This window comes from Chiloscyllium punctatum, chromosome 40, assembly GCF_047496795.1.
Source record: "Chiloscyllium punctatum isolate Juve2018m chromosome 40, sChiPun1.3, whole genome shotgun sequence".
In the NCBI taxonomy this organism is placed as follows: domain Eukaryota; kingdom Metazoa; phylum Chordata; class Chondrichthyes; order Orectolobiformes; family Hemiscylliidae; genus Chiloscyllium; species Chiloscyllium punctatum.
In genome coordinates, this window is record NC_092778.1 from 35238386 (window position 1) to 35363180 (window position 124795).

General features: G+C 39.9%; 1 protein-coding gene across 1 annotated transcript; it reads left to right on the top strand.

Moving 5' to 3' along the window:
• Window positions 1–43870: 43870 nt before the first annotated feature.
• LOC140464457 (3-phosphoinositide-dependent protein kinase 1-like) lies at window positions 43871–121521 on the top strand. The gene is made up of 14 exons (XM_072559525.1): window positions 43871–44033; window positions 82946–83242; window positions 91752–91794; window positions 92984–93121; window positions 93352–93496; window positions 98012–98109; window positions 98522–98597; window positions 103283–103351; window positions 104296–104392; window positions 108439–108612; window positions 109359–109576; window positions 111936–111993; window positions 115348–115500; window positions 116514–121521. The coding sequence occupies exons 1-14, from the start codon at window positions 44004–44006 to the stop codon at window positions 116625–116627; spliced, it is 1710 nt and encodes a 569-aa protein (XP_072415626.1). The 5' UTR covers window positions 43871–44003; the 3' UTR covers window positions 116628–121521.
• Window positions 121522–124795: the final 3274 nt, after the last annotated feature.

Below are 124795 nucleotides of genomic sequence, written 5' to 3' on the forward strand. Positions count from 1 at the left end.
TAGGCCACACATCAGTCAAAGTCTCATTAAATGGTGGAGTAGGCTGAAAGGTCTACTCCTGTTCCTATGTTCCTATGAACCGTTTCCCTGCAACATATCTCTCAGAGACTGGATTAGTGGTGCTGGAAGAGCACAGCAGTTCAGGCAGCATCCAAGGAGCTTCGAAATCGAAGTTTCGGGCAAAAGCCCTTCATCAGGAATAAAGGCTGTGAGCCTGAAGCATGGAGAGATAAGCTAGAGGAGGGTGGGGGTGGGGAGAAAGTAGCATAGAGTACAATGGGTGAGTGGGGGAGGGGATGAAGGTGATAGGTCAGGGAGGAGAGGGTGGAGTGGATAGGTGGAAAAGGAGATAGGCAGGTAGGACAAGTCCGGACAAGTCATGGGGACAGTGCTGAGCTGGAAGTTTGGAACTAGGGTGAGGTGGGGGAAGGGGAAATGAGGAAACTGTTGAAGTCCACATTGATGCCCTGGGGTTGAAGTGTTCTGAGGCGGAAGATGAGGCGTTCTTCCTCCAGGCGTGTGGTGGTGAGGGAGCGGCGGTGAAGGAGGCCCAGGACCTCCATGTCCTCGGCAGAGTGGGAGGGGGAGTTGAAATGTTGGGCCACAGGGTGGTGTGGTTGATTGGTGTGGGTGTCCTGGAGATGTTCCCTAAAGCGCTCTGCTAGGAGGCGCCCAGTCTCCCCAATGAAGAGGAGATCGCATTGGGAGCAACGGATACAATAAATGATATTAGTGGATGTACAAGTAAAACTTTGATGGATGTGGAAGGCTCCTTTAGGGCCTTGGATAGAGGTGAGGGAGGAAGTGTCGGCGCAGGTTTTACAGTTCCTGCGGTGGCAGGGGAAAGTGCCAGGATGGGAGGGTGGGTTGTAGGGGGGCGTGGACCTGACCAGGTAGTCACGGAGGGAACGGTCTTTGCGGAAGGCGGAAAGGGGTGGGGAGGGAAATATATTCCTGGTGGTGGGGTCTGTTTGGAGGTGGCAGAAATGTCGGCGGATGATTTGGTTTATGTGAAGGTTTGTAGGGTGGAAGGTGAGCACCAGGGGCGTTCTGTCCTTGTTACGGTTGGAGGGGTGGGGTCTGAGGGTGGAGGTGCGGGATGTGGACGAGATGCGTTGGAGGGCACCTTTAACCATGTGGGAAGGGAAATTGCGGTTTCTAAAGAAGGAGGCCATCTGGCGTGTTCTGTGGTGGAACTGGTCCTCCTGGGAGCAGATATTGCGGAGGCGGAGGAATTGGGAATACGGGATGGCATTTTTCTCTCAGATCTCTCTCTCAGAAACTCAGTATCTCTCAGATACTTAAACCCAGAGAAATATCACTCCTATCTTAATTATTTAATTTCTTACTTAACAGACTCTCTCCAGTTTTGCTTCTTGGACTGTTCAAACATTTTTAAGGCTTTGTTCCAATTCTAATGGCCTGAACCTCCACATAATTCTGACTGACAAAAGTTTTCTAAAACCTATCACAATTTTAATCTCTATAGACCTAGCAAACTGCCCTGTTGCTAGAATGAAACTACTGTCTTGAACTGAAAACTTTCTTTTTCTGCTGAGATGAAATTGTTCTCCTGCTAGCACAAAATTGAAATTTGATTCTTCAAAACTGAATTCAAACTAAAACAGCAGTGCCCCCATTCACTTGTTTTTAATATGTTGTGTTGCACGGTGTAATCATTTCATCAATTAACACCACAGTTTTCTAACTAGACACTACTAATCACACATTTTCTTTGAAATGATATATTTAGACCACTTTTGCAAACTGAATACTGGCCTCTTTTTAAAAGAATTATCTTCACAGAACTAAAACTAAAACTTATCTTCCTTTGTTTGTAAAATGCCAATTCTAAAATAAGAACACCTTTATCGCACAGTAAACAGCAATTTTCCCATCAGATGGAAAGCCTAACATCAACAATCTATTGTTACTTAATAGCTACAATAACAGGTAAATAATGAAGAAAAGACCCATAAAATATTGCAACACAACTTAGGTGGAGAAATTCATTGTAATTATGACTATGTCTTTTAGGAATGGGTTCGCAATGACCAATCAACTATTCAGAAAAGGTCTCGCAGAAGTTCAGTCCACGAGATAACGAAGATGAAGAGGTCCTTGGAAGATGAAGCTGACACAGTAATCATAACTCCCAGAATTGAAGCTGTTTCTAATATTACCTACATAAAACCAATCCCAATACACTACACATCACCACTTGATCCAAACAGCCCCAAACACAACAATGATGCAGATTCCATGTACGTCAAAAAGAACTGTCTTATTGATCCAAGGAATAGATTTTATTCCAACTCAGTGCTGGAATATAGTAATAGCATTTGTGGTTTAAGTGGAAACCAGTCCATTGTACCTACTGAGGGTCAGCAGGTTGAAAGCTGGTTGCTGTTTGAGGACCTGGCTAATGCCACCATGTTGTCCATGATGCCTCAGGATGCAAATGGTGAATATAACTACAGTGATGACTACTGCACCCTCTCTCACTCTGATACCAGTCATGGCCTGGTGCCCACTAAGATTGGCCTCCAACTCAACTGCGATGGATGCCAGGCAGAGAAAAGAGATGTGCCTATGAGTTTGGAGGCAATTGACAGTGACAAATTGCCCTCCATTTGTACAACATCAACACAGCAGTAGCAGCTTCAATTCTGTGACTCTATTGAAGTCAATGTACTCACTGGATAATGAGATTGAACCAATGCTGAATCTGAAACGTTGAAAAGCGCCTAATTAAATGATGAGGTGCAGTTCCTCAAGCTTGACAGTACCTTACCTCTTAGGGCACATTATACACTTCATAATTCAACGTAGAGTTCAACAATATCAGTCTGTAATTTCTGTTTCTTTTCTTGCTCCATACCATTTACTTTGACATTATAGCTCTGACTCGTCTGTCACTTATTCTTTCCTTTCTTGCACACAGCCATAGACCTTCCATTTGTCCCTGCTACACCCACATCTTGCTCAAACCATACTACATCTCTAATTTGCCCAGTTCTGGTGAAAGATCAATAACCTAAAATGTTGATTAGGATTTTTTGTAGAGTCACAGAAACTATGCAGACTTTTGAAAATGAGCTGAAAAATGTGTTGCTGGAAAAGCGCAGCAGGTCAGGCAGCATCCAAAGAGCAGGAGAATCGATGATTCGGGCATAAGCCCTTCTTCAGGAAGCTGCCTGACCTGCTGCGCTTTTCCAGCAACACATTTTTCAGCTCTGTTTCCAGCATCTGCAGTCCTCACTTTCTCCTAGGCTTTTGAAAATGGCGGGCAGGACCAATTCTGGGATTCCTGCCTCCATTCCCATTACACTCAATTTTCACTAGCACAGGAGAAGGGGCTGGCAGTGAATCTGTACCCCGTATTCTTTACCTGGCTGGCTCATTGTAGAATTTGTCATTTCCTATCCTTCTGAGTCACCGAGTCAGACGAGCTTCTCAAGGGCTCAGAACCATACTGAATCAAAGTCTGGATAATTTAAAAGCCCATGCCCATGCCCTGTTTACAACCTCAAACACCTCTCATATCCTCTGCAACAACCAAATGTCAATAGCAGAAACTTTTAAATATTTGACATCTCCTTATCTTGTCTAAATAAAAATTAAGCCAATGACAAAATGGGTCTTAGTTAAAAAACAAGCCACCAATCAAGCAATGAATGCACTTTTATTGCACGTGTTTCTATAAATAAATGGAGTTCTGGATTCTGGACCAAGCCTGATTAAGTACGCTTGGTTGAGATCCTCGACATTTATTATTTGGATACAAAGTGGATATAAGCAAAATAATGCTCGATTGATAGCATTGACAAACTAGATGGAGAAAAAGTTACATTTTTTATATAATATCAAATCATTTCTGCCATTGTTACTTTAAATATCTGTTTGATTAGCATTCTTAATAGGATTACACTAACACCAGATTTTTTTAAAGCAAGTTATGAATGGAAGGGTTTTAAAAGCTTTTTCATATGTGCCATTTTTACTTGGGGTTCATTGGTTCTATACAGAAAGTAAATTGCAGAAATGACCATGAGAATGCCATGAATTGTCACGGAGGGTATGGGGGACCATTGGGGATTGGGGTAGACCAATAATTTGGCAAAGAGGATATAAGTTGCCATTGAAGATTGGCAGAGCCATGGGGTGGCATAAGGCATAGGAAGTGTGTGGAAGCAGATGAAGGGATATGAGGTGAGTCCTAAATGGGCGAATAATGAACAAAATAATTGAGATCAGTCCCAGAGAATTGAAATAGGCATTTTAACCAGCCTGTCTTGACACACAGCATCCTCTGCCACTGAACTGCTTGTAGAAGCACCACAACTAAAACCAGCACAATATTCATGCAGGAGAAAGTGAGGACTGCAAATGCTGGAGATCAGAGTCAAAAGTGTGGTGCTGGAAAAGCATAAAACGTCAGGCAGCATCCAAGGAGTAGTAGAGTTGATGTTTCAAGCATAAACCCTTCCATTCCTGATGAAGGGCTTATACTCAAAACATCGACTCTCCTGCTCCTCAGATGCTGCCTGCTGCCTGACCTGATGTGCTTTTCCAACACCACACTTTTGACATATTCATACAGCCCAACCTCCATCCTGCCCTGGATCAAAAATCGCACCCTTCATGGCACCTTCTGCCAGAGAGGGTAGAGTGAGCTAGGAACGTTCCCAGCTCTTGTTTTCTCTACCATGATTAACATGATTAACGCTAATATGAAAATCCTGCCCTTTAATTCTGTTTTCTTCTCCCCAATATAAAGAGTATTGCACTCTATTTCTTAACAATCTGATGGGAGGAACGACAGGAGGATTTTATCTCTCAGGGTGTTGTCTGACCTGCTGATAATTCCAGCACTTTCTGTTTGCATTTCTGAGTTCTGTTACTGCCTCTTCTTTTCCACTCATCCTCTCATTGGCCTGCACTCACTACATTCTAAAATTAGTTCACTTCAGTGTCAATGTAATTCTGTACGTGTAGAGTGTTCATCTGATGACCATATATTGCAAATTGAATGCTGTCCCCCGAATACACTATCAGATCAGGCCAACTAACATGATACCCACCTGTTATCAGGGTGAGGGTGAGGGTTTGGGATTTGAGTGGTGTTTACTTTAAGACTGTAAAAAGGGTTGCATTCCCTTTCTTAACAATCTAATGGTAGGAATGACTAGATTGGGGGGGTGGGGGAGCGTGGTGTCATCTCTCAGGACTAAATGGTTTTATCAGGATGTGAGACCAAACACATTGTGACCCACTATACTCTCCACGGAGATTCCTGAACTGAAAAATTCTGGATATCAATAAGGTTGGCGTTCTAGTTGTGCTGGTAATAACAGAATTAACAGAGTGGAAATTTGAACTTACCCCACACCCACTCCTTCACACCTGCTACTTGGCAAAAAACAGATGTGTCAAAAGGGAGTGGGTAGATTTCCTGTTCCATTTACAGTCTGTTGTGATTTTCAAGTGGAGACTTTTCAAGGTCTTGAGAAGCCTGTCTGAAAGTGGGATTGACATTTATATATGCAAATTGACATTGTGTTTCATCAATCAGATCCCCAACAATATCTTAAGCAGAAAGTAAACAATGGGTCCTGACTCCAAAACCTGATCACAACACAGAAGCCATCCTGCCCACCACCAACACCTCCCCCCGCCACCCCAACAAAACCTGCTAAGCTACTTCACCAAAGAAACTGTTTGCAAACCCTACCAAGCCGAATCTCCAATACCTCTCATACTGCAGGAAAGACAGTCTGACTCCAGACTTCTGTCACTTACTCAGTCTGGTGTGAATCAGCCCCACCTATGTAGCTGATGTCATCACTACTTAGTTGTAATGTCTGACATGCTGTTTCCAGTGAACAATGAAGGAGGAGCACCCAATCTAATTATTCTGAACGGGAGTCCATGTACATGGTTCCCATGGGACAATTTTATAAGCGTTACCTAGGAGTAAGTGTACCTGTTAAATTGACCATTATTATTGATGGTTTTCCTGATATTTTATTTACATTTTACTATATTTAGCTGAGCTTCCTATTGAAGTATAGTTTCTACATTAAGAATTATATTTTCAAAATATATGTTGCCTGCTAATTTGTGCCTTGTCATACAAATAAAGACATTGACATATATACAGCCATTTGTTTCTTCCGTGGGTTATTAACAATTATTTTATATTGGGGGCATAGCAAAATTATACTATTGGAATGAAGTGCTAATTTGTAAATTTTGTACCTTTAGTGCAAAGATTCAATGTTGAAACAAACATAATTTTTTGCTACAATTTCATCCATGTCGAAGGGTGGGTATAGAACAGATGATGTAAAAGAGGTGAAAACAATGACTGCAGATGCTGGAAACCAGATTCTGGATTAGTGGTGCCGGAAGAGCACAGCAGTTCAGGCAGCATCCAAGTAGCTTCAAAATCTATAGAACAGATGATGTCCCAGAATAAAATTGACTCTATACTGTTCCATCAAATACTGCCAAACCAGAGACATTACAGGTTAGATATAAAGCTCTAATTATACTGCACATCACACAATAAACGTTGTTGACCTTGTTTGGATTATTATTTAACAATAATGCACTGGACCAGGGTTTCTCAACCTATTTGCTTTTGGGATCCTTGCAGAGTTATAATATTTCCATGGATTCCCCTGTCACAAAACACAACTATGTTTTTAAGTCTGACTCCGATAACACAGCAAAAACTAGCCGCAAGCTTCATTGAGAGGAAATCTGATAGATCACCATGGTTGATACAAATGGACAGTGCTAAATTAGTAAGGATCAAAGCTTCAGTCAAATCGTTAGTAATAAGTGAAGCTAGAACGAATATTCAAAACATCTCTGATATTTATTTCCTTGAGTGGTGTTCGGATCAAACCCAAGCACTGTATACAGCTTTGGACAAACAAATAAAAGCACAGGCAGCTTGACTTAATGGTGGAGGGTGAAAAGTTTCTGTAACCCCAGTCCTGGGAAAGGACCAGCTGAAATACAGTTCTGTCAAAGATATTGCTATAGCATTAAACAAAGAGTCTCAGTAATAAATTCAATTGATTTGGCGACAACAGACCAAAAGGTTTAGACTGTAAGTTCTCAACTTATAGAAATCTAGGAAAAGGGACAAAGATCCAGGATAGACAGCTCAGTATGGACCAAGTCCTGACATGGGTAATTGAGAGCTCAGCCGCAGTCCTGGCCATTCATGTCTGGTCCATTAATAAATCAATCAAGATGCAGGATAATCTCTCAAATTATGGGATCAGAAATGATATTAGATCATGGATACTCAAGCAGATGACAGAAGATCTGAGAAAAATTCATAAGGGTGAGGTACTTCTATACCAGCTGCCAGCTCAACTGTTTAACATGTGTACAATGTGGAATGTGTCATACATTATAAAATGTTAATTGGCATTATTCTGGCAGTCTCAGTTATACCAGAAGTCAACATCCATGTAGACATTTTTTAAGCTAGAGAGTGCTGGAATAATTAAGAAGGATCATTATATGTGTATAACAATATACCATAATATGTAATGGATAGGGGAAATATAATGAAAAGTTTACAAAGATTTCCTGTAGAAGTCCTGTATACACTCATCCAATATACATATCAAAAGAGGCAAGATGTGTATTTAATGGAAACTCATGGGCATCAAAAAATCAACACCTGTCACATACACTAGTGATGGGAGATACTGTATTATCACAGGGCAGCAGCAGTTTTAATATAGGAACAGTCACTCATGCCCCAACTCCAACCATTTTGTGCCTACAGCCACAGGTGGCAGCAAGAGTGGGAAAGGCAGAACTAGTTGAAATATATAGCGGCAAGCTGTGAGAATCATGAAAATGGCCTGATGAAACACCCAAACAATTCTATGCTATCCCACCAGTAATCAAATATCTCACCCTCATCCAAGGCAAACGAGCAGATAAGATATACTATACACTCCAGCAATAGGATCAAGCCTTAGCAGACAACATTGAATGTCTAGATTCTACTACCTGGTGAGAGGAACTGTGGAATTGAGGAACAAATATAAAGATAGATTGATGGATTCAAATAATCTCCCATGCTCTAGTTATTGCACATGTGAAGGGGTTAAATTAGCAAGGGTTAAGTCTTAAGCCATATAGTTAGTAATAAACAAAGCTAGATATAATGAACAAGGGATCCAAACTAATAGCTGTCAAAGGGTGAGGAACAGATAATGCCTACTAAGACTGTGGGAAGCAAAGATATTATGGAACACATGGATAATGAATAAGGAATTGTAATCTGCATGCTGTAATCTGTATAAAGCTTGAAGAAGTTCTGCAAATTGGCACAGGGGGCTTTGACACCTGTGTTAAAGATTCTCTGTATGCGAGCACAAAATAAACGATCATTATCTGTCAAATACTCCACAACAATACCCAAGCTGAAGCTTGTTTCCACTGTAAAAGCTTTCATGGATGTCCACACTACTCATGATTGATGCTCTGAAAGTCATCATGATGTCCTCGCAGCAGTGACAGATATGATCAGCAGCTTGTGCCATGCTTAGCTCTTGAATAAGCTACCAAAGAAAAGCAACAGTCAGCTGAATAAAGGGCAAAAGGAGATCCCAGTTGAAGATGCAGTGAAGATCTTTGATGTATCCTCAGGACATTTATTTCACAAAGCTGAACTGTTGGTTTACTTAACAGATTTAAACGTGGCAGGAGAAGAATGCATGTTGAATGGCCTGCTGAAATAGAACACTCAGCCAACTGTCTGATACAGACTTGGGGATGATAGGGATTGTGCTATGGCTGCTGTCTCCATGTAGTGAGCTGCTTCTTTGGACTCAACCCTATGTTATTGTGCACTCATGTATTCCACTTATCATGGGGTGGCTGAACTGCAGTGTTGAGGCTGCACTAGCTGACTAAACTGTCCCTGATGTATAAAGCAATTAGAACTTCAGAGGGTTAACTGACATAATATTAGTTACACCCATCAGGTTATAAAAGACTGATCCTGGGAAGAGCTAACCAATTGTTGTTTAGACTTTTCTAAGATGTGTACCAGAATGTTTCAGTAACAGTAATGTATATTTACTCTTCAGTATTACCTGAAGTCTTACTAAAGACTCTCAGCATCTCAGATATTATCTCCTCCTTTTCCCACACCTCTGCCCTTGAACCCCACCCCCAACCAGAACAAGGATAGAATCCTTCTGGTGCTCACATTCCACTCCACTAATCTCCAAATCCAGTGTACCATCCTTTGCCATTTTCACCACCCACAGTCAGACCCCACTATCAAAAATATATTTCCCTCCCCACTCCTATCTGCATTCTGTAGGGAGCATTCCCTCCATGACCCCCTCATTAGGTCCACACACCTCACCAATCCCTCTCCACACCTGATGCCATAAGAGGTGCAAAGCCTGTGCTCACACCTCCCCCTTCATCTCTATCCAAGACCCCAGAAGATTATTTAGATAAGCTGCAGAGCTGGGCTGAAAGGTGGCAAATGGAGTTTAATGCAGACAAGTGTGAGGTGATTCACTTTGGTCGGAGTAACTGGAATGCAAAGTACTGGGCTAATGGTAAGATTCTTAGTAGTGTCAATGAGCAGAGAGATCTCGGTGTCCATGTACACAGATCCTTGAAAGTTGACACCCAGGTTGACAGGGTTGGTAAGAAGGCATACAGTGTTTTAGCTTTTATTACTAGAGGGATCGAGTTCCAGAACCATGAGGTTATGCTCCAGCTGTACAAAACTCTGGTGCGGCCGCACTTGAAGTATTGTGTACAGTTCTGGTCACCGCATTATAAGAGGGATGTGGAAGCTTTGGAAAGGGTGCAGAGGAGATTTACTAGGATGTTGCCTGGTATGGAGGAAAGATCTTATGAGGAAAGGCTGAGGGACTTGAGGCTGTTTTCGTTAGAAAGAAGAAGGTTGAGAGATAACTTAATAGAGACATATAAGATAATCAGAGGGTTAGATAGGGTGGACAGGGAGAGCCTTTTTTCAAGTATGGTGACGGTGAGCACGAGGGGGCATAGCTTTAAATTGAGGGGTAATAGATATCGGACAGATGTCAGAGGTAGTTTCTTTACTCAGAGAGTAGGAAGGGTATGGAATGCTTTGCCCGCAACGGTAGTAGATTTGCCAACTTTAAGTACATTTAAGTTGTCATTGAACAAGCATAAGGATGTACATGGATTAGTGTAGGTTAGATGGGCTTCAGATTGGTATGACAGGTCGGCGCAACATCAAGGGCCGAAGGGCCTGTATTGTGCTGTAATGTTCTATGTTCTATTATGTACTTGCATATCCGTGAACCTCATTTATTGCATCCGTTGCTCTCAATGTGGTCTCCTCTACATTGGAGGGACAGAGCGCAAATTTTGTGGAATGGTTCAGGGAATACCTCTAGTCTGTAACCACCAAACAACCAACCCCACCTTCCTGTGGCCATCCATTTTAACTACCCCTCCCATTCTCCCAATGACATGTCCATTCTGGACCTCCTTCACTGCCAAAACAAAGCCACCCTCAAACTGAAGGAGGAACATCTCATCTTCCACCTCAGGAGCCTACAACCACACTGCCTCCAGTTTCCAAATCTCCACACAGCCCCCTCCTCACTCTATCCTAGATCCAACCCTGACTTGACTCCACCCTCTTGACCTGACCTACCTGAATAACCTGTCCATCTACCTTCCCACTTCACACTTCCCACTGACTTATCACAATCATCTCCTACCTTCACCCACCTATTGCCATCCCAAGTACCTTTCCCCAGCCTCAGCCCTCCCCCTATTTATTTTTTAACCTCCTTCCCCCTCTCCAATCCTGATGAAGGGTTAAGCCAAAACATCAATTCTCTTGCTCCTAAATCGCTGTGCTTCTTCCAGTGCCAAACTTTATCAACATGTAACAAACCTGTTTATCAATGTTAAGCCCTACTTCTGCCTGAGACATTGTGTGGCATTCTTCCCCATTTGGTACACAAATTTAGACAAATGCCAAGAGAAAGGGTTGGTAGAAAGTAATTTATCAAGATGTCTCAGATAGTTCAAGTGGAGGAAAAATACAACAGATATCATGCCAGCAAAGCTGTATCTAAAATTATAGCATAATGATAGCTATGAGGGTTTTGCCACATCTATCAGCCCTTACTCTAAGTCTGCTCCATCCCTCTCTTTACCTTATCCAAGAATGCCTGTCTGACTTCCAGGAGTTCAATAAACTCCTTCTCTACATTCTAATAATATATGAAATTGATTACAACTCTCTAGTACAGTTTTTCCATTCCTCTCTGCTCAGTGTCTAGACACTTTGTGACTGCTGATGTTGTATCATTTTGTAGAGATGAATAACCAAGTCTTCCAAACAAACTGGGAAATTACAAAGTGGGCTCCCTCAGTCCAGTTATGGTATCAGAACGGCAAATAAATATAGTGGGAAAGAAAGGATGAAAAACTGTACTGAAGGCACATTTCATTGCAAACAAGCCTGCACTTACGCAAATATATATTCAGTGACACTTTTGAAATATCTGCTAATGCCCTTTGTAGCTGTCAGACCTAGTGAAATCACATACTGGATTAGTGGTGCTGGAAGAGCACAGCAGTTCAGGCAGCATCCAACGAGCAGCGAAATCAACGTTTCGGGCAAAAGCCCTTCATCAGGAATGAAGGGCTTTTGCCCGAAACGTTGATTTCGCTGCTCGTTGGATGCTGCCTGAACTGCTGTGCTCTTCCAGCACCACTAATCCAGTATTTGATTTTCAGCATCTGCAGTCATTGTTTTTACCTAGTGAAATCACACTTATTTGACATATGAGGATCCTCTTCAGACATTCAAAGGATAAAAGAAGTTGTAATGGAGAAGCATTGCTCATCTCTCACAATCAACTGACTCCTTAACTATAAGATCATTATAATTATATAAGACACCAGGGATCATTGAACCATCACATTGCTAACTGTAGCCTTGGCATTGAATTTTTATGTATACAACACTGAGGCTACAAGCAATGTGCTGGAATTGTCGTAGGACCTGCAGAGGTCATCCATACTTACATCACCTGATCAGTGATGATTCCACACATCTCTGCAGGCAACATTTCATTCTACCTAAGAACTTTCAAAGAGTGTGTGTTATCTTTTAATGGAATGATGAAACAGTGATGGATATGTTAAGAGATAATTGTTTGCATTAATACAGCTAGTAATCAATACAGAGTGTGAATTTTATTGAGTGTGACTAACTGAAATAAAGCTCTCACATAAAGGAGATGATTGTGGACTTGAATTCAGTTTAAACACGGTTATTTCTAGAGTATGACAGTGCATTACGATTCAAGACAGGGAGGTGGAACCTATCTACGTTCTCCCTCATAGCTCCCTCTGTTGACAGAAGGTCCAAAAAGCTATACTTTCTTAGGTGAAAAACTGTCCGACAGGTTGCTCAAGCATTTCAGCACAATTTTCTACCCTATGCATACTCTCAAATGTTGAAGGCCAACCAATAATAGAAGTGTATAAAGGAGGTGCCTCATGATTGCTTCCAATTTGCTGCCTATCTTAAGGGAGTGCAACATTCAGATTCCACATAACGAGTAAAGCATCAAAAGCCACCGAATCTCAGCACTGTGCCATGTTACTGCTCTGTCTCATTAGCTGCCGCCGTTTCCCAAGCAGGAAAAGAAGACCCGACAAATGCAGATTCTTCATGTGGAATCAGCTGAAGATCCCATATATACAACCATAACAAAAAAGAAACATTTACAGTATTCATCAATCAAAAAGTTCAAGACATGCAGAAATTAACAGGTCAACATAAACTGACCAGGGGTTGATTGCTTTGTAAACAACAGAAAGTAACCCACCAACAGGAAATCCTAACACACCGCATCCTTCCTGGAAGCTGGTTTCAGTGTGGTTCTGTTTGGTTTCTCAAGCTCAATGGTACATAACTCTTTCATGGCCTCTTGAATGTCCCTCCAGGTCAAGGTCCTCATCCCCAACTGCAGAGGGCAGCTCTCAATCTGCAACTTTATCTACATCCAGGACATCGCCCACTTTGTTGGATCAAATTATGAAGGGCATGCAGACCTTAATGATCAGTAGGTTCTTTCTGGTTATATTGCAAGGTACCGATGGAGTAGTCCAGGCATCGAAACCTTATTTTATGTAGACTATAAGACTATAAGAAATTGGAGCAGAAGTAAGCCAATTAGAACATCAAGTCTTCTCCACCATTCAATAAGATCGAAAGTATATGACACAGGGCCAATTGATGAAAAGTATGTGGCAATCATGATTTCTTGAAGCTATAATTTGTAATGTTCATGGTGCCAAAAGAATGGCTTTTCAATAAAAGGTCGACAACTTGATGACAGATGGGTACTATTACAGTATCAGTACATGCATGAGTAATATATGACCTTAGAAGGGCCTCATATGCAAATGACATATTCCTGAAGAGAAAAGCAGCAACTTACTCACCTGACACTGCATTTAATTGACTTCATGTATGGCAGACATGCACTGTATTTTGCCTCCTAATTGCACAGTTGAGTTTGGGGGAAAATAAATTGCAGGGTTTTAGCATTAAGTTCTCACAAGTAAGTTGCAGTCTCCAGCTGAGACTAACAATTCCCCTCACGCTTCAACAAAAAACTCACTTTTATGCTATCATTCCTCCATTCCCGAAGCTCTTTCAGTCTCCCCATTTCTGTTCAGCCTCGTTGTATAACTGTTAAGGTTAGTTCCATGCTCTTATTGGAAACTTTCCTCCTCTTGAGGGTAGGGTGACAATAAATTGTCTAATCCCCACACACCTCTACAGCTTTCATTCCCATGTTTTTTTAGTCACTATGATCACCAACCTCAGACTTGACCAACCCTTCTTCCTGAACAATACACAGTCCATCCCCCGATGAACAACCTAGTATTTATATCCAAAGATGTGCAGGTGAGGTAGATTGGCCATGCTATATTGCCCGTAGTGTCCAGGGATGCCTAGGTTAGGTAGAGTAGCCATGGGAAATGCAGGGTTATAGGGTAGGGTAAGATCTGAGTGAGATGTTCTTTAGGGGGAAACAGACTAGATGGGCCAAATAGTCAGTTTCCACACTGTAGGGATTCTATAATCATAGCCCATTCGCTGGACTGACTTAGGAGAATTCAGCACAGTCCAGTGCCTAGGTAGAAGTAATAAAGAGGACTGATGAGGGCAAAGCAGTGGACATGATCTATATGGACTTCAGTAAGACATTTGTCAAGCTTCCTCATGGTAAACTGATTAACAAGGTTAGATCACTTGGAACATAGGGAGAACTAGCCAATTGAACTCAGAATTGATTCGAAGGTACAAGACAGAGGGTGGTGGTGGAGGGTTGCTTTTCAGACTAGAGGCCCGTGACTACTGGAGTGCCACAAGATTGGTGCTGCGTCCACTGCTTTTCATCATTTATATAAATAATTTGGATGTGAAGATAGGAGGTAAGATTGGTAAGTTTGCAGATGACACCAAAATTGGAGGTGTAGTGGACAGCAAAAAAGGTTACCCCAGAGTACAACAGAATCTTGATCAGATGGGCCAATGAGCTGAGGAGTAGTCAATGGCGTTTAATTTAGATAAATGTGAGGTGCTGCATTTTGGAAAGGCAAATCAGGCTAGGACTTAGACACTTAATAGTAAGATCCTGAGGAATGTTGCTGAACAAAGAGACTTTGGAGTGCAGATTCATAGTTCCTTGAACATGGAGTCGCAGGTAGATAGGATAGTGAAGAAGGAATTTAGTATACTTTCCTTTATTGGTCAGTGCATTGAGTTGAGGAGTTGGGAGATCATGTTGCAGGTGTACAGGACATTGGTTAGGCCACTTTTGGAGTACTGTATGCAATTCTAGTCTCCCTGCTTTAGGAAAGATGTTATAAAACTTGAAAAGATTCAGAAAAGATTTATAAGGATGTTGCCAGGGTTGGAGGGTTTGAGTTACAGGGAGAGGCTAAATAGGCTGGGGCTATTTTCTCTGGAGCATTGGAGGCTGAGGAGTGATCTTATAGAGGTTTATAAAATCTTGAGGGGCATAGATAGGATACATAAAAACATAAGAACATCAGAAATAGGAACAGGAGTACACCATCTGGCCCTTCGAGTAAATAGGTTTGGTCTTTTCCCAGTGGTAGGGGAGTCCAAACTATAGTGCATAGGTTTAAGGTGGTAGGGGAGTCCAAACTATAGTGCATAGGTTTAAGATTTAAAAGGGACCGAAGGGGCAACTTTTTCAGGCAGAGAGTGCTGCGTGCATGGAACGAGCTGCCAGAGGAAGTAGTGGAGGCTGTTACAACTACAACATTTAAAATGCATCTGGATGAGTATTTGAATGGAGGGAATTGGGCCAAATATTGGCAAATGGAATTAGATTTATATAAGATATCTGATCAGCATGGACAAATTGAACCGCAGGGTCTCTTTCCGTGCTGTACATCTCAAAGACTCTATTTCCTCCTCATACCTCTGTACCATATTTCATTACTATTCCCCATTTAATACAGTCTTCAAAATCTATTTCTTTTTCCAATTGTTTGTTTTAAGATGTTAAATTTTGTTCCATATTGCTCCTGTGAAGTACATTGGAGAGTTTTATTATTTTATAAGTGCTATGTAAACCTTAAGTTAATGTTGGCAGCCATAAATCGAAATGGAACATATATTGAAATGGTAAGCGATTGTGGAATGCTGGTAGTCCCAGAAACTTGGGTGAGTGTACTTGTACGTAAATCACCAAAAGTTAATATGCAAGTATTGAAAACAATTAGGAAAAAAAGTAGTAAATTTGCCTCCATATAAATGATTCAAAATGTAAGAGCAAACAAACTTTACTGGAATTATGTAGAATCTTGAGTAGACCACAATAGGAGTAATGTGTAACACGTTGGTTCAGTTACACTATTTGCCATGGTAGCAGCACAACAAAGACTTAGTTGCTTTATATTCAGCAAAGCAGAATCAAAAGACTGAGCAGTGCATAACAGCTCTTATTTTTAATATTCCACAAAATTTGCAGTTTCAGTATCTGAACTGGTGACTATAAGATCAAAAGACAGTGTACATTAGCCAGTCTACATGTCCAGACTCTTCTTCCCATACTCTCGCTGTGCACAATTCCTACAAACAGGAAGTTGGGAGAAACTTTGAAAACTGGGGAGGAAAATATTCAATTCAATTAAGCACACAGCTACTTGGGATAATAAGCTGCAACTTGCTTACTGCAACAATATTGATTGATTCATTCATTCATTGTCACGTGGTACTGAAGTACAGTGAAGAGCTTGGTTTATGAGCAGAACAGGCAGATCATTGTAAGCAATGATGTACAGACCAAAAGATTTAGACGGACACATAAAGGTAACATTGCACAGGGCATACAAGAGAGATCAATCAAAGTTAGCATTATTTGAGGCAAGAGAGTCCATTCAGTAGTCTCATAACAGCTGGCAGGAAGCTGTCCTTGAATCTACTGGTGCATGTGTTCAGGATTCTGTATCTTTTGCCTGATGGAAGAGGTTGTAGGAGATCATTACCAGGATGCGAAGGGTCTTTGATTATTGAACATCTTGCACATTCTTCTGTTTATCTTACACCTTTTTTTAATCATTCAATTGTACACAGCCACATAAAATTGATTTATTTGTGTTGAATGTCCTTGGGAGGTTTCTTGTAGTTCAGTGGTAGTGTCCCTATCTCTGAGCCAGGAGACCTGGTTCAAGTCCCACCTGCTTCAGATGTGTAGTAACATCTCTGAACAGGTTGATTAGAAAATATCTATAACATTGTTGCACATTTTTTGATCCTACTAAAACCAATTCCTTTCCGCCTAGACAGTTGCAGATCCATTATTTTACATTTTTAAAAGTTAGATAATTTGAATTAGAATTTGGTTTTATTGTCAAGTGTACTCAAGTAAAGTGATACAGGAGTACAATGAAAAGTGTACAAAGTCACTGCTCAGTGTTATCTTAGGTACAAAGGAACCTAAATGTTAGCTATAACGTAGAAAAAATAAAGTTACAAATTTAACATTACAGCCCTTTGTAAGTGCTAAGCCATGAGTCTGGAACAAGTCCAACACCAACAGGAAGCAGTCACACTGCATAGGGCTCTACCTATGCTCAGCCCAATGTCTGTTGGATTCCATCTCCTCTATGCTGTGTAGCAGTGTGTATCAATTTGCTTTCATTGAATACAGCCCTTTAACTTGCTCTCGGTGGCTACAGTTGCACATATTTTAGAAATGTTATTGTACGACTCCGAAGCCAGTGGAATTTGAACCCAGCTTTCCCAACTGACAGATAAGGAAATTACCTGTGCACCACAACAGCCCCACATACAAATGTTAATGTACAATTTGAATGTTACATATAAGCTTCACGGGAGATCAACCCAAGGGATGTTTTGCATCAGGTCATCCATGAAATGCTGATTGGTGACATTTTTTGTGAGCTCCATTCAGCTTTGCAAGTTTAATCAGTTTTGAAGTGTTACTGCTTAAGTCATGATTTGGAGATGCCAGTGTTGGACTGGGGTGTACAAAGTTAAAAATCACAGTGTTGTGTGATTTATAACTTTGCTTAAGTCATGTATTCAAGGCAGAAAAGGATTGTGTGACTTTAAGGAATGTTGCAGAACAATAATATTCATTTTCCTTACTAGAATTTTTGGAGAGTGCAGAATCATGACAAATAGATGCGAGTGTTGAGCGGCAGCACAGGTACACAGTGAGCATCAAACATATTGATAAAATGATCAAACTGCAATACTCAGTTTCAAAAAACATTAGGGACAAATTCCCAACTACACTCTCCTGGTGGAATAAAAGAAAGGAGGATGGAGAATGAGGTTAAGCAGAGAGAGCCAAGACTACCATTTTGGACTCAACAAGGAAATGACAGGGAAACTGAGCTAGTTAGTAGTTATTTCAGAGAGTTGACATTGGAGCAATCAGCTCAATGCTCCATCATTTCTAATTCCATATTAGAAAATCAAGCGCACATTGTACATGATTTTCAACCATGTAGATTAATGTTGAGGAAATTGTAGATGGTCCACACTGAAATACAAGGCAAGGTTTTTTTTTGTCCAGTCATGCTCACTCTATTCTTATGGCATATACCCAAAGCCTTACATGGAACAGGGTAACAAGCTCAAGCACCAGTGATCGGTCCCATCAATAAGAACATAAATGAACAGAAGTAGGACATTTGGTCCTTTGAACTTCCACCTGGACACTTCCCTATACATTAGCTTGATCCTTTGATTCCCTTCATATCTAAAATGTTTATTTTCATTCAGGTGATTTGGGGGTCACTGGCTAGACCAACATTTATTGACAATCCCTAGTTGACCTTAACAGTGATGGTGAACTGTCTTTCATCGAGATTCATAGAAATGTACAGCATGGAAACAGACCCTTCGGTCCAACCCGTCCATGCCTACCAGATATCCCAACCCAATCTAGTCCCACCTGCCCGCACCTGGACCATATCCCTCCAAACCCTTCCTATTCATATACCCATCCAAATGCCTTTTAAATGTTGCAATTGTACCAGCCTCCACCACTTCCTCTGGCAGCTCATTCCATACACGTACCACCCTCTGCTTAAAAAAGTTGCCCCTTAGGTCTCTTTTATATCTTTCCCCTCTCACCCTAAACCTATGCCCTCTAGTTCTGGACTCCCCGACCCCTGGGAAAAGACTTTGACTATTTATCCTATCTATGCCCCTCATAATTTTGTAAACCTCCTATAACGTCACCCCTCAACCTCCAACACTCCAGGGAAAACAGCCCCAGCCTGTTCAGCCTCTCGCCATAGGTCAAATCCTCCAACCCTGGCAACATCCTTGTAAATCTTTTTCTGAATCCTTTCAAGTTTCAAAACATGTTTCCGATAGGAAGCAGACCAGAATTGCATGTAATATTCCAACAGTGGACTAACCAATGTCCTGTACAGCCACAACATGACCTCCCAAATCCTGCATTCAATACTCTGACCTATAAAAGAAAGCATACCAAACTCCTTCTTCACTACTTTATCTACCTGCGACTCCACTTTCAAGGAGCTATGAACCTGCACTCCAAGGTCTCTTTGTTCAGCAACACTCTCTAGGGCCTTACCATTAAGTGTATAAGTCCTGCTAAGATTTGCTTTTCCAAAATGCAGCACCTCGTATTCATCTGAATTAAACTCCATCTGCCACTTCTCGGCCCATTGGTCCATCTGATCAAGATCCTGTTGTAATCTGAGGTAACCCTCTTCACTGTCCACTGCACCTCCAATTTTGGTGTCATCAGCAAACTTACTAACTGTACCTCTTATGCTTGCATCCAAATCATTTATGTAAATGACAAAAAGTAAAGGATCCAGCACTGATCCTTGTGGCACTCCACTAGTCATAGGCCTCCAGTCTGAAAAACAACCCTCCACATCACGCTCTGTCTTCTATCTTTGAGCCAGTTCTGTGTCCAAATCTTCAACTGCTGCAGATCACTTGATGTAGGAAGCCCCACAGTGTTCTTAGGGAGGCAGTTTCAACTTGAGGTCAACCTGACCAATAGATGTCAATGTATAGTCAATGTTGTGGCTTATCAGGCTGACTTTGCTCAGGACATCCAGGCTGGCTAATTCATGGGCTACCAGGGTGGACTGTCACTGAGGGAAACTGTTGTCATTAGAAATAAACATTATTCTCAAGTACTGTGCTGCTGCTGTCTTTCTCAGTCTTTCTCATCGCAATCACAACTTTGTGTACCAATGGATGTACGCAGATTTCCAGAAGGCATTTGATAAAGTTTCACATCATAGATTATTACAGAAAATAAAAGCTCCTGGTGTTGGTGGTGAGACAAAGATAAATATGGAAGCAAGTTGTGAAGAGGACTTGAGCTAAAAAGCGTTATTGATGGTTAAGTAATCGAGCAAAGATCTAGTAAATAGAGTTTAATGTGGAAAAGTGTGAAATTGTCCATTTAGGCAGAAAGAATAAAGAAGTATGTTATCTAAATGGTGAGAGGTTGCAGAGTTCTGAGATGCAGATAGGTCAGGGTGTGCTAGTGCATGAATTACTGATATAACAAGTAATCAGAAAAGCTGTTACATTTTATTTTGTGTTACATTTTAGTATGAGGGGAACGGAGTGCAAGAGTAGGGTGGTTATGCTTCTGTTATACAGGGCATTGGTGAGGCTGCATCTGGAGTACTGTGTGCGCCTGGAACATCTGAATTACTATTAGTCACCATACTTACGGAAAGGCATTAATGCTTTGGAAACATTTCAGAGAAGGTCCATTAGATCTGGAATAAGTGGTTTACCTCATGCGGAAAGGCTCACCAGCTTAGGCCAGTACACCCTGGAGTTCAGAAAATTCAGAAATTACTTAATTGAACCCTATAACATCCTGAGGGGAGTTGACCAGGTGAATGTGGAATAATCAAGAACTAGGAGCTATAATTTAAAAATAAGCGGGTCCCCACTTAAGACAGATGAGGACAACAAAATTCTCTTTGACAGTCTTCAGAATCCTTTTTCAAAGGGCAGTGGATGCAGAGCCTTTAAAATATGTTTAAGTCAGAGGTAGATAGCTTCTTGATTATCAGGGGATATGTAGGAATGTAGAATTAAGGTTAAAATCAGATCAACCATGATCTTATTGAAGGGGGGAGCATGCTTAAAGGGCTGAACGGCATACCCCTTGTTCCTTATCATATGTTCATAAGTGTTGCATATGAGACCTTGATGTCCTGAACTGTGACCCCTTGTGTCCTCTATTTATCTTTGCCCCTCTAGTATTGCTTAGCTACAGTACATTCTATCCTAAGAAATATCATTTGAAAACAGCATCAGTCTCAGGATTTAAAACCTTATCTGCCCTAAGTTAACGTTAAGGACACAACACATAATGTCAGTTCTTTTGCTGTACTTTTGTTTAGTTTAAGAAATAAGAAACAATATCCTCCTTCCAGAACCTGGACATGTCTATCTCTTCTTGGGCAAGGACAGTTTGAGAACTGGTTGTGATGCCTAAACCCTGTCATGATTATCAGTAGTCCTCAGTCAATTCAAGGGAGACAGCTTTCAGTCAGCGCCCCAGCACTGAAAAACAAGGGCAGTCTCTACTACCAGTCCAGAAGCTTGGACAAGGTCAGTCAGACACTCAGGGCTGTCAGTCAGGATCCTCTCCTCATGAATGTTTAGGAGCCAAATGTCAGGCAGCATATCATATGTCTTGATTATTTCTATCATTTCCTCCTGAAATGTGACATAAAGGAGAGATGAAAGTAGATGACATTCTTGTTACATTTGCTGTTAGAAGGTGTCCCACGTGAATGAGTAGGCAGCCCAGAGGGCATGCAAGGGTGGTGGTTTCAGGGTTTTTATGGGTGACAGCAAGTGAGTGATAATGTTTCAGGCAATAGTGAGAGTGATAGGATATGAGCCTTCAAGGGAGTTTGTACGTAGTAGCATAGATGGTGTGAATGAGAGGTGTTGACAGAAGATGGTGGCACTCACACTGGTGAAGTGGAGATGTTCATTTGAACTTCATCACACATTGCTATGCATTCCTCCAGACAGCTGAGACTGCCCAGACTCAGATAGCAATCTCAGACCAGGCTGACATAGAGTCATAGACAGAAACAGCTCCTTCAGTCCAACCAGTCCATGCTGACCTTGTTCCCAAACTAAACTAGTCCCACCTGCCTGTACTTCACCATATTCTTTCCTATTCATGAACTTAGTCAAACGTTTTTTAAACATTGCAATTGTACCCTGAGCAATTCATTCTACAAACAAACCATGCTGTGTAAAGTAGTTGCCATTCATGACCTTTTTAAATCTTTCTCTTCTCACCTTAAATATATGCCCCTAATTTTGAGCACACCACACTCAAGGGAAAAGTCCATGTCTTTTCAGTCTATTTTAATATCTCAAACTCTCCACTCCCGTCAACATCCTGGTAAATCTTTTCTAAACCCTCTCCAATTTAATAATATCCTTCTGATAACACAATGACCAGTACTCCAGAAGACGCTTAACCAATGTCCTGCACAACCTCAAAATTGACGTCCCAACTCTTATACTCAAAGGTCTGAGTGATGAAGGCAAGCATGCTAAATGCCTTTTTATCCATCCTGCCTACCAGGATGTACTGAGCCCCTAGGTTTCTCTTCTACAACACTACCCAAGGCCCTTACCATTAATGGTATAAGTCCTGTCTTGTTTGTATTACCAAAATGCATCACCTCACATTTATCCAAATTAAACTCCATCTGCCACTCCTCAGCCCATTGACCCATTTGATCAAGAACTCTTCGTAATCTTAAATAACCTTCTACACTATCCACTGTACCACCAATTTTGGTGTCATCTGGAAACTTACTAACCATGCCTCCTATATTCTCACCATTTATATAAATGACAAACAAAAGTGGACTCAGTACCAATCCCTGATGAACACCACTGGTCACAGGCCTCCAGTCTGAAAAACAACCCGCCATCACCACCCTCTACCTCCTACCACGAGGACAATTTTATATCCAATTGGCAAGCTCACCCTGAATCTCATGTGATCTAACTTTACTAATTAGTTTTCCATGTGGGAACCCTGTCAAGGGCTTTACTAAAGTCCAAGTAAACAACGTCTATCAGTCTGCCCTCAGCAATCCTTTCGGTTACTGGTCTGCCCTGCTGGCACAGAGGGAAGACAACACCCTGCCTCTGCATCATTCCATCCATGAACACCTCTAAGCCCTTTTCCCATAAAGCAGGGCACCAATCTTTCTTTCTTTGTTGTGTCTGGGAAAAATTTCAAGAAATGTACAAGACAGCTTCAGACTAACTCAAGCAAGACTTTTAAAAATGGTGCCAGACCCAGGAATATCAGTCTATTCTGGGATATCATAGCAGTGACATTTTCTTTTGAGTGCAGTGAGTGGTAGAAAGAAGCTAGATTTGAACAAGAAAGGTACTATAGACTCCAGGTAGGTAGGTTTGCTAGGATGCAGTGAGAAATCTTGATAGATGTCATTGAGTAAAGCTCTGTGAAATCTACAAAACTAACACTCAGCTAGAAAAAATCAACATTCAGCCCTATATTTAGAAGTAGTTAATTGACTATAAAGTCCTGGGGACACCCAAGAGTCATGAAAATCGAAGAAATGCAAGTCTTTTGTTCTCTGTCAAAGAGGAGGAAGTGAGGACTGCAGATGCTAGAGATCAGAGTCAAAAAGTGTGGTGCTGGAAAAGCACAGCCAGTCAGGCAGCATCTGAGGAGCAGGAGAGTATAGGCTCTTCATTAGGAATGTGTCACACTCCTGATTAAGAGTTTATGCTTGAAACATTGACTCTCCTGCTCCTCGGATGCTGCCTGACTGGCTGTGCTTTTCCAGCACCACACTTATTGTTCTCTGTCAAAGAGCATAGGTGCTTGGAGTAATCTGCTAGACTATGTTGCGGGGCCACTAATATCATTGATAGCTAAACTGAAGCTGAATAATGGTTAATGCACTAAGGTGCAAAACTTTTCTCAACATATTTCCTCAGTCAAACACAGGGTGTTCAAGAGACCTATCTAGAATGTTACACTGACAGACAATTGTCACTCAAAGTTGTCACTCAAATTGTGGTTTGAGAAGAAAATCTTAGCAGGACTTATACACTTAATGGTAAGGTCCTGGAGAGTGTTGCTGAACAAAGAGATCTTGGAGTGCAGGTTCATAACTCCTTGAAAGTGGAGTCACAGGTAGATAGGATAGTGAAGAAGACATTTTTGCTACCCTTTCCTTTATTGGTCAGAGTATTGAGTACAGGAGTTGGGAGGTCATGTTGCAGTTGTGCAGGACATTGGTTAGGCCACTTTTGGAATGTTGTGTGCAATTCTGGTCTCCTTCCTATCGGAAGGATGTTGTGAAACTTGAAAGTGTTCAGAAAAGATTTACAAAGATATTACCAGGGTTAGAGGATTTGAGCTGTAGGGAGAGGTTGAATAGGCTGGGGCTGTTTTACCTGGAGCGTCGGAGGCTGTGGAGTGATTTTTTTGAGGTTTATAAAACCATGGAGGGCATGGATAGGACATATAGACAAAGTCTGTTCCATGGGGTGGGGGAGTCCAGAACTAGAGGGCACAGGCTTAGGGTGAGAGGGTGAAAGATATAAAAGAGACCTAAGGAGGAACCTTTTCATGCAGAGGGTGGTACATGTATGTAATGAGCTGCCAGAGGAAGTGGTGGAGGTGGGTATAATCTCAATATTTAAAAGGCATTTGGATGGATATATGAATAGGAAGGATTTGGAGGGATATGGGCCAGGTGCTGGCAGATGGGACTAGATTAGGTTGGGATATCTGGTTCAGCCTGGACGAGTTGGACTGAAGGGTCTGTTTCCATCCTGTACATCTCTATGATTCTATGACAGTAAGAATAATATTTATCCCACATCATTTAGTTTTGACTCAAGTCATTGTCTCAATTTGCAGTATGAATATTCAAAAAGAAAAAGAAAAATTAATTTAATCACAAAATTTACTTCATAAATTTATTCTATAAGGGTTTCAGAGTTAAGTTTGCTTTTTCCCTGTAAGTTCTATTTTCCAAAAGCAAGCTTCACGTTGCATCATGATTTCTTTTTTATTTGTAACACTGCCTATCTTTTCCAACTCTGCTGATGTGGCAGCATAGGCCTTGGCCCTTCACCTAGTTCTTTGCTGTGTCAAGTCTTCTTCTGTTTACACCATATCTTTAAGATCTTATCTGAATGTCTTTATGGCTACAAATATTTGCAAACTCAAATCCTTTATGAGGCATTGTAAAACAATTAACTGCCATCTCAAACTAACAGACAAAGAACAGGCCTGGTTAAAAGGGCTGCGCCAGGAGATCTCTAACTTTTTTTTAAAAAATCCTCTTCTTTGTTACTGTTTCTGTGGTAAAAGGAATTAAGTATCTATTTCATTTTATTCAGAAACAAGTATAGGAAACGCTGTTAGCACTGTAAGATCAGGCAGTGAAGGCCGAAGTTAATTTAGCATGAGATCTCCTCCTTATTCTTTGCTCCATGTAATGTACTTTATTCAGTTCCGGAAAAGAGTGTAAAGATCAAGAAAGGCAACAAGGAGCCAAAAGACATTGAGGAAGCTACAGCATCATAGAATAGAATTCAATCACAGTGGGGAGAAAGGATCTTCTTAGAGCAAAGCATGTGGCTGGTAAAGAACTAAATGATTTGGAGGTTGACAACTTGGTACGAAAGGCATTGAAAAATACTTTGGCTCCAAATTACACTCTTATAGGCTTTGTAACACTAACTCTGCTCTCTTTACAGACGCTGCCAAACCTGTTGAGGATTCTCAAGAAATTTTCTGCTTTTATAATTGAAAAAAAGTGAATCTTGAAGTGACAAAAATATGAATGTGATAGCCAATAGCCTGGAGAGGGAACGAAATCTGTCAATGAACCAAAATAGGGGTTTTAAAGCTCCACTCTGGGAGGTGAAACAGGAAATTGAGGTTGAATGCTTTTCGATTTTAGCTTGAGATAGCAATGAGTTAGGGAATCAAGGCCAGGAGATCGAATCAGGTACAATAGGTGAACACAATCATTTTGAATTTGTTGGTTTAGAATCAAAGTTTTATTTCATCTGCGATTTAATATCATGGAAGCAACCAGCAGCACTGCAACAATTCTGAATTAAGGTTTAATAATGGAGAAGTAAAGCTGGGTACCTGTCGTTACTACAAGTGATGTGTGTTTATGGGTTACACTGACTGGACACAAAGGACATATTGCAGAAAAAGAAGTCAAATGACTACAGCAGACCAGAGAGTACATCAGTACAACTGCATTTTTCTGAACATTCCTCTTTTCATAAAAATACAAAAAATGCACAAACTATTTCCACTTACAAATTACTCAAGTTAACTGAAATAACTCCAATTGTGGCTGGTATCCCGTAACCAAGTCATCCTTTATTTACACCTGAACAATTCTTGACTATAGTACTGCCTCTTGCAGAGTCAGGCACCAGGGTTTCAGTATTTCTGACATTCATTTTTATATGTCAGTCAGGGCTCTTTGATTGGTCCAGATTAACAGGGAACTCATACTCTATGAGGTCCAGCTGGCTGACCGCATTGCAATCAATACATTAACAAATATAAATGGTCAATAAAAAAAATTATTATTCATTAATGAAACTGTATTAACTCCAGTCAGTTCTAATTTTAGCCTCTGCACAAGCACTGCATGCCATTTTGGATCCAAGTTAGTCGGTAAGACAGAAACCAAAGCACCTTTCTTTCTAGATCAGGTTCATTAACGATGCAATCACTTTGCTTCTCCTCATCCAGAAAAGGTTTAATATACCTTCTGAACTGCTTTTCTCCCCCCAATCACAAAATCACCCACAGTCTCTAATTAAACAAAACATTTACAAACATTGACCATCAGGGATACTGGAACATCAAAATAAGGAAGATTTGTGAGAGAGAGAAGGAGGGAACTAAATTAAAATGGATTTAGAGGAGGAAGTAAAGCAATGCACTATTCAGTCATATAGCTCCTTCCATATATGTCCCATCTGTTTCCCCTTTTATCTTTTTTTTCTTTTTATATCCAAAAATATTACTGCACCCAACAACGGTTTCTTATTCCCCACCATCTATGGTACTTTTTATTGATTACCCATCACCACTAAATCATCCATGTTTCTAATTAATCAATGTACATGCAAAGCCAGCAAGGACAATGCTACCCCCTTTACAGCTACCCAGTCAATTCATTAGTCAATTAACCTGGTCACCTGAATAACAACATGTGATAGTAACAAATTTCCCTCAGTACTTTTAATAAAAACTTTTGAAGATGTTCAGATTTGTCCAGATTACAGAGGAGGAAGTGCTGGATGTCTTGAAATGAGTAAAGGTGGATAAATCCCCAGGACCTGATCAGGTGTACCCGAGAACTCTGAGGGAAGCCAGAGAAGTGATTGCTGGGCCTCTTGCCGAGATATTTGCATCATCGATAGTCACAGGTGAGGTGCCAGAAGACTGGAGGTTGGCAAACGTGGCGCTACTGTTTAAGAAGGGCGGTAAAGACAAGCCAGGGAACTATAGACCGGTGAGCCTGACCTCGGTGGTGGGCAAGTTGTTGGAGGGAATCCTGAGGGACAGGATGTACATGTATTTGGAAAGGCAAGGACTGATTAGGAATAGTCAATATGGCTTTCTGTGTGGGAAATCATGCCTCACAAACTTGATTGAGTTTTTTGAAGAGGTAACAAAGGGGATTGATGAGGGCAGAGCAGTAGATGTAATCTATATGGACTTCAGTAAGGCATTCGATAAGGTTCCCCATGGGTGACCGATTAGCAAGGTTAGATCTCATGGAATACAGGGTGAACTAGCCATTTGGATACAGAACTGGCTCAAAGGTAGAAAAGAGAGGGTGGTGGTGGAGGGTTGTTTTTCAGACTGGAGGCCTGTGACCAGTGGAGTGCCACAAGGATCAGTGCTGGGTCCTCTACTTTTTGTCATTTACATAAATGACTTGGATGTGAGCATAAGAGATACAGTTAGTAAGTTTGCAGATGACACCAAAATTGGAGGTGTAGTGGATAGCGAAGAGGGTTACCTCAGATCACAATAGGATCTGAACCAGATGGCTGAGAAGTGGCAGATGGAGTTTAATTCAGATAAATGCAAGGTGCTGCATTTTGGGAAAGCAAATCTTAGCAGGACTTATACACTTAATGGTAAGGTCCTAGAAAGTGTTGCTGAACAAAGAGACCTTGGAGCGCAGGTTCATAGCTCCTCGAAAGTGGAGTCACAGGTAGATTTAGATTCCACAGTGTGGCAACAGGCCCTTCGGCCCAACAAGTTCACACCGACCGGCCAAAGCGCAACCCACCCAGACCCATTTCCTTACATTTACCCCTGCCCCTAACACTACGGGCAATTTAACATGGCCAATTCACCTAACCTGCACATTTTTGGACTGTGGGAAGAAACCGGAGCATCCGGAGGAAATCCACGCAGACATGGGGAGAATGTGTAAACTCCACACAGAGAGTCGCATGAGGCAGGAATTGAACCAGGATCTTTGACACTGTGCCACTGTACCACCCATAGGATAGGGAGATAGGTAGATAGGATAATGAAGAAGGCATTTGGTATGCTTTCCTTTATTGGTCAGAGTATTGAGTCCAGGAGTTGGGAGGTCATGTTGCGGCTGTACAGGACATTGGTTAGGCCACTGTTGGAATATTGCATGCAATTCTGGTATTCTTCCTATCGGAAAGATGTTGTGAAACTTGAAAGTGTTCAGAAAAGATTTACAAGGATGTTGCCAAGGTTGAAGGATTTGAGCTATAGGAAGAGGCTGAACAGGCTGGGGCTGTTTTCCCTGCAGCATCAGAGGCTGAGGGGTGACCTTATAGAGGTGTACAAAATTATGAGGGGCATGGACAGGATAATAATCAAAGTCTTTTCCCTGGGGTCAGGGAGTCCAGAACTAGAGGGCATAGGTTTAGGGTGAGAGGGGAAAGATATAAAAGGGACCTAAGGGGCAACCTTTTCACACAGAGGGTGGTACGTGTATGGAATGAGCTGCCAGAGGAAGTGGTGGAGGCTGGTACAATTGCAACATTTAAGAGGCATTTGGATGGGTATATGAATAGGAAGGGTTTGGAGGGATATGGTCCAGGTGCTGGCAGGTGGGACTAGATTGGGTTGGGTTATCTGGTCTGCATGGACAGGTTGGACCGAAGGGTCTGTTTCCGTGCTGTACATCTCTATGACTCTATGTACAATCAAGGAATAACATTTTTAAAAAGTAACCAAAAATTTGTTTTTTCCATATTATACATCTTACCTTTTTTCAGTGACAAAACTACCAGAATCTGTTTCCAGCATCTGCAGTCATTGTTTTTACCTATATTTTTTCATTGTCTATGCAATCAACCAACTTTCCACATTCCCTTTTCATTTGCTACACAAGATAATTTGTAACATTAATTCAAAAAGTGATTTTATTTCTTTTAAAGTTTGTCTAACCACCAGATGTCGCTCTCTTTTGGAAATGCCTTCTTTCTAATATTTCCTTTGATCGCAAGGTCAATACGCAATATTTTCTCAGTTAACACGCTCTATATAGTTCCAAAGTGAGCCATTAACCACAACACTCTATGGGCAAACATATCTCAGACTCCCCCTTGCACATGATTTCCTTCAGATTATTGGATAAATACATCCTTATATCTGGCTTGTAGTAGTGACAATGTTTCAGTAGCTAAGGTACTACTTACTACTTCTTTCATTTTTTGGCTTCCCAGGTCAACGGACATTTATTTTCTCTCTCATGAAAAGAAATGAAAAGCTCTGCTGCATTCAAAGACCCATCCAGAAAATGGCATACAAGACATCACGACAAAGGACTAGCTTCAATTCTTTTGGATCACCCAAGGCTGGAAAATTGAATGTACATTCTTCTGAACTGAATTTCTTTAATCTGCTCTGAGCCCTCCTCAATAGTAGTATGTTCTACCAAAGCTCTAGATTCCAATATATTGTAACTGACATCAGGTTTAGGTTGAGTGCACAATCAGTTTAATTGCCTAATGAAACTTCTTAACTGCTCAGTTTCTTCCCAGGATGCAAAATCATCATCTGTGAGGACCTGACTTTATTCATCAGGATGCAAGTAGTACTTTCCAAGTAAGTCTGTTGATCCGAAGTTGTCTAAAAGTCCTACAGTCTTTCAGCAAAATGGACTAAAAGTGAAATACCATACACTTGCTATATCATCCAACCCATGAATATATACTTGCTTAACTTGCTACCCATCTAAATCATCCTTAGGTGGTTTCAAAAATTCCCTTTGAAGGATTTCTTTCATTACTTCCAGGTTAGAGACTTGATACAAAAAATGACTACATTGATGGTTAATCCCTACAAGTCAGACAAGGAGAGGAGAGTGCTCTGGTCTACAGGCGCCCTCTCGGTTAGCAGCCTCCATACTTGTTAGGTAGTAATGTTTCGAAGGACATTGAACGGCTACATAAAACCTGGAATCAAGAATTAGGGGTGGAAATCTCCTTAGAGATGTGGGAGGATATCTGGGAAAATGTTAGGAAGATCTCGAATTGTAAGAGGACCCAGGCTATTCAACTGAAGGTACTTCATAGGGTTCACCTGGCACCAGAACAGCTTGTGAAATTCAAGGCAGGAGTGTCCTCAATGTGTCCCAAGTGCAAAATGGAGGTTGGTACTCTTACTCACTGCTTGTGGTCATGCCACAAGATCCACAGGCATTGGAATGAAATAGCGAGTGCTTTGTAAAGGTTTTGAGAACTGAGGTTAGCTTGGATCCTATATCCCTCCTTTTGGGGATCCTAAATCTTCCCTCCCTGGATGTGCATGGGAAGAAATTGTCTAATATTCTTTCCTTTTGCACGAGGAAGAACATTCTAATGAGCTGGGTGTTGGACAATTGACGCAGGATAATCATGGAACACATACCCCTTGACTTCCTTATGAGTATAGTGCACCAGAAAATGTAATTGTTTTATAGCACATGGCGGCCCTTTTTGAATTATATTGATGTAGAAGTATCAGCTATGTTATTCAGGGCCTTTGCTTAGCCATGAGGACTGTGTCCATTGGTTTGGGGGCCCCTGGGAGGAATAATCCCGAACAAGTCCAGGTCTACTTACTATTGGTCCCAGTGGTGGGAAGCTATGATGAGATTGCGCTGTGCACAGTAATTTAATGGAATATCATTTAAATTACCTTGTTATAACTTGGTTTAATTTTATTTCATCTTTATTTATTTTTCTTCTTTCTCCTTGGTTATTTATTGAACTGTAGTTTTTATAGGGCTTTTTTGTATTTTTTTGTAGCCTGCGGAGTAGAGTACTAGTTTGTTCTCTATTATTGCTATTATATTATAAAGTTGTCACACTATTTTGTACTGGTTTTGTAATTTTGTAAAAAACCTAAAATTTTTTCAATTAAAATATTTAGTTAAAAAATTCCCTTTGAAATTTTTCACTCTGCAAGAAATGCACCTTTTATTAAAATTGAGTAACTTATGTTCCCAGAAGAATGTTGCTAAAAGAACAAAGATCTTCCCGGCCACTATTTCCCTCCAGAGGGAAATCTGCACTAAACATCCTGATCACAAAGATTCTTTCAAAATCCTGAGTCACTGGTCTGACGTTATTCCTCACATTTGCTATCAGACAGCATTTCTTCTGTAAGTAAAACCGGGTATCCACTATCTGGTGTACATACCAAATTCTTTCCTTTTGTTTGGCATACTTCATCAATTTATGTTCTTGTTTGCAGCAACTGAACATTCAACCATTGAAAATTTTACTTCTCGTGGTATTCCTAGCCTGTCCTATTGTCAATATCCTGGACAAAACACATCCTCTACTTACTCTCCTATCTCACGCTGAACGACTACAAGATCTCCTATGAGCAAAATCCTTGCGCAAGTTTGCATGTTTTCTTGGGGCTAGGTTTACTTCCAGGTCCACTTTTTCAGAACTCATGCTGCATTTTCTAGTGTTCCACATCTTTATTTCATTTTGCCAATCCTGTCCCCTGTCTTGTATTTTTAAACCATGATTATACTTGCCTGTGGCTTTCTCTGCTCTCCCTGTAAGGGGGAAGATTATTCCATTCACTGGGGCATATATGTTATTTAAAACCAACTATCAGTTGTTGATCTCTGGGGCAAATCTTTGTTTTGTCTATATTCACCTGCTATAGTCTTGTCCTTATAACTGTCCAACATTTTATATATATATATATATATATAAAGTTCATGGTGCCTCCATTTTCTAGTCGCAAGTGCATAAGCAGTGCCAATTAAACTTGAAGAATATCTCTAACAGTTTTGTTTACCACACTGTATAAACATACTGTTTCCTTCACTACCTTCCCAACTTCTTTCCACTCTGTTCCATTATACCATGTTCCCTGGATTAAAGTATATTTCAGATTACTGCATGATACTGTAAGGCTTGCTATTTTTCTCTGAAATGTTATCCTTAATAAATGCCCTTCTCCCTGCTTGAATGCTCAAAACAAAAGTGGGGTTAACTGTAGTCCCTTCCTAAGCCAGGATATTACCATTTATTAGCAGTTTCTTTTTATATTCCTCCCAAAAACCAATTTATATGGTCTGTACACCCCTACCATTTGTAATGATTTCTTTACTTGGACTGCCAAACCAAGACAGATGGTTTGTCACTAGAGTTTTTTGAAGTATCTCAGCAATTACCATGTAATTTCTTTCACATTCTACAGAACCAAAGCAGCACTTTGCCGTTGTACTCATGTTCACAATGTTAACATTTATTTTTACACACATTCTGAAAGTAGTCACTGGCAAAATCCTTCCCATTGTCAGGGACAACGGCAGCCAGCATCCTCAGTCAAGTCCCTATCCATTTCTCCATTACCGTCTCCACCATAATTCTTTTCTCTTTGCGATATGTTATTTTAGATTCACTATATCTAGTTGCTATGCATAGAAAAACAATTTTTTTGTCCTTGTCTCATTGATATTATTTCAGAGCAGTAAAAATTTTAAATGGCATGAGTCTCTAACTGTAACTTCTAAATGGCACCCAAAAATGTTGTTAGAAAACTGCTGCTTTCATCCAGTTTCTTTTGTCAGTGTAGGATCGTGTTCAATAATGACTGAGATCGGTGCGTGGTAAAAATAGTCTCTTTATTGAGCATCTACAGTAGCACAGTTCAAGGTGGCAATGGAATCCAAAGTACAGTTTTCACAGGAGCCTTTTTATACACAGTTCTTACATACATATAAATTTTAGCACTGTGTTACATAGTTGTACTTGCAATACACAAAAGTTTGACATCTGTGTGACATCTGTCCTGGGGAAACAGGAGGTGGTTCAAGCACTTGTTGAATGCTCATGGAATTATAATGTCCAGTCTGAGCTTGCATAATTAAGAGGTGTTGGTCCTTTTGTCTTTAAAGTTAGTATTGTAGTAGAAATATTACACCTATATGATTTAAATAGATGAGAAATTATATATACTAAATAAAAGTATTTGGATATTAAACTAATCTTCTGCAGCTGGGTTGTGAGATTTCATTTATAATTGCCAGTTTTAACAATTCTTACTTTCACTCATGCATTTTCATGGAACTGTAGTTTTGACAATAAGTTTCTTAAAGGGGATAGCAGCCCTATTTAATAGGTATTTCTCGTTGATTTAAAAGGTACATCCTAGTAGAGCAAAGGTTTGATGTTCTCCAATCTACTCAGGTCCCAAGAGATGATTATTAAGGGCTGATTAATATATTATAATGTTTCCATAGTGTTGAATGAGTTATGGAGACACAATGGTGGGTTGGCATTGTTCTGAGTTGGCTACAGTATTAACACTTCTTCAGGTGTAGCCTTTGATACAGAGACAGGTCTAAACACTGCTTGCAGCATGGGGTCAGTAAGAATTGAAAGGTGCAAAGTAGTAATGGGGTTCTAAGAGACGTTTTAGTTTATCTTGGAATATAAAAAAAGTACTACAAACATGGTATAGTAAACATAGTGCACTTGTGAGTTGGTAAATCAAATCATAATACAATATCTTGTGTCAGTAATCACCCTTTGTAGCAAGGGGAGTAAAGAGCTTTACTTCAACAAGTTGTGGCAAGATTTCTTCAATAGTTAACATGGGGTAAAGAGCTCTCTTCAAAGTTTTATCGGATTCTACAGATTTATATATACTGTCAGTTTCAGAGCCTTTTATTTCAGTTATCTCATTGCTAAGCCAGTCTGTAGGAGCTTTAATTTTCTAAATTATCAGATCCTTTACTAGATCGTCTATGTTATCTTTCAGGCTGGTCTTAAGGGCAGCTGGAATTCTCTTTGGCTAAGTTGGTCTCTCACACTCATCTATAATCAAGACATTCTTTGGGAAGACATCAAAGACTTGTAAAAACATCTTTTTTAATCTTTTAGGATCTGTTTGGCAGTCAAAGGCTTAATCACCTGCAAAACACCGCAAATTGCTTCTGACATATTTAGGGCTATTGGTCCAAGCTTTAGATTGGCTTCAGCTGAGATGAATTAATTTTGTTTAATATCTACCATCTGGAATTCCAGTTTTTCATTTTTCCCATTGCATTAGGTCCTTAGCATGGTTTCTCATCTTGGCACGAATATCAAGCTATTATATAACCTCACACTTACCTTTTTGAGGGTTTCATTTCTCAGTTACAACCTTGAATGATGTTGGACAGACCTGCAAAGCACTATGTTGCATGAATTGCCAGTATTCTATCTGACACATCACATTGACTTGGTGCTCTCCTTCTGTACTTATTGTTCTGACCAGCACAAACCATTTATTACCTTTAATACCTTGTGCATCTAATCTTTTGAATGGCTTCAAGTGATTTGCCAGAATCATCGCCTGACATCAATCAAGCAGCCATCTTCATGGTTTTGCTTCTTTCCAGCTGAGCACTTGGATGCAAAATGATTCAGTTTCTCGCACTTAGAGCAATACATTCCCCGCTCCCACCACCATATACACTGGACATGCTTCCCTTTTTTTTTGTATGATGTCTCTATTCTTGGTCTTTCTGCTGTGCTGTTCTTCAAATATTTCTTTGTTTCCCCACTCCGCTCCATATGTTGTTCATGTTCAGTGTGGAATGTCTCTCAGCATAATGCAAAGGCTTTTCTGTTCTCCCAGTAACATATTATAGCAGATGATTGATAATTTCAGAGCTTCTACATATATCAATAGCTTTCTTGAGACCAAGTTCTTCCTCTCATGGCAGATGTATTGTGGGTGAAGGACCTCATGTCTAAGATGATCCTATCTCTTGCATCATTTTTAGGCTGTCCAAACAGGGGTTTCAGCTACCAGCATCAGTGTGGTCAATAGCCTCTCTCATTGAGCTCTGTTGAATAAATACGATCATAAAGTAACAATAATATGGGGTTCAACCTATACTTTCAAAGCCTGCAAAATCTCTCCTGTCTGGTTTCTTCGTTCCTCAAAGTATGATCCAGACAGCAAAACAGCTTTTAGCAGCTAGCATGGATAGCTGGGTTGAAACTGTTAATGTTTTAGTTTTTTAAATTAATTCTACAACTATTCTGTAGCTATTTCTTAGTTCTGCCCCTGCCAGTGGAAATTCCAATTCTGAATCTTATCACATTTCATTTCCACAACTGCAGGAAGTAGAAAATACACAACCATTTTGACTAATTCAGAATTCAAAGCTGCAGACTTTTTTTTTGTTCTTTTTTGCTATTTCTTTAAGAAACTGTATGTTTTATACCTCTGAAAATCCACGTTTTCAGCTGCACCAATCTGACAGCATGTTTCATGTGATGTGTATTGGGCTGCACAGAGATAAAGATCAATTGACGAAGCAAGTCAGTCAATACACTTAGTACAACTACATTTCTCCAAACATTTTGTTCATTCCATATGGCAGAGGAGCAATATGTACCTGAAGAGTAGGAGGAAACAGACAATAGATCTTTGGGGACAAGGAAGACATGCTATTGTAGATTATGTAGGCAAAAGTGAGGACTGCAGATGCTGGAGATCAGAGTCAAGATTAGAGTGGTCTGGAAAAGCACTGCAGGTCAGGCAGCATCCGAGAAGCAAGAAAATCAACGTTTCGGGCTCCTGCCCGAAATGTCAATTTTCGTGCTCCTCGGATGCTGCCTGACCTGCTGTGCTTTTCCAGCACCACTAACCATTGCAGATTAGGTACTGACTGTGGGTGAGATGTGAGAGAAAATTGACAGAGAGGAAATAAGATGACTGTATCAGTAGCTCCAGGACGGTAAACTGATATTATACAATTCATCATACAGAGACAGAACTTAGTCAGGGCAGTCTGACATAAACAGAAACCAGAGAACGTCAGCAGGCATAACAATTAATTAGGAATTGCCCTTAATTGCAAGGTGGCTGGAGTATAAATGCCTTGCTACGACTATACATGGGAATTGGAGAGACTGAAGGATTAGAACAATCAAGGAACATAAAACTATTAACAGGCATTTCAGTTAACCTGGACTGATTTCCCTGCAAGTCACAGAACAGGAGACAGAACTTAAATGTATCCAAACGAAAAGGGAAGAAGAAAAATCCCAACTCTGATCCCCGTCCAGATTAAACCATATTATCCCCATCATCCCTGACTTTGTTATAGATTGCCCCACCCCTGGCAATCTTCCCCAATATCCCCTCTGTCCTCATTTGCAAACTGAAAAAACCCTCACTCCCTTGGGACCCTCAAAATACTTCTACTTTTCTTACAGAAAACCCTCAGGAAACCACCCGCTGTCAGTCTAATTTCTGACGCCCGTGATAACAATCTTTTAACGTTTTCTTTTTATATTTTGATTTTAAATTTCCATTGTTTTTCAAACAACTCCAATAGCTTTTTGTAAAAATTACCTAGAAGAACAATGCAATTAAGGGATATAGTTCACCTGCTGCTTCCCTTTCTTAACTATATGTTTAAACCTAACCCTAAACATTGTTCTTGCCCCAACTCGGAGTCTAACAAACACCAAAACCCTAGGAACCTAACCATAACCTAATCACTTTAAAAATTAAATGAAACACACTCCAAAACGCAAACCTAACTGTAAGCTTAACGTCAATGTTAATAATCTAACCTAAATCTAAGGTCAAAACCAACATCATAACCTTAACCCTAAATCACTAACTATAATCACAATACCCTAACCTTAGCATTAACCCTGATAGCCTTAAAACAAAAGCTAACGACTGTAGATTCTGACAATCTGAAATAAAAACAAAGTGCTGCAGTAACTCAGTGAGTCTAGCAGTATCTGTGGAGAGAGAAATAGAGTTAACAATGAGTGCTCTTTGGGTCCTCTTTAACCCTAAACAACCCCCTATAAAAAAGAAGTGAAGCTGATCACAAACCACGAAGAGAACTTACCTCCTACAAGTAGCAGTTGCGTTTTCTGCCATTTGCCACTCATCTCCAGAGCCAGATTAACAGTGAGTGTTCAGGGGAGAAATGCAGAAACAGGAGGTTAGGACATTGATAAATGGCACCTTAATGTATCTGTACTTGTGAAAATCCACTATTTGTTTTTAGAGCTGTGGGTATCGCAAATTTTTGACAGAAATACACTTATTTAGTCAGTGTTCAGTGTATCAGTGACACCTCTTGGTAGTATGTCAACATTGCAGCCATTTTACCTATCCTTCCTCTACCAAAAAAAGAAAGAAGTCTCCTTTATTAGCCTGTGCCAATAATAGATATCAAAGGTCACTGGATTAGAAATCATGATTGTATTCTTCCCCAGCTTACTGATACTTAGTTTTCAGAAAAGGTTGAGGGTTTTCACTGAACAGTCAGGCACCAGAATGCCAATAGATTTTTCCGCCTGATAACCTGGGGATTCTGCATGACTGAATCAAACATGCAACTTTCCTGGTGCGTGTGACTCAGTAATTATACTGAAACTTATTTACAATTTTATTATTATAGCAGGCTACTCCGGTTAACTATCTGGTATTATTGTGTAATGGACAGATCAAATGCCAATTATATACTAACAAATACGAATTTAGCCAAGACAACAAGCAGCACTGTACAGAGACAGGGTCCTTGCGATCTCAAAGAGCCCTAATCACTCTCACTGTTATCAGACTATTTTTAATTATTTCCTTTCTTGTAGAGAACCTTGGCATTCATTTCCCTGTTTTTTGTTGGGCTTTTGCCCTTATTTTCATGTTTGTTGAAAGGGGAAGATGGCAGTATAATGGTAATGCCATTGGACTAGTAATCCAGAGGCCCAGGCTAATGTTCTGAAGACAAGTTTCAAATGGCAGCTGAGTTTAGAGTCAATTAATAAATCTGGGATAGAAAGTTAGCCTCAGTATCCATAACCAATTGTTCATCCTCTATTGTTGGCTAGTGCCCTTTAAGAAAGGAATTCTGTACCCTTACTTAATCTCACCACAAAGTGACTCCAGATCCACAATGATCTGATAACACTGATCCGTAATTACCCTCTGAATGTCCGAGCAAGCCTCTCAAATCAAATATATTTAGGGATGATCAATAAATGCTGGCAAAGCCCACTCCCACAATTTTTTTTAAAAAAATGCACAGCTTCAAAGTTGCAAGCTTGTGGGTAATGGTAGCATGGCAGTCATTGAGGCAGTCGGTGGGCTTTTAAAGGGAGTTTTCAAAACCAGGCCTTTTGAAAGTATAGAACCATCATGAATTTTTAAGTTTTCATGGTATTTGGTGACCCACTTAGAAGATTGTACAGAATATAAAAACAGTAAATTTACAAAATAACTTGGGAGAAATTAGAATATGAGAGAAAACTAGCTAGAACTATAAAAACAAAATTGGTAAGAGTTTCTCCAGGTATTTCAAAAGGGAAAGAGTGGGCATTGGTCTTTTGGAGAGCATCTAACAGAAAATAAGAAAATGGCAGATGAATTGAACAGATATTTTGCATTTATCTTTACTAAAGGGTATACAAATATCATCTCAGTAACACCTGTAACTTAATACAATTGAAATCACCACAGAATGGGTAATAAGAAAGTTATTAGAACTTAAAGTTGGTAAGTCCCTAAGTCCTCCTGGACTTCATCCTAGTGTCTTGAAAGAAGTGAGATAGTGGATGTTTTATATTAATTTTACAATGTTAGCTAGACTCTGGAAAGGCCCCATCAGATTGGGAAAAAAAGTGAATACACTTCTTCTATACAGAAACATCTGGCCAGTGAGATTCATTTCTGTAAAGGGGAAAATGGTAGAATTTATTTCTACGTAGATTATAGCAAAATATTTCAAAGATTTCAATGCAATCAGGCAGAATCAACATGGCTTTGTGAAAGGGAAATTGTTGCAGTTATTTAAGGAAGTAAAATGCAACATGATATAGGGGATTCTGTAGATGTGTTCTATGAATTGGATTTCCAGAAAGCATTTGATATTGTTCCCCAAAGCTTACACAAAAGAGGATTACATTACAGGACAACATTAATATAGATAGAAGATGAGTTGGCTAATAGGCTAACAGACAGTTGGCAAAAATGGATCATTTTTGTTTGGCAAGATCTTATAAATGGAATGTCATAGGAACCTGGTGAGGACTCAGCAGTTTAGAATCTATACCAATAAATTGAATGAAGGATCTGAATGTATGGTTGCTAAACATGTTATGTATTGATTACACAAGGATGAGTAGGGAAGTAAGTTGCAAAGAGGACATAAGATTACAAAGTGATAAGGGACAAGTTAAATGATCGGTTGAAAATATGGCAGATGCAGTATAATGTAGAAGAACTTGTTCACTTTGGCTGAGGAATAGAAATGTTGCATATTATTTAAATAGAGAGAAATTGCAAAGCTATGCGGTACAGAGCTAGCTGAATGTTATGGTGCATGAATTACAAAATGTCTGTTCCAATAATGTTGTGAAGGAAATTACATTTTTTGGTTAAACAATTTTTAGGTAATGAGATAATGAAAGGCTTAAATATTTGGCGTAAACAAGAACTGAATGTAATGTAACTGTTTTATTAAAGTGACCACAAAGACTTATTGGCACTTGTAAATACTCTTACTTTACAAAGGTTATTGCAGAAAATAAAATCTTATGGTGTCAGGTATAGTATGTTGGTATGAATAGAAGATCAGCTGGCTCACAGGAAGGAGAGTAAATATACAGAATCATAGAGAATGCCTGCATTGCGGAAAGAGGCCATTTGGCCCATCAAGTCTGCACTGCCCCTTCAAAGAGCATCCAACCTAATTCTCATAGCCCCACGTTTCCCATAGCTAATCAATCTATCCTGCACATCCCTAAATACTATGGACAATTTAGCCTGGACAACCCACCCAACCTGCACATCTCTGGACTGTGGGAGGAAGCCAGAGCACCTGGAGGAAACCAATGCAGACACTGGGAGAATGTACAAACTCCATAGTCAGTCGGCAGAGGGTGTAATTGAACCTGGGTCTCTGGCACTGAGGCAGCAGTGCTAACCATTGAATCACCTTGCCACTCTTAAATGAGTCTTTTTCAGATTGGCAAGACTAGTGAGCGAAATAACTCCAGAGACCACATCACCCATTATTTACACATGCATAGTATTTGACACTGTTTCAACTTCCTTAGAACCAGCTCTCAGATTGAGCAAAACCTCAGATACTCTTGTTTATATCTGTCAGCCAGGGTTCCCTGATTGGGACAGTTAACCAGGTCCAATCAGGGAATTCATATTCTATGAGGTCTACCTGGCTGACCTCCAAAGTATGGTGTGCAACAGGGATTGGTGATGGGACCTCAACTATTGACAACTTATATAAATGACTTATATGAAGGGACAGCTGGTATGGTTGCCAAACTTGCTAACGATAAAGACAGGTGGGGAAGTAAGCTGTAACAGCCTTAAAAGGATATTGATAGGTTAAATGAGTGGACAAAGATAGAGGAAAAAGAGTATACTGTGAAATGTAAAATTGTTCATTTTGGCAGGAGGAATAAAAGAACATATTGAATAAAAGAAGTAGTGAGAAATTGCAGAGGGATCTGGGTCTCCTGGCGTATGAATCTTAAAAAGGATAGCATGCAGGTACAGCAAGTAATTTTCAAAGCTAATATAACAAATAGAATTAGTCCTGATGAGGAGTCATCTAGACTCGAAACGTTAGCTAGTCCTCTTTTCATGGATGCTGTCTGACCTACTGTGATCTCTAGCATTTGTTGTTTTCATAACAAATAACAAAGTTGGAGGTCATGTTTCAGTTATACAAGTCACTGCTGAGACTACATCTGGTGTATTGTGCATAGTTTTTGCCATTTTACTTAATGAAGGATGTAAGGGTGTTGGAGATTGTTCACAAAGTTTAATACACTGATGCCTGGAAAGGAAGATTATCTTACAAGGAAAGGTTGGGTAGGATAGTCATACATACAGTGGAGCTTAGAAGAGTAAGAGGTGACTTGATTGAAACATTTAAGATCTTGAAAAGTCTTGACAGGTTAGATATGGAGAGGATATTTCCTCATATGGAAGAATCCAGAACTAGGTATCATTGTTTTAAATGGATGATGCCTAGTTTTTAAACAAAGATGAGATAAAAGCCTTTTCAGAGGGTCCTAAATCTTTGGGAATCTGCTGCCACCACATTTTCAGGTCAAAAGTGCATTAATATTTTCAAGACAGAAGTAGATTATTGTGAAGCAAGGGGATGCAAGATTATCTGGGGTAAGTGGGAATTTGATGTTAGAATTAGATCAAACATTACCTAGTGAATTGGGGGAAAATGGCTGAAGGAACTGAATGGCTACTCTTGCTCCAAATGCATGTCGCTCACTTCTGAGTCAGAGTTGTGAGCTGTAGCTCATTTTGAAGATCTGAGCATAAACATGGAGGCAATTAAGTACTTAGGAAATGTTGCACTCTCAATAATGCTGTCTTTTCAATGTAATATTAAATCAAAGTCTTGTTGGTTCATTCATGTAGATGGAAAATAATGGCACTATTTTGAAGGACAGCAAAGATTTGAGAATCTCCTCGTCAATATTTATCACTCATCCATTAAAATAAATTATCTGCTCTATTTCCTACAAGATAAACAGAGAATATATTTTCAAAAACAAAAGACAAATGTAGACAGTGGTGAAGAAACTCAGCAGGTCTAGCAGCAACTGTGGAGGGAGAAAAAGTCAACATTCAGCGTCTGATACAACTCGAATACTGAAGTTCTCAAAAGTTATTTTCTCTCCATAGACATTCTTTCCATGGTCTACAAAGCAAAGTTGAACAGAATCGTAGGCAACAGTACATTCCTAACTGATGAACTCAAATGCACTCTAAGCTTGTTTTGAACAGAAGGGCAATGAACCGATATTACCAGTTCCAGCAGCCTCGAATGCACCGGTACCCTCTGTCACCACCGCAGACTTTAGATCAGCCTTAAGGGTGAACCCACAGAAAGCGACTGGCCTGGATGGAATCCCCATCCATGCACTCAGATCCTGTGCAGGCCAGCAGGGGAGAGTATTCCCAGACATCTTCAACCTCTCCTTATTACAATCTAAATTTCAAGAAAACCACCATCATCCCAGTACCAAAGAAAAATCATGACTACCACCCAGTAATTCTGACATCCAGAATTATGAAGCACTTTTAGAGGTTGGTCATGGATCACATCAACTTCAGCCTTCCAGATTGTCTTGATCCCTTGTATCTCACCTACCAGTACAACAGGTCCATAGCTGATGCCATCTCCCTGGCCCTATAATCATCCTTGGAAACTCTGGATAACAAGGCTACCTACATCAGGCTTCTACTTATTAACTACAGCTCAACCTTCAACACCATAATTCCAAACAATCTAGTCTCCAAACTTTGGGACTGGAGTCTCTGCTCCCCCCTCAATAACTGGATTCTCAATTTCCTGACCAAGACACCGCAATAAGGATAGCTGACAACATCATGATAATTCTCAACACCAATGCCCTGCAAGGCTGCATACTCAGCCCCCAATATAGTCCTTATACACACGCACACAACTGTGTGACCAAATTCTGCACCAACTCCACAGAAAAGTTTGCTGACAACACCATCTTAGTCTGGTTTTCAGACAATGAAATGGAGACAGAGTGCTTAATGGCATGGTGTAAAGACAACAATCTTTCCATTCACATCAGCAAAATGAAGGAGCTGATCATTGACTTCAGGAAGCAGAGTGGACGACATGCCCCTGTCTGCATCAAATGGTGGACAGAGTTAAGATCCTAGAAATGACAATCACCAATCTGCCCTGGTCCACCCTGTTGACAGTATGTTCAAGAAAACACATCATTGAGATTAAGGAAATTCAACATGTCCTTAAAGATTCTTGCCTTTTTTTTACAGATACACCATAGAGAGCATCCTATCTGGATGCATCACAGTGTAGTATGGCAACTGCTCCTTCCATATCCAAAAGAAATTACAGAGTGCTGTGAACACAGCCCTGTCCATCACCATCCCATCCACTGACTTCATCCGTTATTCCAACTGCATCAGGAAAGCAACCAACCCCAAAGAACCCTCCAACCCCAGTAATGCTCCCCTGTATAAAATATAAGAGTTTGTATACACATAAATTCAGATTCAAGAACAGCTTCTTCCCCACTTATCAGATTTTTGAACTGACTTCTTTAAAATGTTGATTTCTCCCTCCACCTTCAGTAACATTGTATCCTGAACTCTGTTCAGTGAGCCTGATACACTTATATTGTACAATCCACCTGTAAAGCACGTAAGACAACACTTTTCACTGTACCTCAGTATACGTGACTATAACAAATCAAACATATTAAACACTTTACACAGATGCTGCCAGGTCTGCTGAATTTCTCAACCATTCTTTCTTTGTTTCAGACTTCCAACAGCTATAGTGTTTTGCTTTTAGTTCAACGGAGGGAAATAGCTTTGTTAAGATGTTCAGTGGCAGCAAAAGCCACTCAACAATTACAAAGCCTTTTCTACCTGCCACAGTAACAGTTAACACTTTATCAGATGTCCTGTCATGCACATGCGCAATTTTAATTCACCGCCTGGGGCGATTCGTCAATACGATAGGTCATTTTACACCTTGATTGTCACTGCATTAGCCAATCGAGATGCGGTTCTACACCGCGGGAAGCCGGGCTCCGCTGTGCTGTCAAATCAGAACGAGGAGGTGGGACTTCCTATTGGGCCGAGGCGCATTGTTGTGCTATGACGTAAGGAGAGGGAAAATGGCGGAGGTAGCAGCCGCCAAGCGGGGGCAGTGATCAGCGCCGGGGCCCGGTACCTGGGACAGGCCATAGGCCGGGGAAAGGCTGGGTGGGGATCGTGTCCATGTCCATGGCGAGAACCAGCAGCCAAATGGTAGGTATTGGCCTGGTGAAAACGCAGGCCCTAATGGGTCGGTTTGGGGAAGTCGTGAAATTGACACATACTCCCTTCCCTTCAGAGAACATCTACGAGACGGCAGGCCTTGAAGCGGGCCCGTCTCCAGGGACCAAGCTAAGGGGGCGAGGAGAGACTGTCGCTTGTCACCATATCAGGGGAGGGGGCCTGTCTCATAACACAAGACGGAATGGCACTGTTGCAGGTCCGGGCGCAGGCATTGCCGCTGCCTGGGAGGGGCACGGAAGGCCTTGGTTTGTTCGTTAATCCCATTCCATAACCTTGTCAGGCTGTGTGGATGCGGAGTTGCTGGAAGAGGAAGGTGAAGAGAAAAAGAGTGAGCGTTGTGGGGGATCTGGTGGGGGAAGAATGAGGATGGGAAGGATCTGGTGTGGGCGACGATTGGCAGCGACTGGAATGGGGTAGTTGAGAGCGAGGATGTGGAGGGTATAGGATGGTTGAGAGCGGGGAGTATGGGTGCACAGGCCCACCTGTCTTTTGGAGGGTGAGTGGGAATTTGTGTGTGTATGTCTGGGGGTCGAGGTGCATACATCTGTGAAGGGTTGAAATGTATGTATATGCATCTCCAAGGTGATGTGTATTGGGGCAGCGATTTGCATGCTTGTCAGTGTATGTGGTGTGGAAGGGGAGAAGAGTGTGTGTGCTCATCTGATTTAGGAAGGCAAATTAGGTGAACGTTGTAAGTTGTGGAAAGGAGAGGAAGTGGATTGGAGTGCAGGTCCATTTTTGGGAGATAGAGAATGGATGTCCATGTGGAGGGGTGGGGAGAGAGTGCATGTCATGTGGAAGTGGGGGAGAGGGGAAAAGCATGTTCACATGGTTACGTGGTATGTGCCTATGTTGGGAAGGTCGAGATGAGAGCATTGGATATTTGCAGGTTGGGACTGACTGGATGCTTGGGGGTGACGATGTCAACATGTATTGCTAATGAAGCCATGCATATGTGCTTACAAATGGGAGGTTGCTAAAATGTGGAGTTAGAAAAAGCACAGCAGGAGTAGGGGAGCTGATGTTTCATCAGGGCTTAAGATATCGATCCCTCTGCTTCTCTGATGCTGAATGACCTGTTGCGTTTTCTCTAGCTCCACACTTTATCAACTCCGACTTTCCAGCATCTGCAGTCCTCGCTATCTCCAACCTTCTTGCGAATGATATACAGCATTTAACGTGAGGGAGGATGTGTGCATAATTGCAGGGTGCCGACGTTAATGCATGCCAGGGGCTATGATGAACGTGTGTTTGTGTTTGCAGACATGGGATATCTGCGCACCAGCACAGAGTTGTATGCTTAAAGTTTATACACAAGCATGCAAGATAATGAGTTGGATTGGTTTCTGAATGTTGTCTTTAGTTCTTATGTGCAACATGTCTATTCATTCTGTGGCTACCATACTTTGAAGAATATTCTTCTGGAATGGGATGGAAGTAAGATCAGTTTGACTTCTTAGAATAAATTATTTATTAAATGATACAGTATTCAACTACAGAAGGACTTAATTGAAGTAGGCCATTGCTTTTGAAGTAGTGTAAATAATTTGCTGTTCTTTTATATCATGCGTAATGAAAAAAACTTACACCGACTAAAACAACAAGGCTTGCTTTCTGTGGTTATGATTGAATTCTGTGTCATTACAGGCAATGTCCCTGTGAAACATAGTTTTGTGTAGATTTTATTCTAATGTCCTCTACTAAATTTTGAAAGCACTAATCAAATATATTACAGGTCTTTACTTTTATCAGTGTTCAAGATGTTGATTAAAAGTTCTGGTGCTAGTGTACAGTGATGGTTGATGGATATGGTTCTGTCTTGCACTGTTTATCACTGATGATTTATCATTCACTGTGGCTGAGGAAATGCATCTTTGGATTGGTTACTACCTGTTTAATCTTTCATAGCTTTCTGTCTGAATGAAAGTGGGATTTTGCATTTAATAATGCCTGTCCTAGAATTTGTTGCTATTTGTCTTAGAAAATAGATGTCTGAAATCGGTGAATCGTAAACTGACTTGAATCTTTGATAGTGACCTTCATTTTTCAGTAATTAAGCTGAAATGGTCTTTATAAGTGATAAAATACGCCCCTTTTATTTTTCAAGTCCTGTTTGCCATAGTTTTGTTTTCACTTGGAACTGATCAGTTATATTCTACTGATCAGCTTCTTCTCTGAAACATGTTTAGTTATAATGAACAGTCAACAGCAATCCAAAAGGTCTATTTTGTATTGCATAATGTAAAAGTGGACTGTCTATGCACTTGCAGAAAGGATTGTACTCTAGAGATTGTGTTGCCTGTAGATAAACTGGTGATTTTTTTTTCTTAAGCCAGTGATAAACAATATCAAGCTCTTGAGGTAGTCAGCCAACTGCATGGTGTGGCGCAAAATCATACATGCTAACAATACATATATGATACAAAATCATATATCCCTAATTCAATTTTCAACCTTTATAAATTTGCAGAAGTGTTATGTAGTGTATTGCGATTGTTCTGAAAACTTGAGGCTAATGAGACAATGTCAAAATTAGTTCTTCCTTTAGTTCCCGAATCCATCTTTTCTGTGGGAAAATGTGTGTGACCAAGTGAATTTAGTCATGCACAGAAGAAAGAATGACTGTTTGTTGAGGTACAAAATGATGCCAGTGCTGATTGCACCACCACAACATGTAGGGTATTAAGTAGAGAAAATAGCAGATGGCATAAAGTATCTGAAGAAGAATTTCAGACCTGAGCTACAGATCGGGTATAAAAGCAGAAGTTGCTAGAAAAGCTGAGCAGATCTGGCAACATCTATAAAGAGACATCAGGGACCTTGTAGTTTTCAGCTCACAAGACTTCAATCTTCTGATCAGCTAAATGATGGCATATTAGTGCTTGGCGTTTTAATTTAAACACAAACAACAATTTTGTTCCTTTCACACATGGAATCTGTTGGTGCATTGGACATTCCACAGATGCCACTATTTGTAGATCGAAACATAGAAGATTGGAACAAGAGTAAACCATTCAACCCCTCGAGCCTACCCTGCCATTCAGTATGATCATGGCTGAATATTGAGCTCAATACCTTAATCCTGTCCTCCTACCATATCCATTTAACCATGTGATCTATAGATTCTCCTTCTTGAAAACACAGGTTTTGGCCTCAACCACTTCCTTAGTAAATTCCATAGGCTGACTATTCTCTGAGTGAAGAAATTTCTCCTCGTCTCAATTCTAAAGAGTTTACCCCTTATCCTCAAACTATGATCCGTGGTTCTGGACTCCACCCATCATTGGGAACATTCATCCTTCACCCAACCTGTGTAATCCTGTTTGAACTTTATAGGTTACTATGAGATCCTCTCCATTCTTCTAAACGCCAGAGCATACAATCCTAAACCAACTTAGTCTTGTCTCATACGTCAATTTGCCATTCCAGAAATCAATTTGATAAACTTTCACTGTGTTTGTTGTACAGCAAGAATATCCATCCTTAGAAGAGGAAACAAAAACCGTACACAATATTCCAGGTGTTTCTTCATCAATACCTTGTATAATTGCAGCAAAACATCCTTCTTCCTGTACTTGAATCCTCTCGCTATGATTGTATCCATGTCCTGGCTCATGGTAGAAATGGGACTATGGGGATCATTGATCAAAACCCAGTCCTTTTTTTTTGATATGTCCAAAGGTTTATTGCATAAATTTCTCTGGAAAATCTGTTATTAGGCTTTTATTTTTACAAATCCTGTTGGAGATTGGGGTTAAATAATGTGCGCACGGTAGATATACCCAAATATTTTAGCTGATTACAATTTTTTTTTCCTGGCATAGTTCCTAAACAGTGTGATTGAGTATTTTGAAGTAAGAGATAGAAGAAAATGGGCTGAAGCTGGTCACATGACTTGTTTTTTCCTCACAGTTGTTTGTCTCTGTTGTGGTACTGCTGTAATTACCCCTTGGTGCTGACAGGAAAGAGAGCTACCCAAATCAGTAGTGAAAAGGCTGTTTAAAATTGTCAAAACAACCCAAGTTCCACAGCCTGGGGATGACAGGGAATTGCCACTAGTATCGTGGTTTGAGTATAAGCCAGAGAACACTTGAACGGTTGCATACTGGAGAACTAACAGGGGAAAGAGAAAAACAAAATTCCCCTTAGGGTGCAAAAACATAGCAGGTTTACTTTTGTAAAGCTCTACTCTCTCACTTGTGTTCAAGGATAGCTCTGTTTTGTTTGTTTATTCCGCCAATGTACCAGTAAGGTTTGGTTCTTTGTGAATTTGTATGTTCTCATTTTAATATTTGAATGTTGACTAAGCTGTAATATATATTTGAATATATATTTCTAAATTTAAATCATTTTGGAACAAGATATGTAATCTCTCTCCCTAGTAGCCCTGAAGGTGTGACGTTTTGAGTTAACCATATATTGGATGTCCCATGGAAGCCAGAATGGGGACGTTCTTTTCGTAATGATATCAATGAGCCAGTTTGAGTTATGTCAGGAAGTGAAAGTAATTGTAGCTGTTACATAGGGCTGATACAATTAGGATGGACTGAATGGACTTCTCCTAAATTGTGTTAATCTATGATTTCTTGATTTCCCACAGTTTAACAGCTCTCAAGGTCATTTTACAGCTAACAGTTCACAAATTGCAGATTTATTGTATTCAATTTCACAGCTAAGATTTGAACTCTTAACCTCTGGATTGCTGCCCAATGTCATAACCAGTACGATATCTCATTTTAGGTCAAGGGATACTCGATTAAATACAAGTCACGGGCATCGAGTGATTGAATCAAGTATCTAGGGAGGTATCACTTAGTTGTAGTTCTGCAGGATTCATGAGAAGTTGTTGGTTTTGACTGTCAGAATGTAATTCCAGCAAAGTACATTATTAAGTAAAAAAGCACATTTGATGATCTTAGAACAGACATTCTATCAACATCTAAAAGAAAAGGGAGGTCTGAAATAGATGTTGCCAAGTCTAAAGCAGTGATTGACCCATTTTTTTTAGGAGTTGAATGGCCTGGTGTTTTCCAAAATTTTGTTATTTCAGGTTCCAATTGAATTATTTTTAGTTCCTCTTGTGTAAAGTGTTTATTCATGTCAGCCAACAATTACGACAGGTGCTTTTTGTCAGGACTCAAATCTGTGACAGCTGCAGAAACACAGAAGAGCTACCAAACTGGTGATTTCTTTTTAAAAACCCTTTCCTTTAGAAGAAGTTATTTAAAAAGCTGTTTATATACTCCACTGATCCACAAATGAGCCACTAAAACATTTTAACAAGTTACTGACATGCTACTCAGGAACACATAAATAAACAGCAGATCCCTATGCTTTAATTCCCAAATTAAGTCCAATTTCGATGATACAAGTTACAAGCTGAAAGAAAAAGATAAACAGGCAGGATAGCAAGCTGTCATTAGACAGCAAATTTCCTTCCAAAAGGGTTTGTTTGGTCACAAGGTGAATATTAAAGACTACTGTGTTTATTAAAATCAGGCTTACAAATTAGTCAACATTTTTCCACACCACTGCACTACAAACTAATCAACATTATTACTGCAACCAACTAAGAGCCAAATGCAGGCTTGGCAATAATCTATATCACTAAAATAGCACGCATACAGACAGACATAACACTATGTAGTTCATGTACACCTATAGCACCACAATTTGCTTCAGTCCCAATAAGATTAAGGGGATGATGGGGGAAGGAGTGGAAGTGGAAAGGCAAAGAATATCCAGTTGAGATCAGTATTGAATAATTTATGGGAAGGGCATATGGAAAGAAATTAAGCTCACAGTTAGCTGTAATAGCCTGTGTGGATAAATAGCCTAACATTTTACTGCCTGTTTACAAGCATTTTGTAATGTTTACAAATTTACCCGCTGTCCCTCCCCCTGTTAGCACACAGATGTTTTAAAATCATCTCTGCTTCCACCATCTCTATAGGCTGTGTTCTCTGCGTGCTGCCATTATCACTGGTTGCATGAAAGTTTTTCTTCTTAGTCCCACTGCACTTCTTGACCAAAACCTTGAATCTGTGCTGCTAGTTCTTGTGCCATCAGCAGTAAGAACAGCTTTTCTTTGTCTACCTTATCTGAATCTGTCATAAGCTTGTACACTTCTATCAAATATATTTTCAATCACCTTTGCTCCAAAGAGAACAAATCCTGTTTCTTCAACGTAGTCTTATAGCTAAAATCTCTCATCCCTGGAATCATTATGGTAATTCTGTTAAGGATTCTTTCATGTTTCTAGAATATGATGGCCCAGACTGATTGCAATGTTCTGGTTGTGGCTACAACCAGATCTTTTTACAGTCTCAGTGAATAGCTGAAACTCCAGCTTTTATACTCTGGATCTTAAGTTTCACCGAATAATACAGCACAGAAACAGGCCCTTCAGCTCAACTCCTCCATGCCGACCAAGTTACCTAAATTGAACTAGTCCCATTTGCCGTTGTTTGGCCCATACCCCTCTAAACCTTTCTTATCCATGTCCCCGTCCAAATGTCTTTTCAATATTGTAATTGTATTTACCTCTACCACTTCCTTTGACAGCTTGTTCCATATATGCACCATCCTCTGTGTGGAAAAACATTGTCCCTCAGGTCCCTTTGAACTCTTTTTCCCCTCACTTTAAACTTATGCCTTCTAATTTTGGATTCCCTTATCCTGGGGAAAAGATTTTTGCCCTTCACCTTATTTATTCCCCTCATAATTTTATAATTCTCTGTAAGGTCAGCCCTCACCTCTTGTGCTCCAGGGGAAAAAGTCCCAGCTTATCCAGTGTCTCCTAACAACTCAAACCGTCTAATCATGCTAAATTCCTTGTAAATCTTTTTTGTCCTGTAGCAAGGTGACCAGAATTGTACACCGTATTCCAAATGTGGCCTTACCAATGCCTTGTACAGCCATAATATGATGTCCCAACTCCTGTACTCAGTGTCGTGATCAATGAAGGCATGTGTGTCAAAAGCTTTCTTCACCAACCTGTCTACCTTTGACACCATTTTCAAGGAGCTGTGTACCTGCACTCCCAGTTCTCTCTCAACACTTCTTTGAGCCCTATCATTAACTGTGTACATCCTGTTTTGGTTTCTCTTACCAAAATGCAACATCTCACATTTATCTGAATTAAACTTCATTTGCCATTCCTAAGTCCACTGGCCTAGTTGTTCAAGATCCCATTGTACTCTTAGATAACTCTATCATCGCAGTCTCCTACTGTCAAGCCAATTATGTATCTAATTGGCTAGCTCTCCCGAGATCTCATGTGATCTAACCTTACTATGTTCTTCTGTTCCATGTGCAAAAAATTGACATGCAGGTGCAGCAAGTAATTAAGGAAACTGGAATTTTGGCTTTTATTTAACCTATTTTTCTAATAAACCTGTTCAGTGTGGGTGATGAGAAAGGAAGGAAAGCAGACTGGGGTTGATTTGAATGTTCCTGGTTTCCTCAGTATCTGTGTTGAAAGTGGAGCACAAGGAGCAAAGTGGATCAAGTTTCCAAACCTGACTGTTGAACAACGTTCTGTGAAGATGTGTGTGTTGATATTTGGTGGCAATTGTACAGCTTTAGTGGAAGCCTCCCTATCCTCCCACTGGTCACACTTTGTAGTCTGATAACTTTTCAAATGCCACTAATTATCAGAGGACATTGTCCTCAGAGATTCTATATTGATTCAAAGAGGACTAAATTTAAGAGTGCTTTCATCATTTACTGCTGTGCTATTATTCCTTTGTCAGAGAAGCACGTCATTTTTCGCCAGACTTTGTATTTGTAATAGAAGTAACAGCTGAGCTTAGAGGAGGGATGACAAAGCTACAGAAATAGAAAGCCTTGTTGAGTATAGAATGTAAGTGCAAATTACTTATAGTGGAGGTGTGTCAGTTAGGAGCATGGTTGAGATTTTTAAGGGAAGCTAACAGAGAAAGAACAAAAACTGTGACAGTAAAATGGAGGATGTGTGCAATGTGGCAGGTGAGGATTCATTCCTGCATGTATTCAGGAATTGGTAGCCACTCAGCCAAACTCTGCATGTATCCTAATATTCGCAAAGTTGTATTTACCTCTCACTCCGTTTGGTCATTGACTCTCAGCCTGACAGTGCAATTTTGCACATCCCTAATGTGAGTCTACTATTCCTAGTTGTTTCTTCGGTTGCCTAGGCTGTTAAAGCTGGAGTTCCTTTCCTAAATGACTCACCCTTTTTTGTGATGCTACTTAAAACCTATTTTTGTCACCATGTTTTTGGGCATTTTTCCTCATAGTTTGTGAAATGTTTGTTTGAAAGCTCTCCTGTGAAACACTTTACCCTCTTATAAGTACTTTAATAATGCAGGTTGTCAGTGAAAGCTACAATTACCCACCAGTACGCATGCTTGGGGAAACAGAAGAGTTTGAGTTGTATGATGCAAGCTTATTGTGATGATATTGGCAAAGTATTTTTCTAATGATAAGGACATCCGGATATGGCCCTTTCCTTTTCTGTGTTTAAATTTTGAGAATGCACAAGGCACAGGGGAGCTTGACAGAAACTACAAATAAAACAGCTACTAAAAGAGAAATGCTGTGTTGTTCAAGATTTTTTTTTAATGTAATTTTCCACCTGCTCTTCCTGTTGGCTCTCCTAGTGAATTTGACAGGTTTTCTGTCCATTTGTGACCAGCTGTGAGAGTACTGTCTTTTGAACCAACTGGCACAGATTTCACAGCCATGAAGATATAGGTTGGAGATTATTGCAAAGCAATGATCACATCTAGAATATTTTTATCCTGAGGCTATAATAAAAGGAGAACATTCAACCATTTTCATATAATCATTTTAATTTTTTCTTTATGACCATTTTAAAGTATAACAGTGCTTAAACAGAAATATGGTCATTCCTAGACTACAGAAAACACCAGATTAAATGGAAATTACTTAAGAACAAAGCAGTTGGAAGAAGCATGGTTTTGCATTTCAATGTCATTTAGTTTTCATTTCACAGTTCTGTAAACTCGTAATCTATTAAATTTTTTTCAAATGGAATACACATTTGTCACCATCTAATTCTGGTGTACTTCAGGACTCTGGTGAGTTGAAGGCCATGCATACTTTGCTTATATTGCAGTCATCAGCACAAATCCAAGCATGTTGATTGACACCTTATTTTACGTTTAATCTCATAAATTGATACTCAGTTTCTTTTTGATTTGGAAATGCCGGTGTTGAACTGGGGTAAACAAAGTTAAAAATCACACAACACCAGGTTATAGTCCAATAGGTTTATTTGGAAGCACTGGCTTTTGGAGTGTTGCTCCTTCATCGGGTGGTTGTCATCAGGTGACAACCAATCTGCTGTCTACTAGTTCAACTGAAGTTTGTCATCATTCCAATTTCTGTTGGCTTTAGAATCAAATATTTTAAACAATAATGTGCTCAGTGGACTAAATACAGAGTGGAATCTATTCCAAGCTAATGCCCATATACGGTTGGTTGAGTCAGAGATGTTTTTTGTTTTTCAATTTTTTTTGTGTCAATAACACTCCCTAAGCAACTGCCAAGAAGCATGGAGCAAATCCCTTTAGCTAAGGTTTCTCCCTGGTCCCAGTAAAAACAATCTTCAATGTTTGACAATTAATTTTCTCCCAAACAGCTGATTCACATTTATAAAATCACTTCAATCCAGTGTACTAATAAATAAAATTGTCTAAGCAGCCAGTCATTCAATGCTGTCACTGATATTCATATTTTTCAGAAGCCAATGTATTTGGATCCTGAGGGAGTTAATGGACAATTCACTCACACAACAATTTGGTCAGGAGCATTAAAATCTCCCAGCCTGACCTTTATACTTTTGCACCTCTCTGTATGTCCTAGAATAGAATCATAGAATCCCAACAGTGTGGAAACAGGACATTCAGCCTAACTGGTCCACAGTGACCCTCCGAACAGCATCCCACCTAGACCTATCCCCCTACCCTATATTTTCCATGGCTAACCCACCTAGCCTGCACATCCCTGAACACTATGGGTAATTTGGCATGGCCAGTCCACCTAACCTGCAAATCTTTGGACTATGGGTGCAAACTGGAGCACCCAGCAGAAACCCACAGAGACGTGGGGAAAATATGCAAACTCCACACAGACAGTCACCCAAGGTGGAATTGAACCCGGGTCCCTGGTGCTGTAGGGTGGCAGTGCTAACCACTGAGCCATCATATCTCCTCATGTGTTTCTTGTCACCTCTTTGCCCCATTTCTCTCTTGATGCCTAAAGTGAAGATTTACACAGATCACAATTAATTCTCTAGAAGAAGCACGAGACAAATTAGTGGGGCTGAGGTCAGATAATATCCCTGGCCCTGATGGCTTGCATTGAGGATCCCAAAAGAAATAGCCACAAAGACTATGGATTCATTAATTTTCCATTAATGGAAAATTTCCGGCGTGACACCCCTATATCTATTGTCGGAATAAGTTATTAAGGAAGTAATGACTGAATTTTTGGAAAATGGGCGGCAGGGTGGCACAGTGGTTAGCACTGCTGCCTCACAGCGCCAGAGACCCGGGTTCAATTCCCGCCTCAGGCGACTCTGTGTGGAGTTTGCACGTTCTCCCCGTGTCTGCTGGGTTTCCTCCGGGTGCTCCGGTTTCCTCCCACAATCCAAAAATGTGCAGGTGAATTGACCATGCTAAATTGTCTGTCGTGTTGGGTGAAGGGGTAAATGTAGGAGTATGGGTCTGGGTGGTATACGCTTTGGCGGATTGGTGTGGACTTGTTGGGCCGAAGGGTCTGTTTCCACACTATAAATAATCTAATCTAATATAATCCAATCATAATCTATGTCATAGATTCATTCACCGAGTTGGTGTGTTTTTTTTTTGCAGACATTTCATCACCTCGCCCACAACCCAAGCTACAAATCTTTTCAAAAACTCAAGTCAAGCAAAGTCAGCATGGCTTCATGAAAGGGAAATCATGTAATTAGAGTTTTACAAGGAAACTTCAACCAAATTGAATAGCAAGGGACCAGTAAATGTGTTGCATTGGACTTGCAGTAGGTGTTGGATAAAGTGGCTCCCAAAAGGTTAAGTCATTAGATAAGAGCCCATGGTCTTGCGGGGAGTATACTGACACAGAAAATTAGCTAATGGGCAAGAAACTGCAAATGAGGTAAGGATTCTTCCTCAGGCTGGTAACCTAACCTGCTGAGTTCCACAAGAATCGATGCTGGGACCGCAACTGTTTACATTATAGGATTCTTAAGGGGCTCAACAGGGTAAATGCTGAGAGGGTGTTACCACTCGTGGGAGACTAGGATCTGAGGGTATAGTCTCAGAATAAAGGAATGCCAATTTAAGACTGACACGGAGTAATATCTTCCCTCAGAGGGTAGAGTAGCTTTGGAGCTCCTTGGTACAGGGAGCTGTGGAGGCAGAGTCTATGTATGTGTTTAAGGCTGAGATAGATTCTTGATCAGACAGGGAATAGAGAGTTATGAGCAGAAGATATGAAAGTGGATGTGAGAATGTTGGATCAACCATGATCCTGTTGAATCGTGGAGCACACTCAAGTGGCCAAGCAGCCTATTCCTGTTTCTATTTCTCATGGTCTTGCAAATGATTTTACACCTGAGGTGCCCAAAGTAAGTTAAGTTGGCAAAGCAGAACATCCCAAATTGGGGAGAGAAAAAAGTAAATCAAAATCTCATTCTCATGTTAGTTTGCTCAAATGATTTCACTCGAGTCAAATGGTCAAGTTCACACCTCACCCCCCAGAATTTGAGCACAAAACACACTAAGTGTAATGTTGAGAGGATGACGAGCGGTCTTAAAAATGGTACCAAGATGTTAGTAGAGTATTGGTTGAGCAATTACGATTAAGCATGAGGTGTATCATACTGCAAATATAAAATGCCTTTAATATAATGAAATATCCCAAGGAACTTAAGAGGAGTTATTAGCAAAGCAAACTATGACATTAACCATCTGAGGAAAATCAGCCTGTGTACCCAGTCCTGATTGCTTTTGATTCTAGAAGGTGCACATTTCTGGAATAATTTATCATTTAAGATATTGACTCCAAATCTCATCACTCTCAAAAAGAGGGCACAGGATACCGATCGAGTGTTTTCACAATATCAGAACAATGAAAACAGACTAATCAGCTATTATCTTCTAAGTACACTGGCAGCCAGTTTCCAGACAGGAAGACTGTACCTACATTATATACATGATCTAGTAATCCATTTTGGAGATGTAAGCTGATAGATTGAGTGTTGGCAAGGAACTGAGAGGACTCCCTGATTGAGTACCTTCAGATCTTTTACGTATATCTGAACAGACAAATTGAAGCTCTCTCCATCAACTTGTGAAAGAGAGCACCCCGACAGCTCCGCACCCTCTCAATGCTGCACTTAGTATGTTTTGTGCTCAAGTTCTGGGGGTGAGGTGTGAACTTGGCCATTTGACTCTAGTGAAATCATTTGAGCAAACTAATAGGAGAATGAGATTTTGATTTATTTTTTCCTCTCCCCAATTTGGGATATTCTGCTGTTGCCAACCTAACTTAATTTGGGCAGCATTGAGTGAAGTCAGCACCTCAGATCTAAATTTAATACACTACTGACTGGTCTCAGTTCAAGGATCATGCTCTCGATGAGCAAAGCTTGAGATGGAAAGTTACTAAGGGCTCTGTTGTACCTTCCCATCCAATCGCACACGGTGTATTGATCTCCTCCCTCCTCACTGTCCAGGCCCCAAACAAGTTCCAGATGAAGCAGTGTTTCATTTGTACTCCTTTCAATCTCACCTACCGTATCTTCATTAGTGAGGAGCAACTGAAAAAGCAAATTTCCATTGTTTTCATCCATCTTATAAGCAGCAAGGTCATTGGTACAAAGCAAATCAGAGTCTTGCAAGTGATTTAATATCTGAGGTGCTGACTTCACTCAATCCTGCCCAAATTAAGTTAGGTTGGCAGCAGCAGAATATCCCAAATTGGGGAGAGGAAAAAGTAAATCAAAATCTCATTCTCCTATTAGTTTGCTCAAATGATTTCACTAGAGTCAAATGGCCAAGTTCACACCTCACCCCCAGAACTTGAGCACAAAACATACTAAGTGCAGCATTGAGAGGGTGCGGAGCTGTCAGGGGTGTTCTCTTTCACAAGTTGATGGAGAGAGCTTCAATTTGTCTGTTCAGATATACGTAAAAGATCTGAAGGTACTCAATCAGGGAGTCCTCTCAGTTCCTTGCCAACACTCAATCTATCAGCTTACATCTCCAAAATGGATTACTAGATCATGTATATAATGTAGGTACAGTCTTCCTGTCTGGAAACTGGCTGCCAGTGTACTTAGAAGATAATAGCTGATTAGTCTGTTTTCATTGTTCTAATATTGTGAAAACACTCGATCGGTATCCTGTGCCCTCTTTTTGAGAGTGATGAGATTTGGAGTCAATATCTTAAATGATAAATTATTCCAGAAATGTGCACCTTCTAGAATCAAAAGCAATCAGGACTGGGTATATAGGCTGATTTTCCTCAGATGGTTGATGTCATAGTTTGCTTTGCTAATAACTCCTCTTAAGTTCCTTGGGATATTTCATTATATTAAAGGCATTTTATATTTGCAGTATGATACACCTCATGCTTAATCGTAATTGCTCAACTAATACTCTACTAACATCTTGGTACCATTTTTAAGACCGCTCGTCACCCTCTCAACATTACACTTAATGTGTTTTGTGCTCAAATTCTGGGGGGTGAGATGTGAACTTGACCATTTGACTCGAGTGAAATCATTTGAGCAAACTAACATGAGAATGAGATTTTAGGTGCGTATGTGTTTTTTTTGAGTTGGGATTTTAATTTGGAATCATCTCGGTGTTGGTCTATCTTTGTCATTGAGTCATACAGCATGGAAACAGACCCTTTGGTCCAACTCGTCCTTGCCGACCAGATATCCTAAACTAACCTAGTCCTGTTTGCTAACAGTTGCCCCATATCCATCTAAATCTTTCCTATTCATATACCCATCCAGATGCCTTTTAAATGTTGTAATTGTAACAGCCTCCTCCACTTCCTCTGGCAGTTTATTCTGTACACACACCGCCCTCTATGTGGAAAATATTGCCCCTTCTGTCACTTTCACATTTTTTTACCTAAACCTATGACCTCTAGTTCTGGACTCCACCACCCAAGGAAATTTACCCTATTTACCCTAGTCATGTCCCTCATGATTTTATAAACACCTATAAGGTCACCCCTCAGCCTCCGATATGCCAGGAAAACAGCCCCAGCCTATTCAGCCTCTCCCAATGGCTCAAACCCTCCAACCCTGGCATCATCCTTGTAAATCCTTTCTGAACCCTTTCAAGTTTCACAACATCGTTCCTATAGGCGGGAGACCAGAATTGTGCACATTATTCCATTGAAGAGATTTAATAATAAACTATGTCACTGTTTCCAAAGCCATAACTGTAAACTTCTTGAATATTAAAGAAGCATGTTTATACTCTGGGGGTTCGCAACCACAGAGAAAACATGAAACCAGTAACTTGGGAGTCTAGAATGTGCAAGATTTTAATGACCTATGATGAAATCTGATTAGATTTTGTTATTGGATCTGACTTATCAATTAGTAACATCAGCTGAGATCATGACACATGGGCTTTTGATCTGCAGCGGGCATTGCCTTTAGACCCAGGGAATATGACCCAGGGAATTGGTTCTGCTATAAAGTGTTTCTTTAACGCGAATGGGCTTTAATGTGATTGAAAAATTTAGACCATTATTTGCAGAATGTGAACTTAGCTTACCTGCACTGGCTATAACATGATTCTGGCCCTGTTAGTTTAAATGGTGCAGCTACTGCAGAATTTTCTTATAACACAAGACTGCACAAGGACCAAGCTATCACATTATATCAGAACCAATTGTATTTACTATGCAGGATCATATGGAAATTGCGTTAAAGATAATTATACGCAGGGTAGCAAATTGCCATGGAAAAATGTGCATATTTGCAAAAGACTGAATGGGCACCTAAAGTTATTCAGTTTGTGTAGTGTCTATAGAAAAGTTCACAACTGCATGTTATGTTAGCATCAGGTATGCTGGTTTTGCTCACTACCTGAGTGCTTTTATGAATTTTATGTGCAAGTGCCTTTATAACATCCAGCACCTTTTTAAATATTAAACTGCAAGGTCTGCGGCTGGGGTGACTTCACTTTCTGAAACTCATGCAGAATACTTTTAAATTATTAATGATAAAATAACAATCTTTGCTACTTTCCCAAAACATGCATATTCGAGAGAATTATGAAATGGTAGACATTTATGTTTGGTCACATTTTGCCGATCAATAAAGGTTTTCTACTGAAAATGTTATTGTCATGCTGTGAAAGATCAGTTCATCTGAAACTTGAGAAAGCAGGATGTCCTGTTGTGAAATTGTTATGATGAGCTGTGTCCTCATGTTGTTTTATAAAATGTTTTACAGTTGGCTTTGCTTAAGGTGTTGTTATATTCCCATCACTCTGGATTCTGAACCTGTTTTTTGAGGTACAGTCAATAAAATTTCCCTGCTCATGTATCTGTGGCCACAGTAAGCTATTGTACAATGAATGGTGAGCATGGATCCTTTTCCATTTACTGTTTACCTAGGTATGCATGTGCCCATCAAGAGTGGAAGCCTTGTTTGTCTTCACTGCACCAACTTTCTAAGCTTGGGTAAGAAAGAGTTGGCTGGGATAAGCATTCAATTTTTTTTACCCCTTTTTAAAATTCCTTCGGTCTCTTTTTGACAGTTCTGAGCAGATAGGATTGTGCTTTGGCATAAAATTGCATTCATTTGTTTTTCAGAACAAATCAGGTTTTTCTGCTGCTTTATCACTTGCACTGCTAAAAACCTGTGGGCTTGACTTCATATGCTGCAGCACCCTCTTGGTACCATATGAACTATCTTCAAAACTGAACAGCTTAGCTTAGAGAATAGGAAGAGATGGGCAAATCATAACTTGGTGTTCAGTTGACATCTAAACACACACACTTCAACATTAAGTGTTGGGTAAAATGGCACATTCAGTGAGCTGGTCACCCATGTTAGGATGAAGACAGTTAATGCAGAATGTGTGTGTTGTCACTTCAATTTTTGTGTTCTTTCATATTGATCTAGTATTGACTTAGACTGACTGCAAACAGACAGGACCAATACTGTTTGTATCCCAGGTTAGAGGTGGGAAGTTGTCATGATAAAGTTCAACATAGATTATAAAATTCAAGGTCAGGAGTTGCTGGGAAATTTTGTTTCTGATTTCCGCAGTTCTTTGGAATTGTAACATTTGGAATTTTCAATTGTAACATTCAACCTTTTCATCTGATTTTAATGCCAAACACCACCATGATGAACTAAAGTGTTTTAAAATGATATTGATCTAAAATGGCAGCTATGAAGACCTGAACCAAGATTGAATAAATCCAGAGAGTGCATTAAACTGGCTGCTTTGAAATTTCAATTTCATTGAAACAGATCTGGGAAGGCTTGTTCTTTTTCCCATCTCTCTTCCTGTGTCTTATTTGTCAAATGATTTTTCTCATGGTTAAGCAACTGGGAAAGCCAACATTTGCCGAGAACTTTGGATTGTACAAATTTCCTACTAATAAGGAAGCAAGAAAACAGCTAGTGACTCACGATTTACTTTTGCAGCTTGAGGACTTTAAAATTGCATTTGCTTTTCTCTTCCTGTTTGTACTAGACATCCTCTCCCTCATTCAGGGCAGTAGGTAATGCTCGGAAAAAAATCTTTGGAATAGGCCCCTTCATCTTGATACAGTTAACTAAGCTTTAATTTAAGTGTAACAGCTGTATGTTAAAATTGTTTTCACTGATTAGCTCCTATCTTTTAAGGCCCTCTCAATGTTCACCTCTTCATCTTGTCAAACACACCAAATCCAATGAAAAAGTTGAATGTTACAAATGAAAACTGTGGAAATCAGAAACACAATTTTCCAGCAGTTTCTGACTTTGAATGTTATAATCCATGCAGACTATAAACAATGCTGACCTATAACCTCTTGTGTCTTGATTTACTGCTTTCACTGAAAATCTTTCATGTTCAATCCTCTAATTTGCCAACCATTTTCAAATGCACATCTGTTCCACACCTTTAGCACTGTCAATGAGCCATTTGATACAATATATTGTTCATCTTTTCTCCTTTGTGCTTGCAGTTATTTCAAAACAATTGATTGAAATTCAGTTTGTTTTCAGTAATAGAGTTTTAAACTTCAGAAAGGTCTCTTTCTTTGTCACCCATTAACAAATTTTCTTCAGCCATGTTGTGTATGTTCCCAACTTTTTTGCTTTTACAAGTAATATTGGCATCTTGAAGCATTTGGTACTTTATTTTTATGTCATTATCAAAATGCCCCGAGATGTGTGTGGAGGCCAGAATTCCTCATATCTTTGGTTTTCCTGCTTTTTGCATCCTGTGCTATCTTCAAGCACTCATATGTATGGTGATGTGCTTGTGTGGATAGGGTATTTAGGTTTGTTAAATTTAGATTTTTAAAGTTCTGAACATTTTAAGAGAAATGTAAAACTGCTGTGGCTTCACAGGACAAGAGTGGTTTAGAGCAGTATTTTATGTTAGCATCTTGTTAATCTGGTCACTATGTTTGTCATGTGATACGTAACGTATGCAAGGGATGGGGTAAATCTTGCAAGCAATCTCCTAGAGATGCACTGGGATTGTGGAATACCATTAAAGCTGGTCAGTGTGTATTGTACTGTGGCAGCAACAATTTTGTCACAGTAGCCACTTCATGTTGTGCAGCAACTAAAATATTTCCACACGCTTTCACTTCCTTCATTGAGGGCTCTTTGTTGCAAACCTAAAACAGAGCTAGGGCCCAGTTTTTAAATGTTCAGTATTTTTCCTGCAAGATTTTCTTGTTTTTTTTTCTTACATGGCAATAGACTGTGTCACAGTCTGAAATCACATCCTCGGTGAAATGGGCTAATGTTCATCTGGTTGAAATCTCTCACCTGGTGAAGACTATTGCTTCAGTATATACTTGTGGCCAATTCACCACATGTGGTGAGTGTATTGGGCAGCATTGTTTTGAAGTCTGAATGACAAGACTGAGGGTACAAGGAGGAGAAAGAATGGGTTGGAGAATATTTTGTGTAACTTGGAAAGATCAAAGAAGTTGTTTTGAACTTTTGGCTGTACTGGAATCGGTTTAGAGATGAGCAAAGGCACTAGTTTGTAAGATAATGGTTATTCCTCATTCACTTGTCAGAATTTTAAAAGCAACTTGCTGAAAATCGTTTAATAATTAAACAATGGTATAAGCAGAGGAAAGTGAATAAAGTCAGAGGAGGAAACACAGGCAACAGGAAGCTTTTTGGTCAGACAAGTTAATTTGGCTTAAGCACTCAGTTTGAGTATCAAGTAAGATTGCAGTGTATCTACTAATGCAAGTGTAATCTAATTATTACAAAGCCATTTTTAAAATTAATTTTTAAAAGTGCCAGAAAGAAGTAATGTATAGCTAGTGTTTTACATGTGACCCAAGCTGGAGGTCCCTGTGGTTAAAATAGCTGCAGTAAAGATGAAATATGTGAATGAACCCACTTCTCCATTCTTAAAGTTCTGAGAGGTATTACTACTACAGGAAACCACACTCTGCCTAATCTGCTTGGTAACGTAAGTATGCTAGAACCTTAGCTGCTACTGTTTATTGGAGCCGGGCTTTGTTGTTTTGAGCTTGGTATTAACTAGCTTAAGCTTCATTTGAAGTGTTTGTCTGTCTTATGTTTGCATTTTACATATTAGTCACATAAATGTCATATTGTTTACCATGTACCCTCCCCCAACCATCTATTCATTATATTTATGCAACATACAATTTCATGAGTGCCTTGCGAGGTCATCCATCATGTTGATCTATTTGACAGGACAACCGCATTTGCTGTTCATTGAGACATTACAGAGTAGAAAGGGGTAAGACCTGCCAATGTTTCTTAGTCTTTGGCATTCCTGCACATTTATCACAACCTAATTTTCATATTGTATGAGTTAGCTAATCTTGCACAGCCAAGGAATGGAGAACTGCCCCTTTTTGTCCACTCTTTACTAGCTCAATTACTTGCTAATAATTCAGAATTTGTATGGATTGTTCATTTTAATAAAACATAACTTATTAATGTAACTTATTTTAAGTATGGTTATCACTTTCTAGGTTTTAAGTTGAATTTCTAAACTGAAAATAAAATGTTTACCTTGATTTGAGCAAATTTTCTCCACTGATAGTACTCCATAGCACTTCTTTTATGAATTCTTATCAGTAAAGAGAGCTACATCTTTAAGACGTGCAGGTTTGTACACAGCAGTGGCAACCTGGTTGTAATTTTCTGGGCGCCTAGTGAGTTGTAAATTATGCCAATTAATTTCACACATCAGTGCTTAAGTTATTCCTTTTTTTTTGTTAGTTAACACGTGCTAACATAGAAAAAGGAACAGGTGTAAGCCATTTGGCCCTCCAAACCTGGCCGATCATCCTACTCAATACCCTTTTGATTCTTTTAGCTCTAATTTAACAATAGGGAAGTGGTGTTAAATTTGCTGTAAACTGTGGGTGGGCCAGAGTTGTTTTTTTTATTGGGATGTAAGCATCACTGGCTGGGCCAGCATTCATTGTGCACATGCAACTGCCCTTGATCTGAGAAGTGGAATTGATTTTTGGTATTTCTATAAGGGTAAAGCTGGCCAGTGGTGGTTTTTTTTTGGTATTTTCATGTCTTGAGAAAACCAGTTTACATAACTAGTAAATTTGCGATCAGTCTGCTTTAGAGGTTATGCATATTTCCATCTCTTTAATATGCAACTATTATGGTCCTGTCTATCAGATTGAAGCTGAGAAATAGTTTTTAATGCCTATAAATGAATTTATACCATTATATTTATGGCCTTGCAGACTTCCTAATATTTAGTTACATTCGTTTGCTTTGGAATTCTAACCCACCTCCATCCATAACCTGCTATCCTGATAATGGATTAAAATCTTGCTGTCAGAACCCACATAAATTCTGATTTTAACCTTGAGTAAGGATTCCCCATTTGGATTTGGGTTTGGATAGGCGGTTCTTTAAATGAGAAGGTCAGTGTAGGCCAAATGTCCTGAAGACATAAAGGGGTTTTTTTTGCATGTTTGTATTGCTATGCTCCCCATGTACAAAGTTAAGGCCTTCCCAGTCCTGGAATTGTCATTATTTGCACTGAGACCTGACTCCAAAACTATCCTCATGCCTTTCTTCAGTCCCCAGCTGAGGTTGCCTGATGAACAACATTGCCAACTGACCACACTAATACAATTTTGAGAGGGAGATTGCAACTTGTGGGTTAAAATTTCTTGGATTCAAGGTCGCTTATCCTTTTCTTAACTGGATCTGCCGAACTGTTGCTAAGGCTGTGCTCTGACATTTGTGACCCACCGTTAAAGACTTTGAAACTGCCAGTAGCTAAACTTGGCCAATGTTTTAGTTATGTTGTGTGTTGCTAGTGTTTTGTATGTGTAAACTTCCTATAGCAAGGAACTTTCATTATTTGACAAACTTCCAATTCATCCCTGGCTGTAAAGGTGAAAGTTTGGTGTTCATACTTGATATGATATTTTTGTATGTGTGTTATCAGTTCTTTGATATTACCATTGAAGACTCTGATCAAAAACTAAAGGAAATTCAAATCCAGACCATGTTGATGGGTTGACAATCTTCTCCATCCATTGGTTAAAAGGTTCTGTAGACAAGCCTGTTATAGTGGTATGCATTTGCAGTGTAAATTGAAGTGTCATACAGATGGTGCTAAGGTTGCTGGTGTGGGAAATAGGATAAAGTGTCACTGTTGCAATAGGTAGCAGGGAGTTGTTTGACAAGATGTTGGTGGTTCTGTTGTCTGTGCTGATGCAGAACTGGAGGAATTGCATTCTATTTGGCTGTGGTATATCTGGCCTGTGTAGAAAGGTGAGAAACAGGAGTGGGAGTAGGTAGTAAAGCATCTGCAAACTGTTCTGCCATTCAGCAACATGGTGGCTAAGCTTATCTTGGCTTCAACTCCACTTTTTCTGCCTGATCTCCATAACCTTCAACTCTGCTGTTGTTCAAAAATCTATAATTCATGCCTATATTCATTAATTTCACAGCTGTCTGTGGTAGAGCATTCTGAATATTTATGACTCCAATTCCTCCTCCTTTCTATCTTAAATTGAGAGACCATTTATGCCCTCCAGTTATAGGTTGCCCCAAAAAGAAAATATTCTCTCAGATCTAGTGTGCCAAGTCCTGTCAGAATCTCATGCTTCAATATGATCACTTCTCATTCTAAACTCCATACAAGCTCCACCCTCTGCGTGAAAAAGTTGCCCTTTAGGTCTCTTTTATATCTTTCCCCTCTCACCCTAAACCTATGCCGTCTAGTTCTGGACTCCTCACCCCAGGGAAAAGACTTTGTCAATTTATCCTATCCATGCCCCTTGTGATTTTGTAAACCCCTATAATGTCACCCCTCAGCCTCCAACGCTCTAAGGGAAAACAGCCCCAGCCTATTCAACCTCTCCCTATAGATCAAATCCTCCAACCTTGGCAACATCCTTGTAAATCTTTTCTGAACCCTTCCAAGTTTTACAACATCCTTCATTAAGAAAGGAGACCAGAATTGCATGCAATATTCCAAATGTGGCCTAACCAACATCCTGATTGTCTAAATGCCCTATTGCTAATTTTCCAGTGGCAGTTGTTAGCTTTCCTGCTTTCTCTCCATTTGTGACGAAGCATGAAATTTGTGGTATTTCAATCCCTTGGATCCTTTCCAGAATCTGGAAATTTTTAAGAACATTACAGCCAGTGCATCTATTATTTTTCTGTAGCCACTTGCCAACGTTTAATCCCATTAGTTTACTTAACTTTTTATTTTCTCTAGCAGTAACTGTTTAAAGTTTCTTTTAGTTTTAGTTATGAATGGGATGTTTTGGTTGCTTTCTACATTGATAGCTAAGAAAATGTCTTTTTTTTTTGCTTTTCTCAGCCAGTAGGTGTTTCATTGAGCAGAAATCCTATGGGATCCCACTACCTACTCCAATCTTTGACACATTTCCCTTGATGATTATCTCTTTTCCTACCAATGTTGAATTCAGTTTGCTTCTCTCCTAATTCTATGTCTCTTCATTTTGTCCAGTAGTTTTCTACATGATACATTGACACACTTTCTGATCAAATTCACTGCATTCTCCATCTACTGTATCTTCATCTATCATTTCATCTCGGGGAATGATGTTAGTCCTTCGGCATTCCTGTGGTTGGAAAATGGGATTTTTATACTGAGTTGGGATATAGAAACTTGAAACTGTGGAATTTGACGCATTTGTTGACGTGGGCAAGATGGCCTAATAATGGCTTGTCTATTCTGGCAAGTGAGACCCCATAAACAGGCTGGTTGTGTGAATTTGAGATTTTCACAAGTATACAAATTAGAAACAAAAATAGGCCATTGAAGCAAAAAAAAAGGCCCACAAACCTGTTCCGCTAGTCAATAAGATCATGGCTGATCTGCTTGTGTTTTGAATTCTACATTCCCATCTATGCCCGATAACCTTAAATTCTTGTTAAGCAAAGGTATCTATCTATCTCCGCCTTAAATAATGAACTCTCGCAGTTGGCAGTGAGGTGGCTGGTGAGCCCAGATGGGATTCTAGCAGTCAGCGAGGAGTTGGCAACATAGATGAGTGCATGCCCAGGGCGTGCAAGCCCTCATAAGTAAAGCCAAGCGTGGAGCATCTGCATGCCTATGGCTAAAAAAGGACTGTAATGTTGAACTTCTAACTTTATTTCTTTATTTTTTCAATTTTAGATTTGATTGCTTATTGTGTGGAAACAGGCCCTTCGGCCAACAAGTCCACACCAACCCACCAAAGTGCAACCCACCCAGACCCATTCCCCAACATTTACCCCTTCACCTAACACTACAGGCAATTTAGCATGGCCAATTCACCTAACCCAGACATTTTTGTACCCATGATTTTGGACCTGGGTACCTGAGATGGTGCCAGGAATGGTGACTTTTTTGCTTATCCTAAAAATATATTGCTAATTTCTAGGTATGTTTTACCATTTTGAATTCAACCAGAAGAGAAAACATCCCTTCCACATCCATATTGTCAAGACCATTCAGAATTAAATGTAATTGGAACAGCCCAGTCTCCCCAACCTTTTTCAGTCTTTCAGTAAATTGCAACAATTTTTTTTGTACTGTTGATCTCAACAATGCAATTCCGTCAGTGCCTTGTCCTTGGAGAGCAGTTTGTCCTGTATACCAAGACACTTGCAGATTCATTTTGAATGGTGGGAGCACATGCAGCTGTTGAATCAACTGAATTTGACGACAAGTGTGTATGTTTTGGTCTGAAATTAACATTTCAGACCAAAACATACTTTTATATAGTGATGTATGCTATCTAGTCCATATTGCTTTGGATTTATAACAGTGATATATGCAATCTTTAAAAGGAGAGGCGGTTGGTGATTTCCCAGGTGCTTCTAATCTAAATCCTAAAATTTCAAAGCATTTTCTACTTGGTGTATTACTTGAATTAATTAGTGGTGTTGTGAAGTTCTGTTTGGTGATCAGATTTGTGGCTTTAAAGGACTACATACCACATAATTCACAGGTGTAGATAACATTCACATGCTTAAGATGGTGTATCATTTGAACACTTGCATGGGAGCTGTTATGTGAATAAATTAATGTCAACACTACTGTGGCAACAGAGTTTTACTTGTGCAATATATTTATGAACCTGGCATTATTAGTGTTGCAGGAAGGGCATTTCTAATCGGGAGCTTTCTCATGCAAGGTTCCTGACAGGAGTTTATTCTCCAATTAGATGGGGTTTTTGAATGTCTGTTTACAAAGAGTTTTATAATAACATTATAGGGCCTAGGTTTTGTGCAACTCCAATTTGGAAAATTTGTGAAAATTTAATTGTTAAAAGAAACTTGACATATGGGACTGTTTTAATTGTTAAATGGCAGTACAGAATTTTTCTTAAGCAAAAATCAAAAATAAAATCAAACAATGTAAGTGATATAAAAATCACCAAATTAAGCAACTAAAGTAAAGCAGAATCAATGTTGGAAAAGAAACAGTTTTGAAGATGTTCATTCCCTCTGGCTGTGGTTGCACAGATGGTGCTTGCCCTCCAGTGGTGGTTCTTCAGCATTGAGTTGGCACATTGTTAAAAAGTTTTGGGTTTGAATAGTTAAGGTAATGAGCAGGAGCTTGGAGGTATCAAAGCCAATTCTAGTTCAGTCAGATCACTTCAGATCAAAGATTGAATTTTTTTCTTAATGTGTAGTAGTTATATGGTTAAGGAAGTGATCAAAGAGCACGTGAAATTAACCTTCAATATATTTAAAAGTTTTGGTCAAAATATTTCTACTTTTTGCTGCTCTGAGATTTTTGCAATGACAAACATTTGTTTCTGCTGAGGGGGCCTTGTATCATGATCTACAAAGGAGTTTTGAATTGTCTTCTATATTTTTAAAAATTACTCCTTACAAATATGTTTTTTGTTTCGCTTTTGCTGTATAAATAAAACACTTAAGGAGGAACTGGAACTCAGACTGTGACTCATCAGGAAGATTGAGAGCTCGTGACTTCCTTGGTTATGAAATAAATACTGTACTTATTTCCACACTAAGTATTGTCTATCGAGTTCAAAGATGTTGAAGCTTGTTTACTTCCAGTTTGCTGTTAAGTGGCACTGTTAGAGAAAAACATTTAGCTCTAATCAAGCATGTGCATTATAGGTCTAGAATTTAATGACCAGCCTCCCACATGCTACCATTAGTAACTTAAGACCATCCAAAACTCAGCTCCTCATGTCCTAACTTGCACCAATACATGTGCACTTATCACCAATGTGCCTGCTGTTCTACATTTGTTCCCATTTGCACAATGTCTTTTCAAAATAAATTCTTGTTCTTGTTTTCAAATCCTTCCATATATTTGCCTGTCTACCTTTTTAATTTCTTCCAGTCTTGCAATTCTGAGACATCTGTGTTCCTTTGATTTGTTGAAATTCTCTGATTTCAATCGCTCTTTCATTGGTGACCCTGCCTTCAGCTGATTTAGCTCTAAGCTTTGGAAATATCTCCATCTACCTGTACATCCCTCTTTTCTTCTCCCCACTTCAAAGATCATAGAATCCCTACTATGTGGAAACAGGCCATTCGGCCCAAGTCCACACTGACCCTCTGAAGAGTATCCCACCCAGACCCATTCTCCTACCCTATTACTCTACATTTCCCACGACTAATGCACTTAACCTACACATCCCTGAACACTATGGACAATTTACCATGGCCAATCACCTAACCTGCACATCATTGGACTGTGGGAGGAAATGAGAGCACCCGTAGGAAACCCATGCAGACATGTGGAGAATGTGCAAACTTCACATAGACAGTCGCCCAAGGTTGGAATCAAACCTGGGTCCCTGGTCCTGTGAGGCAGCAGTGCTAACCACTCAGCCACCATGCCACCCTATCCAATGTACAAAATGAATATTTTGCGTAAGTATTCATCAAAGAGAAGGAATTGGTGGAGGATGATCTCAGGGAAGGGAATGTCAAATTTCTATGCCAAGTTGATATTGAAAAGGAAAAGGTATTGCACATCTTAAAAAATATTAAGGTAGATAAATCCGTGGGTCCTGATGGGATCTATCCTAGAATATTGATGGAGGCAAGAGAACAAATTGCTGGAGCACTGTCAGACATCTTTATATCCTCAGGTAAGGTCCCAGAGGACTGGAGAATAACCAGTGTTGTCCCTTTGTTTAAGAAGGGTAACAGGGACAATCCAGGAAATTACAAGCCTGTGAGCCTGAAGTCAGTAGTAGGGAAATTATTGGAAAAAAATTCTCAGGGACAAGATCTATACGCATTTAGAAGCAAACGATCCTATTAGCGATAGACAGCATGATTTAGTGTGGGGTGGTCACGCCTCACTAATTCGCTCAAAATTTTTGAGGAGATGATGAAGATGATTGAGGGAAAAGTGGTTGATGTTGTCCTTCATGGCAGACTGGTACAAAATGTGAAGTTACATGGTAATGGGGTGAGCTGGCAAGATGGATACAGAACTGGTTTAATCATAGGAGATGGAGGGTAGCGGTGGAAGGATGCTTTTCAGATTGGAGGTTTGTGACTAGTGGTATTCCACAGGGATCAGTGCTGGGACTTCTGTTCGTGTTCTACATAAATGATTTGGAGGAAAGTGTGGCTGGTCTAATTAGTAAGCTTGCAAACGATACAACGTTTGGTGGAGTCACGGATAGTTAGGCGGATTGTCAGAGGGTACAGCAGGTTCTAGATCAGTTGGTGGCATGGGCAGAAAAATGACAGTTAGAGTTTAATCTGAACAAATGTGAGGTGATGCATTTTTGAAAGGTCAAGTGCAGGTGGAAATTATACAGTGAATAGCAGAACCCTTAGGAGTATTGATATGGAGAGCGACTTGAGTGTGCAGGTCCACAGATTACTGAAGGTGGCAGCGCAGGTAGATAAGGTAGTGAAAAAAGGCCTATGGCATGCTTGCCTTCATTGAAAGGGGCATTGAGTATAAGGATAGACAGGTTATGCTGCAACTTTATAGAACTTTAACCAGGCCACACTGGAATTTTGCATATAGTCTTGGTCACCATACTACCAGCAATATGTGGATGCTTCGATAAGGTACAGAAAAGGTTTACCAGGATGTTGCCTGTTATGGGGAATTGAGAGGTGACCTGATAAAGGTTTATAAGATTGTGAATGGCATGGATAGAGTGGAAAGTATGATGCTTTTACCCAGGATGGAGGGGTCAATTACTAATAGATACAGATTCAAGATGTGCGGGGGGTGAGGCTGGAATTTTTAAAAGATGTTTTAAGTATGTTTTTCATACACTCAGTACCTGGAATATGCTGACAGAGGAGATGTTGGAAGCAGATACAATAGCAGCATTCAAGAAGTACCTGGACAAATACATGAACAGGAAGGGAATAGAGGTATATGGATCCTGTAAGTGAAGACTGTTTTGTATGGAAGGGCAAAATGTGTCAACATAGGCTTGGAAGGTTGAAGGGCCTGTTCCTGTGCTATATTGTTCCTTGTATATAAAATGTGTTAATTAGTCATTCAACTGTGTTGAAAAATAACAGCCAGGACCTTTTTCTGCCCTCAACTGCTAGCTTGGGAAGGGTCAGGTATGAAAGTTTGGTTACTTCATTGTAAACCTGCTGGTCTCACTAGGCCAACATCTAGGAATATTCTTCATTATCCTGATTTGCTTGAAGACACCTACATAAACATTGTGCCATATCCATACCACTGCACCACTCAGTCCTCCTCCAATATTCAGATTAAAAATAGTTCACATTGATCCATTGAGGTTCGAAGTTCAGAAGGTCATTTGGCTAATCATGTCTGATCACTATGGTACAGTATTGAAAACTAATTTTACTGTCTGCTCCATTAACTCTTTGCCTCTGAACTTACGTACAAACAAGGAACAAGAATGGCCTCTACCCTTTGACCCTAATCTGTCATTCAGTGGCTGATTTTATATTAACCTCAACTGTACAATACGCATAACCTTGATAATTTTTCATCTCATTTATAATCAAGAATCTATATACTTCAGCCTTAAAAATATTTAAATGTTCTGCATTTTGAGGAAGGGAATTCCAAAGGCACTTGACCATCTGGGAGAAAAAAATGCTTATCTGTTTTAAATGGGCACTCTTGTTTTGAAACTATTACTCCTAGTTCTAGATTCTCCCACAAGAGGGAACGCGCTTTCAATATCCATCAGTGAAGCCCCACAGGATCTTTTTATGTTTCAATTAAATCACCTCTGACTCTTCTAAAATCCAGAGACTACAGGCCTAGCCTGTTGTCTTTCTTCAAGGGTCGTCCCTCATTCCAAAGCTTTAAATTCCTCTTAAAATATACGTTTACCCTTACTGTATCTACTCTCAGTGACAAATCATTCTGTGCACTTGCAATCTTTTATGTAAAGAGTTTCTTTTAAGTTCTGACTCTTCTCGTGCGAGTGGTCATTTTTGAAGTTTGAGTCTGTTCAATCCTGGGCGGCGCGGTGGCACAGTGGTTAGCACTGCTGCCTCACAGCTAGAGACCCGGATTCAATTCCCGTTTCAGGCAACTGTCTGTGTGGAGTTTGCACATTCTCCCCGTGTCTGCGTGGGTTTCCTCCCACAGTCCAAAAATGTGCAGGTTAGGTGAATTGGCCATGCTAAATTGCCGATAGTGTTAGATGAAGGGCTAAATGGAGGGGAATGGATCTGGGTGGGTTGTTCTTTGGAGGGTCGGTGTGGACTTGTTGGACCGAAGGGCCTGTTTCCACACTAAGTAATCTAATCTAATCCTGTAAGAAGATTTCCAGTTTTACAGTAAATATGGTGAAATATTGTTTAGGTTATTCTCAGGATTTCATTATAAAACTAGCATTGTACAATTTGAACAAAATTGATATTTTACAGCCTGAAATTTAGGAATTCTACATTTTAGGGCTGTGAACTGTGATGAAGAAGTTCAAGGTCAAGTCTTTGGAATTGCATTTTCCACATTGCAATTGAGAAGATCAGCTGAGGTGTTATTGAATATCGGTGACCTTGAGTAGCTGTGGTCTACTATTTTCTTTTTTAAGGTGATTGTCAGTGGTTAGTTATAACCAACATTTTAATCTGTACAAGTGAGTTGATATTTGACTGCAGCACACAGACACAAGGATACTAACTTAAACAGTAGGGTCTCGCTGACTTAATGGCAGTTTCATCATGATGCAAGAGGCACAATGACTTGAAAGATGCAATGATGCAAAACATGACCAGGACGTAAGGGATGTTAAAAAAGGAAATAGTACTTTAGACAAGTCAGGAGTACGTAAACTATTTTAAGTGAAAAATCCATTACAGAAAGGGAGCCTTAAAACAAGGACTCCCCATACAGGATTCTAGGGGCATCCAAAAAGTACGTACATAAAGCTGTCTACTTGTAATTTCCTGTCTAGCGATGGAGAACTAAGCTGTTGTAGATTATTACAATTTATTTAATAATTATACAAAGCAACTTGTGAAAATTCCAAAGATTCGGAGCAAAGCTGCCAGTTATTTGTCAAGAAAGCTTTTTCCAGTTTTTAGAGGACACAGGAGAATTTGAAATACTAATCAACAGAAGAAACATGAAGGTGTTCCTCAATTTCCCTTCATTCTGATCATACCTCATTGCCTGTCCCATATTTATTTAAATTGCTCAGTCAAGTCAATCAAGTTGTTTCATTGATTACAAAACATACAGCAGGTTTCAACTGGATGGATTTGTTTTTGGAATGTTTAATTGCTCAATAACAAAGCAGCAAATATGAAAAGTCACTATTCTAGTTACACATCTTCTTTAAAAATGCCTTTGTGCATTGCTGAATGTAATGGGATCAACAATAGACCTGTAGAGTTATGGGAGCAAGGATGTCAGCCACGTTGGTAAAAAGGCATTGGCATCATGATAACTCCACTAGGCTAGTAATCCCAAACTCCAGAGAAATATTATAAAGTGTTCAAATCCCACCATGGTCGGTGGTGAAACTTGAGAAAGATGTGCTGTCTTGTGGAGCAATAGTAGCGTAACTATCTCTGGACCAGGAGTCCTGGGTTCAAATCCCACCTACACCAGTAGTATGTAACAACAGCTCTGTAAAGGTTGATTTAGGGAAAAAAAGTCTAACCAGCAAGTTGGTGGGATCTGTTTGTGAATGAACTTCAGGCTGTCTAGACGTGCTGTATATAGTCTTAATGTCACTAGGCAAGACAAGAGCGTTTTGAAATTAATTAGAATTGCTCTCAACTGTTTAATTTCAAAATTTCTCTCAATTTTAGATCATCTGTTACTGTTTGGCGTGTGTCCCTCTCATTCACATTTGCCTTTCCTGTCTCCCCCATGTCTGTCTGTGTGGCTGATTCAGTCAATTTTCTAATCAGTGGTGACTCCTCAGTGTTGATAGTGAGGTGTTTGACCATTTTATTGTCCCTGAATATCAGTCATTGGAGTGTTGTTGGAGTTGATTATTCCTTGACAGGTTTGTGGCTTGTACATTACTCACCCTTTATTAGCACAAGCCTTAACATTATATATGTCTTCCTTGACGTATATGTGGATTGCTTCACTATATGAAGAGTGAACACTTGCTAACCAGTGAAACTAACATGTCTCTAAAGAAGTCGTTAATCTTGGTTTAATTTTTTTACATAGTATAACACCCTTCATAACTGGATGTGGCAGGCTTGCTGAACTTTGAGCTGTTTGATTGTAGATCATTTAGCTGTCCAAAGCACTTTGCTTCCACTGTTTGGCATGTGTTCATTCTCTATTTTCTCACTAGGTCAGTGCCTCATTTTTAACTAGGTTTGTTATGCTCGTCTCCACTCTTAATGAACCAAATCTGGCTCACTAGTTTGAGGGATATATGCTGAATACGCTAGGTCAAGAAGGTGCAGCTTATGGTAAAATACAATTCTTCTGCTAGTGACCCAAAATGTAACAATAAAGTATCTCTACGTCAGGAGGTGGAAGGGATAGAGTGTAGTGAAATTACAAATCACTGGAAAGCAGTTCAAAGCAAACTGATGGAACTACAGTGTGAGAAGTCTCCATCTTAGGGTCTTGAATGTGAAGATTAATGAAGTAATAGATGCACTAATAATCATTTTCTAAAGTTCCCTAGATTTAAGAAGTTCATCAGATAGAAAGTAACAAATGTAAATAACCCCTCTATTTACATTTGGGGTGAAGAAAAGTAAAAAGCATGAAACTATAAGCCAGTTAGCTTTAAATCTGTCATGGGAAGTAGTTAAATTAATCCTTAAACGTAGCTGGGCTGTTTTTAAAAAAAATTAGGAAAAGTTAATATGGTTCATGAAAAAGAAATCCTATTATCCAATTTGAGTTCTTTTAAGGAATAAAACCGTTCTCTGCTCAGGTACTGAAATAAACTTCATTTTACATTTTTCTTAAAATTTCTGTCTGTACCCATACTAGTAGAACCGCTATGTCTTTTAAAATAATTCTCTGCTGTACTGCACTGTGCCTATACAGGTACATTAGTTAGGGAACCTGTTCTGTGCCTTTACTGTAAATTTAGTTCTGTCAATGTGGTTGACTTTCAATGCCCTCTGGCAAATTAGGAATGGGCAATGAATACTGTCCTGGCCAGTGACATCCACATCCTGTGAATGAATTTTAAAAATTCCTATAAAGACTTTTAGCAAAAACCTGTTGTCTTCACTTTTTTTTTGTTTTATAAGTTACTTCAACTAGGAATACACACTGCTGTTCAAGCATAAGGGTATTTCAAATTTTACATTGGTTTTTCTGGCAAAAATTGTTCTCTGGAACCTTACTCTGACTTTAACATTGATTTTTGTAGGCGAAACACTTGAGTCATACAGCACGGAAACAGATCCTTCAGTTCAACCAGTCCGTGCTGAGTTGGAAGGTTGGGACTGGCATAAGGTATGGGGGAGGGGAAATAGGGAAACTGGTGGAATCCACATTAATTCCGTGTGGTTGTAGTATCCGAAGGTGGAAGATGAGGCATTCTTCCTTGAGGCGGTGGGTCGTTGGGATTTGGCGATGGAGGAGGCCCAGGACCTGCATGTCCATGGTGGAGTGGGAGGGGGAGTTAGGGTTCAGCGACAGGGCAGTGGGGTTTGTTGGTGTGGGTAAGCCAGAGATATTCTCTGAAATGATCTGCAAGTTGGTGTCCTGTCTCCCCGATGTAGAGGAGACCATATCAGGTGCAATGGATACAGTATATGACATTGTGGAAGTACAGGTAAATTTCTGGAAATGCACAGCTGTGCTTTACCCAGCCAAAAAAAAATGTAGAGAAACAATGGATGGAATACATCAGCAAGCTGTATGGTGATAAACTGAATTGAATTGATATCCTGTGAGGGAAGTGAAGGTCCAGATGTAATAGAGGCAGAAGTCAATTCAGAGGGAAAAAAAGTTAAAGCAAGAAAAACACCTGTAAATTGAATGGCCAGCAGAATACCTAAGAGTTGTGAATGTTAATGTTGAATATGCTATTCCTCTACTACAAATTTTACAGATCAGGATTCTTTCTTGAGGACTTTATGTAGTCAGTGTCTGTTGAATTTCCAAAGAAAACAAAAAGCCTAAAGTGTTGAGGGTAAAGAATAATGAGGCATGTGATGAAAATAATCTTGGCAACTGCTTTGGAAAGAAATGGCTGGTCCACACAAGTAGAAGTGGACAGTAGTCAGGATGTAGACCAAAGAAGGGAAAGCGAGGGCATCTTTCACTTGAAAGTCGTTTAAAGATATCTGGAAGTGCAAAATCCTGTATGCCTTTTAGACAGCGTAAAGGCATTTGATGGCATCTACTACCAAAAATGGAATGCCTAAAATGCCTAGAAATTGACAAATAATAAGAGTAGTTCAGAACCTATATTAATAAATAATGAGTGATGAGACTTGGTAGGGCTTATCAGGCAGCTTTTCACTCAAAAAAGGAGTGCATTGAGTGAGTACTCTGTCCCAACCTGGACACTATAGCTATCTTCAGAGACAGATCTGCAAGATTACAATATTGATGATTGAAATTCAGCAATTTGAGATGACAAGGCAATAATTCCAGAGTTAAAAGGGTTACTGGGAGATCTGGTAAATAAAATAGAATCAAGGACTGTGGACAATACTTTAGAATGAATGTGAAGAAGACCAAAAGAGACTTAACCCTCGAAGGGAAAATTAAAGCAAGTGAAAAAGTTCTGGAATAAGCAAAAATGTTCCCATTTCATGGGTAAATGTAATAGATTGAGAGAGTATAGGATCAAATCAAAAATTGAGATAGCCAACATCAGTTTTGCTGAAATGAAGGATGTGTTCACATTAAAGAAATTGCATCTTGAGAAAAGGATGCTGAGGTTCTACATTTGATTGTGTGTGTTTTTGCCTAAGTGCCATAGACGACAAACAAGCAATTAATGAGATGTACGCATACATGTGGAAGCATACGATGTTTATTACATAAAAATAAACAAAATGCTAGAAAAAAGGAACAGTATCAAAGAGAGAAAGGTAAACATTTCAGCTATATTATGAGAGCAGATGGTAGACATCAGCTTATTATAGACATTTATATATTAAAAGAAGCAGAAGAAAAAGTAGTTGACAGACATAATGGACTGGTTGCGATAGACTTGTGTTAAATATGTTAAGGGCAGTTCAGGATTGAGAGAGGGAGAGATCCATGGAAATCAACTTTCTGAGAAGATAAAACCACGAATGGATAAATTACAGCAAAAGCCTACCTACTTTAGCAAAACCTTTTGTTCATTTGAGAGCCTCTTCAGGATTTGTGGAAGACAGGTGCTGTGATTTTTGGTTATTTTAATCATTGAGGATGTGGCATTTATTGCCCAGCTCTAATTGCCCAGAGGGCAGTTGAGAGTCAACCATACTTCTGTAGATCTGGAGTCACATGTAAATGTGCTAACACTAAAGAAATTGGTGTGAAGAGAGAATGGCCTTCCATATTTGTGAGTTCACGTATTCCACTTTTATTCCATGATGTTTTATTTGCCATCAGACTATAACTGGATATCGGCATCCGAGGAGCAGGAAAACCGACATTTCAGGCATAAGCCTTTCATCAGGATTGGGCTGACTTGTGCATTCCTGATGAAGGACTTATGCCCGAAATGTCGATTTTATTCTCCCCCTGCTCCTCGGTGCTGCCTGACCTGCTGTGCTTTTCCAATGCCACACTTTGCGACTCTGATCTCCAGCATCTGCAGTCCTCACTTTCTGTCAGTCAGTAAGAGTTACTAAATATGGTTACTACAGTTAATGTTTTTTAGTGTACATTCTGAATATTGGTACTTCATTTAAGTCTCATTAGATATTGCACTTCTATTATAACCAGACCTAGAATTTCCTATCTTCAGTTAATTAGGGGATTGTGCATTCTCTGAATTGCTGCAATGCTTGCTGTCAGAAAAGGCTGTTTGATCCTTGGCCTGCTTTCTTTGATCAATTGGGCTCACAATAGCAGTGCTCCAGTTTAGATGATAAGGGAGAATAAGCTAACTTTCCCCTCATTTTTGGTGACTGCTGCACAAGTGTGCATGTTAAGATATTTGATGAGGTCAAAATTGGCCTTTGCTCTGGCCATCTTCATCGTTTGATAGCCTGGTAAAACTATAATGGCTCATAGAGAAGATATGAAGTAGCATTAATTGTGTTGTTACCATTTAGCAGTGGGTGCCCAGCAATAATGGAACTGAAGAGGGAAATGTTGGGGGCGGGGGGGGGGGGGAGGAATTTGCATTAAAATGTGAATGATCCCTTAATTACTCCAACCCAAATTCCTCATTTTTGGGGGCATGTGTTATACCACTTGACTATATAATTGATTGCATTGAGAAATGTTTTATCAGGAGTATAGGTTCTTTCAAACTATAGCAGACTGATTACCAGCTATGAGATGTTCTTCAAGCTCCATTCTCTTTCCTCCATTCTGTTGATTTCAGTAAGGTAGTTTCAAGATATTGAAATTTGTACAATATTTGAAGAGAGCTTGATTTCAAAGCTTCAACTTTATAACAGTAGCATGTATTTTCATTGAGACGTGACTGTAATGAATGGGAAGAGAAAACCCCATACTTTTAAAATATCAAAAGCTAACAAAAATAGCGTTGGGTGGAGGTTTCACTGAGTCAGTCAAGAAGACCTTATTTCTGTCAGCAAGTTATGGGGTATAACAGTGAGACTAATATGCAGACAAGAAATGGTTTCTGTTTTTTCTCTCTCTCTCTGTCTGCCTCTCTCTCTTTCTCTCTCTCTCTCTCTTTCTCTCTCTCTCTCTCTTTCTCTCTCTCTCTCTCTGTCTGCCTCTCTCTCTCTCTCTCTCTCTCTGTGCCTCTCTCTCACACACTGTGCTTCTCTCTCACACTCTCTCACACTCTCATTTCAGACTGATGTGGTTTTTGAACTTGTTTCATACATTTAAATTCAACTTAACAGTAAGAACCCGTAATAAAGTCAAAGAATTCTACATGACTCATGCAACAATTTAGATTTATATATTGCCTTTCTTCATGTCAGGATATTCTGGAGCACTTCACAGCTAATTAAGGGACTTGTTTCCACACTGTATGACTCTAAGCATTTGTTTTGAAGTATTATCAATGTTGTAAGAAATGTCACCACCCATTTACACACAACAAACCCTTACAAACAGCAATATTATATAAATAACTGAGTTTTGGTTATGAAGTGAGAAGTTATGTGAGGTGCTGTAAAAAATACAACTTTTAAATATTGGCATGTGGTCTATCGAGCTGTAGCAGCAGAAAAAAAGAAACTTGAAGTTAAGACAATTTTGAGCCTAATGCAAAAGGGCTAGAAACTAAAGTGATTAATGAGCATGGGTGTGGATTCTTACACTGAGGTCAGGTTTTTGTATTCCAGAATTTTAGATCACTCACCTAAGATATGGTTGTGAATAGCTTTGGTGAAGAGGGAATTGGAAGTGATCCAACACATCTGAATTGATCAGGCAGGCCTATCAGAATGCAAGCTTCAGTTTATAGATTTGAGATTATGGATATTTTGCCAGGTGAGGTGTGGCACTGAGACACCATTTGGGATATCAAGACATAGATTTTAAGGTGGAGGTTGTGAAGGAAGGTAGTAAGCCAAAAAATGAAAAGTAAGGGAGTTCTCTTGTCACCAGATAAAGTAACTGTTCATCAATCCCATTGCTGTTTATTGGGCATTATGAACAATCAGCTGCTATGTCAATATATTAAGTGTGAAGAAGTACTATATAAATACAAGGAAAATCTGTACATGGCAGGCAAGATATTCAAATCACTTCTGGTACTGCCTAATGAAGGAACAGAGCCTTGACCTGACCCCATCTAGAAAAGTCTTCAGTTCTGTACATTGTTTCTCAGAAAATGCATGGCTTCTCTGGATATAATACCATGCAAAATAATATTACCACTTGGAATGTTAAATTCTGATGGACAAGGGGGGCATAATCTTAAAATTATTCATACCATTTGGTAGTGAAATCAGAAAATGCCTTCTATATAAGGCGAACAAAGGCAATTAAATGATGTTGCAGTACAATTGGGCAGTGATCTTGTGTGGAACAGGTATAAGGTATTGAATTACTTTTGTTTGTGTTCCTGAGAAAGATCACTTAGAAGTGTTGTAATTAATGTGCGTTCTGTAACCCTGAGTAGTAATGCTTGTTTTTTGTTTGAGCATTTTTGTTTCTGACTAATTAGCAAATTACCGTAAAATGTGTTTTAAGTATCAGTATTCTGGGGTATGAGTAATTGTCTTGATTTTGCTGGGCTTGTCAACTTCAGTAAGTCTTGGGAAGAAACCTACAAAGTTTTGTGGCTTTTGTATATTTTCTAAGGCTAAAATGGTAACTGAAGACACTGACTGGGAAAGTACCAGATGTTATTTTTATTTAGTAGAAAGTCCACAAAACTTTTTTTTAAAAGAACAACTGAGCATATTGATGAAACACTTGAAAATTGTAAAATTTTTAATGTCCAGAGCAGTTTTTAAAATTTGGCTTTTAATCTGATACTATATGAAACAATGCAGAACAGGATATTAATGTAAATGAATATTTAATGTCCTTGCTCTGCTGTGCTCTTTTGCACATGTGAATTCATCGTTTGCAGTTTTCTGGTCATAATTGAAGTTTTGGATCCTTAGGCTTAATATAATTCAATCCCACTTGCCGTGGTTGGGTGCGCATTTCATTCTAAACTGAACCATCAGGTGCTTACACAGCTGTTTATGGGAAAGAAATTCACAAATTGAGACTGATTCAACTGTCGTCTTTTCAAAAAAAGACCTCAGGAGTTCCTCCTGGTGGCTGAAAGAAGTCAATTTTGTGAAAATCAATAATGATGCAGATCAAACTGTCTTTATTTAATGTTGCCTTTTTTAACATTGGTCAACTGACGTTAACATAAAATAATTAAGCATGTTATCTAATTAAGCATGATGAGATTTATTTTAATGTCATTTCCTAAGTGACTTGATCAGCATGTATTCTATTTTCTAAACCCAGAGTGTGGTCTTTTCTCCTTAACTGCATAGTTGTGGCCTTTCCTCACTCCTGACTTCAGGTTGCAATCTTACCTATTCTTTTCCCTATCCTCATATCACTTCCTTCTCCCAGACTTTTATTCCTGTTCAAGCTGAACCTTCAATGATGTGGAAGTGAGAGTTGAGAGGTTTTGGGTCTTTTACAGTCTGCTTTTTAAAAAATGCTCAGACTTGCCCCTTCACTCTTCTGAACCCTTATTGTGAGAGTTTGGGAGAACAGCAGCAAGGCAGGTGCAACTTTGAATGTTTTTTTTAAAAGCACAGATTGTGAAAACCTAGAACTTCTGAATCACTGAGATATGTTTCCACAACACTGGAGTTCCAGCTTCAGATGAAATCTGGATCTTGTAGAGGAATGTACATCCGGGAGAATGAAACGGTAGGAGTGTATGTTGGCAGATGGGTGGAAGGTGATGACTCTGAGCAGAGAGGAGGATCTTCAGAGACCAAGAGGATCAGGTGGCAGAAGTTTTGAGAAGGAGCATTGCCAGCAAAAAGGAATTGCTATAAACATCAAGTCAGGTTTTTCTTTTGAATTTATTTAATTTTAAATGTTATATCATTTTCCACAGTGGGAATTTAGTAATACATTTGCTTTAATATTTGTTTTTTTTATGACAACTTACAGAACCTAATGGTTTTGGCATTGCTTCCATAGAAAGCAATGTTCCGCTTAAAATCATGATTTTCAGGAATGTGGCCTTGACTTTAAGTGAGGACTTACTGAACTAATTAGACTGCTTGCTGAGGCAACTTCTCTGTCCAAGGGAGTTCACTGCATACATAATTAGCACATTAAAATATTTATACAGTTATGGTGCAGCAATGACTCATTCTAAATATTTAATGTACTCTTCAGCAGGTAATAGATGCATATGAGTTCAGGAGGATCCCCTAAATACTTTGTAAATGCAGTTAATACTGCATTATTACACTTACATTATTACATTGATACATTACATTAGATGTAGTGTCAGACCACAAAAGGATGGGGCCACCATTTGTGCAAGTCTCTCATCTGTTTCTTGTATTGTTGTGCATCACTTTATTCAATGATCAGTTATAAGAAGTATAGACGTAGATGCCTGGTTAAGAGATGGTCAGGAATGGTGCTAAAGTCTTGGACTAATGAGAATTACTGGCCCTCACACAAGGAATGACTGTCAACAAGATCTCACTCTATGAAACTTATGCCTTCCATGACTGGGAAAAAGAGGAGAACCATACAGGAAAACAACTGTTTTGTTAGCAGTCCCATTGGCTACAAACCTAAGCAGAAGAATCATCCTTTATCCATTGTGTTTGTTCCATTTTTCTCATCTGAGTACATAAATATTATTTCTAAGTAGGGGGCCAGTTACCAGTGAGTACTGGAGAATTAGGGGGTTTGGCAATACTTCGTTGTATTGTTTGAATATAATCTGTAGCAAAGGGCAGGATTTAATGTGTTTGGTAACTATGACTCATGAATTTCTCATGGGTTGTACTTTGAGCCACACAATGGATGTCTTGATCCTGTACTCTGTGATTTGACTTCTGTTTTTGAACTTGTATAATTTTTTAATGGTTTGTTTTGCTTTGTTGTCTTATTTTGCAGTATGATGCTGTTCCCATTCAGTCCAGTGTGGTCCTTTGCTCCTGCCCATCTCCATCAATGGTGAGGAATCAGTCTGATTCCAGCACACGGCCTGCTATCTCTGGTATCACCATGGACAGTAGTGCAGGTGATACTGGACCAGTGGTAAGCCCTTTACCACAGCACGCAGGACAACGGCAACAACCGTCATCGCAGTCCCAGCGGCAACAGACAGCAGGGCACACTCAACAGCCACGCAAAAAACGGCCTGAAGACTTCAAGTTTGGCAAGATTCTCGGGGAGGGATCATTCTCAACAGTACGAATTTTAAATATCTGTCTGTAAATGCCATTTTTAAGTTGTGTATGTTTGCTATATATAGGGTTATCTTTTATTCCACGGTTCTCTCTTCTGCCTTCCCCATCTTCTGTCTCTTTTCACCACCATATGCCATCTGTCTGATTTGTCTTCCATTTGTACCCCTCTCCGATAATACATGGGAGAAGGACCTTCACATGGATGGGAATAAACCTAGATCGTCTGTTACTGGTGATTGAGATGCATGAAACGTGTTATCTAACCACTTAGCTCAGTTCACTCTAAAGCACATAATACTAGCTTCCTGTGTCAAAATTTAAATATCACTCTAGGACTTGAGAACCAAGGCTACACTGAGATTCAGCACAGTGCTCGAGAGAGTGCTGGCCTGACATGAATGCCTTTTTTCTTTACCCATTGCATGATAAACTGAGACCCTGTCTCCTTGTTTGGATAGCTGTTGGAGATACCGTGTCATTATTTAAAAATCAGGAAGATCTGACAGCACTGACTAATCTTGCTACCTCAACTAACAGCACTGAAACAAATTAACACATCAATCCATCCCATTGCTGGAACCTTATTGTATTCTCCCACTGTTTGCCTATATAAATTAACACATTTCAAAAATAATCTTAGTTCTGAAGTGCATGAGGGAATCCTGTAGATATGAGATTTACACGGGAAATATTCTGGGACTTTCTTTATGTAGATATCAGTTTCCAGGTTTTGAGCTAAATACTTGAAACTGATTCTGAGGAGGGGCCCTAATTTATAGAAGTCCACAGAACCTTGTAATACATGAATGGATACGCTGGAGTATTGAGCAAAGGAAGTTGCTAGCATCTCTCTTTGAATGCATGAGAATCCCTGGCAACACTGTGAGCTTTGTTTATTGAGTATAATCCATCAAAAATACTTGCTGTTATTCCAAAACTTGAAGTGAACCTTGGTAGACCTGAAAAAACATCTTCCGCTGTACAGTTATGTTAATGCATGTTAAAATAGTTTATGCTATTTTGATTTATTACCATGGTAAAAAAAAAGAGCAGGTTCTTCTAGCTTTAGTACTTTTTAAAAAAAACTAGCATGTGTATAAGTTAAATAACTTTTGCTTTTCTCACAGCAGGTTTGTTCTTTTGAATGCAGCTGATCAGGATTATTGTTTAATATCATAATTCAGGAACTTTAGAAATTCCAGAGGTTATTTTCCCTTTCAGGTTTTTTTTGTTTACTGCTCTTAGGAAGTGCATATGGGGTGGTTCAAGAAATTTCAAACATGTGGTGTCTGTTGCTGGGAGAAGGTCATTTCTCTCAGGCACATGAGAGGTACCCTTGCTGAGGTGCTGTTGGCTGACTAGCCACAGTTGATGATGGTTCATAGTTACATGCAGTTCTTTGCAGGTGCTTCTTGGTAACTTTCAAACTAATGCCTTCTTCCAACATTTTAGTTCGGTTTGCTCTTTTCATCAATGAATTCCAGTCATTCTTCACATGCCTGTGCATTTCTGTAATTGTGCTGTAGTTGTGGAGAGAGGAAATGTATACTCTATTGCATTGATGATTTTGCTTCAGATACGTTTCACTGACCAATGCAAGAATCCTTTTTCCACAGCAAACACTTACTCCCAATAAACCTAAGTTTAACCTATGCGTCTGCAAAGCTTTCTGGATTACGAACATTTTCTAGTATTGATATGTACCCTAATGAGCACTGATACTCTGTACATCTCCTGACCTAACAATGAATACCACAGACTTGGGTTTAAAACCATGCACCATTTTCCAAATGCAAGAGGAAACTGAGGCATACTGGTAATGTCACAATCCAGTGCTCGAGGCCACTGTTCTGGGATCAAGGGATTGAATCCAGTCAATAGCAGATAGTGAAATTTGAATTGCATAGCAAATCTGTAATAAAGAGGTGGCCTAATGATGACATGTGACCACTGTCAATTGTCATAAAAAATCCATCTGGTTCACTGATGTCCTTTAGGGAAACAACAACCTTACCTGGTCTCATCTTCATATGACTCCACATCCACATCAATGTAGTTGACTTAACTGCAATAAATGAGGCCGTAACGAATGGTGCCTACTTCCTGTGAATGAGTATTTAAAAATTCTATCTAATACTTCAGTAAACTCTGTCTCACTTGCAAAGCATAATCGATGTTAGGTTTAAAATTTTTTTGCCTTACGTTAAACTGCATGTTCTTGATGAAAAGATTTTTTTGTGCTATTTAACCCCAAGGCATCCTTTGCAGGACCCCAAGATAGTAAACCATAGAGGGAGCTGTGGGATGTAACAATTCACATTGTGTGATTTTAAAAAAAATTGACACAGGCTAGTGAAGGAAGGAGACAAAAAGAGAAATTTGCATTGATATAACAATATTCATAACCGTCAAACATCGCAAAACATATTACAGCCATTTTAAGTGCAGTCACTATTATGATGCAGGAATTCTTGTAAACCAATTTGAGCATAAAAAGTTCCCACAAGCAGCACTGATTTTTTTTTTGCCATCCACCTGACAGGGCAGACAAAGCCTTAGTCTAATGCCTCATCTGAAAGAGAAGGCATCTTATTCTCTAGCTCAAAACTGACCACTAAATTTCTTTTGCAAATGTCAGACCTGAAAAGTGTATCTGGACACAAACATAAAAGCAAAGTTCTACTAATGCTCGAAATTTGAAATATACATAGAAAATGTGGGAACATTTGACACATCAGGCTGCATCTGTGTTGAGAAAGAGTTAACATTTTATGTTAATGACCCATCAGATCCTTCACTGGAACTGTTCTAAAGATGGGTCATCAGACTGTAAATGCTAACTCTGCTCTCTCTCCATAGATGCTGAATTTCTTGCTGCAGATTCTGTTTTTGTTTCATAGACAGGGTCTTGTTGCCTTTGGACGTGGACTCCTTTGGAATCTGAGGGTTTGTAAATGACGCTGGTCATTTGTACAATCACCAACAAGCTTTCAACTTCTGATCTTATAGTGGAGGAAAGGTTATTGATGAAGCAGCCAAACATGGTTGGGCACAGAACACCACCTGAGGAACTACTGCACAAATGCTCTGGAGCTAAGACTGCTGACCACTGACAACAACAATCTCCTTTGTATCAGGCTTGAACAAGCAAAGAGTCTTTCTCCCGTGACGTCAATTGACTAAATTTTCCAATATTTCCTCTGTCAAATGCAGCTTTGAGGTCAAGGGTAGTCACGCTTAATTTGCCTCTGGAGTTTAGCCAATGTTTGAACCAAGGTCAAGAGCTGAGTAACACTGGCAGAATACAAACTAAGCATCAATAAGCATGTTTTGCTTGGCAGGTTACACTTATAGAGCCATAGAGATGTACAGCATGGAAACAGACCCTTCGGTCCAACTGTCCATGCCGACCAGATATCCTAACTCAATGTAGTCCCACCTGCCAGTACCCAGCCCACATCCCTCCAAACCCTTCCTATTCATATACCCATTCAAATGCCTTTTAAATGTTGCAATTGTACCAGCCTCCACCACTTGCTCTGGCAGCTCATTCCATACATGTACCACCCTCTGTGTGGAAAACTTTGCCCCTTAGGTCTCTCTCATATCTTTCCCCTCTCACCCTAAACCTATGCCCTCTAGTTCTGGACTCCCCCACCCCAGGGAAAAGACTTTGTCTATTTATCCTATCCATGCCCCTCATGATATTGTAAATATCTATAAGGTCACCCCTCAGCCTCCGACGCTCTAGGCAAAACAGCCCCTGCCTGTTCAGCCTCTCCGTATAGCTCAAATCCTCCAACTCTGGCAACATACCCTTTCAAGTTTCACAACATTTTTCCAATAGGAAGGAAACCAGAATTGCATGCAATATTCTAAGAGTGGCTTAACTAATGTCTTTTCAGCTGCAACATGAAGTCCCAACTCCTGTACTCAATACTCTGACCAATAAAAGAAAGCATACCAAACGCCTGCTTCACTATCCTATCTACCTGTGACTCCACTTTCAAAGACCTATGAACCTGCACTCCAAGGTCTCTCTGTTCAGCAACACTCCCTAGGACCTTACCTGCTAAGATTTGCTTTCCCAAAATGCAGCACCTCGCTTTTATCTGAATTAAACTCCATCTGCTCCTTCTCAGCCCATTGGCCCATCTGGTCGAGATACGGTTGTAATCTGAGGTAACCTTCTTTGCTGTCCACTGCACCTCCAATTTTGGTGTCATCTGCAAACTTACTAACTGTGTACCTCTTATGCTCACATCCAAGTCATTTATGTAAATGACAAAAAGTAGAGGACCCAGCACCAACCCTTGTGGCACTCCACTGGTCACAGGCCTTCAGTCTCAAAAACAACCCTCCACCCTCAAAAACAACCTTCCACACTGCCCTCTGTCTTCTACCTTTGAGCCAGTTCTGTATCCAAATTGCTAGTTCTCCCTGTATTCCATGAGATCTAACCTTGCTAACCAGTCTCCCATGGGGAACCTTGTCGAATGCCTTACAGAAGTCCATATAGATCACATCTACCGCTCTGCCCTCGTCAATCTTCTTTGTTTCTTCAAAAAACTCAAATCAAGTTTGTGAGACATGATTTCCCACACACAAAGCCATGTTGACTATCCCTAATCAGTCCTTGCCTTTCCAAATACATGTACATCTTGTTCCTCCGGATTCCCTCCAACAACTTGCCCACAGGATCACTGGTCTACTTACCAGTGACCCCTTACCACCCTTCTTAAACTGTGGCACCACATTAGCCACAGTTAGTCTTCCGGCACCTCATCTGTGACTATTGATGATACAAATATCTCAGCAAGAGGCCCAGCAATCACTTCTCTAGCTTCCCACAGAGTTCTAGGGTACACCTGATCAGGTTCTGAGGATGTATCCACCTTTGTGTTTCAAGACAATCCAGCACTTCCTCCTCTGTAATATGGACATTTTGCAAGGTGTCACCATCCAGTTCCCTATATTCTAGATCTTCCATATCCTTTTCCACAGTAAATACTGATGCAAAATACTTGTTTAGTATCTCCCCCATTTTCCATGGCTCCACTCAAAGGCTGCCTTGCTGAACTTTAAGGGGCCCTATTCTCTCCATAGTTACCCTTTTGTCCTGAATATATTTGTAAAAATCTTTTGGATTCTCCTTAACTCTATTATCCAAAGCTATTTCATATCCCCTTTCTGTCCTCCTGATTTCCCTCTTAAGTACATTCCTACTTCCTTTATACCCTTCTAAGGATTCACTCAATCTATCCTGTCTATACCTGGCATATGCTTCCTTCTTTTTCTTAATCAAACCCTCAATTTCTTTAGTCATCCAGCATTCCCTATACTTACCAGCCCTTCCTTTCACCCTGACAGGAATATACTTTCTCTGGATTCTCATTATCTCATTTCTGAAGGCTTCCCATTTTCCAGCCGTCCCTTTACCTGTGAACATCTGCCCCCAATCAGCTTTCAATAGTTCTTGCCTATTACCGTCAAAATTGGCTTATCTCCAATTTAGAATATCAACTTCTAGATCTGGTCTTTCCTTTTCCATTTTAAATCTAATGGAATTATGGTTGCTGGCCCCAAAGTGCTCCCCCACTGACACCTCAGTCACCTGCCCTGCCTTACTTCCCAAGACTGGGTCAAGTTTTGCACCTTCTCTAGTAGGTACATCCACATACTGAATCAGAAAATTTTCTTGTACACACTTTACAAATTCCTCTCTATCTAAACCTTTAACACTATGGCAGTCCCAGTCAATGTTTAGAAAGTTAAAATCCCCTACCATAACCACCTTATTATTCTTCAGATAGCTGAGATCTCCTTACAAGTTTGTTTCTCAATTTCCCTCTGACTATTGGGGGGTCTATAATGCAATCCCAATAAGGTGATCATCTCTTTCTTATTTCTCAGTTCCAACCAAATAACTTCCCTGGATGTATTTCCGGGAATATCCTCCCTCCGCACAGCTGTAATGCTATCCCTTATCAAAAATGCCACCCTTTCCTTCCTGTAGCATTTGTATCCTGGAACATTAAGCTGCCAGGCCTTCTATCACTTTACTGGTGATCAAGAGTAGACTGATGGAGCAGTAATTGGCTGGGTTAGATTTGTCCAGAATGTTGTGCATACACGAGTGGGCAATTTTCTGCATTGTTGGTTAGACACCAGTGCTGTAGTTGTTCTGGGTAGGGCCCTGGCAAGTTCTGGAGCACAGGTCGTTATGATTAAAATGCTTGGAATATTGTCACACCTCCTAGCCCTTCCAGTATCCACCCTCTCAAACCAGTTCTTGATGTCACGTGGATTAAATTGACTTGTTTGAAAACTGGCATTTGTAATGCGGGCAACCTTCAGAGGAAGCCATTTATCAGCGAGGAAGCATCAGTGCTGCAGAGCAGACTTCCACATCTCTTTCTCTCTCTTTCTCCCCCCCCCCCCCCCCCCAAAATCAAAATCAATTGTATGGCAATATTTGTAGCACCTTCACCTCCAATAACGAGTTTAGTTGTCCACTAGTTGGATGCGGCAGAACTGTAGATCCTAGATCTGATTTTTTTGGTTGTGGATTGTTTGGCCTGTCATACTGTTTGTTATCACAAATAGTCCTGTTTTGTTGCATCAGAAAATTGACCTTTCATTTTTAGGTCTGCCTAGTGCTATTTCTGGCATTCCTTCTGTATTCTGCCCAGAGATGAGGAGGTTATCCCACGAGGAGAAGTTGAGCCATCTGGGACTGTACTCAGTAGAATTTAGAAGAATCAGAGGAGATCTTACAGGAACATTTAAAATTATGAAAGGGATTGATAAGATAGAGGTCGGCAAGTTGTTTCTGCTGGTGGGTGAGACTAGGACAAGGGGACATGACCTCAAAATTAGGGGGAGTAGATTTAGGGCAGAGATGAGGAGGAACTGCTTTTCCCAGAGAGTAGTGAATCTATGGATTTCTCTGCCCAAGGAAGCAGTAGAGGCAGTTTAATTAAATCTATTCAAGAATGGCCACTTCCTGCTTCTATTACTATGAAACTCTTCTTTGAACTAGTATTGATCCCTTGTTTGATGGTAATGGTTGAGTGGGGAGGTATCCACGGTTAAGAGGTTGCACGTTGTTGAAATACAGTTCTGCTGGGGTGTGCAGTGCCTCCTATAGGCCAAGTATTGATTTGATAGATCTATTCAAAGTCTCAGGTATTTAGCAAGGTAACAGTGCCACACAACACGATGGAGGGTAACCTTATTGTCTCCACAAGAACAATGTGATGGTCACCCTAATCAATACTGTCAAACACAGATGCATTTGTGTGATGTAAATTGGTGAGGTTGAAGTCTAGTGTGTTTTGTCTCTTGTTGGGCTTGTGGCATGTGGTCATAGAGCCAATCTTGTAGCTTTGGCCTTTAGGACTGTAACAGCTCGGTGTATTGAGGTCACCCACCCTGTGTCCTTGACACCCTCAGTACTGCCAAATGGTGCTCAATGTGGAGACGTACTGATTTATCAGCGAGGAAGCATAGTTGCTATAGCAAGATTTTTTTTATCCATGTTTGACATGATGCCATGCTCATGGTGCCTGGAGTCAATTTGGAGAATTCCCAGGGCATCTCTTTTCCAAATATATATATCACAATGCCACCATCTCTGCTGTATCTGTACTGCATTGGGAAGATATGCCCAGTGATGGTGGGAGTGTTGCCTTCAACATTGAGTGAAAGGTTCCGCAAAGTTGTTAATTGAATAATATAAATTATATTTTAATTTGAATATTTATGAACCAGTGCTTACAATGGCAGGTGTGCAGAAATTAAACTGTTTCAAATTATGTTTGTGTTGAGATGAGTGGGCTTCATAATGCTCTATGCTAACATTCTCCCATCCTGTAGGACATGTTTTGGCATGCTTGCGTTCCTTACGTGGCACAAGATCAGAATGGGTTTACAGGTCTTGTGCTAGGCTATTACACTAAAGCTTCCTATTTGGTGTTGTGCCTACCTAAGATTACTCAATAAGTGTCCCTATTTAAGTTCCAATTTAATTTTATTCTTAGGATGTGAGCAACACAGACAAGCCATATTTTACTGCCAATCCCTAGTTCAGAGTAGAAATGAATAGAACTGCGGCAATACATGGACTTGGACACAGGGTAATGGTTCCCCTTCCATGCAGAATTAATAATGAACCAGCTGAGGTTTTGCAGTGGTCGTAGCTTTTGGGGCCATTAACTGGTACTACAAATGTCAGATCAAGTACTGTTGCAGAGTCAAATCGTTGTGGGTTCAAGTTCTACTCGGCAGATTTAAACACGCCATAATTTAAATTAGAGCTTTAGTAAAGTATTAAGGAAGTCAGCAGTGTCAGATTGACACTAAAAACGTAAAAGCAGGAGTAAAACAGTGCCTTTACTGTTGAGAAGAACCTTGCCGTTGATATTGAAGCATGTAAATGAGTACTTGAATCTGTGTTTTCTGCACTAATTTTTCTGTATGTGATAACTATTTTATTTGTTTCAATGCAGGTTGTGTTGGCACGTGAGCAAGCAACTGGCAAAGAATATGCAAGTAAGTAACAAATTTTTATGGTGGTTTGAGCTGTCAACCCCATCATGTGTCTCACAATTGGAATCATCTTGGGAAAACTGCTTTTCAACTTACGTTGGCTATAAATCCCAAATCCTGTTCAGATTGTTTTGCTATAATGCAACAGTTGTGTTTCTGTGTGATTTCGGGCTGTGGAAAACTGCGCTATGGAAAATTGGGCTGTAGAAGATTGCTAATAGAAAATCACTATCCCCATTCAGTGGGAAGTTTGTGTTATCCAAACAATGCCCACAATTCATCTATCGCGTTATAACCAATTCACACTGGCAAAATGCACACTTTAGCAGAATGACTTGTACACATTTAGATGGCGATGTTGTGGGATTACACTGAGGCATAGGATGATGGAAATTGGATTTGGCTACACTGCTGACTTCTAGACCTTTGCCACAACAAACATCTGATACTTATGTTCTTTCTCGTGTGCTACACATCCACCCATCCCTGAGGTCAGAAGCAATTTAAGGGTAGAGTGGGAAAGACTGCCATGTTCCCAAGTCATAGCAATTAGTTAACAGCAATGTTTCCAGAAACATGTGAACAGGTTGAAAAGCCTTGGGTCAACACAGTGAGACAGAGGGAGTATAACCAGAAACTTGTTTGTTCCATTTTATTTAGTTGGAAGATGCCAAAGCAAAGGACTGCCATGTGTTAATATGTTGTAGTTCCTGATTGGTCTAAATTGAACAGGAAGTTAAGTCCATACGTATTTCTGATTGCAACAGACCAGCTGGAGTTGGCAGATAGAGTCATAGAGATGTACAGCATGGAAACAGACCCTTCGGTCCAACATGTCCATGCCGACCAGATATCCCAACCCTGTCTAGTCCCACCAGCCAGCACCCGGCCCATATGTTGTTAGGCAAGGAACCAACCAGTTATTGCTGGACGGATGCCTTCTTGATCTACGTACTAATAATTGCTTTGGCTTTCCTTATGCCTGTCCTATGATTCCAGTGGAAAAATGTGTTTCAGAATAATAAAAGAAGATTGGATTGAATTGAGCTTAAAGGCATGTATACAGGCACTATTGACAGTTATTGTTTTTAAAAGCTATGTACTGCTGATTTTCAGCAGAAGTAGAAAACTTGATTGATCTTTTTCCAATTAACATGTACAGCTTCAGTGAGGCAATTCCTTTGTCTTGCAGTTAAAATTCTGGAGAAACGTCATATTATTAAGGAGAATAAGGTACCGTACGTTACTCGAGAAAGGGATATCATGTCTCGCCTGGATCACCCCTTTTTTGTAAAACTCTACTTCACTTTTCAGGATGATGAAAAACTCTGTATCCTTTTGTTTTGTGGTGTCCCAATCATTGTTTAAAATTAAATACAAGGGAGCCATGTAGTTGTTGCTTGAATTTAACAGAACTGTGTTGTATAAATTTTAAATTATTCTATAAAATAAGTTACAAGGACACAAAGAAATTATTTTTAAAAATTACTTTGCAAGATGTTTTTCAACTTTGCAGTCTGTGCATATTAGCATACAATTTGTTCCTTAACTTCGATGCAGATTTTGGCCTTAGTTATGCTAAAAATGGGGAGCTACTTAAGTACATTCGTAAGCAAGGCTCATTTGATGAGAACTGTACACGATTTTATTCTGCTGAAATTGTTTCAGCACTGGAATACTTACATGAGATTGGGATCATACACAGGTGAGGAATTTTAATATTGTTTTCATATTAGTACAAAAATAAGTTTTCTGGTGGCTTTCAATTAAACTATTCAGACCACAAAAGTCTGTTCCACTTGCCAGTCTGTGCTATGTTAACAGCAGTAGAACTAGTACAGGTAACTTTGGACCAGGAGAGCCTTTGAGCCTAATCGCTTTTGGGCAATTCCTACCCGAGGGTGCATCAGTGTGGAAGACAATGACGTTTGCCATCAACTGTCAACCTCTAAAACAAGCAAAAGCATCTAACACCCAATTTACACTTCCATATTTGTAATGGCACTGTAAACTGGGTTCCACCACACTAACTCTGTATATTGATGCATCAAGGAGGAAGTGAGGATTGCAGATGCTGGAAATCAAAGATGAGAGTATGATGCTGGAAAAGCACAGCAAGTCAGACAGCATCTGAGGAGCAGGAGAATGGACGTTTAGACATAAGACCTTCATCAGGATTGATGATAATTAGGAAGACCTTATACCCGAAACGTCAATTCTCCTGCTCCTCAGATGCTGCCTGACCTGCTGTGCTTTTCCAGCACCCCACACTCAATACTGATGCATCAGTTCAACTGAAAACCTGGTTCCAAACCCTGATTGTAAAATGTGCATGCATACAAGCTGAATAAAGTCAAAGATTAAGGTACTTGACTGCAAAAAGAATTTGAATATCTCAAGATAAGTTGCAATGAAAGACTAAAGACAGAATGCAAAGAGAAAATAGATAATGTACACACCAGACATTGTCACAGTGTAAAGACAACTAACAAAGTTTGAAGCTTCTTGGGTGAGTAATGGAATTTAACTAAGGATCTGATTCATGTGACAAATGCAGAGCTTGTAATATAATAGAAAATTGATGACTGCAGGGAGGAAGGTGAGAAAAGCCAGGAGAAGACATAGAGTGACAGGTAATAAGGAAAGTAGTAAAGAATGTCATCAACACGTTGAAACACGTTAATACATCAGGCATGAGAAAGTAAATCTGGTAGAAGATGACCAAATGATGATATACTTGAAATTATGCTTTGGATTTCACAAGAATATGTCGTGGAATTGAAAAGATAGAGGAGTGTTATGTGAGCATTATTAGAATGGTGAGAGAACACACTGAAAATACCACTCCTGGTGTTCCTGCAAAATTTGGCAGATGCTGGAAAACAAACAAAAACAGAATATCCTCGAAATACTGAGGTTAGGAAGCATCTGTGGCGAGAGAGAGTCTTAACCTTTCAGGTCTTATACACTTAATGGTAAGGTCCTAGGCAGTGTTGCTGAACAGAGAGACCTTGGAGTACAGGCGCATAGCTCCTTAAAAGTGGAGTCGCAGGTAGTTGGATAGTGAAGAAGGCATTTATTTTGCTTTCTTTTATTGGTCAGAGTATTGAGTACAGGAGTTGGGATGTCATGTTGCGGCTGTACAGGACATTGGTTAGGCCACTGTTAGAATATTGCGTGCAATTCTGGTCTCCTTCCTATCGGAAAGATGTTGTGAAATTTGAAAGGATTCAGAAAAGATTTAAAGGATGTTGCCAGGGTTGGAGGATTTGAGCTATAGGGAGAGGCTTTACAGGCTGGGACTGTTTCCCTGGAGCGTGGAGGCTGAGGGGTGACCTTATAGGGGTTTACAAAATCATGAGGGGCATGGATAGGATAAATAGACAAAGTCTTTTACCTGGGGTGTGGGAGCCCAGAACTAGAGGGCATAGGTTTAGGGTGAGAGGGGAAAGATATGAGAGAGACCTGAGGGGCAACGTTTTCACACAGAGGGTGGTACGTGTATGGAATGAGCTGCCAGAGGAAGTGGAGGAGGCTGGTACAATTGCAACATTTTAAAAGGCATTTAGATGGGTATATGAATAGGAAGGGTTTGGAGGGATATGGGCTAGGTGCTGACAGGTGGGACTAGATTGGGTTACATATCTGGTCGGCATGGACAGGTTAGACCGAAGGGTCTGTTTTCATGCTGTACATCTCTATGACTCTGAGGTCTGTGACCTTTGTCAGACTGAACAAAGTGTCAGAACATACTTTAAGCAATCATGCTGGGAGAAGATGGAGAGAAGAAAAAATCATCTTTCTCTTGCAGTGAAAGGCAGTAGAAATTAACGAGAGAAAGTCATGGTAGTGCAAGGCAAAATATGATAGTAAAGAAACAATTATAAAACAAACTTGTTCCAAATGAACTGTAGATAACAGAAGGGGCAGCTACTGCATGAATAGGTAGTGGTTATAATCTGAAACTGTTGAACTCGATATTGAGTCTGGAAGACTACGAAGTGCTTAATTGAAAGATAAAGTGCTGTTACTCAAACTTCTGTTGAGGTTCATTGGAACAATGTATGAATCTGAGGCATATTTCACTATGTTGGTAGTAGGTAGCGAATTAAACTGTTGGATGACTGGATGCTTGGTAAAGCTGGCAGCCTGCTAAATCCCTTCACACAGTGCACTGAAGAGAAAGCAGGTGTTGATAATAATTCTGCTGCTGCTGTTAACAACAATAAAGCTCTCTTTACATATTTTCCCATTGTAACTTTTATCTTGTATCAAAAATCTATTTTGTCATTAATGTCTCTTTTACATTATCACAGAAGTTCACTTTTTGTTTCTTTCTAATTTTTTTGTCTCGTACACACGCTTTCTCACACCCTTCCCTCCTTTCCTCTCCCATAATAAAGCTGCCTTTCCTGCATCTACATTTGTTTCAAATCTGTTAAATTGCTAACATTTCCAGTCATATTACCTCAAGAATTAACCGAGACTGAGGAGACCAGAAAGAGAAGCATATTTTGAGGCAAGGTTCACATCTTATACCTTGCCCCAGTCATAAACTGAGTTGTGAAATCACTTAGCCTTATCCCTTTCTACTTCCACTATTTAGCTATGAGCTATGAGTTGTAGCTTCACCAAAATTTGACTAGGTATACCTGGTGCTGAACTTGATATTGACTTCTACACCCTTCTTTTAACCAGGCTTAATCCCCTGGCTTGATGGAAATGGTAGTGTGTAGGATATGCCAGGTTACAGTTTGGTTGCATACAATACTGCAGCTGCAAATGACCCACAATGTCTCATTATTGCTGAGTTTTGAGTTGCTAGATCTGTTCAAAATCTATCCCATTTAGTAGAATGATATAGCCACACAGCACACTAGAAGGTATACTCAATGTGAAAATTGCACTTTGTTTCCAGTTCGCTGCTCCTGTTAGTACTATCACAGCCAGCTTCTTACGCAGTAGGTAAGGTTTTGCCTCTTGGTACTTCCTTTACCACCTACTGCAGATCCTGTCCAACAGCTGTTATGGAAATTTTTTATTTAAATCTGCATTTTCTTAGATAAAATATGAGGAAATAAAGAGTTTTCACATTTGTGCAGCCCAGCTAAAGTACATTCTTACTTTATGGACCTTATCGTTCACATTCTAACAAGCTTCCATTGTGTTGACTTCAGTTTTATTGATGGTGGTTCTACTGAACTGCTGTTGGAAGTTCCTACCCAGAATCCTTTTTATGTCCTTGCCATTCTCAGTACATCCAGTTGGTATTCAGCATTGAGGGATACTGATTCATCAGCTGAAGAAGTTGACATGGTAATCAGTAGGTGAATTCCTTGCCCATGTTTGATCTGATGCCATGAGATTTCATGGGGTTTAATGTTGAGGACTCCCTCTTTGACTGCTTAGTCAGAGATACTGCTATTTGTGGTGGGTCTATCCTGCTGATGGAACGTACCCCAGTGATGTGATGCTTGAGGTTTTATCTGTAAAGTATAATTTTTGGGTCTAACTATATACTTGCCTGTAGCTAAACTAGGCTGTGGTATAGCTCTTCCAGTAGTGCAAATGTCCAGATGTTAGTGAGAAAGAAAGTGCAGGGTTGAATGGACGGAGTGTGCCATTCTCACTTTGATGATATGATCTGTCCAGTTTTGTCCCTTTTTAGATTTTAACTGAGTGGTTTACTATACCATTTCAGGTGGCATTTGAGTCATCTGCAGTCATACCTAGGTGAACCAGGATGGCAGATTTCTTCCCTGAATGGCAGTGAACCAAATCATTTTTCATTACAATCAACACTTAATTCAAATAGCTAGATTTTAATTCCAGATTTATTTATTAATTCAATTTAAATTGCTACATGATTTGAACCCTGAGCCTCTCAGTTACTGGCCAGTGACATTGCCCCTATGCCAATGCCTCCACTACATTGATAAAAGAAGCTATGGCAGCATTGAAACCTTTCTCGTGCAGTGAGTGGATAGGATTTTGAAATCACTACCTGAGGGGGAGTAGTGGAAGCAAGTTAAGTCAAGTCATTCAAGAGGAAATTGGACTATTATCTGGAAAGGAAATGTGCAGAACTATGGGAAGGAAGGCTCGAAGCAGCAATAGATAAATTATTGTTTCAGAGAGATGATGGGCCAAATGACAACGTCCTTTGCTGTAAATATTCTATTGGTTATTTGTACTTTAATCTGTTTTTAAATTATTACAGGGACCTTAAACCAGAGAATATCTTGCTGAGCGAGGACATGCACATACGGATTACAGATTTTGGAACAGCAAAAGTATTATCTTCAGATAGTACGCAAGGTGCAGAATTAACCCTTTCCTGTCCATCAACCTTTTGGGTGGAAAATTCATATGCAAATAAAAAAGAATGACCATACAAGTCCTGGGGAGTACGTACCCAGTGTTAGCACTCTGCACTGAGCTACAGCACAGTTTCAGTGCTGTGCTTAACTCCGTAAGCTGCTACATTTCTGAAGTCAATCTGTTCCTATGAGAATTGACGAGGAGCAACATGAGTACAAATCTCTTATGGTATTTTGACAATGGGAACTGCCTTTGTAATATTTGTGCTCCTACTTTTGTTTAAGCCTGTCTAATTTCATTTGTTGTCGATTTGAATTTAGAACACTGGGGTAAGAGTACGGGATGCAGTGAACGAGTGTGCTGTTTGCTCTGTAAGCATGTTTCACATTGTCTTGTTTTGGTATTGCAGCGCGAGCAAATTCTTTTGTTGGAACAGCGCAATATGTTTCACCAGAGCTTCTGACAGAGAAGTCAGCTTGTAAAAGGTAATGTTATAGATTATCTTGTCACTGATTCTTCTCTATAAGCTTGGAATCTTGCAGTAATTTCCCTTACATCACTTGGATTACGGTGATAATTACATCATACATTTTCTACAGCTGCTGATTACCTTTTGGTATTGCACCCTAATAGCGTATTATTTGAATGTGGCCTTCAACCAAGCATCTCAGCTTTGGAAACACCACAACTGGTCCCAAATCAGTAATAGGAGAGATTGGTTAAATACTTTATTGCTATTGGGAGCATTTGTGTTCCTCCCTTCTGACAGTGATTTGTTGTGAACGTGTACTGTTGTCACTGGGTGTCTAAGACTGGACACTTCCCACTCTACTTCCTTTCTGAAAGAAAACAGTGGATTTGCACTCTTGCTGGTGGGATCAGAAGGGGCAATGCAATGGCCAAGTGGTATTATCACTAAACTATTAATCCAGAAACTCAGCTCATGTTCTGTGGACCTGGTTGCAAATCCTGCCACAGCAAGAATTTGAATTCCGTAAAGATTCTGGAATTCAGGGTGTACTTGATGAACACAAAACCATTGTGTTAATTGTCAGAAAAACCCATCTAAATTCAGTAATGTCCTTTTAGGAAAGGAAATTGCCACACTTACCTGACCTGGCCTACATGTGACTCCAGACCCAATAGGGTCTGCAGATTGAAAGAAGCAAAAATGGCCTTTAGTAGAGTGATATGCTCTTCTCGTCAGATGTGGGAGTTTAGAGAGAGTTTGTAGGATACTGAGGATTATATCTGCAATAAATGCCATTGGTTGCGAATCCTAACCGGTCAAATGGATCGGTTGGAGAGACAGAGGCAATGAGGAATTTACAAGAGCAAGGGGTTGTGATGGATGGCAGTTATAGGAAGGGGGAAAAGTCGCAGATACAGTCACATAGATGGGTTAACTCCATGAAAGGGAAGAGGGATATGCAGTTAGTGCAGGATTCTTCTGTGGCTATCCCCATTTCAAACAAGTATGCTGTTTTGGAAAATGTAGGGGGTGATGGATTCTCAGGGGAACGTAGCACGAACAGCCAAGTTTCTGGTATTGAAACTGGCTCTAATATAATGAGGGGTATGTCGGGTTCCAAGAGATCGATCGTGTTAGGGGACTCTCTAGTCCGAGATGCAGACAGACATTTCTGTGGTCAGCAGCGAAAAATCAGAATGGTGTGTTGCTTCCCTGGTGCCAGGATCAAGAATGCCTCCGAGAGGGTACAGAATGTTCTCAAGGGGGAGGGGGGCCAGCTGGAGATCATTGTACAGATGAATGCATGGCTGAGGAGATGATGTGCGGGAGAAAGATTCACATTTTTGGATCATTGCAAGCTGTTTTGGGGTAGAAGTGACCTGTACAAGAACGATGGATTGCACCTAAATTGGAAGGGGACTAATATACTAGCAGGGAAATTTGCTAGAACTGCTAGACAGGGTTTAAACTAGTAAGGTGGTGGGGTGGGACCTTGGGAGATAGTGAGGAAAGAGATCAATCTGAGGCTGGTACAGTTGAGAACAAAGGCAAGTCAAACAGTCAGGGCAGGCAGGGACAAAGCAGAGAACAAGGTCAGACTAATAAATTAAACTGCATTTATTTCAATGTATGAGGCCTAACAGGGAAGGCAGATGAACTCAGGGCATGGTTAGGAATATGGGACTGGGAAATCATAGCAATTACAGAAACGTGACTCCGGGATGGACAGGACTGGCAGCTTAACATTCCAGGATACAAATGCTACAGGAAGGATAGAAAGGGAGGCAAGAGAGGAGGGGGAGTGGCATTTTTGATAAGGAGTAGCACTACAGCTGTACTGAGCGAGGATATTCTTGGAAATACATCCAGGGACGTTATTTGAGTAGAACTGAGAAATAAGAAAGGGATGATCACCTTATTGGTTGTATTATAGACACCCTAATAGTCAGAGGGTAATTGATAAACAAAGGAGATCTCGATTATCTGTAAGAATAATAGGGTGGTTATGGTAGAGGATTTTTTTTAACTTTCCAAACATAGACTGGAACTGCAATAGTGTTATGGGTTTAGATAGAAAGGAATTTGTTAACTGTATGAACAGTAAAATCTTCTGATTCAGTATGTGGATGTGTCTGCTAGAGAAGGTGCAAAACTTGACCTACTCTTGGGAAATAAGGCAGGGCAGGTGACTGAGGTGTCAGTGGGGGAGCACTTTGGGGCCAGCGACCATAATTCTATTGGTTTTAATATAGTATTGGAAAAGGATAGACCAGATTTAAAAGTCGAAGTTCTAAATTGGAGAAAGGTCAATTTTGATGGTATTAGGCAAGAACTTTCAAAAGCTGACTGGGGACAGATGTTTGCAGGTAAAGGAACAGCTGGAAAATGGGAAGCCTTCAGAAATGAGATAATGAGAGAGTCCAGAGAACGTATATGTTAGGGTGAAAGGAAAGGCTGGTAGGTATAAGGAATGCTGGGTGACTAAAGAAAGTGCAGGTTTGATTAAGAAAAAGAAGGAAGCATATGTTAAGTACGAACAGGTTAGATCTAGTGAATCCTTAGAAGAGTATAAAGGCAGTAGAATAGAAATCAGGAGGGCAAAAAGTTGATAGCTTTGGCAAATAGAGTTCAGGAGAATCCAAAGGGTTTTTGCAAATACGTTAAGGACAAAAGGGTAACGAGCGAGAAAATAAGGCCCCTCAAACACTAGCAAGGCGACCTTTGTGTGCAGCCACAGGAGATGGGGGAGGTACTAAACGAGTATTTTGCATTAGTATTTACTGTTGAAAATGACATGGAAGATATAGCATGTAGGGAAATAGGTGGTGACATCTTGAAAAATGTCCATATTACAGAGGAGGAAGTGATGGATGTCTTGACATGCATAAAATTTGATAAATCCCCAGGACCTGATCAGGTGTACCCTAGAACTCTGTGGAAAGCTAGAGAAGTGATTGCTGGGTCTTTTGCTGAGATATTTGTATCATCAATAGTCACAGATAAGGTGCCAGAAGACTGGAGGTTGGCTAACGTGGTGCTACTGTTTAAGAAAGATGGTAAGGACAAGCCAGGGAACTATAGACCAGTGAGCCTGACATCGGTGGTGGGCATGTTGTTGGAGGGAATCCTGAGGGACAGGATATACATGTATTTGGAAAGGCAAAGATGATTAGGGATAGTCAACCTTGGCTTTGTGTGTGGCAAATCATGTCTCTCAAACTTGAATGAGTGTTTTGAAGAAGTAACAAAGAGGATTGATATGGGCAGAGTGGTAGATGTGATCTACATGGACTTCAGTAAGGCGTTTGACAAGGGAAACTGGTTAGCTAGGTGAGGTCTCGTGGAATAAAGGGAGAATTAGCCATTTGGCTACAGAGGTAGAAGACAGAATGGTGGTGGAGGGTTTTTCAGACTGGAGGTCTGTGACCAGTGAAGTGCCACAAGGATCAGTGGTGAGTCCACTCCTTTTGATTATTTATATGAATGAATTGGATGTGAGTATAAGAGGTATTGTTAGTAAGTTTGCAGATAACACCAAAATTGGAGGAGTAGTGGACACTGAAGAACGTTATCACAGATAACAACGGGATCTTGACGAGATGGGCCAATGGGCTGAGAATCAGTAGATGGAGTTTAAATGTGAGGTGCTACATTTTGGGAAAGCAAATCTTAGCTGGACTTATGCACTTAATGGTAAGGTCCTAGGGAGTTTTGCTGAACAAAGAGACCTTGGAGTGCAGGTTCATAGCTTCTTGAAAATGGAGTCTCCGGTAGATAGGATAGTGAAGAAGCTGTTTGGTATGCTTTCCTTTATTGGTCAGAGTATTGAATACAGGAGTTGAGAGGACATGTTATAGCTGTACAGGATATTGGTTAGGCCACTGTTTGAATATTGCGTGCTATTCTGGTCTCCATCTTATCGGAAAGTTGTTGTGAAACCTGAAAAGGTTCAGAAAAGATTTGCAAGGATATTGCCAGGGCTGGAGGATTTGTGCTATCAGGAGATGTTGAATAGGCTGACGTTGTTTTCCCTGGAGCATTGGAGGCTGAGGGGTGACCTTATAGAGGCTTATAAAATGATGAGGGGCATGGATAGGATAAATAGACAAAGTTTTTTCCCTGGGGTGGGGGAGTCCAGAACTAGAGGGCATAGGTTTAGGGTGAGAGGGGAAAGATATAAAAGAGACCTAAGGGGCAACTTTTTCACGCAGAGGGTGGTGCGTGTATGGAATGAACTGCCAGAGGAAGTCATGGAGGCTAGTACAATTGTGACATTAAAAAGGCATCTGGATGGGTATATGAATAGGAAGGGTTTGGAGGGATATGAGCCAGGTATTGGCAGGTGGGACTGGATTGGGTTGGGATATCTGGTCGGCATGACGAGTTGGACCGAAGGTTCTGTTTCCGTACTGTACATCTATGACTCTCCAGTGCCCTCTGAGCAGTTAGGGATGAGCAATAAATGCTGCTGTAGCCAGTGAAATCCACATCCTGTGAACAAGTTTTTTAAAAATAACTATTTAAATTGAATTACAAACATGAACCCACTACTCTGACTGGGACTTGAGTCCAAATCATTCAATTTATTCACGTAATAGCATTCTTCAACTGTTACACCTGTTACTTGAAGTAAAAATGTAAAACGATGGGTAAATAGACCAGCTACTGGATTGACATTTATTTTTCTAACCCCTGCAGTTCTGACCTCTGGGCTCTTGGCTGTATTATATACCAGCTGGTAGCTGGATTGCCACCATTTAGGGCTGGGTAAGTGCTCAAGCCTATGAGATGAATAGCATAATGTAATAGGGAACTCGGCTCTACAATGTTATTTCTATACTGGCAATTTGATCTATTGCGTTCAAACGTTTCAACATTCAAGTTTGATTTTTTGAAAATTCATTCCTATTAACTTGACTGAGGGTACTCTGAATAAAACTGCTAAGTGTGAGACTTTTAGGTGCTGTAATATACTTTTTGGAAAACTTAATCTTTTCGCTTTGGGCATGAAGTTTTTCCTCCTTCCTTATCTCAGTGTATGATGTGCCATTCCCAATAAACAGTGATGTGGCACAATTAGTGTATTAAATGGGACTGCATCAATAACTGGCCCTCTCTTTGTTTGTTTTTTCCCCTCCCCATCTTTAGTTACAGTTGGAACTTGATGCACATTAAAAAATATTTCCATGGTCCTATGATGAAATTAATTTGGCTACCTGTGAGCTGCCTTGTCACTAAGTTTGAACTTGATTGATTGGAATGGGCTTAAATTTAAAACAAGGATCAAATTTATAAAATAAGCACAACTGTGGATGCTAGAAATCTGAAACTAGGAGTGCTGAAGAAACACCATTCCTGGCAGCATCTGCTGAGAGAAAAACAGTCAATGTTTGACAAGGGTCACTGGACTTAATGTTGACTGTTTTTCTCTCAGCAGATGCTGCCAGACCCACTCTGTTTTTCCAGGGCATTGTGTTTTTGTTGACCAAACTTATACATTTTAATAGACAAATGTGTTTCCAGGTAGCAATATTTACAACTTTTTTGAATCTGGTGCTTACTAAATGTTTTTATTCAGTGGCGTTAAGTACCTTATAAAGTTAAGTAACTTTATAACTTGATAAATTTGCTTATCCTTGTGAATATTTTAGGTGTCTAGATATCTGCTTGATACGATTATTAATCTCTGTGATTATTTTTTCTCTCTATAGCAATGAATATCTCATATTCCAGAAAATCATTAAGCTAGAATATGAATTCCCAGAAAAGTTTTTTCCAAAAGCAAAAGATTTGGTGCAGCAACTTTTGGTAAGTCATTTAATGTCCCTTTTCCTCAGCCAGTGCAGCAACCAAATTCTGACCAACTCCAACAATTTACACTCCTAACGTCTCATTTGAATAACAAATCACAATTCAATAGTATTAAAAATACAGTTGAAAGATAGGATGATAAAGTCAGCTTTTGTAATGGTGTCACAACCCCCTTAACCTGAAGGACACAATTGGCTTAGTCTCCCTGTTCAGTGTTTTGAACAGTTATCATGTTCTCTCCCAGCAGTTGAATACTTGGGAATCTATATAATCAAAATTTATGTAATGATATGATTCGTGGAGAGATTGAAAATTCCAAATAGCCCTTTGAAATTATTTTTTAAAGGAGTCCTTTCTGAAACCAAGGTGCTTTTTGCCTTTTTGTAAAAAAAAAACAGTCATGGGAAAGATGAACATGTTTGCTGTACAAACTTGAGCACTCTGGGTTTTGGAACTTGAGTGGCAGCAGGAGTTGCTGTCGTGCATCCATAAGGCAGAGGACTAAGTGGGTAGCATGTTTATGGAACTAGTTACAGTGTAGATCAGAAGAATGCAGTCAGAGGGAATGGGTGACTGTCAGGATTCCAAGAAATCGAACAAGATGAGTAGGAATGGAAATGAGGTCCTCAAAGGAGATATCAGGAAGCTATATCAGAGATTCCATGGCAGGATCTATAAAGCAGTAGTCTCAGGATTACCCCCAGTAACAAACATAGAAATATGAAAACTGAGCAAGTAAAAACATGTCTGGAAAGCTGGCATAGGAGGATGGGCATCAGATTTGGAAAGAAGTTGGGCATCTGTACAGGCAGGGTGGTCTACATCTGAACAGGGGTGGAATAAATATCCTTTCAGAGAAATTTGCTCGTTCTGTTGCGGAAGGTTTAAGCTACATTGGCAGGACAATGGAAATTTGTGGATAAATTCAGAGCGGTGAATAGTAGGTTGAAATTTAGTCAATGGGGTTTAAAAATTGTTCAGCGCAGAAATTTGGCAGTGTTAAAAAATATATATGTAAACCTAGAGTATAGCTCATAAAGCCAATGAGCTCAGAGCACAGATTGACTTCTGCCTCCATATTCCTTTGTTATAATAAAAATTTGAGTTTGAGGTGCAAAGATCGCAGTTCATCATCCATGATTATAGAATTATCAGGCAAGATAGCAAAGGAAATTTTTAAAAGTAGGAAATAGCATCATTGGCTAAAGAATCATTTGCAACTATGAGGAGGGATGATATACTAAATTAATTATCAAATGTGTTGAGCTCAGGAACAAAAGGGGCAAGCTGTATTGCCAGCTATATACTATAGACTTCAAATAGTAGGAGAGTTTAGAGGAGCAAATATGTAGATAACTTTGAATGTATTAACAATAGGAAAACAATAGTTGAAATACAGTGTGAAAGGCAAACATGATACAAATTTCTTGAACTAAATTCAAGTGAACTTCAGTCAACATGTATCAAGCCCAACAAGAAAGTATCCAATTCTACATTATCTTGGGAATGCAGTTAAGCAGGTGAATGAAAACGCAGCAGGTGATCATTTTGGAGAAAATGATCATAATCCAGTTATTTTTAGCACCACTGTGGAAGAGGACAGATAACTTGTGTAAAAGGCTCACTGCCTTTATTCCTGATGAAGGGCTTTTGCCCGAAACGTCGATTCCGAAGCTACTTGGATGCTGCCTGAACTGCTGTGCTCTTCCAGCACCACTAATCCAGAATCTGGTTTCCAGCATCTGCAGTCATTGTTTTTACCAACTTGTGTAAAAGTACGAAGGCAAACTTGACAAAGCTGAAAGATGATTTGGCAAAAGTAGACTGGGTACAACTGTTTGAAAGAGAGTTTTTGGTAAATCAGTGGGAGATGTTCAAAAGCAACTTTCTACATAGTGTACACATATCCCCTCAAAGAAAAAGGGTACTGGAAAATCTAGAGACCAGAGTTATACAGAAGTATTTTGGGTATGATAAAGTGGAAAAATTGAGTTTATGATTAGATTAGATTCTCTACAGTCCAACAAGTCCACACCAACCCTTTGAAGAGTAACCCACCCAGACCCATTTCCCTCTGACTAATGCACCTAACACTATGGGCAATGTAGCATGGCCAATTCACCTGACCTGCACGTCTTTGGACTATGGGAGGAAACCAGAGCACCTAGAGGAAACCCACGCAGACATTGGGAGAATGTGCAAACTCCACACAGACAGTCACCCAAGGCTGGAATCGAACGCAGGTCCCTGGCACTGTGAGGCAGCAGTGCTAACCATTGAGCCACCGTGATGCCCCACGGTCTCAAAAAGTAACAGTTTAGGAACCTTCGAGGAGTACAGAAAATATAAAGTAAAAACAAGTTATAAAAAGAAGAGGAAAGAGAGATCCCAAAAAGTGGCTGAATAAATTAAGGACAATCCAAAGATGTTTTTGTACATTAGAGCAAGATGATGAGAGGAAAAGGTATGGGTGTATTGGAGGTGAATGTAGTAACTTGTGTGTGGATACAAACGTTGTGGCCAGGGTTCTAAATGAATGATTTGCCTTGTTTCCATGAAGAAGGATGATGCAGATCTTCGAGTTACAGGAAGAATTAAATACTAGATAGAATAAGCGTAATGAGAATGGAAGTACTGGGGGGGGGACTGAACTTTTTCAAGGTGGACAAATCACCAGGGTAGGATAAATTGTCTCCCAGACTGCTAAAAGAAGTCCGGGAGGAAGAAGCAGAGATCTGAGGATCTTTTTCTAATCCTCACTTAGTACAAGTAAGGTACCGTAGGAGTGGAGGTCTGAGAACATTATCCCATTTTTCAAAACGAGTGTGAGTGGTTGGCCAAATGCTTTGTGGCAGAGTGATTTGCAAAGTCAAAGTCAATGGGATTCAGGCAATGTGACAATTTGAATCTAACATTGTTTCCTGTTGCTGAGATAAAGGTTAATGGTCAGCTGGATAGGCTAGGATTTCTTTCCTTCGAACAAAGCAGGCTGATGGGTGACTTAATTGAAATGTGCAAAGTAATAAGGGGCTGGGACAGAATGGACAGGGAATTCCTGTTTTTCCCCTAATGGCAAGTTCAATTATCACAGTGCACAGATTTCAGGTGATGGTAAAAGGATTAGATGAGATATGAGGAACAACTTTTTCACCAGGTGGTGGGTGTTGGGAATTGGGTAACTCTCAATTCATTTGAAACTAAACCTGGATCTGCCTTTTAAGCACTAACCTGCAAAGCTACAGACCACGTGATGGAAATGGGCGGCTAGTTGCTTCATCTGGTGGAAACACAGTGGGTTGAATGGCTTCTTTCTGTGCTGCACTTTTCCTGTGGTTCTGAAATAACCCTCTGCTTTTTGACCATTCGAGGCCCAATGTTATAATTTTAAATCTGTGCACGCAGTTCCCTTGTTCCTACTGTTGATTATATTGCAAAACATTGTCAGCATTATTTAACCTTTGTTATGCATGTAGATGACCATAAACCTAATTATTTATGTCTGATCTGTTTATTTTTGACTGGACTCTAATATAGTATAATGTTAGCTAAGTGCCAACAACTGCATGAGTTCAGGCTCTGCTTGCCAAAAACTCGCTACCATTGTTGATTTGAAAATTTGATGTGCTGTAGATTGAGTTTGACTTTTGCTTCATGGTTTTTCTCATTAGTACAGTTCCCTGAGATGGACAGTCTTGAGTTCAAGTCTTAGTCCAGGGATATGAACACTTCAATGTATGCTGTGGTAGGCTGTTTTTCAGATTACCTTTCCAGCTGGTTGTAAAATGTTCTTTAGATCTATTCAAAGAACAAGGGAGATTTTATGGTTTCTTGCCTTGCATGCTGCTGTCCTTGCCCACCAGAGTGCTCAAGCTGTCTGTAGGACATGGTTAGTGGATTCACCCTAATGGAAAAAGTGAAAGGACTTAATTACACACCAACTAAATTAGTGGGTGAAGAGTGTAGAAGAATGGACACTGGTGCTTGGAATAATTTGGGTATTTGCCTTTAACACCAAGAATACTTTGCCTATTCCAACATCTTAGGTGTTCGAACACACCAAGCGCTTAGGCTGTGAAGAGATGGGAGGCTATGGACTCCTCAAAGCCCATTCATTCTTCGAACCTGTTGCTTGGGAAAATCTGCACCTTCAGATCCCCCCAAAACTCACCGCATATCTCCCGGCAATGTCTGAGGATGATGAAGATTGCTATGGCAATGTAAGTACTCAGACCCCTGCACCAAACTGCTTTAGCATTTTCTTTATGTTGTGTGTCATTTTGTACTTTAGCAGTCAATTTATCTTTGAGATGATTTAAATGAATCTTACTGTTCACATCAACTGAGTTTTCAATCACTGCTGGAATTTGCATCTGGAATGTGGGCAACATCACACAAGACTGGAATACACTGATCTTCTTGTCTGTGTGTAATGGGCATGAACATCAAATTGGACTGAGACATCTCTTCCAGCCATAATTTGGGCAAAGCCCCTCTGTTTATTTGGTATGTGGTATTCTCAACAATAAATGAAGCTGAGTTTTCAATTGTTATATCCATTCCCTTTCTAAAATCCTCTTCCAACACAGTTTGCCTTGTGACTTTCCTACCTTCCTAAGTCCCCTATCAAATCTTGTAGTCTTAAATGGTTGTAGGGAGGAGGAAATTTCTATTTGATAGAACTTGCATCACAGCAGGCCTCCTCCTTCAGTCTCTTGAATGTGCACCAGCATTGACTCCCTTACCAGAGCTTTCTTCTCTAACACACTATTCTTGTGTATTTTCTCTTTTAAACTTGTTTCCCTTCTGTTTGATTTTTAAAATTTTTTTTGTCTTCCGTACCTTCTGAAATGTCGTTTGTGTTTTGCCTCTCTGTTAAACACTTTGATATCAGAGTACACTAAAATGCAAGTTATTAAACTGATTCTGTTCTTTCTTTCCTCTACCCCATGGTGACTGGCTGCAGTATGATGATCTACTCAGCCAGTTTGGTTGCATGCAGGTAGCTTCCTCCAGCTCGTCGCATTCGCTGTCTACGCCTGAGCCTAGCCCTCCCCAGAGGTCAGGCAGTAACATCGAGCAGTACATTCATGACCTCAACGATAATTCATTTGAGCTGGATCTTCAGTTTACAGATGAGGATAAACGGTTGCTGCTTGAGAAACAAGCCAACAGAAATCCCTGGTAATCTGCGTCAATGTTCTTGTTCGATGTGTTCTCCATGTCCTTTTATGCTTATATCACTCTGTAACTCCAGCTGGTACACTGCTTTGAGTCCTTGTCTCAGGAAGGTAGAGTTTCCTGATGTCCTTGTCAACACCCATAGAAGAAAGCTCCATAAGTATCACATCTTCACTGATACAGCCCAAAAAGTCAGTGCAAAAGACAAGAGTGTAAAGTATTATCAAATGTCTTCAGCCAGGTACACTGATTAAATGATCTATCTTATTGGTCTCCCAGTATCTCCACTGTCTCAGATGCCAGATTTCAGCCGACTCCATTCTACATCACATTAAGAATTTGTTGAAAGCTGTGTATAAAGTGAAGGCTATGATCTCAGGCAACATCCTGACCATAGTGTTGAACATTTGTGCTTTAGAACTTGATGCTGGTAGCAATCATTTCAGTCCAGGACATTTCCATGAGTAATGAGGAACTTATGCACTAAGTATTGATTAGAAGACAAGCCAGCAGAAATTCAAGGATGTTATGGCACACCTCTGGATCTGGTGGAACTTGAACCCAGGCTTTGTGACCTAGAGGTCAGGGCACTACCACTGTGCCACAAGAGCTCAGTAACGAGCTGGACCTATCATCTTCAGCTGCTTCATCAAGTAGCTTCCTTACATCTTAAGGTCATAAGTGGGAATGTTCGCTGATGGGTATACTCGTTTTGACTTCTGAGAATATGGAAAATCTCTATTTATATGTAGAAAGACTGAACAACATTCAGCCTTGTCCCATTATGTGGCAAGTAATATTATGCCAGGTAATACCCATCTTCAATTAGAGCATACGACTCCACAATATTACCATTGTTGAATACCACTGACTATCCTGATCCTGGGGCTTATCATTGACCTGAAACATGATTTGGGCTAACCATATAAATACAATGGCTACAGGAGCAGGACAGTGGATGCTAGTTCTGTGGTGAGTAACCCACTTCTGATGCATAAAAGCCCTGTCCATTATCTAGGAGGCGCAAGTCAGGAGTGTGATGGAATACACTCTGTTTGCATGGATGAGTGTAAATTCCAAACTTAAGAATCTTCGCACTGTTCAGGACTAAGCACCTCCTTGGCACCCCATTCTCCATCTTGAACAATAATTTCATCATTGCTAGCTCACAGTGGCAGCAATGTGCACCATGTGAAGTTGCACAGCAGAAACCTGCCAAGCTTCCTTCGATGCAACTTCTAAACCTACAACCTATATCTCCTTTTAAAAAAAAAGACAGCAGTCACATGGGAAAGCCACTTCATTCTGAAACAGAGTATTTAAAATCTCTCAGCCCTCTGAGAGAAAAACAAATCTCATCTTTGCCCTAAAAGGGCAACCCCTAGTTCTGGACTTGCACATAGAGGAAACATTCTTTCTATGTCCTCAGAGGAAACATCCTTTCTCAATCCACCACGAGAGTACCATTCAGGATCTTGTATACTTCAATAAAGTCAACTGTCACTCTCCTAAATAAGCCCAACCTTCCAACTGACCCCCAAAGGACAACCCATTCGTTCAAGGTTGTACTCTAGTTAACCTCCTCTGAACTACCTCAAATACATTTATAATTTTCCTTAAATAAGGAGACCAACTACGTGCAGTATTTGAGATGTCTTGATGATGCCTTGTATAACTGAAGCATAGCTGTAATATTCTATGTTCTACATCTTGTCGTAATAAAGGATAGCTTCCCATTATCCTTCTTGTTTACTGCCTATTGTATTTTTGTCACTGGAGTATCCAAAATGCACTGTACCTCAGAATTCCATTGTAGTAATTTGCTTTATCAGTCTTCTTCCAAAGTAATGACTTCACATTCCCTCATATATATACTTCATCTGCCAGATCTTTGCTTGCTCACTCAACCTATCTGTCTTTCTGCAAACTCCTTATTTGTATGGTACACATTGCTACCACCAGCATCTCACAATGTCAGATTCATTGTCATTTGGCGTTATGGCTATTAATTATGTTTGATAGAAAAATTATCATATTTGTGAGCTCAGCAGTCCCTTGTCCTACTCCAATATTGTTAATCTCCTGTATTAGAAAATACTCCTTTGCAGTGTTATAAATGTGCTCAACTGGATATTTGACACTTAAGAGATTGCAAACCAAAGGGAGTTTTAGTATTTAAAGGGTTTCCCCAGGATGTATTGGTATTTACAAGGGGTATTGGGCATTGGCTGGTGTGCTAGGTGAGTGTTTCTTTCCACTCAACACAAGTTTGGAATACCCTGATACAATATTGTTAACTGCTTACCTGTTCTGTATTGCTTCCATAAACCTGCATGTTACCAGTAATGCCTTTCTCTTTCAGGCACCAATTTGTAGAAAACAATTTGATCCTAAAGATGGGCCCAGTTGACAAGAGGAAGGTAAGCTTATTTTTCATTGATATCTAACAAACTCATTGATATCTGGCCAGTTGCTGAGTGGCTCTTGTCCCTGGTTCCAGATATTTGTTCTTTATCACATTATGGTTGGAGTAAAATTATTAGGTGGGATCAGAATAAGAGGGAATGTAATACAGCCTCAATTAGGGTTACTGTGCATGTGTATGATTATGGAATCTGGTAATAGTTGAAGCTGCAGATGGAATTGCGAAGTGAAAATGTGATGTTGCTAGAGACCTGGCTCAAAGAAGGGGCAGGACTAGATACTTAATAATGCTGGATACAAAGTCATTCAACAATGATGAAGGCAGTACTTATTCTGTATTCTTTCATGGGATTTAAACATCACAGAATGACTGGTATTTGTTGCTCATCCCATTTTGCCTTTGAGATAGGTGAGTTGACTCCATAAAACTCTGCAGGCTAATTGGTAATTCATCAGTGAAGGCAAACTGCTGCAGAGTGGGGAAATACTAGTGGTTTCATTGACAGAATATGTTTGACCAATGAGAAACATTCTTTAGGTGGGTTACATTGTGTACACTGGCACACCAACCTAGTTCCCAGGCTCTGAATTGACTTGAACTACCAAACCACTACCCATGCACTGTAGTGCTGTTGGTGTAACTGCATTGTTCAGGCACCTTGCTTATTGTGATTTCCTTTGCTTTTTTTTTGCCATTGCAATCATGTCAAAATGGTCAATATTCATTATGCTTCAATGGGTAAAAATGTTTCTATTTCATTATTATGCTAATGAGAGTGTGGATAACTAGGCAAATTTGTTTGGACTGATCTGAGAAGTATTCCTAAAGCGTGCTTCCATTCTAAGTCAATTAGTCAAAAGTGTAAGGTATTATTTTTTGCTTGGCAATCATTGAGCACATTCTGCTGGCCAAAATCTGAAATCAGGCTTGAATTTGAATCTGCAAATACAGGGTTTTGAACATCCAACTATTGTACAAAGGGCAGAGTGAACCAAATGTCTCTAGGACAATTTTGAACATCAGTATGCTTCATTTCAACAGTAAAGGAGGAATTGCTAGGTCTAATTTTTGGTAATGAAGGGGGGCCAAGTGTATCGGGTGTGAATGGGGGACGGTGATTATTTTTTCACAAATTTTAGTTGGCTGTGGAGAAGGATAAGGAGAGATCCCAAACAAGAATCATTAATTGTGGGAATGCAAACTTAAATGAGGTGAGAACAAATTTGACCCAAATAAATTGAAAACAAAAATTTGCATTTTAAAAAAATGTAATTCAGCAATGGTTTTTTTAAAGAACTATGTTCTGGTACAATTAGGAATATTCTCATGAGGGAGAAAGTAGGACAAACAAATTCAGAGTTACATAATTACAAAGAATGGGTAAATTGAAGCAGAATAATGGAGTTGATGACCTAATGGTATTATTGCTAGATTAGTAATCTGGAGACCTGATCTGGGTTGGAATCCTGCTATGGCAGATAGTGGAATTTGAATTCAATAAAAATCTGTCTAATGATGACCATGAAACCATTGTCAATTTTTCAGGCAAAACCCATCTGGTTGATTAATGTCCTTTAGGGAAGGAAACTGCCATCCTTACCTGGTCTGCCCTACATGTGATTCCAGGCCCACAGCAATGTGGTTGACTTTCAGCTGCCTTCTGAGCAACTAGGGATGGGCAACGAATGCTGGTCTGGCCAGTGAAGCCCACATCCTTTGAATTAATTTTAAAAATGAATGCATTTGAGATAAATGTCAGATTGATAATGCAAATGAGAGCCAGGCTCAATACATAAGGTTCAGAAGGGAAGTGAGAAAAGAAATAAGAAGCCAGGAGAGTATATATGAAGAGACTGAAAGCTAACATAAAAGAGAATCCAAAGACATAATGAAAGTTGCTACACAAGTGGCATTTTGCACTGAACAGATGCTGCTAACAAGACAAAAGGATGTTTTATCTGGCATCACTAAGTAATATGAATGAATTTCATTGTCATGTGCAGGTATATAAATTATACAAACCAGAGGGCATAGGTTTAGGGTGAGAGAGGAAAGATTTAAAAGGGCATCTTTTTCATTCAGAGGGTCATATGTGAACGGAATGAGCTTCCAGTGGAAGTGGTAGAGGCTGGTACATTTAAAACATTTAAAAGGCATCTGGATGGGTATATGAATAGGAAGGATTTAGAGTGATATGGACCAAGTGCTGGCAAATGGGATTAGATTAATTTAGGATATCTGGTCAGCATGGACCAGTTTGACCGAAGAGTCTCTTTCCATGCTGTGCATCTGTGACTCTAATTAATTGGTGACTCATACCAAGTAGCATGTCCCTTCAGCTGTTTGTTCAATCACCTGTGCTTGCAAAACCCTGAAGATAATGTTTAATGTTAGATGTGTTTCCATAGTTGGACAATACTTTGAACAATCCTGTGTGTTTAGAATGTAGACTCACAATCCGTTTTAAAATGACCAGTCAGACTGTCAACACAACTCACTTAGTTACAAGAAGCTAAGTATATTTATGTGCACAACCTTGCCCTCTGCAGGGAATAAAAAAGCAACCTGTCCAAGCATAGTCTCTTTTTGAATTAACTAAAAGCGTGGCAGACATTAGTTCCCTGAGACGTTCTCTGTTGAGGTGCCTCGACTGGCTGACATCAACTTGCCAGCTTCTCAATGCTTTTCCCTCCAGCAGAACTAAATTACTGCTCCTTTTGAAGTTTGCCATTCTCACATTTGTGCTAAACTGTGAAACCAAAAGACTTTAAAAGCATGCAAGTCTGTCTTCAGCAATAAACAAACCCAAAAATCTAGTATAGCATATAATTGGAAAAGATTGCTTAAAAAGAGGGGTCAAGCAGTTTGGGGATTTAAAAAGGGACGGGGCATGGCTGAAGCACTAATGAGTCCTTTGTCACTGTCTTTACCAAGTAAGACGATGCTGCATAGGTCATGGAAAAAGAGGGATTTAGGAATTTCATTTTACTTAGAGGGTGGTTTATCTGGAACTCGCTATGTAAAAGGGTCATAGAGGCCGGAGTCATCAAGACATTTTAAGAAGTATTTAGATGAACGTTTGAATGGCCATGGAATAGAAGGCTAAGGCTAAGGCCAAGGCCAACTACTGAAAATGGGATTAGAATAGATAAATGAATGATGACAGGCATGGACACAATGAGCTGAAAGCTGTAAAATCTCTGACAGTAAATGTGACACTGACCAGGAATGTTTGAGTTTTGTGTCCTTTGTTTGCAACAATGATCCTCATGCAGCTATGTTGATCCTCAGTTCCAGACTAGCTCTGTATTGATTGTTGCTGTAATTGGTAATGATTTTGACTGTACAGGGTCTATTTGCACGACGCCGACAGTTACTTCTCACCGAGGGCCCCCACCTCTATTACGTGGATCCTGTCAACAAAGTTCTGAAAGGGGAGATTCCCTGGTCACAGGAACTGCGTCCAGAAGCGAAGAACTTCAAAACCTTTTTTGTTCATACTGTAAGTCTGTTCATAGCATAGTTTGTTTTACACATCAGACTAACCTAATCAAAGAAATTTTCATTGTAGATAAGCTGCTAGCTCTTCTTAATTAGGCTAGGATATCTCTGCTCAATATCAGTCAAATGCAATGTTATTCACTCAAAAACAGTGAGGGCCAATTATGGATACTGAATTTTGAGGATGCATAACGTCAAAAGCAGGATTGACGGTGAGCGAGATTTGAGGTGTGTAGAGTTAGTGGGGTATGCAGGTAATGATGTATCGGGACAGGGGTGGTGCTTTTCCACACTTGTTTTGCAGATAAAATGATGGAGGCAGTCCTGAGGCTTCACTTGATTTCCTAGTCTGTGACCTCCAAATCATAACAAGAGAAACAAAATCATGCATGCAGACATCATCAGGACTTGGAAACATTATCAAGACTCTCCTGCCAGAGTCTTCACTGTCTCTGAGGAGGAGAAAATCATGACCTCGGTTGCTTGTGAGGTCACAGCCCTCAGTTTTGGGAACCCTGACTTCGACAGTTAATTCATCGTCTGTAATACAGTACAAAAAATATCCCAGGTTGATAAAAGTAAGAATAACCATATGTGGCCCATTGAATGAAATCCAGCACTCAAGTAGGAGGAGCATTTGGCAATGTAAAAGCCATTGTAAACTGGTCTTGGTTTGCAGCATGTCACCTTCCAGGTGACTCAAGAATACAACAGGGTCCTCTGTGGAATGAATTTGAATCAGCCTTTATCCCTGTGGAACATTATGGTACCAGTGCTCTGGAAGTGCTTCTACATATAGCATTTTGATTACGGCTCTGAGTACTTGGAGTTCAAATAGGCCATTTTAGAACACATGAGCATTGATATTTTGAGTGTTCTCTTTATTCCTCCTCACCCCTCATCACCCCCCACCACCACTCGCCATTAGAGACAATGTGCAAGTAAAATGTTCCTTTGTAACATGATGTAGATGAGTTATTATGCTGCCACTTACTTTAATGTTTTGTCCTACAGCCAAATCGGACATATTATTTAATGGATCCAAGTGGAAATGCGCACAAGTGGTGCAAAAAGATCCAGGAAGTGTGGCGACGGCGGTACCAGAACCAACAGAATGCTGGCATTTAGTACAGTACAGCTGACATGAATGGAGAAGCTTCCCCATACGCTGCTGGTGCTCCACAGTCAGAACTTTAGCACAGCATAAAAAGCCACCCCACCCATCCCTTCCCATCTATTTCTTTCCTTTTCACCTCTTTCCCTCTTCTCCCCCCCCCCCCCCCCCCCTTTCTCTATCTTCTTTCCATTCACTTTGTCTACTTCCTCCCAAATTTAAAAAAAGCCCATAGATGTCCACATAAAACCTTATGTGGAGGTTGAGGCGGGGACTGGCTTGCTCCAACCATTTCTCCTTCCTTCCTTCCTTTCCATGTAAATGGGATTGCAGGGGTTGCTTTGCCTGCTCTTTGTGCTGCAGGCCAGTTATATTGCAGATAGGAGACCCCTTGCCTCTTTGTGTAATGTCTGCTCTCGTTCCAGGTTGCTGAATAATTGATGCTTTTAGGGAATTCATGCATTTATAAACTGCATCACAGGCAGATTGCAAAGCTCAATCGTGTGTGTACCCCGCAACCGCCATTCCAATTCAGGCAGCCCTTCATTTACACTGGGGCCTGACCTTTGTGATATTACATTTTTATTTTTTGTTTTACTTAAATTATTCAAGAGCTGTGTACATTTTCACTTCTGTTCTTGCTGTCTTCTGGCCTCTGACTCCTGCAGCATTGCTTTCTCATTTGTACGAATGCCAAGGGTATATAGTGGTACTGAGGAGTCAATGTGCATATAAACACACTTAAACACAGAAGGAAATACTTTATTTATGCCTGACCTACTTTACCAGAGTGAAATTGTATTGATCGAACTGTACAGCCCTATCTTTCAAAGTTGGTTATAGTTGGTCAAGCTACACACTCGAAACAGAAGATGAAGTTTTGTAATTAATTGACCTGTTCTTATTGAAGCAGCCCCATGTGCTGTGATAGAATTCTGTACATGTCTTGTTTTATATAATTGTTTGCTCATTTTGATTCATTTCTATAGCAGGCTGCTGTTAAGTTGTTGTCCATAATCATAAAGATTGAAATGGATTTTTGGTCTTGGGCAGTCAGTGCATTTCGCTTGGCTGAAGATGTTGATCTGAACAAGCTGGGGTTCAACACTGTGCAAAGCACTGAATTAATGCACGCTTAAACCAGCAAGTTATTTTGCTGCTTCCCCTTCCCTTAAAATGATTGAAGTATCTAAAAGTGTTTCAGTGATGGTGCAATACTCACTCGCTAAAATTTTATACTTGCTCCGTGCTAGATTTCGGACATGGAGTCAGGCTTGTACACATCTGGAAGTGGCATGTGCAACCAGATGTTCACTTTGCAAGTTGCAGCGTTTTAGTTTCTGCTGTGACTGCAGTGACAGCATAGTACAACATATGCCCAGGATCTGTCTTGAGCCAGTGGTCCCTGTATAAAGGGACAGGATGTTGAAGGCAGCAAGGATTTTGAGGTACTTGACTGTGCTCAATGCTGCACACATGTACACTTGACTGGATTTGAAAGTACCCAGTCAGCTGTTGTGTAACTTCTGTAAATTTTCAGTGTGTATAATATATATATATAAATAAATATATATGTGTGTGTTTGCAGGGGGAGGGTTAGAATTACACCTGGTACTTGTGTAACTGCAGTGAGACACTTCTGGGATTCTTTCTATTTTTGTGCAATCACAAGAGGAGAGAAGAAATCCATTTAAAGCAACAAAGTCATTACTGGTTGGGGCTATCCCAATGCTTCACCTGTGAGTAGCTGAGCCACAAATCAAGAGACACCTGGCTTTATCAATATCAAAAAAATCAACTTGGCCTTTGTATCTTGGGGATAAACAGTCCATCTTCCTACTCTTGTTTGTCATCCAGTGTACCCCTGTGAGCAAACCTTTTGGACTCTTGGGAATGGCGGCTCCCATTCCTCCCCACCCAACATGGATTACCTGCTAGCACACCAGCTCATCCGCAGAGACTGACCACCCAGGCAAGAGCTGAGAGAGTGGCTGTTGTCCATCAAACTAAACTCTGTCATATTGCATATCCTTGGGAAGAGGACGAAGTAACTCAGCTAATCTGCAATGATGGTATCGTGTACATGTCTTGGGGCAGTGCAATCCTTCAAAGTTGGAGGATTTCGCCAAACTGCCTGGTGATTATGTTTACTATAACAGAATTGTACTGTCTACAACAGAAGCTATCCACCACATCACAAAGCCAGACATTAACTCAGAGCAAAGGTGATTTACATAAAATGAGATTTTTGAAATATAAGTGGCGAAACTTCACACATTTTTTTGTGTTTTTGTTTTCCCTCTTTGATACGTTATCATCTGCACGGCCCTTGATCTTTGGAGGTCTCAGGTGGGGAATTGTTGGCTTTCATGGTGAGCTGTGACTTCAAACCTCCTCTATCTAGGCTAAAAGAAAGAATTGTGGATGCTGAAGATCTGAAACCAAAAAAAATTTACTGGAGAGACTCAAACTCTGAAAACATCCATGGAGAAAAAGCAGAGTTAATGGTTCCAGTTCGTTCTGACGTAGACCCACTGGACTCGATACATTAACTCTGCTTTCTCTTCACAGATGCTACCAAGACTTGCTGAGTTTTTGCTTCTGCACCTGGTGGTGTACCTATCACCTGCTTGTGTTCAACAGGTTGAGCACTGCAGAATCTACTTTGTAGCTCTTGACTCATTCAGGAGTTGGCTGACCTACAAAAAGTGGTCTTCAGTCAGTCTTCCAGTGATTGTCTAGCAAAAGTGTAACTTCTTAAAATGGAGGGCTGGAGTCCAGCTGTGAGTTGCTTCTGCTGGAATAGAAACCAGCTATCACCATAATCCATCATCTTGTCATTTTCCTCTGTTTACCTAGCTTTCTCTGACCTCTAAAACCTGATTAGTTGGAACCTCAGGAATTTACAGCCTATAATGTTACAGGATTGCCTCATGTTCTCTGTATCTACACCTAATGTACCAAGCTGTCAAAATCTTCTCCCAAGTCAAAGAGCCCCAATTCATTACAATTATTGACTGATCAGGAGCTAACCGAGTTTTATTTTTATAGATGGTGTATTTGGGTAGGTCCCTGATAAACCACAAAAGCTTTAATCAGGGTAACATGCTTTCAAACCTGCTTGAAGCAGCAGGTGCAGCCACTGGTCCACAGGAGTTAGCATAATCACTCTAAGATCTCTGTTTGTTTTGACAGATCAATTATCGACAGTTTGCTTTTTACAGATGATAACAATGTTCACTGTGAGAGTATAAAATGTACGGGTCTTTTATTCCTCATGTTATTGTACATGTGGAAGGTAACAAGATTTCAAAAGGGTAGAATGCAGCAAAGTAGGTAGGACAGTAATGCAGATTTTGCAGTTTGGTAAAATGGGGTAGGTTCAGTACCTTGTAAGAGACCAGTTGATAGCGATGCATTAACTGCCTCATTGACTGCACTTATAAATAGAACTTGTAATGCTGGGGACCTGTTGGTCTTTTTGCAGGTCTTAAGTTGCCTGTGTATACATATCAACCCTGTAATGACACTTGGTGAGAAAATGAATGGAGAGGGGCAACAGGAGTCCAGTACCTCATCAGTCTCCCAAAACCATAGTGTTGAAGCACTATGGGTTAAGCACCTTGTATTGTTACCTGGTGCATAGTTATCAACCAATGCCAAACAGAAGCAGCAGTGTTTCCTTCCCCTATGTATACTTTTTGTGAGACTGTAAATTGAGGAATTGATTACACATTTTGGCATCATATTGAGGTGAACTTCATGAATTTCATGTTCAAAACATCCATTTGGCTGTTTGCTTATGACTGTACAATTGCTGACCGCATCCATGGCTTGCTGCCTTAATCTGGGAGTCCTTTCCAAATCTGCTCAGTGAGCATGTTTTTTTGTGTACAATGTGCTTTTTTTTGTGATTTCATTTTTGATATTTCATGTTTGTATAAATCTGATTCACTTAGCATGTCTACAGAACAATGAGAAGTGAGTATATTTCAATCTTGGCACTTTACAGCTAGTGCTTTTTCAGCGAGCAAGTACAGATTGTCTAATAAAATTTGTCATTCCTGTTCCTTTCCAGTCTGCCAAATTTTCAACCTTATCATGTAGAATTGTAACATTTTCTGCAGTTCTAATTCTGTATCTCCTTAAATTAAAACAGCAAACATGTGTTTGGCACAGTTGAAATTTCATTGTTGTGATGAATGCAGTAACTAGATTTTGGATTAGTGTCTAAAATGTGGAGAGAGGACTTGCAGATAAAGAGCATTAAGCTCATGTACTCTGATATCACTCATCATTGCTCTCAGAAACCCTAGTTGTGAGCAATCCAGGGGAAGGAATTCTCTCCCTCCCAAAAAAATCCTTGCCGCTTGCACATTTTGTCCAGGATGGTAATCATTCGGCTGGTCACATAGTGTCAAAATCCTGTCTGGGTTAGAGACCAGTGGCACTGATACACAAGGGCAATGGGTAAAGTGAAGACAGTCTGAAGCAAGAAATGCAATATATTAAACCACACACTTTATTTTGTTTTTGTTTTATTCGTCAAATCACTTACTGGTTAAAGCTAGCGTGTAGTTCAGTCTGTTATTTAAATTCTAATATATGAGTTGCATCTGGAGTTAATTCATGTTCAGGGGCCATGTTGTGTATGTATGTGATGTTCAGCCTTTGAATATGAATAACTATTGTAAACTATGATATTTTGACTTTGTTTCCAGGCTTTTATTATATAAATTTTCTATTTGGTCAATGATTTGAATCATATTCTTCATAATTTAATGAACGTATAATATTTTCTGAATATTTGTGCTTTAGATGGAGCGGAATGATTTGATCTTTCACGTAATGCTCAATAGTTCTGTAATTAAAGCATGTAGGGGTTGCAGGTATAAAACATCAAATCTTTCTCTTGCCTCGTTATTTGAACATGCATCCCAGTCGGTCAGAGTGTTGCTAGTGGGACAAACCTATTGTTTGTGATTTGAGCTTCTGCGTTTGACTGCTGAAATCCAGTACAGAAGAAGCCCTTTCTAGTGAATATCTAAATAATATGGCACTCTTTTGCTGCTTTATCCCAAAGAACATCACCAAAAATATTTATCTTTCATGTGGCAATGCTCATTCTTGGATCCTACTTCTCCACATGAGTCTCATTACACATCACATTGATGTAAAGCAATTTGATGGTTCATGGAATGTTGTATAAATGTACTTCTGGCATTGACATTACAAAACATCGATGATCTTGGGTTTTTTGTGCTTTTCACATCAACTTGTCATTTGATACACAAACTTGCCCAGAACTAAAGTAGCTCTTAATACTGTGAATGGCTCAACTGTTAGCTTACCTGATGTGCATACTGGATCTCTCTCAGCACCACTGTTTGTACTGTTTCAATGGGGAAGCAATAGGGCTACATTAGACAAGGTAAAAATGACTGGCTTTCTGTTCCTCATAGTTGTGTTACACCACAACACATGTTTGTCAGACAGAAGCTGCCTTTAACTTCGTGCAATCTACTTTTCCCAGCCATTCTTGGGCAGAATGGCCACTTGGGTGAAGTGTAAGAATATCACTAATATCTATGAAATCATACCTCAATGTGAGACAACACTTAAAAGGAATGGATACAAATTCTACGTAATTAAAGGTTTCTTGAAGCATAACTGTGGGACATTACACTTCCGTAAAATACTAAAGTAGCCCAACAGTTATCTTACTGTATGTGAAGTGCTGGAGTAGTTGTAGCATTGTAATCAGACTTTTGAAATATAGGGAAAAGTGTCTGCACTTTTTTTTAAACCCCATAAAACCTGAAAGAAGGTAAGGAATATGAACACAAGTAGGCCTTTCTGCCCTTGTGCCATTAAAATAATGGTTGCCCAAATGTGGTCTGAACTCCACTTTCATTCCTATTGCCATTACCCTTGACATTCTTGATAACTTAAAAATCTAGTTCAGCTTTAAATATATTCAATGATTCAGTCTCCAAAGCTCTTTCGGGAGGTCATTCCACAGAGAACGGAGTTAAACCACAGAGAACATTTTTTTTCTCATCTGCATTTTAAATGGGGTACCCTTTGCTTTGAAATGGTGCCAAGAGTGGAAATGTCCTTTCAGCATTTACTCCCAAGCCCCCTCAGAATTTTGTTTTTTAAATCAGGTCACCTGTCTTCTGAACTCCCAAGTTTAAGCCCAATTTGCTAAAGCCTTCCTCAAAACAATCTCTTCATCCCAGGAATTAACTGAGTAAACCATCTCTGGACTGCCTCCCTCCCCGAAACGTCGATTCTCCTGTTCCTCGGATGCTGCCTGACCTGCTGTGCTTTTCCAGCATCACACTCTTGACTCTGATCTTCAGCATCTGCAGAGCTCACTTTCTCCCAATGCACGAATACCCCTGCTCTTGTACATAGTACCCAAGGTATAGTCTCACCAATGCCCTGAACAGTTCTGGCAAAACCTTTTACTTTCTAATAAGGGGTATATTCCATTTCCCTTGTAATTTTGCTTTCTTAATTGCTTACTGTACCTGCATATGAAATGTGGTTCATGTAGATCCTTCTGTAACACTTTGTTTTGCAGATTCTCTTTAAGTGACTATTTCAACTCTGCAAGTGAGCAACTTGCACCTTTACACGTTATACTCCATGTGCCAAACTTTTGAATCATTTATGCAGACCTTTTTGAATATTTATGCAGACCTTTTATATCCTCTGCATGTAGTCTCTTCATCCAAGCCATTAATATAGGTCATAAAGAGTTGAGGCCTCAGCACTGATCCCTGAAGAACTCTACTCGTTAGTTTACCAACCTGAAAATGACCCATTTATGTTCACAGTTTCCTGTCGGTCTTGCAATTCTCTCTTCATGTTAATATCACTTCCAACATTATATATTTTCAGTTTGTACAGGTAGTTCTTCTATGATGCAGTAGTTGTGTTCCCATGCAACACCATGTTGTAGAAAATCATACAATATACGTAGTGGGGCCTTTGGGGACAAAGGGTTGGGATGATCCACCAAAAATATCTGTAAAAACTGAAACAAGAATAGTAGTTAGCCTAACACAAATGATAGCACAGTCTAAGTAAATCTTTAAATAATATTTTAATGAAATAATACAGTAAATTAACACTTTAAAATCACTGACTTACAGCATCATATCGTTCATGAAGCTCTTCACCCGAAAATGCCAACTGACCACATAATGCCAATTCTCAAGTCCAGTTCTCCTCAAGACTCTCCCCAGTTTGAAATAAAGTTCCTTCTAAATGTAGACAACAATTCTCAGTGTGAGCTAAGTTTCAAGACTTGCAGAGCTGATTGCATTTCAGCTGAACACACAATTTGCATTTTGCAGACAGAGGATCGTGTGGCTGCGTTTGTTCTTCAGCTTGTGCTGGAGGTGAAATCATGTTTTAAGGAATCCACAATTTACAAATCATATTAAAACCAAATTGGGTTTAATAAATGCATGTTATAGAACTACTGGTACAATAACCTTCCTTATCAAATGGCTTTTGGAAATCTAAATACACTACATCAAAGGTTGTCATTTATTCACCTCTAAGGACTCGAGTGTGAAATACCATTTCCCTTTTTCAAAACAATGTTAACCGCCTGATTTCATTCTGATTTTCTAAATATCTTGCTACTACCTCTGTACTACTAGATTCTAGAATTTTTCCAATGACAGACGTTAAACTAACTAACCTAGATTTTCCTGGCCTGTGTCCCCCACTCCCCAAACTTCTTAGACAGAAGTGTTATATTTGCAATTTTCCAAGCAACTGGGACCTTCCTAGAATCTAGGAAATTTTGGAAGATTATGACCTCTGCAGCAATTTCTGTTCAAACTCTAGGATGCAGGTCATCAGGTCCAGGGAATTTGTCACACTTGAGCCACATCAGTATTCTCATGGTTTTAGTGATAAGTGCCTGTCTCTTTTTGCATCATGATTTTTCAACTATTCTTGGAAGGCTTTTTGTCTCTTCCATTCTGAAAATGAATACAAAATATTTATTCAATTCCTATAACATTCCCTCACTTCCCACCATTAACTCCCCTGTCCCACTGTGTATGGGACCAATACTCACTTTAGCTCCCTTTTTGTATGTTTGTGGAAACTGTTAATTCTTTTTCTTTCTAGTGCTATAATTTCTTATTTATTCTAT

Excerpts from the sequence above, each read along its gene's own strand:
- LOC140464457 (XM_072559525.1), top strand. The coding sequence starts at position 44,004 with ATGTCCATGGCGAGAACCAGCAGCCAAATG. Across the intron at positions 98,598-103,282 it reads GAGAAGTCAGCTTGTAAAAG|TTCTGACCTCTGGGCTCTTG; the intron begins GTAATGTTATAG and ends TAACCCCTGCAG. Across the intron at positions 115,501-116,513 it reads AAACCTTTTTTGTTCATACT|CCAAATCGGACATATTATTT; the intron begins GTAAGTCTGTTC and ends TTTGTCCTACAG.